The following is a 144,179-nucleotide window of genomic DNA, read 5'->3' as shown; positions in this document are numbered from 1 at the left end:
GAGGCAGAGCCAGGCCGGGCCGGGCACTGCGAGGCATGAAGTAAGCGAAGGGTCAGGGATACAGGTGGGGGCTGTATCGCTCCTCGGAGAGGGTTCAGGAGACAGGAGCTGAATCTGAGTCCGGGCCCTTTTGAGGCCTAGAAACGGAGACAATTCAATGAATGAACGTGCACACTGTGAAATGTGGCAACGTAGGTTTACATAGGCCTAATATTCGTTGTTTTCACGAAGACTGGAAACTGGCATACTAGAGATGGACACAACTGTAATTGCGTCTTTAATCGATCAGGGGGGAATACATGCATATCGATCATGCACATATAACATAAGGTGGGGAACACGTAGGCACATACAACATGGCAAAATTTACTTTTCCACATTCCCTCCTTGTGTCCTACGTTTCCATCAGGAAACATCAATATTCATGATACCATCTATCATTTCATATAGTATCATTTGCTCGTCTCGAATTGTCTTGGAACGGGATTTAGGACTAGGAATACAAGAGGTAGCACACATGCCGCAAATCGCAGGGCCACATTGTATACAGAGGCAGCAACTGAATATGATCATTACTGCAATACCTAGGAATGACAATACTTTCCATCCCCAGGCAGATATAATACTCCAGAGCCAACCGGACCATGTCCAGGTGCCTGGATTCTGGTGTAACTGATGGGCAATTTTATGAAGTCTGGTTATAGCTGAATAAACAGACAGCGCGTTATTAGGAATGAAAATGCAGCAACTAGATCCGATGACTCTACATGCTCCTCCTCTATCGGCCAGTATGACGTCAAGAACGAGACGATTTTGGAGCACGACAAATCTCATAGCAGATTGCTCTTCAGTTAAGTTACCTAGAGCAGAAGTAGTCTCATTCACTACTACTTCAAGGGTTCTGGTTAACCTACGTATTAACTTACTATTCTGGACAGGTCCTATAAAGAAGAAGAAACCTTTATTGAAGTCTTGATACTGTTCTAGAGTAGTTTCAGTTTGGTCGACAATTGGGGACTCGATCTCCCTTTTAGGTCTGACGTGTACTAGATGTGTGTTTCTGTGATAATCAGATGGGGCTAGAAAAACTGGTGGCAGTAGGAAGGCAATGTAACATGTTCCATCCCAATCGAGGGGCAGACGAACATATGCGGTCTGACCACAAACAAAATAAGAATGACGTGAAGCTTTGAAAATAGATTTCCCACTGTCACTATACTCGACAGTAGTAGTACAATCACTATGTCCTACATGTGCGGAACCATTCTTTCTGACACATAATTCGCCTTTGACTGGTAGTACTGTAATAGCAGGCAAATCTGGAGTAGTATCAGACTGAACATTCAGGACCATGAAATTCGAAGAATAATTACCTAAATCATATACTTCATTTTCTAGATCTAACCCTGTTCTATGGGAAAGACCTTGCTTGTCTGGGAAACATGTTCTATTCAGAAGGGACATATCATTGGAGGATGACGTTAACGTGGACCATGCTCCACACGAACCATTATGTGAAAATGGATAAGGAAAGAGTGGCAGAACTCCCTTCGGTGTCTGGAAAGGGGGGAGTCGACCACACACCCAACAATTAGTGGCATTGCTGGTCTGGTGTGAATAGTGTAACATTCTGATAAATGTATTATTTCGCATAGCAAGACGATAGGATAGATCGTGAGGAGGCAGATCAATAAATGTGTGCTCTACTGTAGCATTAGAAAACTTATTTACATGTGAAATCGGAAAACATAAATATAAAGCATAACTTGTGCAGGTAACCATCAGACTCAAAAATAGCAAAAAACTTAGAACAACAATACATCGTTTAGAGTTTTGACTAACTCTCTCACTATGGGGGTCTATCTCATACATGTCAGAAACCTGTCTAACCGTTTCACCCGAGAGGGACTTAGACAATTAAACTGGCTGACTTATTTTACTAGACCTGAGTTTCAGTTTATACTCCTGTTGCTGAGTTTTCTCTAACAAGGGAACTTTAAGTTCAGAGTCTGTTTTTAGGCAGTCTTTAGGAATAGAACAGTCCTTAGCAAAAGTCTGGTAGTCCATGGAATTTCTTTATATGGGACAGGTGGACCCATCCTTTCCTGCCCTCTAGTTTCACGGCGGTCCTTGTTGTAAGCAAGACGAGGCGGGGCTCCTTCCAACGGGGCTCCAGCGAACTTGAACGATCAAAATTCCGCACCAACACCAGGTTTCCTGGAATGACTTCATGCGGTTTCACCTCGGTGTTGTCTGGAAATGCGGCGGCAACCTGTGAACGACAAGAGTGTAGGGCAGACATCAAGGAAGCTAGGTAATCTGTCAGCATATTACTGGAAACATCTGTAATACTGCGGGGTCTAGGTGTACCCCACATGTTTGGGGGGCGGCCGAATACGACCTCATACGGGGACAGACCTGATCTGGAATGTGCAACCATCCTCATAAAAAATAAAGCAACTGGCAGGGCGACTAGCCAGTCTACACCTTTCTCTTTACATATTTTTGCGATGCGAATTTTCAGGGTCTGATTATGTCTCTCTACGAGACCGGCTGCTTCAGGATGGCGCACACAATGGAACTTCCACTGGTACCCTAACAGAAGGGAAACATGTTTCATAAGCTCGGATGAGAATGGCTGGCCGTTATCAGAATACACGACCCTAGGGAGTCCATAGCGGGGAAAGAATTCACGAACCAACTGCCTGGCAGTGGTCGCGGCTGTGTAATCTGGAACTGGATATGCTTCTGTCCACCTGGACAAAGCGCATACAACTACGAGGACGTACTTGAAACCTCGACATCGCTCCATCTGAATGTAATCCATCTGGAGGACTTCAAAAGGGTGGTCAGGAGGTTGGAATCCACCTTGTTCCACCGGGACACTTTTACCTGGATTGAACTGACAACATATCATACAGGTACGGACTTTCTGCTTGGCTGCAGCTCGTAAATGCTTGTTGAACCAAAGGTTCTGAATACTGTCTAACATAGCTTTTTCTCCTAGATGGGCTGGACTATGTGCGGTATTGATAATGACTTGAACCATAGAGTCGGGGAGAAACCATGTGGCTTTTCCCTTCGTCACCCATCCTTGATCTGTCTGGACCCCTCCTTGTTCGGACCATTTCTTGCTTTCTTCGGGAGTAGCATGTGACTGTATGTCTATGACATCTTGTGTAGGGTCCTTAACTGTCATACAAGTAGTCGGATCTGGAGTGAGTGTCTGTGTCGTGTTAACTGGAATGTCTGGAGTCTGAGCTGTAAGCTTGGCTGTTCGATCTGCTAGATCGTTACCTTGGGAAATGATGTCAGTAACTTTCGTATGTGCTTTGCACTTCATGATAGCAATAGCTGTCGGTAAATGTATTGCATCTAACAGAGCTTGGATGAGGAGACCATGCTGAATCTTGGTTCCATGAGAAGTCATGAAACCTCTCTCCTGCCAGAGCACTCCAAAGTCATGTACGACTCCGAATGCGTAACGTGAATCTGTGTATATGTTTACTTTCAGGTTCTTGGCACGTATGCAGGCTTGGGTCAGAGCAACTAGCTCTGCTGCTTGAGCAGACAGGGTGTCAATACGATGTGTTTCTATAACTTCAGTTTCAGTAGTCACTGCATACGCGGCTAGTAGTTCTCCTGTACTTGTTCTCATACATGAACCATCCACATAGAGTGTCAGGTCGGGATTAGGTAATGCAATGTCTGTCAGGTCTTGTCTTGGCTTAGTCACAGTGTTAACAACTTCCACACAGTCATGTGTGGCAGGATTTGAAGTAACTGACGGTAACAGTGTAGCAGGATTTAGAATGTTGCAGCGTCTGATTTCTATATGTGGCTGGAACAGTGTCAGTTCATAACCTGTTAAACGTGCAATGGTCAAGTGCTGAGTCTGTGTTCGGTTTAAAAGAACTTCCACGGAATGTGGAACTTGTACTGTCAGGGAGTGTCCTAACACTATGGAATCACTCTGTCTGATAGCTAGAACTGTGGCTGCAACTGACTTGAGGCACGCAGGCAGAGCCTGGGCTACTGGATCTAATGTGCTCGAAAAATAAGCACAGGGCTTGTATTGTCCTGCTTGATCTTGTGTGAGAACGGATAATGCAGTACCATCACGTTCTGTGACAAAAAGTGTAAAAGGCTTACTGTAGTTCGGTGTTGCTAGAACAGGTGCTTGACATAAGGCTTTCTTTAATTCATTGAAAACAAGTGTATGTTCCTGGGTCCAAGGGAGGACAGTCGATACGGCTGCCTCCTGTGTCGTTAACTGTATCAGTGGCTTGGCTAGAAATGCATACTGAGGAATCCATTGTCTGCAATAAGAAGTGAGGCCAATAAAAGCTCGTACCTCCTTCTGTGTCTTGGGCTGTGGAAGACTCGCTATTAACTGGATACGATCTGGTGTCAACTGCCTACCCCACTTGGACAGTAAGTGGCCTAAGTAGATCACTTGCTGGACACAGAATTGTAATTTGGAAGGGGACACCTTGTGCCCCTGCTCGGCCAGGAAATACAGAACTGTAAGTGACGCACGCTCGCAGTCACGTTCAGAACGGGCTGTGATCAGTAGATCATCGACATACTGGAGCAGGGCAGTGTCAGTTGGCATGTGAATATTGTCTAGTTGTCTCTTAAGTGCTTGACTGTAAATACTAGGGCTTTCTGTGAAACCTTGAGGAGCTCGTGTGAATTTATAGCTCCTTCCATTTAAACAAAAACCAAAAAGGTACTGGCTGTCTGGATGAATGGGGACACTGAAAAATGCATTTTTGAGATCGATAACAGTGAAAAATGTAGCTTCGGAATCAATGGCTGTCAATAGGGAAGAAATATCTGGGACTACTGGATACTGGGGTAGGATACATTTATTAAGCTCTCGAAGGTCAATCATTAATCGATATACTGGAGGTGCATTTGGATCAGTACGTTTCAAGACTGGAATGATAGGAGAATTACATACATTGGAGTCAGTTTCTACAACCACTCCTTGAACAATAAGCTCGTCAATAATTTTGGATAAGGCTGCTACAGCCTCAGGTGGCAATCTGTACTGTCTGATTCGTGGCAAAACTATACCTTGTTTGAGAGTCACACGATGGGGTGTGATGTGCATACATCCTACATCAGTTGGACCTTGCGCCCATAAATGCTGTGGAACATTCAGTAATCTTGGATCAAAATCACGTAATACATAGTGACCTTTAAAGTCACGTAAAAACAATCGGACTCCTTCTGGGGAGCAGCAAATTACTGCACCTAATTCCTTTAATGTTTTAATACCTAACAAATTTTCTGGACATGCTTTCGTAAGTAATAAATCAGTAGTTCGGGACAATGGACCTACTTCTAAAGTAACTGGTTTTGAAATCTCATTAACAATCGGCTTTCCTGAAAATCCAAGGGAAACATTTTTAGAGCCTGAGAGCGGAGCCCCTGGAACCTCGTCATGACTGATAGTAGTCCTACTTGCCCCTGTATCAATCAGAAACTTTCTGTCTTTCCCTAATACTTGACTGTGTACATAGGGACCCTCTTGATCTACAGGTATCTCGATGAGAGGCAAGCCTACCTCCCTCTCTAGGCTGTTTCATGAATACTGTTGATACTCTGGATACTCTGACTGAGCATACTGGTACATTTGCTGTGTAACATGCTGTGTTGCAGCGATAGGCTGCAGTGCTGGAACTGTCTGTTGTGCATTCTGTGGTGGCTGAGAAGTCTGTGAAACTTGTTCTTGTCTAGGCGGACGTGGTCTTTCTTTAGTCTTACCAGTAGCTATGTTGTGTTTCAGAACTGCACACTCGTTTATAAAATGACCTGGCTGTTTACAATAATTGCAAGTCCCTTTAACGGGAGCTGCAGGATGACTGGCTTGATTCGGACCCCTCTTCTGACTGTCTTGTGGAACAGATTGTGCAACTAATACTTTCATTTTCGTGTCTTTCATACGTCTCCTTTCGTGTTCTTGCTTTTCCCTGATTCTATTCTGGTGATACTGGAGCATCTGTAACATTTGGGACGGAGTATTAGCTTGCCAACTACTTTCAACTTTCAAAACTCGATTTTTAACTTGTGGACTTGAATTCTCGACTAGTTTGGTAACAAAAAGATGAGGGTACGATTCACTACTCGTCTTCAGACCACTGTTAATTATAAAACATTTTTCAAATCTAGAATAAAAATCACTAGTGTCTTCATCCTGTTTCTGTTTACATGCTGAGATTGCATCCCAATCTTCCTTTTTCGTGGCTAGTAACCTTGGCAAGACCTGTATCAATAACTCGGGCAATTCTTTAACTTTACCCCCAAGACCGGTACCTGGTACTCGTGAAGTATCTTCAGCTTCTAGAGCTGTCCAATCTATCTTTTTCTCTCCCACCTCCCATTCCTTTTCCTTGAGTTTCTCATATACCCCTGCGGGCAACAGAACCTTTAACATTTTAATGATATCAGGATACGTGTATTCTCCCATACGGAGCATGTCTTTTAATTCTCGATGGAACCCTGCTGGATCTTTGTCGTGACAGGGAATTAACTTTTTCATCTCTAAGAGTTCCATCTTTGTGATAGGGGTGTAAACAAATACTCGTTCTAGATCACCACCCGTTGTCCTAACTGGGTGTACTTCTCGTAACGGATGCTGTCTATCTATGTAAAATGATTTACTTTCTGAAGGTGAGACATGAACAAAATGCGGATTCAGAAACGTTCGGTATTTGTGGCGCTGTTCTAGAATGACACTAATTAAATCAGTACCTAGACCTTTCCATCTATACTGGAGTAACTCGTTCAGAACATCATGTAACGGACCTGGATCAGAATGCTGACCCTCATACAGTGTAATGAGGTGCTGGATCATATACATACCCACCAGTCGCTGCTCGGCTGGGGGCAGTTTCAGAAACATTTGTGCCACTATTTCGTCTGGAAAAGTGGTAGAATCAGTAGTCCACCGGACTGCTGATCGGGCTAGTTCTTGTTCATGCATGGTACTAAGTTCACTATAACCGATTCGTGATTTCAGAATGTGATCGGTAGCTTGAAATACTTGCTCAAGAGAACCTTGTTCTGGTGCTGGAGGAGGGAAAACTTTCTTGTGTTCTAGGCGTGAATGTCGGTCGGGAAGTCTAGTTCTACCTACATACGCTATTCTGGTGGGATTCTCGGCGTCTACCTCTTCGGTATCAGAGTTATCTTCTTTCTCGTTTACTTGTGCTGCTTTTCGTTTCTCGTGTAACTTTACTATTTCCCTACGGATTTTCTTGTACATACTGTCTATACAGTTCTGTGTCTTGTGTCTTCCCTCGGCTATATGGTCACTCCATCTGGTCAGGACTTTCATTTCTTCCGGATCTTTATCCGGATAATCTTGTTCTCTTATTAAACAATTAATTAGAAACTTTAAAAGCATGAGCTGAGTCTCGACTTTTCTTTGAGCCATGGCCTCGCCAATACTTCCTGGATCTACTCCTGTACGGATGAAACAATATATTCTGTCTAGATATTATTTCATATTCGGTAGGGTGTCCAAATATTCGGTCACCCGTCTTACACGCAATGAATATATAACCATATCATCATCGCCTGGGACTGGATCATAACGGCATTCTGTATGGGCTCGCTTGATATCTGCAACGGACTGATGCTTGGGCGAACGCTGTAACGCTCGGGCATGTAGCTCGAGTAATGTCACACGTCTGTGTTGAGGCGGGGTTCCAGGAGGACTTCCCCCCGCAGCCCCTAGACTAGAATCGTCGGTGTGTACTGTACGTGCTGGTAGAGTGACTGATGTAGCGGGTACATGTACTGTAGGCTGGACCGGGGGTACCGTAACAGGTGCTGTAACGGGTGCCCCGGTGGCTGGAGGAACAGGAATTACATTATTTACGGGAGCTGGCGGAGCAGGATTTGCATATTCTGGGACTGTGTCGTCCAAATAGGACGAGAGAAAAATATCAGCTGCGGTCGGTTTGTGACGTAGCTTAATCGGAACTAATGGCGGCGGAAAATTACATGGTGTTTCCGGGGTTGCTTTCGGCAAGCCCTCGGCAAGAAGAGGATACATACCCTTAATAAGGGCATTTCTCTGTCTGTCTGACTGTTCGGCTTTAACTCGTTCACCTACTTCGATTAATTCCCTTTCTTGGGCTCTTTCTGAGGATTCCCTACTTAATTCTGTCTTTCTGATTTCTTTTTCTGTTCTTCTATGAGATTCTTTGCGCCATAACTCGATGGCATCTTTCTGGGACTGTCTGGATTTCTTTTTCCATAATGCTTCTTCTACTCGCATGATACACTCGGCATCCCATGTACCTGACACGGGCCATCTATATTTCTCTTCTAATTCCTTGGTGTAATCCACCCATAAGTCTAGATATAATATGGCACTTAGGCCATGCTTATGATACATAAAATGACCTGGACTGTCCCTAGGCGGGACAGGAACTGCTTCCTCGAGCAGACCTTTTCTGGTTTTTAACTGACGTAACCTCGAGAATAAAGGCATAATTTAGGCTGGAGTCTGGACACAATACAATACACGATAAACACAATAATAACTGAAAAACAAATCACTCATACCACGACATTGAAAACACATGAAATAACATTTAACACATGAATTTCTTGAGAACAGAACTTACTGGACTGACTAGATGCACTGCTAAGACAGCACAAAACTTACCGGTCCCATAAAGAGACACGTCAGGACCCGCGTCCACCTAGGTGAACACTTCGTGTTGGATTTGCGTACCCAAACCCACGGACCAGAGACAAATTAATTGACCCTGTCTAGATACTACCCCAGCAACGGTACTCACCGGGCAGCAAGAACGGAAGGCCTCGGACTGGACTGGACTGCTACGACGACGGACTACGAACTTCGGACTTCAGTTACAGGTGGGCCTCCGGATACCTCGGACCTTGGACTCTCGGCTTGGGCTCTGGTCGGGACTCGCCGCGTTCCTCACCACCTCGTCTGGACGCTGGACCGCAACCTCCGTCTCCTCCGTGGGCCTGAGGGATACTTGAAGCAGAAATATCTGCACGTGCACGGTATGGTTCCGTCACGGCTGCAGAGGATCAGGGGGCCTGCGTGGCTTCTCCGGCGCGTGGGGAAAGGGCAAGTCCCTATTCGGGCGCCATTATGTGGTAAATAAATAATTAATTACCGGTTCTATTTTTCAGGATACTCTATAAACAGGTAGCTCAATAAATAAGAGTCAGGATTCGAGGTATCTTGAGTCGTCAGGCTTTAATCAGACATAAAGGACAGGAACAGGACAGCCTGCACGGGAAGGGAATGAAGGCAGAAAAGGCAGCTGCCTGGGGACGGACAAGGGAATAAGGGACACTTTTAATATGGGTGCATAGTATATATACTTAAACAAATACATTACATTCAATACAGTAGGCGTAGCAGTAGGCGTGACTCGTAGCAGTCGCGAAAGATAAGGGCAAAATGATGTAACAAGAAGGCGTGTACAGGGCGTATACATAGACATGTGATGTAAACGTAACAGAATATGTCATAAACGGGGCGGAAACATGGAGGGGGCTACCTGAGCAGCTGGGACCTCTAACCTAGTGGTGCGCGCAAACGGGCAATGACGTGTTACCAGGGAGAACTGGGGGCTATGACTTCTGCGCTAGAAGAGGAGACTAAAGTCTGGAGTGTCAGAGCGACATGTACCCAAGGCATATCTAGTATCTGGTGTTTAGAGTACATGTTGATAGAATCCAAAAGGTATCAGGGCAAAGGCTACTTGATACTAAGACTGGTGCATGCACAATTCTACATGTAGTTCGTGTGCGAGGAATATTCTATGAATATTAATACAGTATTTCTCTTACATGGAGACATAAAGGCTAGACCATGACGGAAACTATTGATGCGATTCGGTAGCTTAGGAATGCAGAGAAGGAGGGCTGGACTGATAACTAGAAACATAACATATTCTTGGCAGACTGGGAGGCAGAGCCAGGCCGGGCCGGGCACTGCGAGGCATGAAGTAAGCGAAGGGTCAGGGATACAGGTGGGGGCTGTATCGCTCCTCGGAGAGGGTTCAGGAGACAGGAGCTGAATCTGAGTCCGGGCCCTTTTGAGGCCTAGAAACGGAGACAATTCAATGACTGAACGTGCACACTGTGAAATGTGGCAACGTAGGTTTACATAGGCCTAATATTCGTTGTTTTCACGAAGACTGGAAACTGGCATACTAGAGATGGACACAACTGTAATTGCGTCTTTAATCGATCAGGGGGGAATACATGCATATCGATCATGCACATATAACATAAGGTGGGGAACACGTAGGCACATACAACATGGCAAAATTTACTTTTCCACACCCTGCTTGCGTTCTCAAGAAAGCAATAGAGAGAGTGAATGGGGTCGAAAGATCTCAAACATTAGAAGAACACCCTGTCACTGTCACTAATGAAAACGATGAGCCCACAAGACTAATACTTACCTTTAATGCAGAGACAGACAAAGTAAGAAAAATTCTAACCAAGAATTGGGAGATCCTGAAGACTGATTCTATCCTGGGTAGCAGCATACCAGATAGACCCACTATTACCTTTAGGAGAAATCGGAACATTCGAGATTTAGTAGTCAGGAATGACATCACCCAAGTTACCAAGACTGCCTAACATGGCCTAGCAGGTTTCTACCCCTGTGGCCACTGCAAAGCCTGCAAACATAGCAAATACAGGGGGACAGCTGAGTACAATGGTATCACCAAAAAATTTACTCAGTTTCTCACGTGCAGTACTACCTTTGTCATCTATGCCATCGAATGTACATGTAAACTTTGGTACATTGGCAGCCCCAGTTGTGCTGCCAAAAAAAGAGTTTTGGAACATTTGAGGGCCATCACCAATCACGACCCCAAATACCCAGTTGCTCGCCATTTTGAGCAATACCATTACTCCAATACTGCTGATTTAAATTATTTCATATTGGAACATGTTCCAAGGCATCCTAGAGGGGGTGACAGAGTGCTCGGTCTGAGACAAAGAGAATCTAGGCTCATAATCGAATTCCAAACGAGATTCCCTGCGGGTCTCAATATGGATGAGGAGCTTGCTAGTCATTTGAGACAATGATTTATATTTGTACCATAGTTCAACCTGTTGTGATATAACTAATGAATGGATTTACTCTTCTAACATCCTTCTTCTTCTGTAACATACTGCAATTCCTGTATCAATCATTTTTAACATGTTTTTTTGTCATATCTTTTTCCATAGGAGGAAAGGAGGGGCCCATCACTTGGATTCACTTGCACGGGCGTACCTATCCTTTGCACTCTGGAAATCACTGTGCTTCACTGAGTCACTTTTTGATACACCGGCTTGTAAGGTTTAATGACTAAAATCAATCTGTTGGGACTATGAGAACGTGACACTTGTCAAGAATTCTTAGGTACTATCTTGCGATGATAGCTTGTTGGCTTTTATCCTTCGACTTTCCTTCTGGATTTGTGGGAAATGTATTGTTTTTTGACAATGAGAATATGACACTTGTCTATGATTATTGACTACACTCTGACGACATTTATTTTTTAAGACTAACGTTCTGGTTACCATACGCTGTATTGTCAAATGTTGGGACCATTAGAACATGACACTTGTCAATAAGTCCGAGGCACTATCCTGTGATGATAGATTGTTGGCTTTCATCCTTTTATTTTCCCTTTGGGGATGGGGGAAGTGAATCATAATGAATCATATTGCTTGACGACAATTGTAACATGACCGCTTACCGTACTCTACTAATGCTCTGCTCACTAGACGAAGTGTTGTCATTGTTTTTCCACACCAGGATTTGTTATGTCATCTTCATGAGGTTCAGCAATGTCGTTTAGACTAATTATTCAGGGATTGTTTATTTTATTTCAAACTAAACTTTCAATACACAGTGCTATATTATTCCTGTTATAAACTCATGATATTTACATTGTGTAGGATACTACCATTCCAATATGTCTGCCATGCATTTTCGGTTACATCGCATTTGTTAGTCCCATTTCTATGTCAATGAATCATTATTTTGTATTTGCATCCCCCCTTACTTAATGCCGGATTTGTTTGTGTTGGATTACACGTGAACAAGGCTGTAGAGCTGAAATGCGTTGTGTAATAAACTGCAAGTTCTATATTTGAGTTCCTTTGCCTTTATGACCGAGAGCGCAAGACAAACTTTGTTCCCTTTTGTTGGATATATATATATGTCATGTGATCAAGCCTCCCTGGAGGCGAAACGCGTCATGGCGGCAGCGCTGGCTTCACGGAATTAAATTTGAATTTGCACCAGCATTCTTTGGGTCGGCTCTTTGTTGTACAGGATCTCTTCGAGCAACAACTTGTGGAATATATATATATATATATATATATATATATATATATATATATATATATATATGTATGTATATGTATGTGTATATATATGTACATATATATGTGTGTGCCTATATATATTTATATGTGTGTGTATGTACATATATGTGTGTGTATATATATATATATGTATATACATGTATATAAGTACATATAGATATAAGTATATCTGTATGTATGTTGTTAGAGGGTCCTGCTTATCATGCTCACAGGGCCCACGCACCATAGAGAAACTATATCTATGTACGTCTTTCTACAACCAGGCATTTGCGTAGAACCTCTCACCACACTGCGGGTGCCGAAGGGCATTACTGCATGCAGTTGGGTAGCAAGGATCCCATGGCCCCTGGTGCAAGCAAAGAAAATGGCCTTTTTGACTGGTGTGAGGGTTGGAAAAACAGCAATTATCCGGATTCCAGGCCCCGGTGCCATTGCACCTGCCGTACCAATGCTAACGATGCCCCTGATTGGACGTCTAGCATGATACATCAATGGAGGAGTGTTTGCTTGGAAGAATGTTGTGCCCAGAGATAAAGGTGTCAAGGGATGCAATGCAAGCAAGGAAATAAACCTCACTTGGTTTAGTAGTAAAAAACTGCTAGCATTGGAGTGCAGTTGGCCACACACTTGCCTCATCCCCAGCGCCACTGTACTTGCTACACAGTTCACAGCTACCTCGCTGGCTGTACTTGCGCTGTGCCATAAGTCATAGGATATGTTGTAATCAAAAAGAGAGTGGAGAACTAGAGAGGCTAGTCCGTTTCCCCAGTTTATATGTTAGCAATCAATGAGAACTAGCTCTGGTTTAAATTGTTTGTATGTCTGCGGGTGGAGGAAAACCATTAGGTTTTATGAAGGCCCTCACCCACCAACCGAGTTGGCGGCATGCTTCATCATCGGGCCCCACCTGAGGTACCGAGTGTACCTCAGGTGTGCTTCGACGCCAGATTACTACGTAGCGGGTTTTTTGGTTTGTGAGTGTGCTCTGAGTGAGGTTTAAAATACTGTCCTGGGTGTACCAAAGACTGTTTGAATGGTGGGCCCCAGGCAGTCAATAAAAACAAAGGCTTTCGAATGTGCACAGTAGGCTTATTATGAACTAAAATAAGAAATTGGATTATTATTTGGGATGGGTAACTAGCTACCTCAAGGAATGAATACAAAAATTGTCAGGGTGAACCCTCAGAGTCAGTAAATTGACCTGAGCTCAACTTCTTGTAAGCTATGGCACAGAGCAGACAGGCTTAACTTAGAGCAATGTGTAAAGTATGTATGCAGTACCAAAACAGTAATAAAGTCAAAATGCAAAACAATACAAATACCAAACTGAATTAGAAAATTAGAGTAAAATTGAATTTAAAAAATGACAAAAATCTAAGAAGGAGAGATTAGTCCCTAAAGTTTTGAGTAGAAATATCTAAAAAAAACCACAAAGTGACAATGACAATCTATGGCAACAGTTGACCGGTAGGTAGGCCTGATTTGAGGCCTACAGCGATGGAGGCTTGGTCTCCTCCACTGAGTACTGGCTCTACGTTACCTTTGATACCATCACACCAGGCATCAGCTCCACGGACCCTGCCTTTGCATTTTGTCCTATACAGGGCAAAAGTCGTAAAAAAAGAAGTGAGGGGACGCTGTCACAGGAAGTGACGTCACGACAGGAAGTGACGCCACGAAAGGTGCCGAGCTCCTCGTCCCAGAGAGGCCAGAGAGTGAAGTCCAGCTGTTTGGCAGGGGGGACAGCGTCCCTCCGGTAAAATAAGTGGGGGGACGCCATCCACCCGCGTGGTACCCCGACTCGAGCCCTGGTCCTATACATGGATATTTGCAGTCAGTGCCTATAGAAGCAGCTGTGAGTGAGGAGCTGGGTGAGGTGCAATCTTACAGTGGAAGCTCCGGAGCATTTAAACTCACACCCCCTTCACCATTAGTGTTGTTATCTGTATTTCTTGCACGCCCTGGGTGTCACTTATTGTGAATGCTGAATTGCATCTTGAGCTCCTATTCTTTAGGAGTTTAGGGCCACATGTATCATCATTACAAGTAGCGATTATCTAATTGCGATTTTCTCTGAATCGTAATTGGGTAATCGCTAATCCTAATGTATGAAACTCTTTTCAGTTTCATAAGCGATTATTAATGGGTCGCAAATAGATCTACTGCATGCATATTAATGAGGTGGGTCGCAATTTGGGAGCCATTAGGACTGTACGCCATCACCGGGATGGTGGCCTGCTGAGGTTGCTTTTAAATAAAGCAGTCTTTTTTGTTTTCAAATGCAGCACGTTTTCCTTAAAGGAAATTGGAATGCATTTAATAATTAAAAATAAAATTTGCAGTTTAATTTTTTAAGAGTAGGCAGTGGCCTGTGGTCCGCACTGCCTACACTTAAACAAAAATATTTTCCATTCTCAAAGGGGAAGGGGCACTCTGGGGAATCCTTCCCATTTGCGAATGGGTTACCACCTCCTTCAAAGAGTCGGTGAAACATGAATGTTTTGCGACCGTAATTTGGTCACAAAACATTCATACATCCCATTCGGTATTTGGAAGGGACGCCCTAAACACGCCTCTTCCAAATACTGAATCGCAAACACAAATTGCGATTCGGTAATGTGTTACCGAATCGCAATTTGTGTTTCATACATATATAAAGGCATTCTTGCGATCGGAAACAGAACAATCAGCCTTTCCAACCGCAAAAATGCTTAATACATGTGGCCCTTAGTCTTTCGTTGTTATCTTATGCAGAGCTTCTCCATTAAATCCCTATTTTTCTCTGACTCCCTGTGTGATCTAAGGCAACTCTTTTGACAATAGTGTCCTCCCTTGTCTTCCTCACTGCCAGTCCGTGCCAGGCCCTTGACAACAGCCATCCTCATGGATTCCATTACAGCCACCCGCATAGTTCTCAGTATAGACATCCTCATAGATCTTTATACAGACATCCTCATAGATTTCATATCCATCCTCATAGATCTCAGTAGATCATCCTCATAGCTGACTATACATCCATCCTCAGGAATCTCAGTGTAGACATCTTCTTAGAACTCTGTACATCCATCCTCCTAGATCTCAATACAGCCATCCTTGTAGATCTCAGTTCATCTATCCTCATCAATCTCAGTACAGCCATCCTCCTGGATCTCACTACAGTCATCCTCGCAGAATCTCAGTACAGCCATCCTCATAGATCTCAGTAAAGTCATCCTTGTAGATCTCAGTACAGTCAACCTCGTAGATCTCAGTTCATCTATCCTCATCGATCTCAGTACAGCCACCCTCATAGATCTCAGTAGAGACATCCTCGTAGATCTCAGTTAGTCTATCCTCATCGATTTCAGTACAGCCATCCTCGTTGATCTCAGTACAGCCATCCTCGTAGATCTCAGTACACCCATCCTCGTCGATCTCAGTAGAGCCACCCTCATAGATCTCAGTACAGCCATCCTCGTAGATCTCAGTACAGTCATCCTCATCGATCTCAGTACAGTCATCCTTGTAGATCACAGTACAGCCATCCTCGTAGATCTCAGTTCATCTATCCTCATAGATCTAAGTACAGCCATCCTCATAGATCTCTATACTCACATCCTCATAGATTTTTCATCCATCCTCATAGATCTCAGTTCGTCATCCTCATAGTTGACTATACATCCATCCTCAGGAATATCAGTTTAGACATCTTCTTAGAACTCTGTATATCCATCCTCATAGATCCCAGTACAGCCATCCTCATAGATCTCTATAGAGCTCTCCATATAGCTCTCGGTCCTACCATCCTTATGGATCTCAGAGTAGCCATCTTCCTAGATCCCAGTAGATCCATCCGCTTGTACCTCTATTTGAAGGAACTGGCCCTTTTAGGTCCACCCGGGTCACTCGCGACCACCTCTCAGCCTTCTATACCAAATGAAGAGTCGGTCAGACAGTAGAGAATACAAACCAATTATATATTTATTCAGATACACTGGAGTGGAGCCCTGTCTGCCCAGTCGCTTAGGGGTGCTGCAGAGAGGACTGACTTCAGCAAACATAGAGATACATTATGTACATTCAGAATCAAGGAAGGCACGCCCATAATGGAATTTTCCAAGCAGGTGCAGCTAGACAAAGAAGTACAGTAGAATGAGTTTCGATTCTGAGGCCGGGCACACAGTATCTTTTACCCAAGGTCACTCTGTCCGTGCCCACCGCTAGACTGGTGGGAGAAGGCCTCTATCTAGTGGGAAAGGTATGCGCTAATAAGAACAGTGTATTCATTAGCCAAACAAGGCCCAACCTTGGAGAAATTAAACTTTCCACAACCCATGTTTTCGAAGAGACAAGAAGCAGTTAAGAGCATGATTCAAAATGGCAACTAAACATAAAATGGTGCCGCGAATGCTAACTTACATGGAACAATGCACGTACAAAATAGTGAAAACATTTTAATTTCATCAGTCCCTCCTTTTAGCATTCAACAACTATTTTATGTGGAGGGTGTAAAGGACATAACATACTTATGGTCATAGGGACATCAGTACAAAGAACAATCCATATATTCAGTGTCGGGAATAGAAGCTGTAAGGAAGGATGTAGTGTCAAAAATATTTGCTGCATTAGTATCATGAACTGACACTTCCTGCTTCGGAGTGAGGATAGTGACACAATACGAGCAACAAGCTGGGAGACATTGTATGTAGAGGCAACATGTGAAGAAGATACCCGCAACCACACCCAGAAAAGTAAAGAGTGTCCAACCCTAAGATGTGAGTATGTTCCAAAACCACCCCGAACGTGTCCAAGTACCTGTCTCTTGGTGTATGTTTGACGAAAGTCTATGGAATTTCTGTATAGCCGCATACACATTGGGTGCGTGATCAGGTATGTAAACACAACAGCTGCTGCCAATGACGTGACAAGCCCCTCCCCTATCTGCAAGTATGACGTCTAGCACCATCCTGTTCTGCAAAGTGACTAATCTTGTAGCCTGGAGCTCCGCAGTGATGTTTGTCATTACCCCAGCTGTTGTATTAATAACCCCTTCCACTACCCTTGTTAACTGACGAAGTTGGAGGCTATTAGACAAGGGTCCCAAAAAGGTAGTAGACCCCTTATGGCATCCCCAAATTCATGTGCAGTGGTATCTGTTTGATCTATATCGTGTGTCTCAACAACTCTTCTGACTCGTGACAAGTAGGTACTCCTATAACGGAATGAGAAGCCCCAACCATGCTGCTTTGAACAAAACTGACTTTATATTCACTTGTCACAAAAAAATATTGCAAAATCTGATCTTAAAGAGATGGGCGTCAACCATGTTTGGCTTAAAATCGCCTTAATTAAATCATGAAGAGGTAAGTAATGATCTGTTGATCTTTATGATAATTGGACGGGACAACATATACAGGGGGAAGTAGGAAAGAGAGATAACATGAGCCTGGCCATCTCCTCGGGAGCCAGACATGAGCTTGGGATCCACAGACAAAATAGACATTATAGGGTAGGATCAAAGGAGGACTATTATTCGTTCTAAGTCTGTAGGTGAAATTGCATTTACTCTCACCCACCTTTACATCCCTAGTCCCCTGGACACAGAAACTAGCTGTTGTGTTGACCACGGACACCGGCATCGGTTTGTCCTTGGTAATATTGCGAGCTTGGAAAAGTTGAAAATACTCAGAGGTGTTGAACCTTTGGAAATCAGCCATTTCCATTAGAAGCCATGTTTCTTTCTTCAAATTTTGGTATGTGTTCATACAGGATTTTGAGGATAATGTACGGTGGGTGCTTTGTCCTGCTGGTCCTATGGGAGTAAACCTGTGATGAAAACATACATACTCTATCACAGTGCGAGAATCAGCAGGTGTCATACCCAGAGTAGAGAATTGGAAGTTGTAATTCACCATACTGAACAATTCAAACTAACCTTCACAGCTACCAATATATGACAATGGCATGGACAACAAATTGTCTCTCTTAGGAGTAACTAAGGGTAGCAATCCACAAACCCAACAATTAGTAGTATTTGACACATTATGCGCTTGATGCAAGATTTGTATGAATACATTGTCTGTGTAAGACTTTCTATGCTCTTCTTTGCGAGGGGCCAGCATAACGAAAATGTGCTCAGGCCGAGTGGTAGTAGTACCCACCAAGGAGTGCACAGGGAACTTCTCCTCTAGAAACCAAGATATTCCAAGTATTGTTGCTAGTAACATCACAACTAATAATATGCACATTATTTTACTCTTTTGGGACCAACCGTTCATTAAACGCGGTGGTGCACATGGCTGTTCCTCCTTAGCCACAGGCCAACCAAACAGATGCATGATTAGGCAAGGAAAGAAATGCAAAGAAAATGATAATAAAAACAAGTGTTCCCAGTGTCTGTCTGAGCCTCACTGGCGCAAGCTCCTATTGTTCATCAAATGTTGGTGCTCTTGAACACCGGCGGTGGAGCTTGCTCTGTCCTAAGCTCTGGATGAATCCCATGTCGATCAGGATAATGTATCCCCCTACAAGAGAGCATGTGCATCTTATCCTGTCCAATGTCATGAACAGTGCACAAATCTCACTGCAACCTAAACTAACTCCGTTGGTTATCCAGCAAAGCACACCCTAACTTGCACAGTCCATCACTGTCTAATCTGACTTTTCCTTTTGTGCACCGTTCCTCAACTGAGGACGCAAATTTTACCTGGCAGACCCAGGCACAGATGCGTCAGGGAAAAGAAGCTCCTGAACAGCTCATTTTCCCGGTGGAACTGCTACATTCAGCAATTCATTATCCTCTGCATTTGTTTGGGTCCAAGTGAGCTTAGTGTCGCTGAAGGGGACAAACTGGGGTACCATCTCGAACTCAGAGTCCTCAATTCCGCCCCTCACCCACTTGTCATAGGGTAAAGGCAGAGGTACCTTGCGGCAGTGCGGTCCGTGGACCCAGTTCTTTCGGCCGGCAACCTTCACAACTGTGCGGATGGACAAGAGGACCAACTCAGGTCCCTTCCAACGTGGCTCCAAAATTTTGTTCTGCTGGAAATTTTGGGTCAAAACATAATCCCCAGGCTGGGAATCATGTCCAGGCCCCTCTGGGGTGGCTGGTAAGGATTCACGGATCTGTTGGTGAATAGAACACAAACTTTCAGTTAACTGAGCAAGGTAGTCAATCAATATCAGGTATTCAATATCCAAAAACTGTCGAGGGCGGGGGACGCCCCAGACATTTGCTGGGCGTCCAATCACAACCTCCTATGGTGACAATCCTGTCCAAGAATGTGCTGTTGTTCTTGTTGACAAAAGAACTAATGGTAAAGCATCAGGCCACTGTAAACCTGTTGCCTCCTGAATCTTAGCCAATTTTAACTTGACAGTACCGTTGTACTTCTCAACTAATCCTACTGACTGGAGGTGATTGGCAGCATGAAATTTCTGTTTGATACTCAACCCTTCACATATTAACTGAATTACCTTAGCATTAAAATGACTTCTGTTGTCACTCCAGTTCAAACGGGGCAAGCCGAAACGATTAAAGAACTTCTTCAGGTACCTTTCCAGTCATAACGGCTGTATTGTCCTTAGTGGGATAGGCCTCAACCCATTTACTGAATGAACAGTCAACCACCAACACTTCAAATTATTATACCTGTCTAGTTCTATATAGTCCATCTGGAGGACCTCAAAGGGGAAAGTAGACGGCACAAAATTACCGGGTGGGGTAGGAGTGTTTTTTCCTGAATTATGCATCATGCACACCATGCAGTATTTTACCAAATGTGCAGCTGTCTTAGGGATGTTGTCATTTTGTCATATAGGTTCTAACAACTTGCAAATACCTTTTTGCACTGATATGGGCTTGGCCATGGGCCATAGTAACCACAGAGAGAACATACGCATCTGGCAACATCCATCTCTGTTTCTCTGACTTATCAGTCCAACATCCCTCTTCGTCCAAATGTGCTGTACGGTAAACAGTCATAATATCGATTCCAAAATATAGAATGGACATAATATTGAAGTAAAAATATAGAATGGACAAAATATCGAATGGACACAATATAGTGGTTAAAAATATCGAATTTAAGGTAAGTAATATCGATTTTCAAAATATAGAAGTCAAAATATCGAAGTATACAATATAGGCATTAAATATATCGATTTTTTAATAATATCAATTTTTTTTAAAGTGTTTTGTATGTTAGTATATGTGTGAAAAGTGTATATTAATTTTTGTAATGTATGTTTAATGTATTTTAAGTAATGAATTTTATGTTATTTAATTTTTGCGTAATTTAATTCTGTAGCGGGTTGTGGGTTTATAGGGGAATAGGGTGGGAAGTCATTTAATTATATTAAATTAAATATTAATTTTTAGCAATTATTATTAATTTTTAATTACATTTTGCTTTTTAGTTCTGTAGCGGGTTGTGGGTTTATAGGGGAATAGGGTGGGAAGTAATTAAATTGTAATTAATTAAATATTTTTATTTATTTATTGGTATTAATTTTGAATTTATTGTTATTTTTTAATTGGTAATTAATTTTTATTAATTGCCAATTAATTTGTATTAATTGATTGATTGTTAATTATGTTAATTTTCTAAATTTATTTTCTGTAGCGGGTTTATAGGGGAATAGGGTGGGAAGTAATTTAATTGTAATTAAGTAAATAATTTTTTTCATTTATTGCTATTGATTTTAAATGTATTGTTAATTAATTTTTTATTGGTAATTAATTTGTATTAATTGATTGATTGTTAATTATGTTAATTTTCTAAATTTATTTTCTGTAGCGGGTTGTGGGTTTATAGGGGAATAGGGTGGGAAGTAATTTAATTGTAATTAAGTAAATAATTTTTTTCATTTATTGCTATTGATTTTAAATGTATTGTTAATTAATTTTTTATTGGTAATTAACTTCTATTAATTGACAATTAATTTGTATTAATTGGTAATTATTTTGTATTAATTAAATATTTGATAATTATGATAATTGTATTAATGTATTTTCTGTAGTGGGATGTGGGTTTATAGGGGAATAGGGTGGGAAGTAATGTAATTGTAATTAATTACATATTACAAATACTTTTTGTTTATTGATAATTAATTTACTGTTAATATTTAATTGGTATTACTTTTTATTGTTAATTAGTTTTTGTTATTGAAAATTAATTAGTTGTTAAATAATTATGAATAGGTTATTAATTTTTAATAACTAATATGTAGTTGTATTTCTAATTAATTATTACATAATATTAAATTGGTTATTAATTTCAATTAATGTTTTATTGGTATTGATATTTAATGTATTTTTAATAATATCATTACTTTCCCTATTGTTAAACTCACTGGAGTGGGAATAGTAATTTTCACCCTCCCGCTATCCAACGCTTTCCCTACTGTTGCACTCTCTGGAGTGGGAATAGTATTTTTTACCCCTACGCTATCCAACGCTTTCCCTACTGTTGCACTCTCTGGAGTGGGATTAGTAATTTTTACCCCTACGCTATCCAAAGCTTTCCCTACTGTTGCACTATCTGGAGTGGGAATAGTAATTTTCACACTCCCGCTATCCAACGCTTTCCCTACTGTTGCACTCTCTGGAGTGGGAATAGTATTTTTTACCCCTTCTCTATCCAATGCTTTCCCTACTGTTGCACTCTCTGGAGTGGGAATAGTATTTTTTACCCCTACGCTATCCAACGCTTTCCCTACTGTTGCACTCTCTGGAGTGGGAATAGTATTTTTTACCCTACGCTATCCAACGCTTTCCCTACTGTTGCACTCACTGGAGTGGGAATAGTATTTTTTACCCCTACGCTATCCAACACTTTCCCTACTGTTGCACTGACTGGAGTGGTAATATTAAATGTTACCCTCCTGCTATCCTACGGTAAAATATTGTAATTTATTTTATTAATAACTTAAATTAATTATATCTTAATTTTAAGGTTATTTGAGTATTTTTAAGTATGTTTTAGTTAATTACATTTATTATTTCATTAATTTTAAATTACTTTTAAGACATTTTAAAAAAATTGATATTTTGACTGACTATATTTTTTACAGACTATATTTTGGATTCGATATTTTTGTACTTACCTGTTTGTAGATAGGAATTCGATATTTTGGCATTCTATATTTTGGTGACTATATTTTGGTAAGTCTTTAATTTGTCATTCTATATTATATCAGTGATCCGTGCTGTACGTTCTTGCCATATTGCTAACTCTTCTATTGTAGCCTCGCTTTGGATCTCCTTCACGTTCTCAAGAGTATCCTCAAACATGCACCTTCAGGCACCCACCTAGCAGGAACTGCTACAAACATTCTCTTCATTTTAGTCAGTGCCATTTCCTTAGCTGTTTGATCAGCAAAAGCATTCCCCCTACCTACATCATCAGTGATCTTATGAGCGTTACACTTCACTATTGCCAACATCTTAGGGAGTGTCAAAGCAGACAAAAGCCTCAATATAAGGAAACCATGTTGGACCTTTGTGTCATGGGAAGTAAGGAACCCCCTCTCAGCCCAGAGTCGCTCAAAATTAAGCACAACCTCAAAGGCGTACTGGTTGTCGGTATAAATATTGACAACTAGTCCCTCTCTCAATTTACAAGCTCGAATCAGGGCAGCTAACTCAGCTGCTTGGGTGGACTGATAAGGGACTTGTGATGTCTCTGCGACTGTACACAATGTGGTGATAGCATAAGCAGCAGTTGTAGTGCCATCTGGTAATTTGAAATAATAGCCATCAACATATAATTCCCCTTGCGGGTCAGATAAGGGAACATCAGTCAAGTCTACCCATCCCTTCTTCTCCTCTTCCATCAGGAAGATACAATCATGTTTCTCATTTTCAGAAGGGAGGGGCAGTAACTTGGCTGGATTCAGAGTGACACATCGTTTGATCGTAATATGTTTGGCGAAGAGTGTCAATTCAAAACCTGTCAGACGCGCACTGGTAAGGTGCTGTGTCTTAGTCTTATTCAAAAGTGTATCCAGAGCATGCGGTACCATGACTCTGAGATCAGTATCAAGCACGAGCCCAGCCGATAGTCTTATTGAGACAGCCACAGCTGCAAACGCTCTTAGACAGCTCTGGAGGGCTCTTGCGACAGGGTCGAGAATAGCAGAGAAATAAGCACACAGCCGTTGCTTTTCTCCACATTTTTGGGTTAAAACAGAAAGCACACAACCAGCCGTCTTGTGGACGTACAATAGAAATGGCTTGCCATAGTTAGGTATACCAAGCACAGGAGACGAACAAAGCGCAGCCTTCAATTGCTCAAAAGACTGCGGACCTTCTGGCGTCCAAGGCAAGGGCTCATTGTACCCTCTTTAGTAGTTAGTGCCAGTAAGGGGTTTGTTAGTAGGGAGTAGTTAGGTATCCACTGCCTACAGTTGGAAGTGATACCTATGAAAGCAAGCACATCTTTCTGAGTCTGTGGAATGAGCATTCTAAGAATGGTACTGATTTTATTATTATTTTATTTTATTTAATGCGATTTTATATAGCTTTACCCGAAGGTGTCAGAGCGCTTTACATAAGAACCAGTTGCAAAACATAAGGACTAAGGATTATATGTGTTACATAAAAGATACATACAGAAAAAATTGCAAATGTACAAGATGTAGAGTCACACAAGGAAGGGATACAAACAGAAAGAAGAGATATGAATGGAAATACTCAAAGAGTCACATAGGAATGGTAGAGACTACAAAGATCTATTGCATATGCTAGTGATTAGAGTTATCTCTATATACATAGGGAAGGGATACGAGTGGATATACACTAAGAGTCACATAGGAATGGTAGATAGTACACAGGTCTACTGCATATACTAGTGATTAGAGTTTTCTCTATATACATAGGGAAGGGATACAAATGGATATACTCTAAGAGCCACATAGGAATGGTAGAGAGTACAAAGGTCTACTGCATATACTAGTGATTAGAGTTATCTCTATATACATAGGGAAGGGATACGGGTGGATATACTCTAAGAGTCACATAGGAATGGTAGATAGTACACAGGTCTACTGCATATACTAGTGTTTAGAGTTATCTCTATATACAGAAAAGCAGAGTTTCATTAAGTGGGGTCAGAGGGGGATGCAGTCACAGCACCAAGGGAGGGTGGGAGGGATAAAAGGGTATGGAGAAAAGGCAGATCAGCAAAGGGAACAAACATTTGGGGATCGTCAAGGGGAAAAGGGTTAAAGGACGAGGGAATGGACTAGATGGCGGGTCAGAGTCCAGAGAAAAGCGGACGAGATCAGCAGCAAAATGGCAGCCAGGACAAAAAAAAAGTTAAGAAGTCCAGGAGAGTCCGTGGCGTAGTTTCTTTCATTCGAATGTGACTGCAGTTGGTCTTTTTGCGCACCCTGATTTGGCTGTGATGGGATTTGTGGCACAGGATGTGCTATTCGCTCAGGATAAAACAATTTGGTGAAGTGGAGAAGCCAGGATTAGATTGGCAGCAGTGCCCGCGGGGCCACGGCAGAGACACGCTTGCAGCGGGGGCAAGATTGGCAGCAGTGCCCGCTGCGGGGGCAGATCAGGTAGTCGGCAGTGCCGGAGATGGTGTCCACGCTGCTCCTGTATGCATCCTGCCGCCAGCCCTGCAGCCCGACTCACACCGCTGGGACCCGGGCGGCAGCGGAGGCACCGCCAGGAGGGGCCACGGCAGAGACCTCTTGCACCGGTCGATTCATAGTCGGCGTCCTGTGCTGAAATGGCTTTGCAGAGGGTGTGTGGCGGGAGATCCGAGCCTCAAGTCTCGCTTCTAGACGCTGCATTGTGTTTACACCTTTTCTAATCGTTTCTCGGCAGCGCTTGGGGACATCTCAGAGTCCCCGGTCTGGCTTCAAGGCGCTGCATTGCATTGATCCTCTCCTCACATTAGTATCTCTCTGCCCCTTTATATAGGGGAGGGGGTGCGATATCTCTCGAGGCGCTATGTTCCTGTCCTCCTGCGCTCTGAAGGTGGTGAGTGTTGGGGGGTGTCTCCCCTGGGGGGTTCGGTCTCTTCTCCTCCTTCGGCCGCAGCTGGTTTCAGCCTCGAGGCCTGGTCAGGGTCACTGCAGTCTGTGCTACTGCTGATGCGCTCAGGAGTCAATATTCTACCCTTCTTCGACAGTAGGTGACCTAAATAGTTGACCTCCTGTCGACAATACTGAAATTTGAAAAGGGACACTTTATGTCTGTGGTGTGCCAAATGCAACACCAATTTAACTGTACTGTCCGTGCAACCTTGTTCTGTATCAGAAGCAATGAGGAGGTTGTCAACATACTGAAGCAATACCGTAATAACATCTGCCCCATACACTTCCTGAATTTTGTCCAGTCTCTATCCTCTAATACGCGTACTGGCGTCCCACTGCTCAGTGATGTCAGGGGATGAAAAAACAGAGTGGGGGTAGAAACAGAAATAACAGGCACTAACATCGCTGCTGGCTGCTTCGCAGGTGTAAGGACTGGCGAAAGGGACGCTGAAACAAAAGGTGTGGCAGGGGTATCCGACAGTAATCGTTGCTGCATACGGCGAGGACAAAGAAAAAACAGAAGGTGCTGTGGCCAAAACAGTCTGATCAACAGTAGCAGGAGCAGAAACAGCAGAGAGAGAAGGAGCGGGTGGCGGAAACTGTGAGGGAAGAGCGGGATATATTCTCTGCGGGGCATATGGTGGCGGGGGTCGTGTATCTAACAATTCCTCCACAAAAGTATTGTTTTCCTCTCAGGCTACATAAGATTTATCAATTTGTAGTCGAAACCTCCTATCTTCATGTTCAATCCTTATCTCTTTTTTCTCTCTATCATGTGCTACAGCTTTCTGAGTCAATGTTTGCATTCTCCCCTTCAGGGGCTCTCTCTCTGCTTTCATTTGCTTCTGTTCAGCTTCCTTTTCCCATCCCGGAAGGAATCAAACATAGACTGCCTACTTCACTTCGCAAACAATTTTTCCTGTAAGAAACCAATCTTTTGTTCATCAAAAGTACCCGTCAATGGCCATTGCAACTCGCCATTGTCCCTCGTATATTTGTGCAATAGCATACTAAACATAATAGGGCCAAGGCCATGCTTCACATACATATCAAAATTCGGAATGCCTTCTGGAGGCACTGGCTGACTTTCTTCCAATCGAGCATCCACAAAAAAACAGCGACAACAGGAAACCAAAAGTCAACTAAACCCAGGCACTTTAAAAAAGAAGCCAAATTCACTATTCTAGGCCTGGCAAAATATGTGCAAATGTGGCTATCCAAAAGACGGCCTTTAGGCCGTACCAAATACAAACCAAACTGGTACCGTATCCACAAAGAACCAAAACAAACTCACCTGATATACGCAGGTCAAACAAATGTATTCTCCACTGTCGACTCTTCGGACCAAATGATCAGATCCAAGGGTTTCGCCGTGCAGGACTCCAGTCGGGATAATCACTGGGCGGGGCACCATCCGGCGGGACAGAAGGGGCAGCTATGAGTACAAGGACTCTCTCGTGCAGGTATCCCTGATCTGTCCGTCCGACCTGATGTTGGCCCGACCTCCCCACCCGTCCACGGGAAGAGATGGGTCAGTCACCCAAACGAGACCCTGTTTGGGCGCCAATTGAAGGAAGTGGCCTGTTTAGGGTCGACCGGGTCACTCGCTACCACCTCTCAGCCATCCATACCAAATGAAGAGTCGATCAGACAGTAGAGAATACAAACCAAGTATATATTTATTCAGATACACTGGAGTGGAGCCCCTTCTGCCCAGTCGCTTTGGGGTGCTGCAGAGCGGACTGACTTCAGCAAACATAGAGATACATTATGTGCATTCTGAACCAAGGAAGGCACGCCCATGATGGAATCGTCCAAGCAGGTGCAGCTAGACAAAGAAATACAGTAGAATGAGTTTTGATTCTGAGGCCGGGCACACCGTCTCTTTCACCCAAGGTCACTCTGTCCGTGCCTGCCACTAGACTGGTGAGAGAAGGCCTCTATCTAGTGGGAAAGGTATTTGCTATTAAGAACAGTGTATTCATTAGCAAAGCAAGGCCCAATCTTGGAGAAATTAAACTTTCCACAACCCATGGTTTCGAGGAGACAAGAAGCAGTTAAGAGCATGACTCAAAATGGCGACTGAACATAAAATGGTGCCACGAATGCTAACTTACATGGAACAATGCACGGACAAAATAGCGAAAACATTTTAATTTCATCATATGCAGCCACCCTCGTAGATCAGTTGAGCCAGCCTCTTAACTTTCACAACAGCCTTCCTCTTAGATCTCAGTACAGACATACTTATAAATTTCAGGACAGCAATCTTTGTTAATCTCAGTGTAGCCAACATTGTAAATCTCAGTGTAGCCACCCTTGTAAATCTGAGTGTAGCTACCCTCGTAAGTCTCAGTGTAGCTACCCTCATGTTATGTTATGTTATGTTATGTTATAACAATTTATAATGCGCTCAGCGACCCCAGCAAAGGGGCATCCCGGCGCAAAAGACAACGGAGCAACACAACATAAGAGAAAATAGTGCCACGGAGGGGAAGCTAGAACAAGAAAGTCTTAATGGCTCTACGGAAGGACAACAAGTCCTCAAGCAACCGGATTTCCACTGGGAGGGAGTTCCAAACAAGTGCTGCTTTCACCCTGAAAGAGCGACCTCCCATCCTGCTGAGCCTAAACCTAGGAACAACGGCAAGAGCCTGACCTTGAGACCGAAGATTACGGGTAGGGACATAGAAGGAGATGGATTTGGCCAGAATCTCAGGGCCTATGCCTCTTAGAATTTTAAAGGTCAAACAAAGGACCTTGAACAAAATACGTTTCCTAACCGGGAGCCAGTGCAGAGAGCGGAGGACGTTGGTCACCGGAGAGAACTTAGGCAAACCAACAATAGCTCTCGCCGCAGCGTTCTGCACCCGCTGCATGCGGGTTAGCTCAGCCTGGTTAGCCCCAACCAGCAAAGAGCTAACGTAGTCCAGATGAGAGATGATAGTTGCCTGGACTACAAGCTGTCTTGTAGGGGCATCAAAGAACCTAAGCACAGGCCGTAAACCTCTTAGTAGTCCAAAGCAGCAGGCTGCGATTTTTTTGGTGTGCCCTATAAATGTGAGACCAGCGTCTAACCAGACCCCTAGGTTCTTCACCTCCGACACCGGGGTCGGAGTGGGGCCCAGCTCCGAAGGCCACCACTGATCGCCCCAAAGCTCCACTCCCTTCCCGACAACCATGACCTCTGTTTTTGTGGCATTGAGCTGAAGGCAGTTGCCTGTCAGCCAACTAGCCACCGCCTTCAGTCCAGACTGAAACCTGGGGGCATCCTGTTCCGCATCCCCGCTGAGAGTAACCGCCAGCTGTGTGTCGTCGGCATATGAGACCAACGTTAGGCCCCATTGCCTAGCGACATCAGCCAGCGGTCTCACGTACAGATTAAACAACGTGGGACTCAGCGAGGAACCCTGCGGAACCCCCGAGGCCAGCGGCTGGAACCTGGACTTGAAGGGAGGGATGGCAACACAGAAGGAGCGGTTGTCTAGGAAGGAGCGGAACCATTGCAGCGCCTGGCCACCGATACCAATCTCCTCGAGCCGCTGGAGGAGGATGCTGTGAGATACAGTATCGAAGGCGGCGCTGAGATCTAACAAAATCAGCGCCGCCGTCTGACCAGCATCCAGCCTCGCACGGGGATGTTCCACCATCACCAGTAGGGCAGTCTCCGTGCTGTGGCCAGCACGGAAGCCATTCTGTGTGGGGTCGAGGGCGTTGGAACGGGCAAGATGGTCCGACAGGGCCAGGTTGACATGGGCCTCTGTCAACTTGGCTGGCCAGGGTAGCAGCGAAATGGGACGGTAGTTTTCCGGTTTAGACGGGTCAAGAGTAGATTTTTTAATAATCGGAGACACCACCGCCTGCTTCCAGCTAGAGGGGACTACCCCCGTCTCAAGGGAGAGGTTGACCAAAGAATGTATGGCCGTACGTCCCAGAAAAGTCTGGTCACGGAAGAGGGCCGGCCTCACTGGATCAGATGGGGACCCAGTTTTAATTTGAACAGCAAGTTTGTCAAACCCTTCCTGCGTAAGGGGAGGGAATGAAAGCAGGGTAGTCTGAGGTAAGGTCTCCTTAGGGCTATCCAACACATTGCCCGTACTCGGGAATGACCGGTATATAGCCTGGACTTTTCCCACAAAATACAAAGCGAGGGATTCACAATGTGTAACAGAGCTCTCCGCCGTAACGGTTGACCGCTTAGACATAAGGTCTTTAACCGCCCTGAAAATGGCCTTTGCCGGGTTCGTGCTATTCCGAAACTCTTCAGCGTAGAACGCAGCTCGGGCACGACAGATAGCCCGGTGGTAGAGCCTGACGGACATGGCGTATGCAGCTTTTAATTCAGCCCCATACGTCTTCCGCCAAGCCCTCTCCGCCCGTCTACAGGCTCCCTTCAGAGCACGCAAAGCGTCGTTATACCACGGGCTCGAAACACGAGGATTGATCTTCGTTGTTACAACTGGTATCAAGGTATCCAGAGCCCCAGTGAGCCAGGAACAGAAGAGATCGTATCCTTCTTCTACGTTGTTAAAAGGGCCCGGGGGAGCCAGAGACAGAAGATGGTAAAAGTCATCCAGCTTGAGTTTACCCCAGGGTCTCCTGGGTACCCGTTTAGCTGGAGCAGTCAGAGTCGTAGCTGACATAGGGCAATAAATTGATACCAGAGAGTGGTCCGACCACTCTACAGGAGCAATTGACGTGACTTTGACCTCTGTCAGGTTGGTAAAGACCGGGTCCAGAGTATGTCCCCCAGAATGAGTAGGCTGGGAGATCAGCTGACATAATTGAAAGGCCTCTAAGTCCATAAGAATAGTACGTGCTGCCAAGCAGGATGGGTCGTCAAAATGCAGATTTAAATCGCCGAGAATGGAAAAATTGGCGCAGTCAGTGACAAAAGTGGCAACAGTGTCCGGGAAAGCATTCCTGAACGCCACGTCACTGCCCGGCGGACGATATACCAATCTAAATCTCATTGTAGCCACCCTCATACATCTCAGTGTAGCTACCATCGTAAGTCTGAGTGTAGCTACTCTTGTAAATTTCATTGTAGCCACCCTCGTACATCTTAGGGTAGCTACCCTCGTACATCTCAGGCTGGCCACCCTCGTAAGTCTCAGTATAGCTACCCTCCGAAATCTCATTGTAGCCACCCTCGTAAATCTCATTGTAGCCACCCTTGTAGATCTCAGCCCAGCCATTCTTATAGATACCAGTTCAGTCATCCTCCCAGATCTCTATACAGACACCCTTGTAGATATCAGTCCAGCCATTCACATAGATCTCAGGACAGCCATCCTCGAAGATCCCAGTCCCTCCATGCTCGTCGTAGATCTCAGTACAGCCACAGTCGTATGTTTCAGTACAGTTCATCCATCCTTGTAGCTATCAGTCCGGCCATCCTCAGAAATCTCAGAATAGCCATTCTCAGGAAACTCAGAACTGCCAACTTTATAGATCTCAGTACAGCCATCTACGTAGACATCAGTACAGAATCCATCAGACATCTCAGTATATTGATCTCAGTACAGCCATCCTCGTAAATCTCGGTGTACCCATGCTCACTAATCTTAGTCCACTTTTCATTGTTGATCTCAGTCCAACAGTGCTTGTCGATCTCAGTACTTGCAAAAAACACAGTTGATGGACAGAATGTAGAACAATGTCATACATTTACCCCAGTACAAGGATCTGGGCCTAAATCCATCGTTTCTTTTGCACTCCACACCACCCTGGGTTAGACACTGGCTATATGCAAATCAGCTCTGACCCTGTGCCTCATGGGAACAGTCCAGTCCGAACTACCAAGCCATGTCTTTCCCAGACCGGAATCAAGCATCCAAGGACCGGTTTCTGGCATTCAGCCTTCATCAGCCGGGATAGCTTGACTCCAGTGGTGTGGAGAGCCTGGGACTCACGTCTGAGCATACCCAGCCCACTCGGGGTGAAAATTGCAAAAAACACAGTTGATGGACAGAATGTAGAACAATGTCATACATTCACCCCAGTACAAGGATCTGGGCCTAAATCCATCGTTTTTTTTGCACTTCACACCATCCTGGGTTAGACACTGGCTATATGCAAATCAGCTCTGACCCTGTGCCTCATGGGAACAGTCCAGTCCGAACTACCAAGCCATGTCTTTCCCAGACCGGAATCAAGCATCCAAGGACCGGTTTCTGGCTATCAGCCTTCATCAGCCTTGATAGCTTGACTCCAGTGGTGTGGAGAGCCTGGGACTCACGTCTGAGCATACCCAGCCCACTCGGGGTGAAAATTGCAAAAAACACAGTTGATGGACAGAATGTAGAACAATGTCATACATTCACCCCAGTACAAGGATCAACTGTGTTTTTTGCAATTTTGTCGATCTCAGTACAGCCATCCTGGTAAATATTACACCAGTGATCATCATAGATCTCAGCAAAGCCACCCTTGTAGATCTCAGTTCATCCATCCTTGTAGATCCCAGTACAGTCATCAGGATAGCACGTAGATCTCAGTATTGCCATCCTCGTATATCTCAAGTCAACTATGCTCATAGATTTCAGTACATACATCCTCATAGATCTCAGAACAACCATCCTCATAGATCTCAGTACATCCATCCTCTTAGATCTCTGTACAGCTATACTCAAAGACCTAAGTACATCCATCCTCTTAGATCTCTGCACATCTATCCTCAAAGACCTCAGTGCATCCATCCTCTTAGATCTCTGTACAGCTATCCTCATAGACCTCAGTACATCAATCCTCTTAGATCTCTGTACAGCTATCCTCATAGATCTCAGTGCATCCATCCTCTTAAATCTCTGTACAGTTATCCTGATAGATCGTAGTCCATCCATCCTCTTAGATCTCTGTGCAGCTATCCTCGTAGACCTCAGTACACCCATCCTCTTAGGTCTCTGTGCAGCTATCCTCATAGATCTCAGTACATCCATCCTCTTAGATCTCTTTACGGATATCCTCATAGACCTCAGTACATCCACCCTCTTAGATCTCTTTACGGATATCCTCATAGATCTCAGTACATCCATCCTCTTAGATCTCTTTACGGATATCCTCATAGACCTCAGTACATCCATCCTCTTAGATCTCTCTGCAGCTGTCCTCATAGACCTCAGTACATCCATCCTCTTAGGTCTCTGTGCAGCTGTCCTCATAGACCTCAGTACATCCATCCTCTTAGGTCTCTGTGCTGCTATCCTCATAGACCTCAGTACATCCATCCTCTTAGATCTCTTTACGGATATCCTCGTAGACCTCAGTACATCCATCCTCTTAGATCTCTTTACGGATATCCTCATAGACCTCAGTACATCCATCCTCTTAGATCTCTTTACGGATATCCTCGTAGACCTCAGTACATCCATCCTCTTAGATCTCTTTACGGATATCCTCATAGATCTCAGTACATCCATCCTCTTAGATCTCTTTACGGATATCCTCATAGACCTCAGTACATCCATACTCTTAGATCTCTTTACGGATATCCTCATAGACCTCAGTACATCCATCCTCTTAGATCTCTGTGCAGCTGTCCTCATAGACCGCAGTACATCCATCCTCTTAGATCTCTTTACGGATATCCTCGTAGACCTCAGTACTTAAACCTGACTTAACGATTCTTCTGCACCCATTATCAACATACTAGTGCCCCCTAATTTTTACATCATCAGGCTAGATAGATCCAGTCGACAAGGTGGAGGCATCGCTTGTATACATCGTAACAATCCATCAGTTAGACAATTGTACTCAGATTCCTTGTCGTCATGTAAATACCTGTGCTTTGAGGTATCAAGCAACAACAGGCTAGCTTGCAAATTCCACGCGAACTACCACCCTCCACAAGGCAATATCCCCTTCCTAGAACAGATCATGGAAGTTATCTCATTGAACGGGGTGTGTCATGGCACCTACATCTTCCTTGGAAACTTTAATCTCCATTGGAGTGGCATGAATGACTCGTCAGTCAATAGCCTCAAATCTTTCCAAGCAGATATCTACCTCACTCAAATATGCAACAGCCCTACTCACATCAAGGGAGCTACCTTAGATCTGGTTGATTTGGTAAGATCAACTCCATTCAACTTGAAGCTTTCTCCCCATGTGACTGGACGGTCCACAATTGCATATCCTTCCTCGTCACAGAATCGTCGAGAACCAATAAAGCTCAGCTGAAGAAACCCAGGCACCGGCAAAGAAGTCTTAGAAACATTAACATATATGATTTGACCTCCTACATTGATAACAGCCTGCCCTCCTCTCTGTATATGTCTGATGTCGGCGACCTTACAGATCACTATAATCGCCCCATGACTAACATTAAGACTCAATGGCAACCCTACAGCTACAAAGAATGCCCTCCAAAATCACCCACCCTGGTGTAATGGTAGTTTAAATAGTAAAAGAAGAAATCTGAGACTGGCGTAAACTTTGTGGCGATCCTCTCTCTTCGTTGACCATCTCACTCAGCTGAGATCTCTGAGAAATGTATACAACAAATGCATCAGATGCTCTAAAGCTAGTAACTTCAGTAATCAACTAGAGCAAGCCAAGAACCGGCCAAAGAAAGTGTTTGAACTAATCAAGCTTCAGTCAAACAGCCAACCCAACCCTCCCTCAATGGAACTCTGATCGCTGCCTAATTGTGAGGAATTTGCAGCCTTCTTCTAGGAAAAGACAACAAAGATAGAACTGGAACTACGGGCAGCTTTGGAGAACCTTCCTGTCTCCAATCCTCACTCCGGGTCTGGAGTGCCCCCTCCCATTCTGGTACTCCCCCCTAAAAACAATGCTTCTTGGAGCATATTCCAAACCTTGGATGAAAGCAACATCCACAAAACTCTGGCCACGCTGAAACCATCCAACCATTTCAGCGACCCCTTGCCATTGAATATCTTCAGTGAGATCAGATCATCCATACTGCTTCTTTGGATGAAGATAATTAATGCCTCTCTGCTTCAAGGTACAATTCCGGATTGCCTTAAATCGGAGCAGGTCACTCCCACCCTTAAAAAACCGACGGCAGACCATAGTAACCTTCACAATTTCACCCTATTTCCAACATTCCAACTCTGGCTAAGCTCTTAAAGAAATGCGTACACATCCAGCTGTGTAGCCACATTGAACAATGCCACTTGCTAGACCAATTCCAATCTGGCTTCCATAAGGGTAATAGCACGGAATCTGCTGCTACTCACATTGTTGACAATGCTCTACGATGAATCGTTCCTTTTGATCCTCCTTGGCCTATCATCAGCGTTTGATACGGTCAAACATGATACCCTTATCGATCTACTGGAGCACAGGATGGGGCTATCAGGGACTGTGCTAAACTGGTTCCTACACAATAGAACACAAAGACTCAAGGTGCATCAGGCTTTGTCAAACCCCGCTCCGCTCACTCTGGGGGTGCCACAGGGGTCCATGCTTTCACCCACCCTCTTCAACCTGTTCATGGAGCCCTTAACAGAAATCCTGAAATTGTCCAACATCCATTATCACATATATGCTGATGACACTCAACTGTCTCTTACCCTGAGGACATCAGGTCCCTCAACTCAACTCTTCAGGGAATGCAAAGCTGGTTGACTCTTAATTAGGGGTGGGCGGAATTTGCATAATCGCGTTACGCAAATCTCCGCGAAACTGTAAAAAATCTCCGCGAACACGCAGAAATTCAGCAAACACGCAGAATTGCTTGTTCACAATGCTTTTTTCCTGTTCGCAATCGCTGTTTGCGTGCTCGAGGAGAAATATCTCACGAACACGCATTTTGAGAACACGAACAAGTAAAAAATTTCGCGAAGTCGGCAGAACACTGAATTTTGGGCAATTTCGTGTTCTCTGCCGAACGCGAAATGATCCAAATTCCGCAAACTCCACGAACGGAACGGAATTTACCGCCCAGTCCTACTCTTAATCACTTGAAATTAAACACTCGAAAAACTGAATTTCTCCTTATCGCCCGAGCCAATCACTCTCCAGACATTGAAGAATGGATGTGTCAACTAACAGCTCTTGACTGCACTCGAAACATCACTGATTCCGCCAGCTCTTTGGGAATAAAGCTAGACAAGCATCTGACAATGCAAAAGCACATTAGTGCTCTCACCAAAGGAGTGAGCTTCCAACTGAGAGTCCAAAGGAAAATAAAACCGTTCCTACTTCACAGCGACTTCAAGATTGTGGTGCAAGCCCTAATGATCTCTAAACTGGATTATGGTAGCGCAACCCTCTGTGGCCTTCCTAGATCAAAGATGGCGCCACGGGGGCCTCTCTCGACTCCGCTGCAAGGCTCATTACAGGCTCCAAACGCATCACATCAAGCCTGAGTTGAAATCACAAAAATGGCTCCCATATGAAGCGAGGATATATTTTAAAAGTGCATGCATGACCAACAAAGCTTTACAATTTCAACACCCCAAAATATAAATGTCACAGACATTTGAGCTCTCCTCTATGGTGGCTCTGGATCGAGGCTCGTGCACTTTACTGCTCAAGTCACTAAATTCCATAAAAAGAAAACCTACAAGCGAGCATTCTCGGGTATTGCACCAAGAATTTGGAACTCCTTGCCACCTGAAATAAGACTTCACAATTCCACGTATTCCTTCAAAAGGGAAGTTAAAGAGATACTGATGAAGACATTTCTGGGATAGGTCCCAATCAGCCTAGGATGTGCTAGTTTGCATTTGTTCTTAACTCTTTCCGTGCTGATGACGGAACCGCTCCGTCATCAGCCGCGGTGGCGCTGTGCTGATGACGGAGTGGTTCCGTCATGGCCCGCCCGATGCGCCTGCGCGGCGCTGATTTCGCGTCTGCGCGGTGTGTTCTATTAAGCGGGCGGGGCCATGACGGAACCGCTCCGTCATGAGCACAGCTCAACCGTGGCTGGTGACGGAGCGGTTCCGTCACCAGCATGGGCCCGCCGCGCGGCCCCCCTGCCCCCATAGCGCTGCGGCAGAATAGCCGCCACAGCGATGTGGTTAATCGATGTGTTATGTTTGTTATGAGCTGTTATGTTCGTTTCGTGTTTTGGTTGTGATATGGGATCCACTGCTTGTACCTGCTATACTGCCAATATGTTAAGCACTCTGATACCCTTAGGCGGTCTTTGCGCTATATAAAACTCTTTAAATAAAATAAATAAATATTTGTCTGTGTAGATCTGAGTGTATGGAGCTTAGAAGTTTAGCATACAATTGTCATATAAGTGCTGTGTACATGTGTAATGCTAGATCTATGTACACAAGTCCTTGCATGTGTCATGGTAGATCTGCATATGAGTCGTGGTAGTTCAGTGTACACGTGTAGTGGTAGATATGCGTACAAGAGTCATGATAGATTTTTGTGCACGTGTCATGGTAGATCTGAGTATGAGCATGATAGGGCGTTTTACGCGCATACCGCCTTCTCTTTCTACTCTAACCAGGTGAAATAGATTACGATTAGAGCATAAAAAGACAAACATTGCGGCCCAGTCACTGCATTTCGGGCGCCGCGGATGGATGAATAGGTCCTAGGAGGAACCAGACCGAACTACTCGTGAGTAACCCTCTAAATCCTGCAAATGGGGTAAGAACTTTCTCTCCCTACAGGTTAGATAGCCTTGTATGTCTCATTTTTATCCCTACAGGGTCTCTTTCTCTGCCAGGCGACCCATGAGGCTTTTTACATTGAAATAACAGAGTGAGGACTTAGTACTATTACTTCCCTGTACCTCACCTTGTGATTTCGTTTTTAGCCCACCACCCCTCACTAACGGTCGAATATACCCTCACAAGCTCTATGGAGTCCCCAATGAGCTCACCTTAGCCGCATATAGGTCGAACACCACCTTACAAGTCGGCTATAAGTGGTTCTTTTACTCAATGTAAACCTAATATGACTCTTCCTTGTACGTCTTGTCTTTGTCCTATGTGTTCTGTGTAGAAAAGCTTGAGGGAATCCCCCTCTAACAGCTACAGCGCCTTAGCGTGCGCGACACATAGAGAAAATAACAACACTCACTTAATATAGTTTATTATTATTTGCACTTTTCACCCCTTTTTGGTCCTGAGGAAAGCCAGCTTACAACAAAGGCACTGGCAGAAACATGTAGACCACACTGGACGCTGGAGGTCATTGTAACTCTCCCTTAAAACGTCCTATTGCCTTTTTAACCTGCTAACAGAGGCCCAGTTCATTAAATATTGCTAATACCCTCGGGTGCTGGGACCTCCTGGATAGCATTTTAATTTCTCACCTTCACACCCCTTCACTGCACACTCAGCAACATACCAGCTCCGCAGTCACCTGGCGTTGAAGCACACCCGGGGCACATTCGGTGCCACTGTGGTGGGCCCGATGATGAAGCATGCCACCGACTAGGTCGGTGGGTGAGGGCTTTCAAAGGAAAACAGTGTTTTTCCCACATATTGTCACTGCTGACGTACCAGAGTCTCCCGAATATTTCCCTTAAACTAGCTAGCCTTTATTGATTTATAGATCTGAGTACATGTCACTAGTAGTTCAAGTTCAGCGTACATGTGCCATAGAAGATCTGTGTACACATGCAATGGTAGCTCTGTGTACACGAGTCAAGGTTCACCTGTGTGTATTTGCCATGGTAGATCTGCATACAGGTGTCTTGGTAGCGGTAGGAATTTGTGTCTTGGAAGATCTTAGAACATGTGGTTTAGTAGTTCAGCGTACACGTGGCCTAGAAGAGCAGTGCACATGTGCAATGGTAGATTTACGTACACGAGTCATCATGGTATGTTTGTGGTGCATGTGTCATGGTAGAGCTTTACACACAAGTCTTGGTAGAGGTGGGAACTAGTGTCTGGGTAGACCTGAGTCATAGAAAAGCTGTGTACATGTGTTATGGTAGATCTATGTACACAAGTCATGGTATGTCTGTGTGCATGTGTCATGGTAGATTTGCAAAGTACTTTTAATGGACCAGTACTGTCCGGTACTAAATACTGGCACTTTTTTATTTGAAGAGAGAGAGTACCGGCACTTCTCAAGAAAAACATAATACTTTTAATTGGAGAGTATCAGCACTTATCAAGAAAAACATAATACTTTTAATTGGAGAGTATCAGCACTTATCAAGAAAAACATAATACTTTTAATTGGAGAGTATCAGCACTTCTCAAGAAAAACATAATACTTTTAATTGGAAAGTACTGGCACTTCTCAAGAAAAACATAATGCTTTTAATTGGAGAGTATCAGCACTTCTCAAGAAAACCATAATACTTTTAATTGGAGAGTATCAGCACTTCTCAAGAAAAACATAATTCTTTTAATTGGAAAGTACTGGCACTTCTCAAGAAAAACATAATGCTTTTAATTGGAAAGTACTGGCACTTCTCAAGAAAAACATAATGCTTTTAATTGGAGAGTATCAGCACTTCTCAAGAAAAACATAATACTTTTAATTGGAAAGTACTGGCACTTCTCAAGAAAAACATAATGCTTTTAATTGGAGAGTATCAGCACTTCTCAAGAAAACCATAATACTTTTAATTGGAGAGTATCAGCACTTCTCAAGAAAAACATAATTCTTTTAATTGGAAAGTACTGGCACTTCTCAAGAAAAACATAATGCTTTTAATTGGAGAGTATCAGCACTTCTCAAGAAAACCATAATACTTTTAATTGGAGAGTATCAGCACTTCTCAAGAAAAACATAATACTTTTAATTGGAAAGTACTGGCACTTCTCAAGAAAAACATAATGCTTTTAATTGGAGAGTACCAGCACTTCTCAGAAACCAGCAGGTCCTCTGGCACAGAGCACCTGCACTTCTGTTTTCCATTTCAAGCACTGGAACTGCATACATGAGTCTTGGTATTTCAGTGTACGTGTGTCATGTTTGATCTGCATTCGCCTATCGAGGTAGATCTGAGAACACGACACGTGTCACGGTAGATCTATGTACACGCATAATGGTAGATCTGCGCCCACGTGTCAATGCAGGCCTTTGCTTGCGCAGCCTTAGAGAGAGTGAGACCTGACAGACGGACACTGCAAGTACACCGACAGACGGACCTCGGGTTGCAGGCACACAGACAGGCCGACACTGCAGACACACAGACAGACGGACACTTAGGCACACAGACAGACTGGCATTGCAAGCAGACATATGAACACTGCAGACACACAGGCAGAGGGACACTGCAGTCAGACAGACGGACTGACATTGCAGGCAGACAGCCGGACACGGCAGGCACACAGACAGACGGACACTGCAGGCACACAGACAGCCGGACACCGCAGGCACACAGACAGACGGACACTGCAGTCGGACAGACGGACACTGCAGTCGGACAGGCGGACACTGCGTCGGACAGACGGACACTGCAGGCAAACAGACAGACGGACATTGCAGACAGACGGACACTGCAGGCAGTCAGACTGTGGGACAGCCCCTGCTAGGCCGGGTCTGAACTCTGCCTGCTCCGCAGCCTCCGCGCCTCTAACGAGCTCAAGGTGCCCCGGAGCTGTAAGCCGATCCCGGGGCTCGGACCGGCCCGGAGCCGCCTCTGACAGCCCCCGCTCCCCTCGGACCGCCTCGGGTTTCTCGGGCCTGCTTTGGGTTAGCCGGCCCGGCCCCCCGGTCCCCGCCGGCAGACGGCCGCCCGCTGGGCCCGCGCTCGGCCTGTTGATGATGGAACCCAACCCTGGCCCCAGGAGCGGCCCTGCAGGCGGAGGACGCCCCCGATATGAAAGGACCAGTGATGGAGCCCCCCGAGATGAGAAATGAATCGTCTGAGGCCCCTCCGCCTCCCACCTCCAGCAGCCCCCGCGCTGCCACTGGCGGCCCTCCCCAACCGAGAGCTGGATGAGAACCGAGGCCACGTCTGAGCCAGCGGCCAAGAGCAACAGGCAAGCAAGAAGAGGCAAGAAATGGAAAAAAACACAATAACACCGAAAATAGGAATATTCAAAGTAAGGCTGCCCACCTCAGGGAAACCCAGCTTCAAGGCGCACGGATATCTAGCCTTCCAAGGGCGTCCAGCTTCAAGGCGCACGGAATAGCTAGCCTTCCAAGGGCGTCCAGCTTCGAGGCGCACGGAATAGCTAGCCTACCAAGGGTGCCCAGCTTCAAGGCGCACGGAATAGCTAGCCTTCCAAGGGTGCCCAGCTTCAAGGCGCACGGAATAGCTAGCCTTCCAAGGGCGCCCAGCTTCAAGGCGCACGGAATAGCTAGCCTTCCAAGGGCGCCCAGCTTCAAGGCTCACGGAATAGCTAGCCTTCCAAGGGCGCCCAGCTTCAAGGCGCACGGAATAGCTAGCCTTCCAAGGGCATCCAGCTCCAAGGCGCACGGAATAGCTAGCCTTCCTAGGGTGCCCAGCTTCAAGGCGCACAGAATAGCTAGCTTTCCAAGGGCGCCTAGCTTCAAGGCGCATGGAATAGCTAGCCTTCCAAGGGCGCCCAGCTCCAAGGCGCACGGAATAGCTAGCCTTCCAAGGGCGCCCAGCTTCAAGGCCCACGGATTAGCTAGCCTTCCAAAGGAACCCAACTTCAAGGCGCACGGAATAGCACGGAATAGCTAGCCTTCCAAGGGCGCCCAGCTTCAAGGCGCACGGAATAGCTAGTCTACCAAGGGCGCCCAGCTTCAATGCGCACGGAATAGGTAGCCTTCCTAGGGTGCCCAGCTTCAAGGCGCACGGAATAGCTAGCCTTCCAAGGGTGCCCAGCTTCAAGACGCACAGAATAGCCAGCCTTCCAAGGGCGCCCAGCTTTGAGGCGCACGGAATAGCTAGCCTACCAAGGGCGCCCAGCTTCAAGGCGCACGGAATAGCTAGCCTTACAAGGGCGCCCAGCCTCAAGGCGCACGGAATAGCCAGCCTTCCAAGGGTGCCCAGCTTCAAGGCGCACGGAATAGCTAGCCTTCCTAGGGTGCCCAGCTTCAAGGCGCACGGAATAGCTAGCTTTCCAAGGGCGCCTAGCTTTAAGGCGCATGGAATAGCTAGCCTTCCAAGGGCGCCCAGCTTCAAGGCGCACGGAATAGCTAGCCTTCCAAGGGCGCCCAGCATCAAGGCGCATGGAATAGCTAGCCTCCCAAGGGCGCCTAGCTTCAAGGCGCACGGAATAGCACCGAATAGCTAGCCTTCCAAGGGCGCCCAGCTTCAAAGCGCACGTAATAGCTAGCCTTCCAAGGGCGCCCAGCTTCAAGGCGCAAGGAATAGCACAGAATGGCTAGCCTTCCAAGGGCGCCCAGCTTCAAGGCGCACGGAATAGCTAGCCTACCAAGGGCGCCCAGCTTCAAGGCGCACGGAATAGCACGGAATAGCTAGCCTTCCAAGGTCGCCCAGCTTCAAGGTGCATGGAATCGCTAGCCTACCAAGGGCGCCCAGCTTTAAGGCGCACGGATTAGCTAGCCTACCAAGGGCGCCCAGCTTCAAGGTGCACATATTAGCTAGCCTACCAAGGGCGCCCAGCTTCAAGGCGCACGGATTAGCTAGACTACCAAGGGCGCCCAGCTTCAAGGCACAAGGAATAGGTAGCCTTCCAAGAGCGCGCAATCTTCATCCATGCCTCCTCCGCGAGCATCCTTGTCTCGGCTGCTCTGTCTCTCTTCTCTCTGCCCTAGAAAACTTGCCAGATTTAACATTCAGTTGAGTCGCCCTCGTGCTAAGCAAGGGGGCGCAAGAGTGATGCAACTACTAAGGTGGATTTATGAAGACGCGCGAGGCCACCCTGCACGGGCCTTAGAGGCTTCATAAATCTAGAGTACGCCACACAACCGGTGCTTTACATAGGCCGGTACTGTCCGGTACGGAGTACCGGCACTTTTTTATTTTTAGAGGGAGAGTACCGGCACTTCTCGAGAGAAATGTAATACTATTAACTGGAGAGTACCGGCACTTCTCAGAATCGAGCAGGTGCTCTAGTACAGAGTACCTGCACTTCTACTTTTCCATTTCAAGAACAGCACGCATATCGCTGCGTTGCATTGCTCTGCCCATGGCGGCGTTCCATGGGCGGAGCTTGGGTGCTCCCACGCATTCCACCCATGGATTTTGTCACAATCCCAGATTTACCATTACTGGTAGACCCGAGAATGCGTCCAAATGCTACGTCTCCGTAAGTGAGGCGTAAAGAGGGGAAATATCTTTATTTCTCCTCGTTTTTTCCTCTTTCCACATGTGTTGCATTCTGCAGCACACATAGAAAGAGGAAAGTGCCTCAGAGGATTGTTTTCATGCAGGAAGGTGTCGCTTCCTACGCAAAAACAATCCTGTTCAAAGCAGACACCATTACACCACGGCGCAAGGGCACCTGCGTTGGCGACAGGCCGCAGTTTGTGCGCCAGCGCAGGGAAAGGACAGGAATGCGGCGTATAATGTTAAATACAGCGCATTCCTGCCCTTTCATGCAGTGTGGTGGCTCGCAGCGCTGCATGAAAGTTTGATAAATTTACCCCCTAACGTCTGGCTTCAGATTCTCTTAAAACTGTCCTTCCTGCCTTAAGACAAATAGGGCAGTTTCACACAAGGACATGTGGCGCTGTTTTATAAAAGTGTTTAGACTCAGTTTATCACAATCTTAACCCAGTCTTCCGGGTTTAAAACGGTCTTAAAATTGCTTCCAACTTATACATTGGGCCCATGTTTCCTGGGTCTAAGACTAGAGAAATAGTTTGGAAAGGCGGCCCTAGGAAAAGTCATTTGCTCGGATTGAGCACGTTTGTAGGCACAATTCATCAAATACTCGTCTTCATGCACAGATCGCAAGGGGTGGACACCTGAGACCTCTTTGCTATCCGATTTTGGAAAAGGTGATGGACAGAGCTTCTGAATGATGCAGAATACTCTTACCAAGTCAAGAGATCATGGTTTTAATCCATCACCGTTTTTTAGCTCACTGCACCATCCCAGCTCAGAACTTGGCTATATGCAAATTAGTCTGTGCCTGTCCCAGTGCATGATGGGAACAGGGCAAACCAAACTACCAAGCCAATTCTTATACTGGGAAGGAAACAAGCTTCCGGGGACCGGTTTCTGGCATCACAGCCGTCTTCGGCCCGGCTTGCTTGAATCCTGATGGTGCAATGAGCAAGGGACTCACGTCTGAGTATACCCTCCCACACATAGTGTGGATAAAACCGATTTTGGAAAAGGTGATGGACAGAGCTTCTGAATGATGCAGAATACTCTTACCAAGTCAAGAGATCATGGTTTTAATCCATCACCGTTTTTTAGCTCACTGCACCATCCCAGCTCAGAACTTGGCTATATGCAAATTAGTCTGTGCCTGTCCCAGTGCATGATGGGAACAGGGCAAACCAAACTACCAAGCCAATTCTTATACTGGGAAGGAAACAAGCTTCCGGGGACCGGTTTCTGGCATCACAGCCGTCTTCGGCCCGGCTTGCTTGAATCCTGATGGTGCAATGAGCAAGGGACTCACGTCTGAGTATACCCTCCCACACATAGTGTGGATAAAACCGATTTTGGAAAAGGTGATGGACAGAGCTTCTGAATGATGCAGAATACTCTTACCAAGTCAAGAGATCATGGTTTTAATCCATCACCGTTTTTTAGCTCACTGCACCATCCCAGCTCAGAACTTGGCTATATGCAAATTAGTCTGTGCCTGTCCCAGTGCATGATGGGAACAGGGCAAACCAAACTACCAAGCCAATTCTTATACTGGGAAGGAAACAAGCTTCCGGGGACCGGTTTCTGGCATCACAGCCGTCTTCGGCCCGGCTTGCTTGAATCCTGATGGTGCAATGAGCAAGGGACTCACGTCTGAGTATACCCTCCCACACATAGTGTGGATAAAACCGATTTTGGAAAAGGTGATGGACAGAGCTTCTGAATGATGCAGAATACTCTTACCAAGTCAAGAGATCATGGTTTTAATCCATCACCGTTTTTTAGCTCACTGCACCATCCCAGCTCAGAACTTGGCTATATGCAAATTAGTCTGTGCCTGTCCCAGTGCATGATGGGAACAGGGCAAACCAAACTACCAAGCCAATTCTTATACTGGGAAGGAAACAAGCTTCCGGGGACCGGTTTCTGGCATCACAGCCGTCTTCGGCCCGGCTTGCTTGAATCCTGATGGGGCAATGAGCAAGGGACTCACGTCTGAGTATACCCTCCCACACATAGTGTGGATAAAACCGATTTTGGAAAAGGTGATGGACAGAGCTTCTGAATGATGCAGAATACTCTTACCAAGTCAAGAGATCATGGTTTTAATCCATCACCGTTTTTTAGCTCACTGCACCATCCCAGCTCAGAACTTGGCTATATGCAAATTAGTCTGTGCCTGTCCCAGTGCATGATGGGAACAGGGCAAACCAAACTACCAAGCCAATTCTTATACTGGGAAGGAAACAAGCTTCCGGGGACCGGTTTCTGGCATCACAGCCGTCTTCGGCCCGGCTTGCTTGAATCCTGATGGTGCAATGAGCAAGGGACTCACGTCTGAGTATACCCTCCCACACATAGTGTGGATAAAACCGATTTTGGAAAAGGTGATGGACAGAGCTTCTGAATGATGCAGAATACTCTTACCAAGTCAAGAGATCATGGTTTTAATCCATCACCGTTTTTTAGCTCACTGCACCATCCCAGCTCAGAACTTGGCTATATGCAAATTAGTCTGTGCCTGTCCCAGTGCATGATGGGAACAGGGCAAACCAAACTACCAAGCCAATTCTTATACTGGGAAGGAAACAAGCTTCCGGGGACCGGTTTCTGGCATCACAGCCGTCTTCGGCCCGGCTTGCTTGAATCCTGATGGTGCAATGAGCAAGGGACTCACGTCTGAGTATACCCTCCCACACATAGTGTGGATAAAACCGATTTTGGAAAAGGTGATGGACAGAGCTTCTGAATGATGCAGAATACTCTTACCAAGTCAAGAGATCATGGTTTTAATCCATCACCGTTTTTTAGCTCACTGCACCATCCCAGCTCAGAACTTGGCTATATGCAAATTAGTCTGTGCCTGTCCCAGTGCATGATGGGAACAGGGCAAACCAAACTACCAAGCCAATTCTTATACTGGGAAGGAAACAAGCTTCCGGGGACCGGTTTCTGGCATCACAGCCGTCTTCGGCCCGGCTTGCTTGAATCCTGATGGTGCAATGAGCAAGGGACTCACGTCTGAGTATACCCTCCCACACATAGTGTGGATAAAACCGATTTTGGAAAAGGTGATGGACAGAGCTTCTGAATGATGCAGAATACTCTTACCAAGTCAAGAGATCATGGTTTTAATCCATCACCGTTTTTTAGCTCACTGCACCATCCCAGCTCAGAACTTGGCTATATGCAAATTAGTCTGTGCCTGTCCCAGTGCATGATGGGAACAGGGCAAACCAAACTACCAAGCCAATTCTTATACTGGGAAGGAAACAAGCTTCCGGGGACCGGTTTCTGGCATCACAGCCGTCTTCGGCCCGGCTTGCTTGAATCCTGATGGTGCAATGAGCAAGGGACTCACGTCTGAGTATACCCTCCCACACATAGTGTGGATAAAACCGATTTTGGAAAAGGTGATGGACAGAGCTTCTGAATGATGCAGAATACTCTTACCAAGTCAAGAGATCATGGTTTTAATCCATCACCGTTTTTTAGCTCACTGCACCATCCCAGCTCAGAACTTGGCTATATGCAAATTAGTCTGTGCCTGTCCCAGTGCATGATGGGAACAGGGCAAACCAAACTACCAAGCCAATTCTTATACTGGGAAGGAAACAAGCTTCCGGGGACCGGTTTCTGGCATCACAGCCGTCTTCGGCCCGGCTTGCTTGAATCCTGATGGTGCAATGAGCAAGGGACTCACGTCTGAGTATACCCTCCCACACATAGTGTGGATAAAACCGATTTTGGAAAAGGTGATGGACAGAGCTTCTGAATGATGCAGAATACTCTTACCAAGTCAAGAGATCATGGTTTTAATCCATCACCGTTTTTTAGCTCACTGCACCATCCCAGCTCAGAACTTAGCTATATGCAAATTAGTCTGTGCCTGTCCCAGTGCATGATGGGAACAGGGCAAACCAAACTACCAAGCCAATTCTTATACTGGGAAGGAAACAAGCTTCCGGGGACCGGTTTCTGGCATCACAGCCGTCTTCGGCCCGGCTTGCTTGAATCCTGATGGTGCAATGAGCAAGGGACTCACGTCTGAGTATACCCTCCCACACATAGTGTGGATAAAACCGATTTTGGAAAAGGTGATGGACAGAGCTTCTGAATGATGCAGAATACTCTTACCAAGTCAAGAGATCATGGTTTTAATCCATCACCGTTTTTTAGCTCACTGCACCATCCCAGCTCAGAACTTGGCTATATGCAAATTAGTCTGTGCCTGTCCCAGTGCATGATGGGAACAGGGCAAACCAAACTACCAAGCCAATTCTTATACTGGGAAGGAAACAAGCTTCCGGGGACCGGTTTCTGGCATCACAGCCGTCTTCGGCCCGGCTTGCTATCCTCCACCCCCCTGAAAATTCAGCATCTTTGTCTCTCATCCCTGCTTACTCCGTAGGCTTCTGCCCGGTTCAGAGTCGTAAGGTCTCGCTGCAACCTAGGTGGGTCGCCGTGTTTTAGATTTGGGGGTCTCTAGTTGGCACAGGTAGGTACTTGTGACAAATAGGGGCCCTTGCCTCTAGTCAGGGTAAGGGGATACACTCCTAAAATAACCCCTGCTCACCCCCTTGGTAGCTTGGCACGAGCAGACAGCCTTATCTCAGAGGCAGTGTGTAAAGCATTTGTGACCACATACAGTAATTAAGTGACAACACTACAGATGGACAACACACAGGTTTTATATCAAAAATAAGTATTCCTTATATAGACTTAACACAAGACCACAAACGACAAAAATCCACAATACTGTACTTAAGATGGTAGTTTTAGCTTAGTTCTGTTCAGTTCTTAAAATGCGACACTTTAAGTCAATGTACCTTACGATGAGTGACGCTTCCACAACAAAAGTGTTGCAGCGATGGAAATGCGGCAAAGTTCCGGTGCAAAGAAATAAAGATGTGAAGATCTTCCAGATGCGGCATGCTTCTCCGATGTTGTGAGAAGTCTTGGCTCGATGCGTCAGCTGCAGCGGCGACACCCTTGTTCAGAGACGATGGTGGCTTTGGCGGCGACACTCTTCTCCCTCGACGTGAGACGCTTCAGCTCGATGCGGCAACTGCAGCGGGGACACCCTTGTTCAGAGATGCGACAACAGCGACTCCAACGGCGGCACGCTTCTCCGTGGATGCGAGGCGCTTTTCTTGATGTGGTGCAATGCGTCAGCTACAGCGCCGACATCCTTGTTCAGAAATGCGACTGCAGTGTCTGCGACACGCTTCTTCTTCGGTGCGAGACGCTTCTCTCGATGCGGTGCAATGCGTCAGCTACAGCGGCGACATCCTTGTTCAGAAATGCGGCGCTGCGATGGCGACACACTTCTTCTTCAGTGCGAGACGCTTCTCTCGATGCGGTGCAATGCGTCAGCTACAGCGGCGACACCCTTGTTCAGAGATGCGACGGCAGCGGCTGCGACGGCGACACGCTTCTTCCTCTTAAGTCGCGCTTCGAGCTCCTTGCAACACGCAGTCCCTCAGAAGGCCCAAAACAGCAGCAGGCACTTCCCAAGGAACTCTGGGGAGCTGGGGGTTGAAGTCTGTTGTCCCTGAGACTTCAGCAGGAGGCAAGCTCTGTTCCAAGCCCTTGGAGATCCTTACAAGTTGATGAAAGTACACAAAGTCCCTTTCTCCTCTTTTGGCAGTCAGGCAACCACTGCACGCCAATCTCCCAAGCAGCACTTCAACTTAGGGATAGTCTCTCCTCAGTTTCTTCTAGTTCCACTCCTCAGCAAAGGTTTCTTCTTGTTGTCCAAAAGTGATCTAATTTCTTGGGATCGGGGTCCCAATACTTATACCCCAAAATCCTTTGACCTCTGAAGGCAGAGGGGCCTTTGCCCAGTCCAAACCAGTTCTGGAGCACTCTGTTGACAAGACTCCTTCTTTCCTTTCAGAGTGCGGGGCAGAAACATCAGACGCCCCACAGGAGGTGGAGCCAGCATTGTGGAGGGAAAGCACAGCCCTGGAGCACTTTGTTGACATGATTCCTTCTCTTCTTTTGCAGGGCAGAGACATCAGCCACACCACAGGAGGTGGATCCAGCATTGTGGAGGAAAGGCACAGCCCTATTCAGGTCCCAGGTGCAACTCCTCCCACCGATCTGGATGCAGATCTCTCTATTCACCGCTGGGCTGACTCATTCTGTCTCCTAGAATCCCCCAGCCCTGTCACTCAAACTTCAGACAAGGAATACACAACCTAGCAGAGGCAGGCTTTGGATAGTTAGACAAGAAAATACCTACTTTCTAAAAGTTCAGGCATACTAAATTCGAATTTCCACCATGCTTCCTGAGTCAGTTAGGATTATAACATGTAATAATCTTACTACCCATTCTGGCCTATGGAGAAGTGTAGTAGCCTTGCAATAGTGAAAAACGAAAATGGCTACAATTCACTATTAGGACATGCCACACACACCAGGGCTTGTCCTACCTTATACTTACAACGCACCCTGCCCTTGGGCCTACCATAGAGGTGTCTGATATGAAGAAAAGGGAAGGTTTATGGACTGGCAAGTGGGTGCATGTGCTCAGTGAACATGGCAGTGCTAGACTGCACATAGGCTCTGCAATGGCAGACCTTAGACATACTTTTACAGGCCGCTTCTGTGGGTGGCACAACCAGTGTTGCAAGCCCACTAGCAGCATTTGGTTTACACACCCTGGGCACACTCAGTACACTGTACTAGGGTCTGACAGGTAAACCAAACAAGCCAATCACGGAATCACCAATTCATACATCAATTTACAATAGGGAGAGCATATGCACTTTAACACCGATCAGCAGTGGTAAAGTGCCCAGAGTCATAAAATAGCCAACAACAGGTCAGAAAAAATATAGCAGGAAGGCAAAAAGTTCAGGGATAACCCTGCAAAAAGGGCCAAGTCCAACACCGTGGCACACTGCTCCAGTGAGAAGATGGACAAGGGCAAAGCCCGAGGATGGGGGTTGTAGTGGTGGAGGACTCTGAATTTACAGGGAAAAAATGAAGTGCTTGCCCCAGTAGAGTCGCAAGAGCTGGTTGGCACAGGCTGGGTAGACTGTGGTGCCTGTCTGCCAACTGCATTTTCATGCCAGCTGCATTTAGCACTGCATACACTGATCTTCCCCCATGCTGACACTGTTCATGCACTTTGTTCATTTATCTTTGTGGTTCTGGATAGCGTTAGTATGGTGGAGGGACTCTTAGTGCTTTAAATGGGGCGGTGCTATCAGGTACTCAGGACCTGCATATCTTTAATGTAAGGGAGAGTACCTGCACTTCTCAGCACTGCTGCAATACATCTAGTGGGAGAGCACCTGCACTTCTTGGCACTGCTGCAATACATTTAATGGGAGAGTACCAGCACTTCTTAGCACTGCTGCAATACATGTAATGGAAGAGTACTGGTACTTCTTAGCACTGCTGCAATACATTTGATGGGAGAGTACCAGCACTTCTTAGCACTGTGGCAATACATTTAATGGGAGAGTACTGACACTTTTTAGCACTGCTGCAATACAGTTAGTGGGAGAGTACAGGCACGTTTTAAGTAGCATAAACGGATTCTGGACAGTGAGTACCTGCACTTCAATAATTTAATTTAAAGCACTATTTAAATGCAATGGGGATTAGGGACTACAGAGAAAAGTAAACATGATAAAGTGTTACAGAAGAAACAACATAAATCAAAAGAGAAAGCAAAACTATAACAGCAGACACACAGGGTTTATATACAGTATTTACAAACACATCTCAGCAACAGAGCTCTGCAATGAGGGAGCAGAAATAGAAACAGAAAGCTGGCAGAAGTTAGAATAACCATCCCAGATGGTGTTTGTGCAGCATTTACAAACAGTACTTTGGGAGCAGGTCAGGCGTGATGGGGTAAAAAAATACGACTAGTAAGGGGGGGCAGGAGGGGCAGCTGGAGAGAGATGTGAGGTTACATGTGGTAGAAGAGCTACATTAAAATGCTAGGCCTTTTAGAGGAAAACTACAGCCCAGGTGTCTGTACATTCTCCTCAGACCTCAGTGCAGCCTATCAGGAGTTGTGAAAGATACCGAGCTGACTGCAAGACCAATCCCTGCCCATCACCATCTGCATCACTTCTCAAGCTGTTCTCTGATTGGCTCTATCAGCAGTGAATACCTGTGGTGGTTCTAGTGATTTACATACCCGCCCTCAAACCATCAGCCCTCCAATCCTTACCCCCACTGCCCATGACAGGCGTACCACCTTCAAAGCTCTATGCATTGCACATTGAGCAATCCATGGCCCCTGAGCACATAATGCTAACTCTGCGCCTACTGCTACACTACAGCAGTGGGTGGTGGGGCAGGCTTGCAGGGGAGGAAGGGCGAGCAGGGGGGTGGGTTATGCGCAATGTAAAAAACGTAATAAACACCTTGTCGCGGGGTCCCGCATCTCTGCTGCTGCTCTCCTCGCCTTGACTAGAGGAAGGCGAAGCACAGCCAGGCTCCCCTGGCCAATCACAATGTTGCAATGCAGTCTTGTGATTGGTCTGAGCGTCCTGGTTTGACGCTCAGCCAGGAAACAGGGCCTGGGATTGTTCTCCACGCAGGCTGTAATGCAGCCTGCATGGAGAACAGGGAAAGTGCGCATGATTGTTTTGGTCGGCCCGAAAGGACAGGCTAAACAGCCGCGGTCCGTGCAGGTAACAGCGGTGGGGTGGTGAGGCCACGTGCGGGGGATTTCGAGGAACGATGCTGAGGGAAAATTCATTATTTATTTCATTTTCCCTCTGCATCGTCCTTCGAAATCCCCCCCACGCTGCCCTACCGCTGTTACCTGTACGGATCGCGGCTGTGGCTAAATAGTCATGTGCACTTAGGAGTGGGCAAACCCCTCCTCCCCAGCCCTGCTCGGAAACATAAAATGATAATAACTCAAGGTTATTATAATTTTATGCTTCCTTTACGTTGCACTGCTTAAAAGCAGTAGGCGGCGCTCCTTCGCCATAGCGGAGGAGCCGCCACTACACTACAGTGGTGTGCTCTACGTTTGACCACTTTTGACCCTGGGGGCTCTTACTCAATTAGAGGCAAATATCTGACACTTGAGTCCTGCAAAATTAAGAATAATTGACTCTCTAGAAATTTAGAGGGCATTACAAATGTGTCTCTTTCCACTCACATCATTTATGGCACTGACCACTCCTACAACAGACGGTAGGTACTGGCATGTATCTGGACTTAGTAGTGTAGCAATAAAGCCATGGGCTCTGGTGCAAGCATCGGAAAAGCTCTTTTGACTGCTTTTGGGGTAGTATTTAAACCAGTTATCAGGGTTCAATGGGACCTTCAGGGCTCAGGGTCCCGGAGCGCCTGTACCTGCTGCACCAATGGTCGAAACGCCTCTGTGTTCGCGTATATTCTAGCACTTTTCTGCAATACCTCATACTTATGCCCAGGTAACAATTCTTGGCACCTTGATTGGAGTATGTCTCTGATCCCTTCTGATCCCTGGAGTATTTCCCCCGCGCTTTGATTGGAGTATTCCTCTGGCCCCTTGATTGGAGTACGTTTCTGGCCCCTTGATTGAAGTATGTCCCCAACAATTGGAGTATGTCTCCAGCACCTTGATTGGAGTATATTTCCAGCATCTTCATTAGAATATGTCCCTGACCTCTTGACTGGAGTATATATATCTTGATTGGAATATGTCTCCGGCACCTTGATTGGAGTGTGTCACTGGCACCTTTCATTGGATATGTCTCCAGCCCTTTGATTGGAGTTTGTCTCTTGCCCCTTGATTGAAGTTAGTTAACCGCCCCTTTATTGGAGTATGTCTCTGTCCCCTTGATTGAAGTATATCTGTAGCACCTTGATTGAAGTATGCCTCCAGGCCCCTTTATTGGAGTAGGTTTTCAGCCCTTTTATTGGAGTGTGTCTCTGGCCCCTTGACTGGAGTGTGTCTTCAGCCCCTTGATTGGAGTATGTCTCTGTCCTCTTGATTAGAGTATGTCTTTGCCACCTTGATTGGAGTATATCTCCAGCACGTTGAATAGAGTACATCGGTGGCCCCTTGATTGGAGTATGTCTCAGGCCCGTTGATTGGAAGATGTCTCCGGCCCCTTGATTGCAGTCGCGGCGGGCATGACTCACTGGTGGAGGGGGAGAGGGTGGCGCAGGGAGGGGGTTAATTTTAAATAAAAAATACAAATGTATCTTCCACAGTCTGGGCTGGTCCCGCATCGCATTGTCTCTGCTCCGAGTCCTCGCAGGAAGCAGGCAGCCTCCCTCCCCTCCCCTGAGCCAATCACAATGCTGTAATGGCAAAGTTGTGATTGGCTGGAAGGCCGTCCACACAGGCGTCTATGGGGAGGCCATTTTCTCCATGTAGTGTGCCTACACGGAGAAAAGGGAGAGTTCATATGACTGGTTTGGGTGTCCTTGGGGCTGACCAAACAGTCAGCGCCCAGAACAGTGGGCAAGCCACTCCTCCCCTGGACCAGGACTGCCCACCCATCCGCCCACCCCCAATCAAACCCTTCTGCTTTCTCGCAGTGCGAGAAGCAGAAACATAAAGTGGTATTTATAATACAATTTTATGTTTCTGCTTCTTTCACTGCGAGAAAGCAGTGAGGCGACGCTCCTCCGCCCACATGGAGGAGCCGCCCCTGCTTGATTGGAGAATGCCCCAAGTCCCTAATTTGTAATTGTACTGTAATTGCATTTATATTCCACTTATTACCCCTGGTGAGACGTCAAAGCGTTTTCTCGGCGAGCAGCACGCTACTCGGGAACCTACAAAGGATTAGTGGTGAATTAGTATAGTGAAATATGAAAGTAATTTGAGTGGTGGATATTAGTCATATACTTGGATTGAGAAGGATAGTGGAGGAATAGAAGAGGGAAAAGGTTTATATTTATATAGCGCTACCCCTGATGAGGTGTTGAATCGCCTTTTCGGCAAGTGGCACGCTATTCCTGAATCCAAAAAGGATTAATGGTGAAGTAGTATAGTGAAATATGAAATTATTTTGAGTGGTGAACATGTTAGTCTGTTATTTGGTTTGAGAAGGATAGTGGATAGATAGAAGAGGGAAGGGTGCGTTGGAAATAGTTGTTGAAAGAGGTTTGAGATGCGTCAGTGAGTTGAGGTAGTGGATATATTTAGAGCAGTATAGGGTGAGAAATAGGGTAGTGCAATGGATATGCTGAATTAGAAGAAAAGTAATAAATATATAGATCCATAAGTACATAAAGGATATATAGATACATAAAGTAAGGTAGTATATTTAGATTAAAGATCTATTAAATACACTCTGGCTTTCAAGTGTTGTTGTACTTTAAATTAACTTTATTTATGTATTTATTTTTATTTTTTTGTAATTCAATAGTGAAGCAATTGTTGTTAAATAGTTATGATAAAAGATTTACCTATATATGCAGTCACTTATATACAGGTTAAAAATATAGAATAATGAAACTATCAGTACTATGTTACATTAGAGTGTGTGGCTTGCCCTTTGTTTAGAGTATGTCTCCTTTCCCTTGATTGGAGAATGTCTCAGACCCTTTGAGTGGGATATGTCTCTGACCCCTAGAATGGCGTATGTCTCTGATTCTCACACACCCCCTCCAATACCTCCATATGGCCCGATTACAGCCCACACACACCCCAGCCCTCAAGAACGCCACCCGCAGACACCATCAACTCATCAGAACCGCCAAGAGGACCACATTCAAGGACCGTGTGGATAACAACACACACAACAGCAAAGAGCTCTTCAGCATCGTGAAGGAACTCTCCAACCCCAGCTCCAACACCAACAACATCCCCCCTTCGCAGGACCTGTGCGACTCACTGACCACCGACTTCCACCACAAGATCGCAGACATCCACGACAGCTTCAATGCCACGACCGCCCCGCCAACCACCGAGACCCCCACCGCCACGACCAACATCATCCTGATCGCATGGTCCAACGTCGACGACGACGACACCATCAAAATCATGAACTCCGTCCACTCCGTTTCCCCACCCGACCTATGCCCACACCACGTCTTCAACAAAGCCAGCAAAATCATCGCCCCCCATCTCTGGAAAACCATCAACATCTCCTTCAAGACAGCAACCTTCCCGGAGGGTTGGAAGCATGCCAAGATCAACGCCCTACTCAAGAAGCCCAAGGCGGACCCCAAGGACCTCTAGAACTTCCGCCCCATCACCCTGCTCCTGTTTCCAGCGAAGGTAACCGAGAAAATCGTCAACAAGCAACTGACCCACTACCTCGAGGGCAACAACATCCTGGACCCATCCCAGTCCGGTTTCTGCAGCAACCACAGCACCTAAACCGCCCTCATTGCCGCCACCGACGACATCAGGACCCTGCTCGACAACGGAGAAACAGCAGCCCTCTTACTACTGGAACTGTCAGCCACCTTCGACATGATCTGCCACCGCACTCTATGAATACGCCTACAGGACGCCGGGATCCAAGAGAAGGCCCTGGACTGGACAACATCCTTCCTCTCCGGCAGAACTCAGAGCGTCTGCCTTCCACCCTTCCGCTTCACCGCCACCGAGATTATCTGCGGCGTACCCCAGGGCTCCTCCCTCAGACCAACGCTGTTCAACATCTACATGGCACCCCTCGCCCACGTCGCCCGACAGCACGACCTCAACATCATCTCCTATGCCTACGACTCTCAGCTGATCATCTTCCTCACCAAAGACCCCCACACTGCCAAAACCAACCTCCACGAAGGAATGAAGGCCATCGCCGAATGGATGAGGAACAGCTGACTGAAGCTGAACTCGGACAAGACGGAGGTCCTCATCCTCGGCTCCACCCCTTCAGCCTGGGACGACTCCTGGTGGCCGACATAACTGGGATCAGCTCCGACACCCACTGACCACGCTCGCAACTTGGGGGTCATCCTCGACTCCACCCTCTCCATGACTAAGCAGGTCAACGCTGTCTCCTCATCCTGCTTCAACACCCTACGAATGCTCCACAGGATCTTCAAGTGGATCCCCACCGAAACAAGAAGAACAGTCACCCAGGCCCTCATCTCCAGCAGGCTGGACTACGGAAACGCCCTCTATGCAGGAACATCAAACAAACTCCTGAGACGACTGCAACGCATCCAGAACGCCTCGGCACGACTGATCCTCGACTTCCCCCGCCGCAGCCACATCACACCCCACCTAGGAGACCTACACTGGGTCCCCATTAAGAGGATAACCTTCACGCTCCTCATCCACGCACCCAAGGCCCTCCACAACACCGCCCCAGCGTACCTCAACAGACAACTCAGCTTCTACACCCCAACCTGCAAGCTCCGCTCCGCTGACCTCGCCCTTGCCAAAGTCCCGCGCATCCGAAGAATGACCGCCGGCGGCAGGTCCTTCTCCCACCTCGACGCCAGGACCTGGAACACCCTCCCCACCAACTTACGGCTGAGCCAAGAGCTACTGGCCTTCAGAAGACTCCTCAAGACCTGGCTCTTCGATCAGTAGCAGCACCCCCCCAGCGCCTTGAGACCCTCACGGGTATGTAGCGCGCTTAACAAATGCCCTGATTGATTGATTCACGTAGCTATGTGTAGCGCTACTACGCGAACTACGCCCAGGGTTAATCACAAAGGTGATGCCTATCCCGTCTGCCGAAATAAAATCCGATTATATCCTATGGGATTTATATTTCGACGGAAGGGATATAATTCAACACCGTTGTGACAGAATAACCCGTCTGCTGAGATGTAAATCAGGCCCTAAGCCTTTTCATGCTGCTCCTTGATGCCGGTACAAATATCATTTGCAGCTTATGAAATGGAAGTAACAACAAAATCTTTGTGCCAAAAGCAGTAGACAACTTACCTGTCTCAATAATATACAAATCTGAGGTCTGTGTGTTATATGGTTTTATTTGCAGCAGCCACTTTAACCTTCTGTGCTACTTTATGAGTCAAACACATAGAAGTCTCCAGCGTTATCTTATGCTATTAAAATTTCTTTAAAAATGCTAGGTACGCTGTGATCTCTGCAGCAGGTGCCTTAACCTTGCAAAATAGTTTTAAATGCAGCCACTTTGTGACCAATTGAGTAATCTAAAAAGGGTTTACTGCCATATTTGTCTTTGTCACCAACTTCTTTGCAGCTGATTTAAACAAGCAGTGGCACTGCAATGGGTCTTGCATTACTGAAAATTTGAGCACTGGATCCTGGCCTGTGACAGACACTCTGTCAGATCCTGGCCTGGGACAGACCCTGCACCCTATCCTGGCCTGAGACAGACACTGCACTGGATCCTAGCCTGGACAGATGCTGCACTCAATCCTGGCCAGGGACAGACACTGCGCCTTATCCTGGCCTGGGACAGACACTGCGCCTTATCCTGGCCTGAGACAGACACTGCACCGGAGCCTGGCCTGGGACAGACACTGCACCTTATCCTGGCCTGGGACAGACACTGCACCTTATCCTGGCCTGGGACAGACACTGCACCGGAGCCTGGCCTGGGACAGACACTGCACCTTATCCTGGCCTGGGACAGACACTGCACCTTATCCTGGCCTGGGACAGACACTGCGCCGGATCCTGGCCTGAGACAGACACTGCGCCGGAGCCTGACCTGGGACAGACTCTCCACTGGATCCTGGCCTGAGACAGACACTGCACATTTTCCTTGCCTTGGACAGTCACTGAACCTTATTCTCGCCTATAACAGAAAATGCACCGTATCCTGGCCTGAGATAGAAACTGCGCCTTATGTTGGCCTGGGACAGACACTGCACCGGAGCCTGGCCTGGGACAGACACTGCGCCTTATCCTGGCCTGAGACAGACACTGCGCCTTAGCTGGGCGTGAGACAGATACTGCGCCGGATCCTGGCCCGGGACAGACACTGCACCTTGTCCTGGCCTGAGACAGACACTGCGCCGGAGCCTGACCTGGAACAGACTCTACACTGGATGCTGGCCTGAGACAGACACTGCACATTTTCCTTGCCTTGGACAGTCACTGAACCTTATTCTCGCCTATAACAGAAAAGGCACCGGATCCTGGCCTGAGACAGACACGGCACCGGATCCTGGCCTGAGACAGACACTGCACCGGATCCTGGCCTGAGACAGACACGGCAACGGATCCTGGCCTGAGACAGACACTGCGCCAGATCCTGCCCTGAGACAGACACTGCACCAGATCCTGGCCTGAGACAGACACTGCACAGGATCCTGGCCTGGGACAGACACGGCAACGGATCCTGGCCTGAGACAGACACTGCCCGGATCCTGGCCCGGGACAGACACTGCACCGGATCCTGGCCTGGGACAGACACTGCACAGGATCCTGGCCTGAGACAGACACTGCACCGGATCCTGGCCTGGGACAGACACTGCACCGGATCCTGGCCTGAGACAGACACTGCACCGGATCCTGGCCTGAGACAGACACTGCACCGGATCCTGGCCTGAGACAGACACTGCAGAGGATCCTGGCCTGGGACAGACACTGCACAGGATCCTGGCCTGAGACAGACACTGTGCCGGATCCTGGCCTGAGACAGACACGGCAACGGATCCTGGCCTGAGACAGACCCTGCACAGGATCCTGGCCTGAGACAGACACGGCACCGGATCCTGGCCTGGGACAGACACTGCACCGGATCCTGGCCTGGGACTGACATTGCGCCGGATCCTGACCTGAGACAGACACTGCACCGGAGCCTGGCCCGGGACAGACACTGCACCAGATCCTGGCCTGGGACAGACATTGCGCCGGATCCTGGCCTGAGACAGACACGGCAACGGATCCTGGCCTGAGACAGACACTGCACCGGATCCTGGCCTGAGACAGACACTGCACCGGATCCTGGCCTGAGACAGACACTGCACCGGATCCTGGCCTGGGACAGACACTGCACCGGATCCTGACCTGAGACAGGTACTGCACCGGATCCTTGCCTGAGACAGACACTGCACAGGATCCTGGCCTGAGACAGACACGGCACCGGATCCTGGCCTGGGACAGACACTGCGCCGGATCCTGGCCTGAGACAGACACTGCACCGGATCCTGGCCTGGGACTGACATTGCGCCGGATCCTGACCTGAGACAGACACTGCACCGGATCCTGGCCTGAGACAGACACTGCACCGGAGCCTGGCCCGGGACATACATTGTGCCGGATCCTGGCCTGGGACAGACACGGCACCGGATCCTGGCCTGAGACAGACACTGCACCGGATCCTGGCCTGAGACAGACACTGCGCCGGATCCTGGCCTGGGACAGACACTGCACCAGATCCTGGCCTGGGACAGACATTGCGCCGGATCCTGGCCTGAGACAGACACTGCACCGGATCCTGGCCTGAGACAGACACTGCACCGGATCCTGGCCTGAGACAGACACTGCACAGGATCCTGGCCTGAGACAGACACTGCACCGGATCCTGGCCTGAGACAGACACTGCACCGGATCCTTGCCTGAGACAGACACTGCACCGGACCCTGGCCTGGGACCGACACTGCACCTGAGCCTGGCCTGGGACAGACACCACCGGATCCTGGCCTGAGACAGACACTGTGCCGGATCCTGGCCTGAGACAGACACTGCACCGGAACCTGACCTGGGACAGACACTGCGCCTTATCCTGGCCTGGGACAGACACTGCACCGGATCCTGGCCTGAGACAGACACTGCACCGGATCCTGGCCTGAGACAGACACTGCACCGGAACCTGACCTGGGACAGACACTGCGCCTTATCCTGGCCTGGGACAGACACTGCACCGGAGCCTGGCCTGGGACAGACACTGCGCCTTATCCTGGCCTGGGACAGACACTGCACCGGAGCCGGGCCTGGGACAGACACTGCGCCTTATCCTGGCCTGGGACAGACACTGCCCCGGAACCTGGCCAGGGACAGACACTGCGCCTTATACTGGCCTGGGACAGACACTGCACCGGAGCCTGGCCTGGGACAGACACTGCACCTTATCCTGGCCTGAGACAGACACTGCGCCTTAGCTGGGCGTGAGACAGATACTGCGCCGGATCCTGGCCCGGGACAGACACTGCACCTTGTCCTGGCCTGAGACAGACACTGCGCCGGAGCCTGACCTGGAACAGACTCTCCACTGGATCCTGGCCTGAGACAGACACTGCACATTTTCCTTGCCTTGGACAGTCACTGAACCTTATTCTCGCCTATAACAGAAAATGCACCGGATCCTGGCCTGAGACAGACACTGCACCGGATCCTGGCCTGAGACAGACACGGCACCGGATCCTGGCCTGAGACAGACACGGCGCCGGATCCTGGCCTGGGACAGACACTGCGCCGGATCCTGGCCTGGGACAGACACTGCACCGGATCCTGGCCTGAGACAGACACTGCACAGGATCCTGGCCTGAGACAGACACTGCACCAGATCCTGGCCTGAGACAGACACTGCACGGGATCCTGGCCTGAGACAGACACTGCACCGGATCCTGGCCTGAGACAGACACTGCACAGGATCCTGGCCTGGGACAGACACGGCAACGGATCCTGGCCTGAGACAGACACTGCCCGGATCCTGGCCCGGGACAGACACTGCACCGGATCCTGGCCTGGGACAGACACTGCACAGGATCCTGGCCTGAGACAGACACTGCACCGGATCCTGGCCTGGGACAGACACTGCACCGGATCCTGGCCTGAGACAGACACTGCACCGGATCCTGGCCTGGGACAGACACGGCAACGGATCCTGGCCTGAGACAGACACTGCCCGGATCCTGGCCCGGGACAGACACTGCACCGGATCCTGGCCTGGGACAGACACTGCACCGGATCCTGGCCTGAGACAGACACTGCGCCGGATCCTGGCCTGGGACAGACACGGCAACGGATCCTGGCCTGAGACAGACACTGCACCGGATCCTTGCCTGAGACAGACACTGCACCGGATCCTGCCCTGAGACAGACACTGCACCGGATCCTGGCCTGAGACAGACACTGCACCGGATCCTGGCCTGGGACAGACACGGCAACGGATCCTGGCCTGAGACAGACACTGCCCGGATCCTGGCCCGGGACAGACACTGCACGGGATCCTGGCCTGGGACAGACACTGCACCGGATCCTGGCCTGAGACAGACACTGCACAGGATCCTGGCCTGGGACAGACACGGCAACGGATCCTGGCCTGAGACAGACACTGCCCGGATCCTGGCCCGGGACAGACACTGCACGGGATCCTGGCCTGGGACAGACACTGCACCGGATCCTGGCCTGAGACAGACACTGCACCGGATCCTGGCCTGAGACAGACACTGCACCGGATCCTGGCCTGAGACAGACACTGCACAGGATCCTGGCCGGAGACAGACACTGCACCGGATCCTGGCCTGAGACAGGTACTGCACCGGATCCTGACCTGAGACAGGTACTGCACCGGATCCTTGCCTGAGACAGACACTGCACCGGATCCTTGCCTGGGACCGACACTGCACCTGAGCCTGGCCTGGGACAGACACTGCACCGGATCCTGGCCTAAGAAAGACACTGCACCGGACCCTGGCCTGGGACCGACACTGCACCTGAGCCTGGCCTGGGACAGACACCACCGCATCCTGGCCAGAGACAGACACTGTGCCGGATCCTGGCCTGGGACAGACACTGCGCCGGATCCTGGCCTGAGACAGACACTGCACCGGAACCTGACCTGGGACAGACATTGCGCCTTATCCTGGCCTGGGACAGACACTGCACCGGAGCCTGGCCTGGGACAGACACTGCACAGGATCCTGGCCTGAGACAGCCACTGCACCGGAACCTGACCTGGGACAGACATTGCGCCTTATCCTGGCCTGGGACAGACACTGCACCGGAGCCTGGCCTGGGACAGACACTGCACAGGATCCTGGCCTGAGACAGACACTGCACCGGAACCTGACCTGGGACAGACATTGCGCCTTATCCTGGCCTGGGACAGACACTGCACCGGAGCCTGGCCTGGGACAGACACTGCACAGGATCCTGGCCTGAGACAGACACTGCACCGGAACCTGACCTGGGACAGACATTGCGCCTTATCCTGGCCTGGGACAGACACTGCACCGGAACCTGACCTGGGACAGACATTGCGCCTTATCCTGGCCTGGGACAGACACTGCACCGGAGCCTGGCCTGGGACAGACACTGCACGGGATCCTGGCCTGAGACAGACACTGCACCGGAACCTGACCTGGGACAGACATTGCGCCTTATCCTGGCCTGGGACAGACACTGCACCGGAGCCTGGCCTGGGACAGACACTGCGCCTTATCCTGGCCTGGGACAGACACTGCACCGGAGCCGGGCCTGGGACAGACACTGCGCCTTATCCTGGCCTGAGACAGACACTGCACCTTAGCTGGGCCTGAGACAGATACTGCACCAGATCCTGGCCTGGGACAGACACTGCACCTGAGCCTGGACAGGGACAGACATTGCGCCTGATCCTGGCCTGAGACAGACACTGCGCCAGATCCTGCCCTGAGACAGACACTGCACCGGATCCTGGCCTGGGACAGACACTGCACCGGATCCTGGCCTGAGACAGAGACTGCACCGGATCCTGGCCTGAGACAGACACTGTGCCGAATCCTGGCCTGAGACAGACACGGCACCGGATCCTGGCCTGAGACAGACACTGCACCGGATCCTGGCCTGAGACAGACACGGCACCGGATCCTGGCCTGGGACAGACACTGCACCGGATCCTGGCCTGAGACAGACACTGTACCGGACCCTGGCCTGGGACCGACACCACCGGATCCTGGCCTGAGACAGACACTGTGCCGGATCCTTGCCTGAGACAGACACTGCGCTGGATCCTGGCCTGAGACAGACACGGCACCGGATCCTGGCCTGGGACAGACACTGCACCGGATCCTGGCCTGAGACAGACACTGTACCGGACCCTGGCCTGGGACCGACACCACCGGATCCTGGCCTGAGACAGACACTGTGCCGGATCCTTGCCTGAGACAGACACTGCGCCGGATCCTGGCCTGAGACAGACACGGCACCGGATCCTGGCCTGGGACAGACACTGCACCGGATCCTGGCCTGAGACAGACACTGTACCGGACCCTGGCCTGGGACCGACACCACCGGATCCTGGCCTGAGACAGACACTGTGCCGGATCCTTGCCTGAGACAGACACTGCGCCGGATCCTGGCCTGAGACAGACACTGCACAGGATCCTTGCCTGAGACAGACACTGCGCCGGATCCTGGCCTGAGACAGACACGGCACCGGATCCTGGCCTGGGACAGACACTGCACAGGATCCTGGGCTGGGACAGACACTGCACAGGATCCTTGCCTGAGACAGACACTGCACAGGATCCTGGCCTGAGACAGACACGGCACCGGATCCTGGCCTGAGACAGACACGGCACCGGATCCTGGCCTGAGACAGACACTGCGCCGGATCCTGGCCTGAGACAGACACGGCACCGGATCCTGGCCTGGGACAGACACTGCACCGGATCCTGGCCTGGGACAGACATTGCGCCGGATCCTGGCCTGAGAAAGACACTGCGCCGGATCCTGGCCTGAGACAGACACGGCAACGGATCCTGGCCTGAGACAGACACAGCACCAGATCCTGGCCTGAGACAGACACGGCAACGGATCCTGGCCTGAGACAGACCCTGCACAGGATCCTGGCCTGAGACAGACACTGCACCGGATCCTGGCCTGAGACAGACACTGCACCGGATCCTGGCCTGAGACAGACACGGCACCGGATCCTGGCCTGGGACAGACACTGCACCGGATCCTGGCCTGAGACAGACACTGCGCCGGATCCTGGCCTGGGACAGACACTGCACCAGATCCTGACCTGAGACAGACACTGCACCGGATCCTGGCCTGAGACAGACACTGCACCGGAGCCTGGCCCGGGACAGACACTACACCAGATCCTGGCCTGGGACAGACATTGCGCCGGATCCTGGCCTGAGACAGGTACTGCACCGGATCCTGGCCTGAGACAGACACTGCACCGGATCCTGGCCTGAGACAGACACTGCACAGGATCCTGGCCTGAGACAGACACTGCACCGGATCCTGGCCTGAGACAGACACTGCACCGGATCCTTGCCTGAGACAGACACTGCACCGGACCCTGGCCTGGGACCGACACTGCACCTGAGCCTGGCCTGGGACAGACACCACCGGATCCTGGCCTGAGACAGACACTGTGCCGGATCCTGGCCTGAGACAGACACTGCACCGGAACCTGACCTGGGACAGACACTGCGCCTTATCCTGGCCTGGGACAGACACTGCACCGGATCCTGGCCTGAGACAGACACTGCACCGGATCCTGGCCTGAGACAGACACTGCACCGGAACCTGACCTGGGACAGACACTGCGCCTTATCCTGGCCTGGGACAGACACTGCACCGGAGCCTGGCCTGGGACAGACACTGCGCCTTATCCTGGCCTGGGACAGACACTGCACCGGAGCCGGGCCTGGGACAGACACTGCGCCTTATCCTGGCCTGGGACAGACACTGCACCGGAGCCTGGCCTTGGACAGACACTGCACCTTATCCTGGCCTGAGACAGACACTGCGCCTTAGCTGGGCGTGAGACAGATACTGCACCGGATCCTGGCCCGGGACAGACACTGCACCTTGTCCTGGCCTGAGACAGACACTGCGCCGGAGCCTGACCTGGAACAGACTCTCAACTGGATCCTGGCCTGAGACAGACACTGCACATTTTCCTTGCCTTGGACAGTAACTGAACCTTATTCTCGCCTATAACAGAAAATGCACCGGATCCTGGCCTGAGACAGACACTGCACCGGATCCTGGCCTGAGACAGACACTGCGCCGGATCCTGGCCTGAGACAGACACTGCACAGGATCCTGGCCTGAGACAGACACTGCACCGGATCCTGGCCTGAGACAGACACTGCACCGGATCCTGGCCTGAGACAGACACTGCACCAGATCCTGGCCTGAGACAGACACTGCACCGGATCCTGGCCTGAGACAGACACTGCACCGGATCCTGGCCTGAGACAGACACTGCACCGGATCCTGGCCTGAGACAGACACTGCACAGGATCCTGGCCTGGGACAGACACGGCACCGGACCCTGGCCTGGGACCGACACTGCACCTGAGCCTGGCCTGGGACAGACACCACCGGATCCTGGCCTGAGACAGACACTGTGCCGGATCCTGGCCTGGGACAGACACTGCGCCGGATCCTGGCCTGAGAAAGACACTGCACCGGATCCTGGCCTGAGACAGACACTGCACCGGAACCTGACCTGGGACAGACACTGCGCCTTATCCTGGCCTGGGACAGACACTGCACCGGAGCCTGGCCTGGGACAGACATTGCGCCGGATCCTGGCCTGAGACAGACACTGCACCGGAACCTGACCTGGGACAGACACTGCGCCTTATCCTGGCCTGGGACAGACACTGCACCGGAGCCTGGCCTGGGACAGACACTGCACCTTATCCTGGCCTGGGACAGACACTGCGTCGGATCCTGGCCTGAGACAGACACTGCGCCGGAGCCTGACCTGGAACAGACTCTCCACTGGATCCTGGCCTGAGACAGACACTGCACATTTTCCTTGCCTTGGACAGTCACTGAACCTTATTCTCGCCTATAACAGAAAATGCACCGTATCCTGGCCTGAGACAGAAACTGCGCCTTATGTTGGCCTGGGACAGACACTGCACAGGATCCTGGCCTGAGACAGACACTGCGCCAGATCCTGCCCTGAGACAGACACTGCACCAGATCCTGGCCTGAGACAGACACGGCAACGGATCCTGGCCTGAGACAGACACGGCACCGGATCCTGGCCTGAGACAGACACTGCACCAAATCCTGGCCTGAGACAGACACTGCACCGGATCCTGGCCTGGGACAGACACTGCACCGGATCCTGGCCTGAGACAGACACTGCACCAGATCCTGGCCTGAGACAGACACGGCAACGGATCCTGGCCTGAGACAGACACGGCACCGGATCCTGGCCTGAGACAGACACTGCACCAGATCCTGGCCTGAGACAGACACGGCACCGGATCCTGGCCTGAGACAGACACGGCACCGGATCCTGGCCTGGGACAGACACTGCCCGGATCCTGGCCTGAGACAGACACGGCACCGGATCCTGGCCTGGGACAGACACTGCACCGGATCCTGGCCTGAGACAGACACTGCACCAGATCCTGGCCTGAGACAGACACGGCACCGGATCCTGGCCTGAGACAGACACGGCACCGGATCCTGGCCTGAGACAGACACTGCACCAGATCCTGGCCTGAGACAGACACGGCACCGGATCCTGGCCTGAGACAGACACGGCAACGGATCCTGGCCTGAGACAGACACTGCCCGGATCCTGGCCCGGGACAGACACTGCACCGGATCCTGGCCTGGGACAGACACTGCGCCGGATCCTGGCCTGAGACAGACACTGCGCCAGATCCTGCCCTGAGACAGACACTGCACCGGATCCTGGCCTGAGACAGACTCTGCACCGGATCCTGGCCTGGGACAGACACGGCAACGGATCCTGGCCTGAGACAGACACTGCCCGGATCCTGGCCCGGGACAGACACTGCACGGGATCCTGGCCTGGGACAGACACTGCACCGGATCCTGGCCTGAGACAGACACTGCACAGGATCTTGGCCTGAGACAGACACTGCCCGGATCCTGGCCCGGGACAGACACTGCACGGGATCCTGGCCTGGGACAGACACTGCACCGGATCCTGGCCTGAGACAGACACTGCACCGGATCCTGGCCTGAGACAGACACTGCACCGTATCCTGGTTGAGACAGACACTGCACAGGATCCTGGCCGGAGACAGACACTGTGCCGGATCCTGGCCTGAGACAGACACGGCAACGGATCCTGGCCTGAGACAGACCCTGCACAGGATCCTGGCCTGAGACAGACACAGCACCGGATCCTGGCCTGGGACAGACACGGCACCGGATCCTGGCCTGGGACAGACATTGCGCCGGATCCTGGCCTGGGACAGACATTGCGCCGGATCCTGACCTGAGACAGACACTGCACCGGATCCTGGCCCGGGACAGACACTGCACCAGATCCTGGCCTGGGACAGACATTGCGCCAGATCCTGGCCTGAGACAGGTACTGCACCAGATCCTGGCCTGAGACAGACACTGCACCGGATCCTGGCCTGAGACAGACACTGCACCAGATCCTGGCCTGAGACAGACACTGCACCGGATCCTGGCCTGAGACAGACACTGCACCGGATCCTGGCCTGAGACAGACACTGCGCCGGATCCTGGCCTGAGACAGACACTGCACCGGATCCTGGCCTGAGACAGACACTGCACCGGATCCTGGCCTGAGACAGACACTGCACCGGATCCTGGCCTGAGACAGACATTGCACCAGATCCTGGCCTGAGACAGACACTGCGCCGGATCCTGGCCTGAGACAGACATTGCACCAGATCCTGGCCTGGGACAGACATTGCGCCGGATCCTGACCTGAGACAGGTACTGCACCGGATCCTTGCCTGAGACAGACATTGCACCAGATCCTGGCCTGGGACAGACATTGCGCCGGATCCTGACCTGAGACAGGTACTGCACCGGATCCTTGCCTGGGACCGACACTGCACCTGAGCCTGGCCTGGGACAGACACTGCACCGGATCCTGGCCTAAGAAAGACACTGCACCGGACCCTGGCCTGGGACCGACACTGCACCTGAGCCTGGCCTGGGACAGACATTGCGCCAGATCCTGGCCTGAGACAGGTACTGCACCGGATCCTGGCCTGAGACAGACACTGCACCGGATCCTGGCCTGAGACAGACACTGCACCGGATCCTGGCCTGAGACAGACACTGCACCAGATCCTGGCCTGAGACAGACACTGCGCCGGATCCTGGCCTGAGACAGACACTGCACAGGATCCTGGCCTGAGACAGACACTGCGCCTGATCCTGGCCTGAGACAGACACTGCACCGGATCCTGGCCTGAGACAGACACTGCACCAGATCCTGGCCTGGGACAGACATTGCGCCGGATCCTGACCTGAGACAGGTACTGCACCGGATCCTTGCCTGAGACAGACACTGCACCGGATCCTTGCCTGGGACCGACACTGCACCTGAGCCTGGCCTGGGACAGACACTGCACCGGATCCTGGCCTAAGAAAGACACTGCACCGGACCCTGGCCTGGGACCGACACTGCACCTGAGCCTGGCCTGGGACAGACACCACCGGATCCTGGCCTGAGACAGACACTGTGCCGGATCCTGGCCTGGGACAGACACTGCGCCGGATCCTGGCCTGAGACAGACACTGCACCGGAACCTGACCTGGGACAGACATTGCGCCTTATCCTGGCCTGGGACAGACACTGCACCGGAGCCTGGCCTGGGACAGACACTGCACAGGATCCTGGCCTGAGACAGACACTGCACCGGAACCTGACCTGGGACAGACATTGCGCCTTATCCTGGCCTGGGACAGACACTGCACCGGAGCCTGGCCTGGGACAGACACTGCACAGGATCCTGGCCTGAGACAGACACTGCACCGGAACCTGACCTGGGACAGACATTGCGCCTTATCATGGCCTGGGACAGACACTGCACCGGAACCTGACCTGGGACAGACATTGCGCCTTATCCTGGCCTGGGACAGACACTGCACCGGAGCCTGGCCTGGGACAGACACTGCACAGGATCCTGGCCTGAGACAGACACTGCACCGGAACCTGACCTGGGACAGACATTGCGCCTTATCCTGGCCTGGGACAGACACTGCACCGGAGCCTGGCCTGGGACAGACACTGCGCCTTATCCTGGCCTGAGACAGACACTGCGCCGGATCCTGGCCTGAGACAGACACTGCACCAGATCCTGGCCTGGGACAGACACTGCACCTGAGCCTGGACAGGGACAGACATTGCGCCAGATCCTGCCCTGAGACAGACACTGCACCGGATCCTGGCCTGGGACAGACACTGCACCGGATCCTGGCCTGAGACAGACACTGCACCGGATCCTGGCCTGGGACAGACACTGCACCGGATCCTGCCCTGAGACAGACACTGCACCGGATCCTGGCCTGGGACAGACACTGCACCGGATCCTGGCCTGGGACAGACACTGCACCGGATCCTGGCCTGAGACAGACACTGCACCGGATCCTGGCCTGAGACAGACACGGCACCGGATCCTGGCCTGAGACAGACACTGCACAGGATCCTGGCCTGAGACAGACACTGCACAGGATCCTTGCCTGAGACAGACACTGCACAGGATCCTGGCCTGAGACAGACACGGCACCGGATCCTTGCCTGAGACAGACACTGCACCGGAACCTGGCCTAGGACAGACACTGCACAAGGAGCCTGGCCTGGGACAGACATTGCGCCGGATCCTGGCCTGAGAAAGACACTGCGCCGGATCCTGGCCTGAGACAGACACGGCAACGGATCCTGGCCTGAGACAGACACAGCACCAGATCCTGGCCTGAGACAGACACGGCAACGGATCCTGGCCTGAGACAGACACTGCACCGGACCCTGGCCTGGGACCGACACTGCACCTGAGCCTGGCCTGGGACAGACACCACCGGATCCTGGCCTGAGACAGACACTGCTCCGGATCCTGGCCTGGGACAGACATTGCGCCGGATCCTGGCCTGAGACAGACACGGCAACGGATCCTGGCCTGAGACAGACACAGCACCGGATCCTGGCCTGGGACAGACACTGCACCGGACCCTGGCCTGGGACCGACACTGCACCTGAGCCTGGCCTGGGACAGACACCACCGGATCCTGGCCTGAGACAGACACTGTGCCGGATCCTGGCCTGGGACAGACACTGCGCCGGATCCTGGCCTGAGACAGACACTGCACCGGATCCTGGCCTGAGACAGACACTGCACCGGAACCTGACCTGGGACAGACACTGCGCCTTATCCTGGCCTGGGACAGACACTGCACCGGAGCCTGGCCTGGGACAGACATTGCGCCGGATCCTGGCCTGAGACAGACACTGCACCGGAACCTGACCTGGGACAGACACTGCGCCTTATCCTGGCCTGGGACAGACACTGCACCGGAGCCTGGCCTGGGACAGACACTGCACCTTATCCTGGCCTGGGACAGACACTGCGTCGGATCCTGGCCTGAGACAGACACTGCGCCGGAGCCTGACCTGGAACAGACTCTCCACTGGATCCTGGCCTGAGACAGACACTGCACATTTTCCTTGCCTTGGACAGTCACTGAACCTTATTCTCGCCTATAACAGAAAATGCACCGTATCCTGGCCTGAGACAGAAACTGCGCCTTATGTTGGCCTGGGACAGACACTGCACCGGATCCTGGCCTGAGACAGACACTTCACCAGATCCTGGCCTGAGACAGACACGGCAACGGATCCTGGCCTGAGACAGACACGGCACCGGATCCTGGCCTGAGACAGACACTGCACCAGATCCTGGCCTGAGACAGACACGGCACCGGATCCTGGCCTGAGACAGACACGGCACCGGATCCTGGCCTGGGACAGACACTGCCCGGATCCTGGCCTGAGACAGACACTGCACCAGATCCTGGCCTGAGACAGACACGGCAACGGATCCTGGCCTGAGACAGACACGGCACCGGATCCTGGCCTGAGACAGACACTGCACCAGATCCTGGCCTGAGACAGACACTGCACCGGATCCTGGCCTGGGACAGACACTGCACCGGATCCTGGCCTGAGACAGACACTGCACCAGATCCTGGCCTGAGACAGACACGGCAACGGATCCTGGCCTGAGACAGACACGGCACCGGATCCTGGCCTGAGACAGACACTGCACCAGATCCTGGCCTGAGACAGACACGGCACCGGATCCTGGCCTGAGACAGACACGGCACCGGATCCTGGCCTGGGACAGACACTGCCCGGATCCTGGCCTGAGACAGACACGGCACCGGATCCTGGCCTGGGACAGACACTGCACCGGATCCTGGCCTGAGACAGACACTGCACCAGATCCTGGCCTGAGACAGACACGGCACCGGATCCTGGCCTGAGACAGACACGGCACCGGATCCTGGCCTGAGACAGACACTGCACCAGATCCTGGCCTGAGACAGACACGGCACCGGATCCTGGCCTGAGACAGACACGGCACCGGATCCTGTCCTGGGACAGACACTGCCCGGATCCTGGCCTGAGACAGACACGGCACCGGATCCTGGCCTGGGACAGACACTGCGCCGGATCCTGGCCTGGGACAGACACGGCACCGGATCCTGGCCTGAGACAGACACGGCACCGGATCCTGGCCTGGAACAGACACTGCACCGGATCCTGGCCTGGGACAGACATTGCGCCGGATCCTGGCCTGGGACAGACACTGCACAGGATCCTGGCCTGAGACAGACACTGCACAGGATCCTGGCCTGAGACAGACACGGCACCGGATCCTGGCCTGGGACAGACACTGCACCGGATCCTGGCCTGAGACAGACACTGCACAGGATCCTGGCCTGAGACAGACACTGCACAGGATCCTGGCCTGAGACAGACACTGCACCGGATCCTGGCCTGAGACAGACACGGCACCGGATCCTGGCCTGGGACAGACACTGCACCGGATCCTGGCCTGGGACAGACATTGCGCCGGATCCTGGCCTGAGACAGACACTGCGCCGGATCCTGGCCTGAGACAGACACTGCACCGGATCCTGGCCTGAGACAGACACTGCGCCGGATCCTGGCCTGAGACAGGTACTGCACCGGATCCTGGCCTGAGACAGACACTGCACCGGATCCTGGCCTGAGACAGACACTTCACAGGATCCTGGCCTGGGACAGACACTGCGCCGGATCCTGGCCTGAGACAGGTACTGCACCGGAGCCTGGCCTGAGACAGACACTGCACCGGAGCCTGGCCCGGGACATACATTGCACCAGATCCTGGCCTGAGACAGACACTGCGCCGGAGCCTGACCTGGAACAGACTCTCCACTGGATCCTGGCCTGAGACAGACACTGCACCAGATCCTGCCCTGAGACAGACACTGCGCCGGAGCCTGGCCCGGGACATACATTGCGCCGGATCCTGGCCTGGGACAGACACGGCACCGGATCCTGGCCTGAGACAGACACTGCACCGGATCCTGGCCTGAGACAGACACTGCGCCGGATCCTGGCCTGGGACAGACACTGCACCGGATTCTGGCCTGAGACAGACACTGCACCGGATCCTGGCCTGAGACAGACACTGCACCGGACCCTGGCCTGGGACCAACACTGCACCTGAGCCTGGCCTGGGACAGACACCACCGGATTCTATGTCAGTCCACGGAGGCTCAGATTATGCTTCTCTTTGCTTTACTGACAAATACAGCAGCCAATAAAAACTTTAAACTGGCATGACCCCGGAAGGACAACCCCCTCCAACAGTCTGCACCAATCACTGTCCAGTCCAATATATAATTGTCCATGTTAACAATACGACCTCCTCTTTCTTTGCTGCTGCAGCAGCGAGTTAAGTGCCCTTCATGTTACTTCTTTCTTGGGGGTAATAGTTATAAGGGCGGTGGTAGCTAACGGCGCGCGCCTGTGATATTGTGGTTGCTGAGCGGGTCCTCGCTCGTATTTTGGTGAATTTTATTATTATTGTTGATATTTTGAAATATTGCCTGTTTGGTTGTGTGTTCCCGCGCGTGTGTTTTCCCTCGCTCGGGACGCGAACCGAGGCATGCGGTGTGCTCGGTAGGGGGCGGTGGAGCAGGAGGAGGCAGACGCGAGACGCTCGCGCTCAGGAGGCAGTCGAGCCCGGCCCCACACGCGACGCGCATGCGCAATGAGCCGGCTTTCGTTTTTCACATTACCGGCTCCTCGCACATCGCGCGTCTTTAGGCTGCATAAGTCCTGGCCTCATTTGAACGCTTGACGGAGCGTATCCGGATTAGAGCTTTGCTCTAGGGGAGTTTTTCAGTGTGCATACAGGGGTCTCCTTCCACCTTATATTTGGCCTCAGTGAAAGTAGTGTTTTAGTTGCCTGTGTTGGTGTGTGTGTTAGAGGCACCCCTGGGCTACTCCCCCCCTAGAAGTTCCTCCACACCTCCCTGCTTTAGAGCTATGGCGTACTACGCCGAGGAGGATAGCCAGTGGGCAGAGTATGATGAGTATGAAGAATATGAGCCGCAAGAAGAGCATTTGGAGGAAAATTTGGTGGAGGCCCTGGATACCCACGTCCAAGGGTCAGTGAAGAGTGCGCTAGTCAAGGCTCTCAAGCCTTTTGCTAAACCCCTTCAGAATTATGGAAAGAGAAAGTTCAAATCAGCCAGGAAAGGCGGTACCTCTTCTCAATCCTCAGCCCAAGTGTTGGCTCGGATGGCCAGGAATGTCCTGAAGGATCATGGCTCAATGGCGAATGACACGTCTGGGGATTCTTCCCCGACTCCACCGGATTCCTCTGATTCGGAGGTGGAATCGGTGGCTCCCAGAAAGAGATCTAGGAAGGTGAAACACACCCACAAGACAGACGATGGTCAGGTACCCAAGAATCTTCTTTTTAACCCCAACAATATTGTGCATCCTAGGTCCACTGAATGGATACCGTGCCCAGAGGTGGCACAATATGTGAGTAACAACCTGCGACAGGGTTTCGACAATGGGGTGAGAGCCACATTGCGTTCTGAATGCCCCAGGCCATCCTTGACAGGGAAGGTGGCTGACACACCGGATTTGGATCCCACAATGGCGGCGTTTATGCGAAAGTTTGCGAAAGATCCGAAGAAGGGGCTGGATAGAGCGTGGCGGGGTGTTCAGGACAAAATGTTGGATGTCACCGGACCCCTCACGAAGATTCTAGACGCGGCGGTTATGGCCAAGGATAAGAATGTGCCACTGGATGTATCGGAGGTTCTGGAATGGGCACAACGTGCCATGTGCTTTTTAGGAAATGCGAATGTGGCCGTATCTACAGAGCGGAGGCGCTCTTTTCTTATGAGACTAGACTCCCAGCTGGCGGAGATGGCCCCTTCCGAACCAGGTTCCCTAGCTAATGGTATGCTTTTCGGAGACAAATTTGTCAAGGAAATGGGCAAATACGTTGCCACCTTCTCCGCACTGGACAAGGCACAGTCCAACATCAAGAGGGTACTCCACAGTGGTGTTTTTGATAGGGCCGGACGCCCACGAGGTCGAGGGTCCGGCCGAGGTTATGCACAGACCTCACGTGGAGCAGAGCAGAGAGGCAGAGGCAATCGACGCTCCAATTTCTATCCCTCCCGTGATAGAGGAGGTCGAGGCAAGGGGCAGAGAGGACAACAGGCTAATTCGGGAGACTACTCCTATTCAGGTACGACTTCTATGTCCGTCAGAACATATGGTAGGGGGCAGACTGTCTCTTTTTCTCCACAGGTGGCGCCAACTCACGAACGACCCTTGGGTGTTACAAACAGTACAGGGTTTCCACATAGAGTTCTATGCCTCCCCGGTACAGCGGCAGAGACCAGACCCACTATATTTTTCCCAAACAGAGCAGAGTTTCATCGACGCAGAGATATGCTCCTTGCTCCAGAAAGGGGCGATAGTGGAATCCTCCCCACACGAGCTGGGCTTCGTCAGCACCGTCTTTGTGGTCCCATAAAAGGACCAAGGGTATCGACTGGTGTTGAACCTCAAAGAGTTCAATGGCTGGGTTGTGTATCGACACTTCAAAATGGAAGGGATACACCTCCTGCACGATATACTATTGGCACATGATTGGATGGTGCGTCTGGACTTAAAGGACGCCTACTTAGCAGTGGCCATTTATCCTCCGCACAGGCGGTTCCTACAGTTTCAGTGGCACGACCGGTGGTTCGAGTTTTCCGCCATGCCCTTTGGACTGTCATCCGCCCCGTGGTGTTTCACCAAGCTGATGAAACCCGTCGTGCAGAGGTTGAGGGAACGGGGCGTTCACCTCATTATTTACCTCGACGACATCTTGATTTTAGGTCAGTCACCGGAGGTGGTGTCACTCCATCTGTCGTGGACGATCCACCTCCTTCAGGACTTGGGCTTCCTCCTGAACATACAGAAGTCAATCTTGCAACCTTCTCAGGTGATGGAGTTCCTGGGTTTTCAGGTGGACTCGGTGAAAGCTCAGTTACTCTTGCCCCTCAAGAAGAGGATGGCGGTGAGGAAGGAGTTGAGGAGAGCGCTTGCCTCTCCGACAATCTCCTTGAGGACTTTGGCACGCCTGGTAGGGCTTCTGGCTTCTTCGATCCAGGCGATCTTTCCGGGTCCCTTACATTACAGGGCCCTGCAGCGTTTGAAGGCCTTGCATTTACGCAAGGGCCTGACCTATGCCCAACAAGTTTCCCTTTCTGCGGAGGCTCGTACGGAGATAAACTGGTGGTTAGAGCATATGGATGCGTGGAACGGCAGAGCCATTTTTGCAGCCACCCCGGAGGTGGTGATAGAGTCGGATGCCAGCCGTTGGGGCTGGGGAGCCCGTTGCGGCTCAGTGGAGACCGGGGGCCGGTGGTCCCGCGAAGAGCTGAGTCTCCACATCAACTGTCTGGAACTCCTGACGGGTTCTTTTGCGATCCGCACTCTGTCCCCTCAGAAAGTTTCGTGTTGTATTCTCCTTCGCATGGACAATGTGTCCGCGGTACGTTACATAAATCGCCTGGGAGGCACCAGGTCACGTCTCCTGGCGGAGATAGCCAAGGACTTTTGGCATTATTGCCTGGCCCATCAGATTTCGGTGACGGCGGAGTATATACCGGGGTCCGCCAATGTGACGGCGGATTGGAACTCTCGATACTTGAGAGATGCCAGCGATTGGAGGTTGCATCCCCGGATCTTCAAGGCGGTGGACCGCAAATGGGGTCCGTGTGTGGTGGATCTGTTTGCCTCGCGGCTCAACAGACAAGTGCCCCAGTTTTACAGTTGGCGGCCGGATCCGTTGGCGATCAGCTCGGACGCCTTTCTTCAGTCGTTGACGACGGGCATTCTATATACGTTTCCTCCATTTATCATGATCCCGAGGGTTCTGGCTCAGGTTCGGAGGCAGAAGGCGGAGGTGATCTTGATCTCCCCGTGTTGGAAGGCACAAGCATGGTTCCCGGGGGCGATGAGTCTCGCCTGTGCATCGCCGGTGCGGATCTCATCGTTTCCGGACCTTCTGACGGACCCGGTGGGTCTTTGCCATCCGTTGGTCCTTCAAGAGCAGTTGTCTCTTATGGCGTGGAGACTTTCCGGCGCCTTTGGCAAGTGCCGGGAGTTTCGCAAGACGCTCTCTTTTTCTTGTCTCAGGCATGGGCACCTTCCACTCACAAGCGGTATGAGTCAGCTTGGAGACGATGGGTTGGTTGGTGTAACGAACGGCAGGGAGATCCGGTGGGATCCGATATCACTGTGATAGTGAATTTTCTATCTGAATTGGCAAGGTCAGGAATGGCTTACAGATCGGTGAATAATTTCCGGTCAGCTATTTCGGCGGGACACCCGCATGTTGAGGGCAAACCTGTGGGGGAGCACCCCCTGGTATGTAAAGTAGTTAGGGGGCTCCGCTTGGTGAACCCCCCTCAACCCAGGTACACTGAGCTTTGGGACGTTTCAGTGGTCCTGCGTTTTTTGACGGCCTGGCCGGCTAATGAGGGACTCTCTCGCAAACAGCTCTCAGCGAAGCTTACAATTTTGCTCTGTTTGATCTCGTGCAGGCGAGTGTCGGATATTCGGGCCTTGGATTTGGCAGGTAGAGTATTCACTCCCTCGGGAGTTTCTTTTACGATTTCTAAACGTACGAAGACACATACAAAATGTATTGCTTACCCTGCTTTTCCTCATCATAGTAAATTGTGTGTAGTTCAATGTCTTAAGGTATATGAGGATTGTACTAGAGAGTTTAGGACTGGCTTTGGTCAATTATTGATTTCATTGCAGAGACCTTTCCGCCCAGTCGCCTGTGCGACTCTGGCCAGGTGGGTTACCTGGTTGTTGGACCTGGCTGGTATGGATACCTCTAAATTTGGGGCTCATTCTGTGAGGGGGGCTATGGCCTCTAAATCCTTTGGTGCCGGTTCTCGGCTTCAGGATATTATGACTGCGGCAGATTGGTCATCTGAATCCACTTTCAAGACGTTTTATCATAAGCCTATTGTGGATGTAGCCTCAGTGGTGGTGGAGAAACTTTAAACTAGCATAACCTGAGCCTCCGTGGACTGACAGAATGAAAAATTGTCTAGCAGACGCGACAAAGAATTTTCAATTCTATTAAGGACACGGAGGCGAGGATTATCCCACCCGGGCTTGCAGAACTGTGTTTCATGCATTATTGGATGATTATGTGATGTATTATACCCACCCGAATGTTTATGATGGCTTGATTGTATTTCCAGTTTGGGGAATAGCCATTACGACATATATTCTTGTTTCAGGTGATCAGCAGAAGCAGACTAGAGACGACCAGCCTATGATCTGGGACTGTTTGCAGTTGTGCAGGAGTTGACTTCCTCGACGTTGGATGCGATGGTTGCCACGTTGGCCTCCGGTCTTGTTGGACGGATGATGTATTCGCAAAGAAAGAGGAGGTCGTATTGTTAACATGGACAATTATATATTGGACTGGACAGTGATTGGTGCAGACTGTTGGAGGGGGTTGTCCTTCCGGGGTCATGCCAGTTTAAAGTTTTTATTGGCTGCTGTATTTCTCAGTAAAGCAAAGAGAAGCATAATCCTCGCCTCCGTGTCCTTAATAGAATTGAAAATTCTTTGTCGCGTCTGCTAGACAATTTTTCATCCTGGTCTGGGACAGACACTGCACCGGATCCTGGCCTGAGACAGACACTGCACCTGAGCCTGGACAGGGACAGACATTGCGCCTGATCCTGGCCTGAGACAGACACTGCACCGGATCCTGGCCTGAGACAGACACTGCGCCGGATCCTGGCCTGAGACAGACACTGCACCAGATCCTGGCCTGAGACAGACACTGCACCGGATCCTGGCCTGGGACAGACACTGCACCGGATCCTGGCCTGGGACAGACACGGCACCGGATCCTGGCCTGGGACAGACACTGCGCCGGATCCTGGCCTGAGACAGACACTGCACCGGATCCTGGCCTGGGACAGACACGGCACTGGATCCTGGCCTGGGACAGACACTGCGCCGGATCCTGGCCTGAGACAGACACTGCACCGGATCCTGGCCTGGGACAGACACTGCACCGGATCCTGGCCTGGGACAGACACTGCGCCGGATCCTGGCCTGGGACAGACACTGCACCGGATCCTGGCCTGAGACAGACACTGCACCTGAGCCTGGACAGGGACAGACATTGCGCCTGATCCTGGCCTGAGACAGGGATGTATGACGTTATAACGCATACTTTTACTCCGCAGACCATTACAACGCGACTTTTACTCCGCATACCGTTACAACGCATAGCGCCTTGGGGCGCTGGATAGTGGTAAGTATAATTTACTATTCTAACTCCAGTCCCCGTGGACCCTAGGGAAGATGTTGGATAGTAAATTATACTTATTCCCTATCCTAGAGCGCCCCCCAGCTCAATGCGTTGTAATGGTATGCGGAGTAATGGTCGCGTTGTAATGGGTCTGCGGGGTAAAAGATCCGTTGTAACGGGTGTATACCCTGAGACAGACACTGCGCCGGATCCTGGCCTGGGACAGACACTGCACCGGATCCTGGCCTGGGACAGACACTTCACCGGATCCTGGCCTGGGACAGACACTGCACAGGATCCTGGCCTGGGACAGACACTGCACCGGATCCTGGCCTGGGACAGACACTGCACCTGAGCCTGGACAGGGACAGACATTGCGCCTGATCCTGGCCTGAGACAGACATTGCGCCGGATCCTGGCCTGGGACAGACACTGCACCGGATCCTGGCCTGGGACAGACACGGCACCGGATCCTGGCCTGAGACAGACACGGCACCGGATCCTGGCCTGAGACAGACACGGCACCGGATCCTGGCCTGAGACAGACACTGCACAGGATCCTGGCCTGAGACAGACACGGCACCGGATCCTGGCCTGAGACAGACACTGCACCGGATCCTGGCCTGAGACAGACACTGCACCGGATCCTGGCCTGAGACAGACACGGCACCGGATCCTGGCCTGAGACAGACACGGCACCGGATCCTGGCCTGGGACAGACACTGCACCTGAGCCTGGACAGGGACAGACATTGCGCCTGATCCTGGCCTGGGACAGACACTGCACCGGATCCTGGCCTGAGACAGACACTGCACAGGATCCTGGCCTGGGACAGACACGGCACCGGATCCTGGCCTGGGACAGACACTGCACCTGAGCCTGGACAGGGACAGACATTGCGCCTGATCCTGGCCTGGGACAGACACTGCAACGGATCCTGGCCTGAGACAGACACTACACCGGATCCTGGCCTGGGACAGACATTGCGCCGGATCCTGGCCTGGGACAGACACTGCACCGGATCCTGGCCTGGGACAGACACTGCAACGGATCCTGGCCTGAGACAGACACTGCACCGGATCCTGGCCTGGGACCGACACTGCACCTGATCCTGGCCTGGGACAGACACTGCACCGGATCCTGGCCTGAGACAGACACTGCGCCGGATCCTGACCTGAGACAGACACTGCGCCGGATCCTGACCTGAGACAGGTACTGCACCGGATCCTTGCCTGAGACAGACACTGCACCGGATCCTGGCCTGGGACAGACATTGCACCGGATCCTTGCCTGAGACAGACACTGCACCGGATCCTGGCCTGGGACAGACATTGCGCCGGATCCTGACCTGAGACAGGTACTGCACCGGATCCTGGCCTGGGACAGACACTGCACCTGATCCTGGCCTGGGACAGACACTGCACCGGATCCTGGCCTGAGACAGACACTGCACCGGATCCTGACCTGAGACAGACACTGCGCCGGATCCTGACCTGAGACAGGTACTGCACCGGATCCTGGCCTGAGACAGACACTGCACCGGATCCTGGCCTGGGACAGACATTGCACCGGATCCTTGCCTGAGACAGACACTGCACCGGATCCTGGCCTGGGACAGACATTGCGCCGGATCCTGACCTGAGACAGGTACTGCACCGGATCCTTGCCTGAGACAGACACTGCACCGGATCCTGGCCTGAGACAGACACTGCGCCGGATCCTGGCCTGGGACAGACACTGCGCCGGATCCTGGCCTGGGACAGACACTGCGCCGGATCCTGGCCTGGGACAGACACTGCACCGGATCCTGGCCTGGGACAGACACTGCGCCGGATCCTGGCCTGGGACAGACACTGCACCGGATCCTGGCCTGGGACAGACACTGCACCGGATCCTGGCCTGGGACAGACACGGCAACGGATCCTGACCTGAGACAGACACTACACCGGATCCTGGCCTGGGACAGACATTGCGCCGGATCCTGGCCTGGGACAGACACTGCACCGGATCCTGGCCTGGGACAGACACTGCAACGGATCCTGGCCTGAGACAGACACTGCACCGGATCCTGGCCTGGGACAGACACTGCGCCGGATCCTGGCCTGAGACAGACACTGCACCGGATCCTGGCCTGGGACAGACACTGCGCCGGATCCTGGCCTGGGACAGACACTGCACCGGATCCTGGCCTGGGACAGACACTGCACCGGATCCTGGCCTGGGACAGACACGGCAACGGATCCTGACCTGAGACAGACACTACACCGGATCCTGGCCTGGGACAGACATTGCGCCGGATCCTGGCCTGGGACAGACACTGCACCGGATCCTGGCCTGGGACAGACACTGCAACGGATCCTGGCCTGAGACAGACACTGCACCGGATCCTGGCCTGGGACAGACACTGCGCCGGATCCTGACCTGAGACAGACACTGCGCCGGATCCTGACCTGAGACAGGTACTGCACCGGATCCTTGCCTGAGACAGACACTGCACCGGATCCTGGCCTGGGACAGACATTGCACCGGATCCTTGCCTGAGACAGACACTGCACCGGATCCTGGCCTGAGACAGACACTGCGCCGGATCCTGGCCTGGGACAGACACTGCGCCGGATCCTGGCCTGGGACAGACACTGCACAGGATCCTGGCCTGGGACAGACACTGCACCGGATCCTGGCCTGGGACAGACACTGCGCCGGATCCTGGCCTGGGACAGACACTGCGCCGGATCCTGGCCTGGGACAGACACTGCACCGGATCCTGGCCTGGGACAGACACTGCGCCGGATCCTGGCCTGGGACAGACACTGCGCCGGATCCTGGCCTGGGACAGACACTGCACCGGATCCTGGCCTGGGACAGACACTGCACCGGATCCTGGCCTGAGACAGACACTGCACCGGATCCTGGCCTGGGACAGACACTGCGCCGGATCCTGGCCTGGGACAGACACTGCGCCGGATCCTGGCCTGGGACAGACACTGCACCGGATCCTGGCCTGGGACAGACACTGCACCGGATCCTGGCCTGGGACAGACACTGCACCGGATCCTGGCCTGGGACAGACACTGCGCCTTAATAGGATTTTGTCTTAAGACCCACACTTAAGTTTAATTTAAGATAAAATCCTAATTTAAAACAAAATCCTAACTTTACTACTACTAAATGCCTTCTGTGAATACCAAAAGTAGTAAAGTTAGGATTTTGTCTCAGATTAATTCTGTGAATCAGCCCCTACGGCTCAAGAATGGTTGAAAACGGATGTACACGCAAAAAATGAGGGACAGTACTTTTTTTAATACTTCAATATAGTGCAAGCACTTTAAATGAGCACCAGTTACATTACACAAGGCCACACTTCTTTTTTAAGCATGGGGAGATAAAGTGATTTGCCCAGAATCACAAGATGTTGAACCAACGCTGAGACTCGAACATGATTCCCCAGTTCCAAAGCCAGCATCTCTGGCTGTTATGCCATTCCCAGTTGCAAAGGAATGGAGAACATGTCTGTGGTTGTTGCACATTTTTGAGCAACATTTGATACCAAGTGCAAAAATATTTGAAGCCTTCAGCAAAATTCTAAATGTTTTTTTATTCCATCTTTGGAACAAATTGGTAATTTTGTATGTCTTTAGTACCAATTTGGCACTGTCTGGTGCTGGCAACCTAGGCAACTGCCTAGTATTATTGACTCTCCTTATCATCAGCCCTTTATTTCCTTTTAGACTCTGGCCATGGGCAGACTCACCAATGGTGCAGCAGGTACAGTGGCACCAGGGCCTAGGAATGGGAGGGGCACACTGACTATAGCTGTCTTTCACTACCCAACCAGAAGCAGGGGGGCATTTTCACCTCCTTAAATGAGGGCACGTGAGGCTCTTGCCAGGCCCACTGACTCCAGATTCACTGAAAAACTCACATTTTAGGGGCCTCCGGAGTACGATAGAGTTAGGGAAAGTCTTTCCCAGGTTCCACAGCACAGAACTTTTATTTTCTTTTTTTATACATTACAGGGATTCCGTTTCTGCCCATGCTGTGCACTTTTTATTTTATGTTTGTTTTCCTATGAATTCTATTTCTTGCTAGTCACATTGTTAATATTTTTTATTGAAGAATCCAATAAAGAGCATGTTATAAATTGCTACTTAAAGTCTAATGAAGCATAGAATGAGCCTCCGGAAGAGCAACGAAATGCCAAAAATAATAGAGATATCTTCAGGGAAATATATGGGACTGGAGTGTAGAAAACTATCACTAGAGTCATATGGGAGAGAGTAGAACACACTTAAGAAGGGAAGGACATTGTGGGTTGGAAGGGGAGAATCCATGGAAGATGTCATATCTAATAAGCGTTGGCAAAGTCAATAGGTCTGACGTTGGTTGCAGAACTGTTAGCTGTGCCAAAGTATGTTCCCTTTGCTGTAGTTTATGATTACTTTATTGTTCCAAGATGCCTTATGGAGGCTGAGAGAAGAAAGACGTGAAGAAATTATTGAAATACTACAGGGTGTAACTACAGCGGGTGAACCGTGGTATATGAGAGACATTGAAATACTACAGGGTGTAAATACAGTAGGTGGACATTGGTGTATGAGACATGAAATACTACAGGGTGTAAATACAGTGGGTGGACAGCGGTGAATAAGAGACAATGAAATACTGCAGGGTGTAAATACAGTGGGTGGACAGTGGTGTGTGAGAGACAATGAAATACTACAGGGTGTAAATACAGTGGGTGGACAGCGGTGAATAAGAGACAATGAAATACTACAGGGTGTAAATACAGTGGGTGGACAGTGGTGTGTGAGAGACAATGAAATACTACAGGGTGTAAATACAGTGGGTGGACAGCGGTGTATGAGAGACAATGAAATACTAGAGGGTGTAAATACAGTGGGTGGACAGCGGTGAATAAGAGACAATGAAATACTACAGGGTGTAAATACAGTGGGTGGACAGCGGTGAATAAGAGACAATGAAATACTACAGGGTGTAAATACAGTGGGTGGACAGTGGTGTGTGAGAGACAATGAAATACTACAGGGTGTAAATACGGTGGGTGGACAGCGGTGAATAAGAGACAATGAAATACTGCAGGGTGTAAATACGGTGGGTGGACAGTGGTGTATGAGAGACATTGAAATACTGCAGGGTGTAAATACGGTGGGTGGACAGTGGTGTATGAGAGACAATGAAATACTGCAGGGTGTAAATACAGTGGGTGGACAGTGGTGTATGAGAGACAATGAAATACTACAGGGTGTAAATACAGTGGGTGGACAGTGGTGTATGAGAGACAATGAAATACTGCAGGGTGTAAATACAGTGGGTGGACAGTGGTGTATGAGAGACAATGAAATACTACAGGGTGTAAATACAGTGGGTGGACAGTGGTGTGTGAGAGACAATGAAATACTACAGGGTGTAAATACAGTGGGTGGACAGCGGTGAATGAGAGACAATGAAATACTGCAGGGTGTAAATACAGTGGGTGGACAGTGGTGTATGAGAGACAATGAAATACTACAGGGTGTAAATACAGTGGGTGGACAGTGGTGTATGAGAGACAATGAAATACTACAGGGTGTAAATACAGTGGGTGGACAGTGGTGTGTGAGAGACAATGAAATACTACAGGGTGTAAATACAGTGGGTGGACAGTGGTGTATGAGAGACAATGAAATACTACAGGGTGTAAATACGGTGGGTGGACAGTGGTGTGTGAGAGACAATGAAATACTACAGGGTGTAAATACAGTGGGTGGACAGCGGTGTATGAGAGACAATGAAATACTGCAGGGTGTAAATACGGTGAGTGGACAGCGGTGAATAAGAGACAATGAAATACTACAGGGTGTAAATACAGTGGGTGGACAGTGGTGTGTGAGAGACAATGAAATACTACAGGGTGTAAATACAGTGGGTGGACAGTGGTGTATGAGAGACAATGAAATACTACAGGGTGTAAATACAGTGGGTGGACAGTGGTGTGTGAGAGACAATGAAATACTACAGGGTGTAAATACAGTGGGTGGACAGCGGTGTATGAGAGACAATGAAATACTGCAGGGTGTAAATACGGTGAGTGGACAGTGATGTATGAGAGACAATGAAATACTACAGGGTGTAAATACAGTGGGTGGACAGTGGTGTGTGAGAGACAATGAAATACTACAGGGTGTAAATACAGTGGGTGGACAGCGGTGAATAAGAGACAATGAAATACTACAGGGTGTAAATACAGTGGGTGGACAGCGGTGAATAAGAGACAATGAAATACTACAGGGTGTAAATACAGTGGGTGGACAGCGGTGAATAAGAGACAATGAAATACTACAGGGTGTAAATACAGTGGGTGGACAGCGGTGAATAAGAGACAATGAAATACTACAGGGTGTAAATACAGTGGGTGGACAGCGGTGAATAAGAGACAATGAAATACTACAGGGTGTAAATACAGTGGGTGGACAGCGGTGAATAAGAGACAATGAAATACTACAGGGTGTAAATACAGTGGGTGGACAGTGGTGTATGAGAGACAATGAAATACTACAGGGTGTAAATACAGTGGGTGGACAGTGGTGTATGAGAGACAATGAAATACTGCAGGGTGTAAATACAGTGGGTGGACAGCGGTGAATAAGAGACAATGAAATACTGCAGGGTGTAAATACAGTGGGTGGACAGTGGTGTATGAGAGACAATGAAATACTACAGGGTGTAAATACAGTGGGTGGACAGTGGTGTATGAGAGACAATGAAATACTACAGTGTGTAAATACAGTGGGTGGACAGTGGTGTATGAGAGACAATGAAATACTGCAGGGTGTAAATACAGTGGGTGGACAGTGGTGTATGAGAGACAATGAAATACTACAGGGTGTAAATACAGTGGGTGGACAGTGGTGTGTGAGAGACAATGAAATACTACAGGGTGTAAATACAGTGGGTGGACAGCGGTGAATAAGAGACAATGAAATACTACAGGGTGTAAATACAGTGGGTGGGCAGTGGTGTATGAGAGACAATGAAATACTACAGGGTGTAAATACAGTGGGTGGACAGCGGTGAATAAGAGACAATGAAATACTGCAGGGTGTAAATACAGTGGGTGGACAGTGGTGTATGAGAGACAATGAAATACTACAGGGTGTAAATACAGTGGGTGGACAGCGGTGTATGAGAGACAATGAAATACTACAGGGTGTAAATACAGTGGGTGGACAGTGGTGTATGAGAGACAATGAAATACTACAGGGTGTAAATACAGTGGGTGGACAGCGGTGTATGAGAGACAATTAAATACTACAGGGTGTAAATACAGTGGGTGGACAGTGGTGTGTGAGAGACAATGAAATACTACAGGGTGTAAATACAGTGGGTGGACAGCGGTGTATGAGAGACAATGAAATACTACAGGGTGTAAATACGGTGAGTGGACAGCGGTGAATAAGAGACAATGAAATACTACAGGGTGTAAATACAGTGGGTGGACAGCGGTGAATAAGAGACAATGAAATACTACAGGGTGTAAATACAGTGGGTGGACAGCGGTGAATAAGAGACAATGAAATACTGCAGGGTGTAAATACAGTGGGTGGACAGTGGTGTATGAGAGACAATGAAATACTACAGGGTGTAAATACAGTGGGTGGACAGTGGTGTATGAGAGACAATGAAATACTGCAGGGTGTAAATACAGTGGGTGGACAGTGGTGTATGAGAGACAATGAAATACTACAGGGTGTAAATACAGTGGGTGGACAGTGGTGTGTGAGAGACAATGAAATACTACAGGGTGTAAATACAGTGGGTGGACAGCGGTGAATAAGAGACAATGAAATACTGCAGGGTGTAAATACAGTGGGTGGACAGTGGTGTATGAGAGACAATGAAATACTACAGGGTGTAAATACAGTGGGTGGACAGTGGTGTATGAGAGACAATGAAATACTACAGGGTGTAAATACAGTGGGTGGACAGTGGTGTATGAGAGACAATGAAATACTACAGGGTGTAAATACAGTGGGTGGACAGTGGTGTATGAGAGACAATGAAATACTACAGGGTGTAAATACAGTGGGTGGACAGTGGTGTGTGAGAGACAATGAAATACTACAGGGTGTAAATACAGTGGGTGGACAGCGGTGTATGAGAGACAATGAAATACTGCAGGGTGTAAATACGGTGAGTGGACAGCGGTGAATAAGAGACAATGAAATACTACAGGGTGTAAATACAGTGGGTGGACAGCGGTGAATAAGAGACAATGAAATACTACAGGGTGTAAATACAGTGGGTGGACAGCGGTGAATAAGAGACAATGAAATACTACAGGGTGTAAATACGGTGGGTGGACAGCGGTGAATAAGAGACAATGAAATACTGCAGGGTGTAAATACAGTGGGTGGACAGTGGTGTATGAGAGACAATGAAATACTACAGGGTGTAAATACAGTGGGTGGACAGTGGTGAATAAGAGACAATGAAATACTACAGGGTGTAAATACAGTGGGTGGACAGTGGTGTATGAGAGACAATGAAATACTACAGGGTGTAAATACAGTGGGTGGACAGCGGTGAATAAGAGACAATGAAATACTGCAGGGTGTAAATACAGTGGGTGGACAGTGGTGTATGAGAGACAATGAAATACTACAGGGTGTAAATACAGTGGGTGGACAGTGGTGAATAAGAGACAATGAAATACTACAGGGTGTAAATACAGTGGGTGGACAGTGGTGTATGAGAGACAATGAAATACTACAGGGTGTAAATACAGTGGGTGGACAGCGGTGAATAAGAGACAATGAAATACTGCAGGGTGTAAATACAGTGGGTGGACAGTGGTGTATGAGAGACAATGAAATACTACAGGGTGTAAATACAGTGGGTGGACAGTGGTGAATAAGAGACAATGAAATACTACAGGGTGTAAATACAGTGGGTGGACAGTGGTGTATGAGAGACAATGAAATACTACAGGGTGTAAATACAGTGGGTGGACAGTGGTGTATGAGAGACAATGAAATACTACAGGGTGTAAATACAGTGGGTGGACAGTGGTGTATGAGAGACAATGAAATACTACAGGGTGTAAATACAGTGGGTGGACAGCGGTGAATAAGAGACAATGAAATACTACAGGGTGTAAATACAGTGGGTGGACAGTGGTGTATGAGAGACAATGAAATACTACAGGGTGTATATACAGTGGGTGGACAGTGGTGAATAAGAGACAATGAAATACTACAGGGTGTAAATACAGTGGGTGGACAGTGGTGTATGAGAGACAATGAAATACTACAGGGTGTAAATACAGTGGGTGGACAGTGGTGTATGAGAGACAATGAAATACTGCAGGGTGTAAATACGGTGGGTGGACAGTGGTGTATGAGAGACAATGAAATACTACAGGGTGTAAATACAGTGGGTGGACAGTGGTGTGTGAGAGACAATGAAATACTACAGGGTGTAAATACGGTGGGTGGACAGTGGTGAATAAGAGACAATGAAATACTACAGGGTGTAAATACAGTGGGTGGACAGCGGTGTGTGAGAGACAATGAAATACTACAGGGTGTAAATACGGTGAGTGGACAGCGGTGAATAAGAGACAATGAAATACTACAGGGTGTAAATACAGTGGGTGGACAGCGGTGAATAAGAGACAATGAAATACTACAGGGTGTAAATACAGTGGGTGGACAGTGGTGTATGAGAGACAATGAAATACTGCAGGGTGTAAATACAGTGGGTGGACAGTGGTGTATGAGAGACAATGAAATACTACAGGGTGTAAATACAGTGGGTGGACAGCAGTGAATAAGAGACAATGAAATACTACAGGGTGTAAATACGGTGAGTGGACAGCGGTGAATAAGAGACAATGAAATACTACAGGGTGTAAATACAGTGGGTGGACAGCGGTGTGTGAGAGACAATGAAATACTACAGGGTGTAAATACGGTGAGTGGACAGCGGTGAATAAGAGACAATGAAATACTACAGGGTGTAAATACAGTGGGTGGACAGCGGTGAATAAGAGACAATGAAATACTACAGGGTGTAAATACAGTGGGTGGACAGCGGTGTGTGAGAGACAATGAAATACTACAGGGTGTAAATACGGTGAGTGGACAGCGGTGAATAAGAGACAATGAAATACTACAGGGTGTAAATACAGTGGGTGGACAGCGGTGAATAAGAGACAATGAAATACTACAGGGTGTAAATACAGTGGGTGGACAGTGGTATATGAGAGACAATGAAATACTGCAGGGTGTAAATACGGTGGGTGGACAGTGGTGTATGAGAGACAATGAAATACTACAGGGTGTAAATACAGTGGGTGGACAGTGGTGTATGAGAGACAATGAAATACTACAGGGTGTAAATACAGTAGGTGGACATTGGTGTATGAGACATGAAATACTACAGGGTGTAAATACAGTGGGTGGACAGCAGTGTGTGAGAGACAATGAAATACTACAGGGTGTAAATACGGTGGGTGGACAGCGGTGAATAAGAGACAATGAAATACTACAGGGTGTAAATACAGTGAGTGGACAGTGGTGTATGAGAGACAATGACATACAGGGTGTAAATACAGTGGGTGGACAGTGGTGTATGAGAGACAATGAAATACTGCAGGGTGTAAATACGGTGGGTGGACAGTGGTGTATGAGAGACAATGAAATACTACAGGGTGTAAATACAGTAGGTGGACATTGGTGTATGAGACATGAAATACTACAGGGTGTAAATACAGTGGGTGGACAGTGGTGAATAAGAGACAATGAAATACTACAGGGTGTAAATACAGTGAGTGGACAGTGGTGAATAAGAGACAATGAAATACTACAGGGTGTAAATACAGTGGGTGGACAGTGGTGAATAAGAGACAATGAAATACTACAGGGTGTAAATACAGTGAGTGGACAGTGGTGAATAAGAGACAATGAAATACTACAGGGTGTAAATACAGTGGGTGGACAGTGGTGTGTGAGAGACAATGAAATACTACAGGCTGTAAATACAGTGGGTGGACAGCGGTGTGTGAGAGACAATGAAATACTACAGGGTGTAAATACAGTGGGTGGACAGCGGTGTGTGAGAGACAATGAAATACTACAGGGTGTAAATACGGTGGGTGGACAGCGGTGTGTGAGAGACAATGAAATACTACAGGGTGTAAATACAATGGGTGGACAGCGGTGTGTGAGAGACAATGAAATACTACAGGGTGTAAATACGGTGGGTGGACAGCGGTGAATAAGAGACAATGAAATACTACAGGGTGTAAATACAGTGGGTGGACAGCGGTGTATGAGAGACAATGAAATACTACAGGGTGTAAATACGGTGGGTGGACAGTGGTGTATGAGAGACAATGAAATACTACAGGGTATAAATACAGTGGGTGGACAGTGGTGAATAAGAGACAATGAAATACTACAGGGTGTAAATACAGTGGGTGGACAGTGGTGTATGAGAGACAATGAAATACTACAGGGTGTAAATACAGTGGGTGGACAGTGGTGTATGAGAGACAATGAAATACTACAGGGTGTAAATACAGTGGGTGGACAGTGGTGTATGAGAGACAATGAAATACTACAGGGTGTAAATACAGTGGGTGGACAGCGGTGAATAAGAGACAATGAAATACTACAGGGTGTAAATACAGTGGGTGGACAGCGGTGAATAAGAGACAATGAAATACTACAGGGTGTAAATACAGTGGGTGGACAGCGGTGAATAAGAGACAATGAAATACTACAGGGTGTAAATACAGTGGGTGGACAGTGGTGTGTGAGAGACAATGAAATACTACAGGGTGTAATACAGTGGGTGGACAGTGGTGTGTGAGAGACAATGAAATACTACAGGGTGTAATACAGTGGGTGGACAGCGGTGTGTGAGAGACAATGAAATACTACAGGGTGTAAATACAGTGGGTGGACAGCGGTGTGTGAGAGACAATGAAATACTACAGGGTGTAAATACGGTGGGTGGACAGCGGTGTGTGAGAGACAATGAAATACTACAGGGTGTAAATACAATGGGTGGACAGCGGTGTGTGAGAGACAATGAAATACTACAGGGTGTAAATACGGTGGGTGGACAGCGGTGAATAAGAGACAATGAAATACTACAGGGTGTAAATACAGTGGGTGGACAGCGGTGTATGAGAGACAATGAAATACTACAGGGTGTAAATACGGTGGGTGGACAGTGGTGTATGAGAGACAATGAAATACTACAGGGTGTAAATACAGTGGGTGGACAGTGGTGAATAAGAGACAATGAAATACTACAGGGTGTAAATACAGTGGGTGGACAGTGGTGTATGAGAGACAATGAAATACTACAGGGTGTAAATACAGTGGGTGGACAGTGGTGTATGAGAGACAATGAAATACTACAGGGTGTAAATACAGTGGGTGGACAGTGGTGTATGAGAGACAATGAAATACTACAGGGTGTAAATACAGTGGGTGGACAGCGGTGAATAAGAGACAATGAAATACTACAGGGTGTAAATACAGTGGGTGGACAGCGGTGAATAAGAGACAATGAAATACTACAGGGTGTAAATACAGTGGGTGGACAGCGGTGAATAAGAGACAATGAAATACTACAGGGTGTAAATACAGTGGGTGGACAGCGGTGAATAAGAGACAATGAAATACTACAGGGTGTAAATACAGTGGGTGGACAGTGGTGTGTGAGAGACAATGAAATACTACAGGGTGTAATACAGTGGGTGGACAGTGGTGTGTGAGAGACAATGAAATACTACAGGGTGTAATACAGTGGGTGGACAGTGGTGTGTGAGAGACAATGAAATACTACAGGGTGTAATACAGTGGGTGGACAGTGGTGTGTGAGAGACAATGAAATACTACAGGGTGTAAATAAGGTTGAGGATAGAGAGAGATGCCCGACAGAGACCATGAAGTAACACAGGGCAGGGAGTAAATGCAGTGGGCTCTGAAGTTGGGACCCTCAGCTGTCCAGCAGAGAGCTGTACGCCACTGCCCCAAGCCAATGACAGACCCCGCATCACGCATATAGGTCAACCTATTTTTTTTAAAAATTATTTCTTCCATACTTTCCTAAAAAAGCAACCATTCCTGGATGGTTGAGATGCATTTGACCTGTGGAAGGGTACAGGGGACAGATAGGTGTACTTGTGCACTGTGGGAAGGGCTGTGACGAGAGCGGGTAAACTGTTAGAGACAAACAAAGAAGTCGTTTATATCTTGTTCCTCTCTTTTCCATAGTGCCTGCGACATGCCTTTGTATAGAAAAAAACTATCACTAGGTAAAGAGGGGAGTTTGTCACTGCTACTAGTGAGATACTACAGAGCTACCACATTTCAACACTAGCAATGTTGTGTTATTAATAAATAAAATAACATGACATAATGTTGGCCCTGCCATAATGGTGGTACATATCAATCCAATGTGCTCACCCATGGTATCATTTATTTATTTATTTATCTATTTTAAAGGTTTTATATAGCGCTGGCTAGACCCAGGGGTATCAGAGCGCTTTACAGGAGTATGAGGAGGGGCGGAAATGAAAAACATTTCTTCATCGAAATAGCAATCAGAACCATTAGACCAAAGAGAACAGATAAATATGATGGCTATTTACATAAATATTACAATAAGCTTAAGAGGGCAGTGAGTATTTAGGCTAGGGATGGTGGGTAAAGAAAAGATAAGGGAAGGGGGAGAAGTATAGAGGGGGCTGGAGACAATGGGAGAGGATGAGTAAGGATAGACCTAGGATGAATAGGCAGAGGCAGGGAGGGGACTTAGAGGGGAGGGGAGAGAGTAGCATGAGGGAGATGAGTAAAGAGGGGGGATGGGGAGGAGAGAGACTGGAGGGCAGTAGCGGGTAGCCTGACGGGGGAGCAGAGTGGGTATCAGTGTCAAAGGCAAGTATTAAGGACCCCAATATTTGTTGAGGAGGTGCAGTTTTAGGTCTTTTTTGAAGCTGTAGTAGGAGGGGTTACAGTGCAGGTCTTTAGGGAGGGTATTCCAGATGGTTGGAGCATTTCCGGAGAAGGAGCGATCTTATGTGCTTTTCTTGTTTAACAGAGGGGGGACTAGAACGAGAGCTTTGGTGCTCCTCATTGGTCGGGCGCAGCCCGGTTTGTGGAGTTTATCTGAGAGGAACAGTGGGGTGTTTTGGTGAAGGGCTGTGTGAGTGATGCATGCCATCTTGTAGGTGGCTCTGCCTTCGACGGGTAGCCATTTGAGGGCTTTATGACCAGGAGAGATGTGGTCAAAATGTTTGTAGTCGGAGATAAGCCTATCTGCTAGGTTGAGCACAGATTTGAGTGGTGCTAGGTGGACTTTATGTGTTCCAGAGAGGATAGCATTACCATAGTCGATTCTCTGCAGGACCAGTGATTGGACAACAGATTTGAAATCGGAGGGTGAAGAGTGCTCCTTTGGCCGAGTTTTTATGTAGGCACTAAGAGTAAGGCAATTGTCAATGGTGATACCGAGAGATTTAACTGAGTTGGAAATGGTGAACGAGCAGTTGAGAGCGTTAAGGTCAGAGATTCAGTCTTGTATGGGGAGTGGGTTGTTTTTAGGAGATAAGAGAATGATTTCGTTTTTTTAAGGGTTGAGTTTAAATGATTGTTGTGGAACCAAGATTGGATCTTGGTCAGGGTGTCATTGAGGTGCAGAACATCAGAGCAGGATATAATTAACCCTGGGCGAAGCACTACGCTACGCTTGCGTAGTTTGCGAAGTTTGCGCTACTACGCGAATTGCACGTAGCACAGTGCAAACACGCGTAGCATAGCATCGCAGTCATTTTTTGCTTGCACGTGGTCCTCAACGTCAAGTTGACTTCCGCGAGCGAGCAAAATGACATCCCGGCAAGACTTTTTCCTTCATCGCGATCAGCAACATCAAGTTGCCGATCGTGAGCGTGGAAAATAAACCTCCCGGCGAGATTCTCAATGCCGGAAGGTCAGGTTTCCCATTGCGAGTGGTCACCTATGCTCGCGACCGCTCGCGATGAGAAACTACAAGTCCGCATTGAGAAAGCTGCCACTCGTGTAAAAATCTAATCGAGCGGCAGAAAACGACAGCTCGGACTGTGCAAGATGCCGTTTTCAATGATTGCACAGTGTGGACAAGCATCCGGCACTGTGCAATGATCGCGAACAGCGCACTACGCAGTTTGCGTAGTGCTACGCGTATCTCGCATAGTACGAAGTGCACTTTGCGTTGCTACGCGTAGCGCTACTACACAAACTACGCCCAGGGTTATATATAATCTTATAGTAAAGTTGGGTGTTGTCGGCATAGAGGTGGTAGTTGAATCCTGCTTGTTTAAGAATGAGGGTAAGGGGTTCCATGAAGAGGTTGAAGAGAGAGGGAAAGAGAATAGATCCCTGAGGGACACCAAGGGAGATAGGTGTAGAGTTAGAAAGGCAGTCATACATTTTGATTTGTTGAGTTTCGTGTATGAGAAAGGAGGTGAACCATTTGAGGACAAGACCATTGAGGCCAAAGCGAACTTTACGAGTGTTAACTACAGCAGTGTGATTAACTGTATCAAATGCAGCAGAGAGGTCGAGGAGGATGAGTAGACAAGACTCGCCCTTGTCGAGGGAGTGATGGATGTCGTCAACTATAATAAGCGTGGTAGTTTCAGTACTGCAGCCTTTTCTGAAGCCAGATTGTAGTGAGTCAAAAATATTAAAAGTGTTGATGTGTTTTTTCAATTGGAGCAGGGCACATATTTCAAGGGCTTTGGAGAGAAGAGGGAGGTTAGAGATAGGGCAGAGATTATTTGGGTCGTTGGGGTCGGCATTGGGATTTTTGAAAATGCGCGTGATTTGTCCAAGTTGGAGGGAGGCAGGGACACACCCCGTGGCCAGGGAGGAGTTGATAATAGTAGTCCAATATGGAGAAATGATATGTTTTAGATCTTGGACTAGGTTAGAAGGGAGAGGGTGTTTGGTGTGAGAGGATGGTTTTAGATTAGTGATGATGTTGTAGACTTCGTGATCAGTTACAGACTGGAAATTATGCCGGGAACCCATTTGGTTGGGTTCAGGTGGGAAAGTAACAGGAGTGAGATGTGAAGAGTCAGGGGAAAGAGTTGATAAGGAGGGAGATTCAGAAGAAATGTCATAGGAAAATAGTGGGTTGGCTGAGGGGGATTTAAGAGGAAGGGTCGATCAATTTTGCCGATTTTTTTCTAAGAAGAAGTTCGCAATTTCTACACATTTCCCTCATGCTAGCTTTGGCATAATGGTGGAAATTCTTGGCATAAGATTGGCGCATAGGGCATGCAACTACGATTCACAGATACTCAAAGCAGAATCTATCCATGTGTGACAGTGGTTCATGATGATAATAGTACGTTGTCCCAAAAAAGATAACTTTTTGATTTAGGGAATTGAATTTATTTTTCAAGAATGCAAAGCTAGCATTTAATAGCAAAACATGTCTGCTTTTATAAAGTGACAAGCTGATGTTTTGGCGCCAAATGACTGAATTTATTTAAAGCTGATATTTGAGTGGTAATCACTACTGCTGTCTGAGACCCAGCCCAGAAAGAGTGGGATAAGCTCTCTGATCTCTGAACCTGTGAGGTCTCCTGGTATAAGATGAGGGTCAGCATTGCTGTATAAGTCTGTCTAACTCCATTGTCTAAAGCCTGAAATTGTGAATATTGTAGAATTTAAAAACGCTTGCAACCTGTACCTACCAAGAAGATTCTCAGTCATTACATATGATTGTGAATCTATTTGGTAGGATGGAAAAACTAAAGATATGAGACCAATCTTTAACTGTAAAAACACGTATATGGTCTACATCTTGCAGTGACCTCTTTGCTTGTTTTATGATTGGAGTACCTTATGCCAAGTGAGAATTTGAAGTTTGGAAGGGAGAGGTACTGTAAGGACAAGAGCGGATAAATACCCTAAGGCATTACAATAGAAGGATTGAAATAACCAATTACACCTGACTGACATTTGTAGGCTTTTATATTCAGAAGAGGAATTTAAGATATGGGGACCATGAACTGAGATTACAACCTCAGTAATCTAAGATTGCCATTAAATTAGCTATGGGGAGCCCTAATGGATTCAATTTAGAGGAGGAGCTGTTGTATTTCTTGAAATATTGATTATCTACAATATATCTCTCTATATGAATATGGTTGGATTCAATTTATTGCTATTTACTTAATGTTTAGAAATTGAAAGCAATGTCATTGAAATGTACTAATTTAAATGTTTGCCTTCATCATAGCTGCTGATGCATGAATTTACTATTTGTATCATTATCTGTTTTTGTTAGGGCTCATTTTAAAGTGTCAATTTAAAGTTATCTTATTCATTTCTGAATTTGATTTAGTCGGTCACGTTTGGTGAATTGTTAGAGAATGTGATGCTAGAAAGCCAGACGACAATCCTCCAGTCCTCCTCACTAACGAGAAAAGGGCTGGGTGCATGGAATAATAAGCATTTGCAATGCAATACGTCTTGCATTTATGTCCATTTGAGTTATTGACAATACAATAGCTTAAACTCTCACAAATGCGAGAACCTATTTTATAGCAAATATTTGTTTATTTAGTAGCGCCCATGCAGCGCTTTCAGATACATGGAGGCTGCGCCCCTTTCTTTAGACAAACCGCGTCTAAAGAAAAGGGCATGGCTGAGATGAAAGTGAAACTGCAGCATGGGGTGCTTTGACAAAAAAGAAGCATCCATGTAAAAGCACCCATGCCATGCTTTCATTTTAATAGCAGCCGCACACCTTTCTTTGTAGCAGCTTGACTAAAGAAAGGGGCGAGACCTCTATGATTGTGAAAGCACCGCATGGGCGCTAGTAAACAAACAAAAAAAAATAAGTACACGCCGCCACTATACATAAAGCCGTCCGTGCTGCTAAAAAAATGAAGTAAAGAAACACTGCCGCTATAGTTAAAACGAACCACCATTAATAAATGGAATAAAAACGGGTGGCATGCTGCAAAGTAATGGGTTGAATAGGGGCAAATGATTAAACAAAGTAGTGCTCAAAGCCAAGATAAGATAAAAGACAACAATATCTCAAAAGGTAACACTAGGGGAGTCAGATATACTGGTATGTAGAATACATTACGAGGAAGGAAGAAACGGGAGACTCACGTAAAAGAAATTCAAAAGTGCGCATGGCATCATATATTTAGACAAGCTTTGGAAATGCAATAGGTCTCGCATTAGGAAAGTTTGAGCTATTGGTATTGTAAATGACACTTTTTTTATTTATGTGTTGGTTTTGAAAGTAGCAAAATTAATAGCTTTGTCAGTTACAATGTCAATAGTTTTAACTTTTGCAAATGTGACACCTATAGCATTTGTAATGCAATGTGTGTTGTATTTACGTGACTTAGATGTATTGATATTACAAATAACAATGGCTTTTAATTTAGTAAATAATTAATACTTAAATAAAAGTTATTGTAATTTATAATGGCAATAGCTTAAACGTTTGTAAATAACTTTTGTGAAGATTATGTTCAGTGTATTTTATTGTGACGAAAATCCAAGAACATTGCATTTGCACCTACACACACACAGAGCCACACACATATAGATGTGGTGGTGGTGGATCTGGGGGATATGGTGGTGGTGGATGTGGTGGTGGATGTGGTGGTGGTGGTGATGGTGGATGTGGTGGTGATGGTGGTGGATGTGGGGGTGGATGTGGTGGTGGATGTGGTGGTGGTGGAGGTGGTGGATGTGGTGGTGATGTGGTGGATGTGGATGTGGTGAAAGTGGTGGTGGATGTGGTGGTGGATGTGGTGGTGGAAGTGATGGTGGTGGGTATGGTGGATGTGGTGGTGGTGGATGAGGTGGAAGTGGTGGATGTGGTGGTGGTGGATGCGGTGGAAGTGGTGGATGCGGTGGAAGTGGTGGATGTGGATGCGGTGGTGGATGTGGTGGTGGATGTGGTGGTGGTGGATGCGGTGGTGGTGGTGGATGCAGTGGTGGTGGAAGTGGTGGTGGATGTGGTGGTGGTGGTGGATGTGGCGGTGGTGGATGTGGTGGTGGTGGATGTGGTGGTGGATGTGGCGGTGGATGTCATGGTGGATGTGGAGGTGATGGATGTGGTGGTGGATGTGGTGGTGGTGGTGGATGTGATGGTGGATGTGAGGGTGGATGTGGTGGTGATGGTGGATGTGGTGGTGGATGTGGTGGTGGATGCGGTGTATGTGGTGGTGGTGGATGTGGTGGATGCGGAGGTGTTGGTGGATGCGGTGGTGGTGGTAGTGGTGGTGGTGGATGGGGTGGTGGTTGTAGTGGATGTGGTGGTGGATGTAGTGGTGGTGGGTGTGGTGGTGGTGGTGGATGTGGCGGTGGTGGATGTGATGGTGGTGGATGTGGTGGTGGATGTGGCGGTGGAGGTGATGGTGGATGTGGTGGTGGATGTTGGATGTGGTGGTGGATGTGGCGGTGGATGTCATGGTGGATGTGGAGGTGATGGTGGATGTGGTGGTGGTGGTGGATGAGATGGTGGATGTAATGGTGGATGTGGTGGTGATGGTGGATGTGGTGGTGGATGCAGTGGATGTGGTGGATGCGGTGGTGGATGCGGTGGTGGTGGTAGTGGTGGATAGGGTGTTGGTTGTAGTGGATGTGGTGGTGGATGTAGTGGTGGTGGTGGATGCGGTGGTGGTGGATGCGGTGGTGGTGGTGGTGGATGTGGTGGATGTGGTGGTGGTGGTTGTCATGATGGATGTGGAGGTGATGGTGGATGTGGTGGTGGTGGATGTGATGGTGGATGTGGTGGTGATGGTGGATGTGGTGGTGGATGCGGTGGTGGTGGAAGCGGTGGATGTGGTGATGGTGGATGCGGTGGTGGTGGTGGATGCGGTGGTGGTGGTAGATGGGGTGGTTGTGTATATTGTCTAGAAGCCTTGTATCAGCAGAGCTGGGCATTATTGACATAACAGCAGTGGCACACAGGTGGGTAACATGCACGTGACCTGGTGACCCTGGAGGCGTGAGTGGTAGGACATTGTTACACCCCTACGGTGTGCGTCTGTGTGGTGTGTCCTGGTGCGTGTCTGTCCGTTTTCACGTGCATTTATTCTGGGAAGGTCTGTGTGTCTCTGTCAGTCTTTGTTAGAAAATGGTTGAAGGGGCATCTCTTGTAGAAGTGTTTGTGTGTTTGCGACTGTTTCCGTGTGAATGCGTGCCTGCAGGTGCTTATCATCATCTGTGGAAGCTTTGAAGTGAAGCTTCACTTGTGTGTGAGAGGTGTGGGAGGAGTGCGGCTCGGCTGAGCCAGAGCGCACGCTGGGGGAAGCTTGTGGGGCGGAGCATGATAACGCAGCATTACATACTGAAGATATAGTTGAAAAGTGACGGTATCTCGATAAAAGACTGTTTTCTCTAATGAAAACAGGTTTAAATATTTTTCAGAGAGCGTGAGTCTATGCTGTCAGGAACACAATAATGTATCTGCCCAGCATGTGGAGGCTCAAAACTAATCAACGTGCGGGTCTTAAACCTGTTCAAAGATTGCACACAGGCTTTGTGAAAAAACGAGCAAAGTGAAACAAGCAAGTTTAAAGTTGTTGTCGTTCCCTGTCTAAGGGATTTAGTGAATAATACGAAGGTATTTCAGAGAACGGAAACCGAAGAGAAACAATTAAAACTAAGGATTGTCTGGTGAAAATGTGTTGTTTTTGTATCGTAGAGAATTACGCTAACATTTCCCCCCTACTTGAATTAGGTACTGGACTGACTGGAAAGAAGACATACAAACAAACATTGGCAAAGCCGAAACCCCAACCGAGCAATGTCAGGCAGACGTCACGCAGCGGACCTCTCCTCGGGAGGAGTTAGGGGATATGATTCAAAGGGAAGCCGACCTCAACTCGGGCTTTAAATTACCAGACACTTGTACTGCAGCGGGTCACAGCGGCACGAGTTGAGACAAGCAGAAAAGCGCGCTTAATGCAAAGAATAATGACCCATGAAATAAAGGGCGAATAAATTAACGCATGCACATAGTGAAAATAAGGAAGGAGAAATGCACTGGAAGGAAGGAGAAATACGAGTCACGGCCGGAGGCCGGCCGTGAAAACAATACAGGCTCCTGAAACTGGAAGCACGGCCGGCCGGCCGTGAAAGCCTTTGATGCCGCAGGGGGTGGAGCGGCAAACTGAAAGCACGGCCGGCCGGCCGTGAAAACCTTTGATGCCACAGGGGGTGGAGCGGCACCAAGCTAGGCAACAGATGGTTGACGATTTGATGCTGTGCACGCGCATTTTAGGTCAATGCGCTTGCGCATTGACCTAAAAGCGCACGGGCACAGCACCAAATCGACAGTTAGTTAAAGTCTGGTTAAAGCCCTATAGTCTCGCTTCCGCTCAATGCGCATGCGCATTGACAGGTCGCGAGACCTAAAAAAGGGATGTACAGTTGTAACAGCACTGTAAGCATGAAAAGCCATGGCAGCACAACTTGGACTTGGTGCACAATTGTGCTCGTGACACAAAAACGTGGCGACGCAAGTGACAAGGTGAGAACAGCGGAACGGTGCATAGTGACAGCAGGTGAAGTAATATATTCAGTGACTGTGTGGTTCAGCACGATTTGATTCACAAAGGTTGCTCAGGAGTGTGTTGGAGCGATTAAAGTAGAACCACGCTAAGTAGATGCGCCGTCAATTCCGCTGTGGGTTCGACGACGTTTCGATCCTATGGACTCAGGATCATCTTCAGGATGGGGCTGCTGTATTTAAGGAAGTGCTGTCTATGGGGATCCGGAGGGGCCGAGGTAGATGAAATACTCTTCGGCAGCGGGTAGTGGATCCTACGACAATGGATCTTGGCAAGTGCCTTTGATCGGGGGCCCTGGAGGGGCAGATAGGGAGTCATGGGAGCGGGGAATGTTGACCCGGGAACTGGCGACCGGGAGGTTGAAGTCCTTGTCCGGCTGTGGTGGACATCAGGTAGCGGAGAATACATCTATGCGTTGGGGGTCGGCGCGTTAATCAGCCGATAACCGCCACGGTTGTGTCTGGTTGACAAAGCCAAGATAAAGCAGACCGTGTAACAAGACAAGTAAAAGGTCCAATCGTTATGGGAGGTAACAAAAGCAGACAAGGCTGTACCAAGGAGGGATTAACAAGACTAATAATGACTCTAAGCCAGCTTTGACGAAGGACAATGACAAAAGCAAATTAAAAATATGGGCGGACAGTGGGCGGGCTTCAAAGACATACTCTAATACTGCATGTCTCAGAGCAGCGCATGCGCTGCCCAGGCTCGACCTAAAATACCACAGTCTCACAATCTCCGAGAAAAATGTGAGGGCATGAAACAAGCCTCATACCTTGCTTCTTTAATGCATCGTTTTATAAGCTTGTGTGTCTGTGAGGACATGTCACATGCCTCAGGCCTCGGCTGTAGAATGCATCACTTGCTACGCTTGTGTGTTTGTGAGGGCGAGCCACAAACCTTATATCTCGGTTGTACAATGCATCGCCTGCTATGCTTGTGTGATTCTGAGGGCATTCCATAATCCTCATACCTCGGCTGTAGAATGCATTGCTTGCTATGCTTGTGTTTGTGAGGGCATTTAACATGCCTTATACCTCGGCTGTAGAATGCATCGCTTTCTACGCTTGTGTTTGTGAGGGCATGCCACAAACCTCATACCTCGGCTGTAGAATGCATTGCTTGCTAAGCTTATGTTTGTGAGGGCATGTCTCAAGCCTCATACCTCGGCTGTGAAATGGTTCGCTTACTACGCTTGTGTTTGTGAGGACATGCCACAAGCCTCGTACCTGGGCTGTAGAATGCACCACTTGCTACCCTTGTGTTTGTGAGAACATGTCACAAGCCTCATACCGCGGCTGTAGAATGCATCGCTTGCTGTGCTTGTGTGGGCATGCCGCAAGCCACACTCTTCTGCTGTAGAATGCATCGCTTGCTATGCTTGTGTTTGTGAGGACATGCCGCAAGCCTCACTCTTCGGCTGTAGAACGCATCGCTTGCTACACTTGTGCTTGTGAGGGCATGCCACAAGCCTCATACCTGGGCTGTAGAATGTGTCACTTGCTACGCTTGTGTTTGTGAGGGCATGTCACAAGCCTCATACCTGGGCTGTAGAATGTGTCACTTGCTACGCTTGTGTTTGTGAGGGCATGTCACAAGCCTCATAATTCGGCTGTAGAATGCATCGCTTGCTACGCTTGTGTTTGTGAGGACATGCCGCAAGCCTCATTCCTCGGGTGTGGAATGCATCGCTTTCTACGCTTGTGTTTGTGAGGGCATGCCACAGCCTCATACCTGGGCTGTAGAATGCATCGCTTGCTATGCTTATGTTTGTGAGGACATGCCACAAGCCTCATACCTGGGCTGTAGAATGTATCGCTTGCTACGCTTGTGTTTGTGAGGGCATGCCGCAAGCCTCATTCCTTGGCTGTAGAATGCATCGCTTGCCATGCTTGTGTTTGTGAGGGCATGCCGTAAGCCTCATACCTGGGCTGTAGAATGCATCGCTTTCTTCGCTTGTGTTTGTGAGGGCATGCCGCAAGCCTCATACTTCGGCTGTAGAATGCATCTCTTGCAACGCTTGTGTTTGTGAGGACATGTCACAAGCCTCATACCTCGGCTGTAGAATGCATCGCTTGCTATGCTTGTGCTTGTGAGGGCATTTAAGATGCCTCATACCGCTGCTGTGGAATGCATTACTTGCTATGCTTGTGTTTGTGAGGGCATGCCGCAAGCCTCATACCTGGACTGTAGAATGCATCACTTGCTTCGCTTGTGTTTGTGAGGGCATGCCGCAAGCCTCATACCTGGGCTGTAGAATGTATCGCTTGCTACGCTTGTGTTTGTGAGGGCATGCCGCAAGCCTCATTCCTTGGCTGTAGAATGCATCGCTTGCCATGCTTGTGTTTGTGAGGGCATGCCGTAAGCCTCATACCTGGGCTGTAGAATGCATCGCTTTCTTCGCTTGTGTTTGTGAGGGCATGCCACAAGCCTCATACCTCGGCTGTAGAATGCATCTCTTGCTACTCGTGTGTTTATGAGGCCATGCCACAAGCCTCATACCTCGGCTGTAGAATGCATCGCTTGAAACGCTTGTGTGTTTGTGAGGGCAGGCCACAAGCCTCATATCTTGGTTGTACAATGCATCGCTTGCTATGCTTGTGTGATTCTGAGGGCATTCCATAATCCTCATACCTCGGCTGTAGAATGCATCGCTTGCTATGCTTGTGTTTGTGAGGGCATGCCACAAGCCTTGTACTTCAGCTATAGAATGCATTTCTTGCTATGCGTGTGTTGGTGAGGGTATGCCACAAGTCTCTTGCCTTGGCTGTAGAATGCATTGCTTGATGCGCTTGTGTTTGTGAGGGCACGTCACAATTCTCACTCTTCGGCTGTAGAATGCATCGCTTGCAACGCTTGTGTTTATGAGGGCATGTCACAAGCCTCATACCTCGGCTGTAGAATGCATTGCTTGCTAAGCTTATGTTTGTGAGGGCATGTTGCAAGCCTCATACCTCGGCTGTAGAATGTGTCACTTGCTACGCTTGTGTTTGTGAGGGCATGCCACAAGCCTCATACCTCGGCTGTAGAATGCATCGCTTGCTACGCTTGTGTTTGTGAGGGCATGTCACAAGCCTTGTACTTCAGCTATAGAATGCATCTCTTGCTATGCGTGTGTTTGTGAGGGTATGCCACAAGTCTCTTGCCTTGGCTGAAGAATGCATTGCTTGATGCGCTTGTGTTTGTGAGGACATGTCACAAGCCTAATACTTCAGCTGTAGAATCATCTCTTCGTATGCTTGTGTTTGTGAGGGCATGCCACAGCCTCATACCTGGGCTGTAGAATGCACCACTTGCTACCCTTGTGTTTGTGAGCACATGTCACAAGCCTCATACCCCGGCTGTAGAATGCATCGCTTGCCATGCTTGTGTTTGTGAGGGCATGCCGTAAGCCTCATACCTGGGCTGTAGAATGCATCGCTTTCTTCGCTTGTGTTTGTGAGGGCATGCCACAAGCCTCATACCTCGGCTGTAGAATGCATCTCTTGCTACTCGTGTGTTTATGAGGCCATGCCACAAGCCTCATACCTCGGCTGTAGAATGCATCGCTTGAAACGCTTGTGTGTTTGTGAGGGCAGGCCACAAGCCTCATATCTTGGTTGTACAATGCATCGCTTGCTATGCTTGTGTGATTCTGAGGGCATTCCATAATCCTCATACCTCGGCTGTAGAATGCATCGCTTGCTATGCTTGTGTTTGTGAGGGCATGCCACAAGCCTTGTACTTCAGCTATAGAATGCATTTCTTGCTATGCGTGTGTTGGTGAGGGTATGCCACAAGTCTCTTGCCTTGGCTGTAGAATGCATTGCTTGATGCGCTTGTGTTTGTGAGGGCACGTCACAATTCTCACTCTTCGGCTGTAGAATGCATCGCTTGCAACGCTTGTGTTTATGAGGGCATGTCACAAGCCTCATACCTCGGCTGTAGAATGCATTGCTTGCTAAGCTTATGTTTGTGAGGGCATGTTGCAAGCCTCATACCTCGGCTGTAGAATGCATCGCTTGCTGCGCTTGTGTTTGTGAGGACATGTCACAATCCTCACTCTTCGGCTGTAGAATGCATCGCTTGCAACACTTGTGTTTATGAGGGCATGTCACAAGCCTCATACCTCGGCTGTAGAATGCATTGCTTGCTAAGCTTATGTTTGTGAGGGCATGTTACAAGCCTCATACCTCGGCTGTAGAATGCATCGCTTGCTGCGCTTGTGTTTGTGAGGACATGTCACAATCCTCACTCTTCGGCTGTAGAATGCATCGCTTGCAACACTTGTGTTTATGAGGGCATGTCACAAGCCTCATACCTCAGCTGTAGAATGCATTGCTTGCTAAGCTTATGTTTGTGAGGGCATGTCACAAGCCTTGTACTTCAGCTATAGAATGCATTTCTTGCTATGCGTGTGTTTCTGAGGGTATGCCACAAGTCTCTTGCCTTGGCTGTAGAATGCATTGCTTGATGCGCTTGTGTTTGTGAGGGCATGTCACAAGCCTCATATCTCGGCTATAAAATGCATTGCTTGCTACACTTGTGTTTGTGAAGGCATGCCACAAGCCTCATACCTCGGCTGTAGAATGCATCGCTTGCTACGCTTGTGTTTGTGAGGGCATGTCACAAGCCTTGTACTTCAGCTATAGAATGCATCTCTTGCTATGCGTGTGTTTGTGAGGGTATGCCACAAGTCTCTTGCCTTGGCTGAAGAATGCATTGCTTGATGCGCTTGTGTTTGTGAGGACATGTCACAAGCCTAATACTTCAGCTGTAGAATCATCTCTTCGTATGCTTGTGTTTGTGAGGGCATGCCATAGCCTCATACCTGGGCTGTAGAATGCACCACTTGCTACCCTTGTGTTTGTGAGCACATGTCACAAGCCTCATACCCCGGCTGTAGAATGCATCGCTTGCTATGCTTGTGTTTGTGAGGGCATGCCGCAAGCCTCACTCTTCGGCTGTAGAATGCATCGCTTGCTATGCTTGTGTTTGTGAGGGCATTTAAATTGCCTCATACCCCGGCTGTAGAATGCATTGCTTGCTACGCTTGTGTTTGCGAGGGCATGCCGCAAGCCTCACTCTTCGGCTGTAGAATGCATCGCTTGCTATGCTTGTGTTTGTGAGGGCATTTAAGATGCCTCATACCCCGGCTGTAGAATGCATCGCTTGCTATGCTTGTGTTTGTGAGGGCATTTAAGATGCCTCATACCCCGGCTGTAGAATGCAATGCTTGCTACGCTTGTGTTTGTGAGAGCATGCCGCAAGCCTCATACCTCAGCTGTAGAATGCATCGCTTGCTATGCTTGTGTTTGTGAGGACATGCCGCAAGCCTCATACCTGGGCTGTAGAATGTATTGCTTTCTACGCTTGTGTTTGTGAGGGCATGCCGCAAGACTCATACCTCGGCTGTAGAATGCATCACTTTCTACGCTTGTGTTTGTGAGGGCATGCCGCAAGCCTCATACCTCGGCTGTAGAATGCATCGCTTGCTATGCTTGTGTTTGTGAGGACATGCCGCAAGCCTCATACCTGGGCAATAGAATGTATCGCTTTCTACGCTTGTGTTTGTGAGGGCATGTCGCAAGCCTCATACCTGGGCTGTAGAATATATCGCTTTCTACGCTTGTGTTTGTGAGGACATGTCACAAGCCTCACACCTCTGTTATAGAATTCATCGCTTGCTATGCTTGTGTTTGTGAGGGCATGCCGCAAGCCTCATACCTCGGCTGTAGAATGCATCGCTTGCAAGGCTTGTGTTTGTGAGGACATGTCACAATCCTCACTCTTCGGCTGTAGAATGCATCGCCTGCTATGCTTGTGTTTGTGAGCACATGCCGCAAGCCTCATACCTCAGCTGTAGAATGCATCGCTTGCTATGCTTGTGTTTGTGAGGACATGCCGCAAGCCTCATACCTGGGCAATAGAATGTATCGCTTTTTACGCTTGTGTTTGTGAGGGCATGCCGCAAGCATCATACCTGGGCTGTAGAATGTATCGCTTTCTACGCTTGTGTTTGTGAGGACATGTCACAAGCCTCATACCTCGGTTGTAGAATGCATCGCTTGCTATGCTTGTGTTTGTGAGGGCATGCCGCAAACCTCATACCTGGGCTGTAGAATGCATCGCTTGCAACGCTTGTGTTTGTGAGGACATGTCACAATCCTCACTCTTCGGCTGTAGAATGCATCGCCTGCTATGCTTGTGTTTGTGAGCACATGCCACAAGCCTCATACCTCGGCTGTAAAAGGTTTCGCTTACTACGCTTGTGTTTGTGAGGACATGTCACAAGCCTCATACCTGGCATGTAGAATGTATCGCTTTGTACGCATGTGTTTGTGAGGGCATGCCGCAAGCCTCATACCTGGGCTGTAGAATGTATCGCTTTCTACGCATGTGTTTGTGAGGGCATGCCGCAAGCCTCATACCTGGGCTGTAGAATGCATCGCTTGCTATGCTTGTGTTTGTGAGGGCATGCCGCAAACCTCATACCTGGGCTGTAGAATGCATCGCTTGCAACGCTTGTGTTTGTGAGGACATGTCACAAGCCTCATACCTTGGCTGTAGAATGCATCGCTTGCAACGCTTGTGTTTGTGAGGGCATGCCACAAGCCTCATACCTCGGCTGTAGAATGCATCGTTTGCTATGCTTGTGTTTGTGAGGACATGCCGCAAGCCTCATACCTGGGCTGTAGAATGCATCGCTTGCTATGCTTATGTTTGTGGGGGCATGGCACAAGCCTCATACCTCGGCTGTAAAATGCATCGATTGCTATGCTTGTGTGCTTGTGAGGAATGTCGCGTGCCTCACACCTCAGTTGTAGAAGGCATCGCTTGCTATGCTTATGTTTGTGAGGGCATGTCACAAGCCTCATACCTGGGCTGTAGAATGCATCGCTTGCTATGCTTGTGTTTGTGAGGGCATGCTGCAAGCCTCATACCACGGCTGTAGAATGCATCGCTTGCTATGCTTGTGTTTGTGAGGGCATGTCACAAGCCTCATACCCCGGCTGTAGAATGCATCGCTTGCTACTCTTGTGTTTGTGAGGGCATGTCACAAGCCTCATATCTCGGCTGTAGAATGTATCGCTTTCTATGCTTGTGTTTGTGAGGGCATGCTGCAAGCCTCATACCACGGCTGTAGAATGCATCGCTTGCTATGCTTGTGTTTGTGAGGGCATGTCCCAAGCCTCATATCTCGGCTGTAGAATGTATCGCTTTCTATGCTTGTGTTTGTGAGGGCATGCCACAAGCCTCATACCTCGGCTGTAGAATGCATCGCTTGCTACTCTTGTGTTTGTGAGGGCATGTCGCAAGACTCATACCTCAGCTGTAGAATGCATCGCCTGCTACGCTTGTGTTTGTGAGGGCATGCCACAAGCCTCATACCTGGGCGGTAGAATGCATCGCCTGCTACGCTTGTGTTTGTGAGGGCATGCCGCAAGCCTCATACCTGGGCGGTAGAATGCATCGCCTGCTACGCTTGTGTTTGTGAGGGCATGCCGCAAGCCTCATACCTGGGCTGTAGAATGCATCGCTTGCTATGCTTATGTTTGTGGGGGCATGGCACAAGCCTCATACCTCGGCTGTAAAATGCATCGATTGCTATGCTTGTGTGCTTGTGAGGAATGTCGCGTGCCTCACACCTCAGTTGTAGAAGGCATCGCTTGCTATGCTTATGTTTGTGAGGGCATGTCACAAGCCTCATACCTCGGCTGTAAAATGCATCGATTGCTATGCTTGTGTGCTTGTGAGGAATGTCGCGTGCCTCACACCTCAGTTGTAGAATGCATCGCTTGGTTCGCTTGTGTTTGTGAGGACATGCCACAAGCCCCATACCTGGGCTGTAGAATGCATCGCTTGCTATGCTTGTGTTTGTGAGGGCATGCTGCAAGCCTCATACCACGGCTGTAGAATGCATCGCTTGCTATGCTTGTGTTTGTGAGGGCATGTCACAAGCCTCATACCCCGGCTGTAGAATGCATCGCTTGCTATGCTTGTGTTTGTGAGGGCATGTCACAAGCCTCATATCTCGGCTGTAGAATGTATCGCTTTCTATGCTTGTGTTTGTGAGGGCATGCCACAAGCCTCATACCTGGGCTGTAGAATGCATCGCTTGCTATGCTTGTGTTTGTGAGGGCATGTCACAAGCCTCATATCTCGGCTGTAGAATGTATCGCTTTCTATGCTTGTGTTTGTGAGGGCATGCTGCAAGCCTCATACCACGGCTGTAGAATTCATCGCTTGCTGTGCTTGTGTTTGTGAGGGCATGTCACAAGCCTCATACCCCGGCTGTAGAATGCATCGCTTGCTATGCTTGTGTTTGTGAGGGCATGTCACAAGCCTCATATCTCGGCTGTAGAATGTATCGCATTCTATGCTTGTGTTTGTGAGGGCATGCCACAAGCCTCATACCTGGGCTGTAGAATGCATCGCTTGCTATGCTTGTGTTTGTGAGGGCATGTCCCAAGCCTCATATCTCGGCTGTAGAATGTATCGCTTTCTATGCTTGTGTTTGTGAGGGCATGCTGCAAGCCTCATACCACGGCTGTAGAATGCATCGCTTGCTACTATTGTGTTTGTGAGGGCATGTCACAAGCCTCATATCTCGGCTGTAGAATGTATCGCTTGCTATGCTTGTGTTTGTGAGGGCATGTCACAAGCCTCATATCTCGGCTGTAGAATGTATCGCTTTCTATGCTTGTGTTTGTGAGGGCATGCTGCAAGCCTCATACCACGGCTGTAGAATGCATCGCTTGCTACTATTGTGTTTGTGAGGGCATGTCACAAGCCTCATATCTCGGCTGTAGAATGTATCGCTTTCTATGCTTGTGTTTGTGAGGGCATGCCACAAGCCTCATACCTCGGCTGTAGAATGCATCGCTTGCTACTCTTGTGTTTGTGAGGGCATGTCGCAAGACTCATACCTCAGCTGTAGAATGCATCGCCTGCTACGCTTGTGTTTGTGAGGGCATGCCGCAACCCTCATACCTGGGCTGTAGAATGCATCGCCTGCTACGCTTGTGTTTGTGAGGGCATGCCGCAAGCCTCATACCTGGGCTGTAGAATGCATCGCTTTCTTCGCTTGTGTTTGTGAGGGCATGCCGCAAGCCTCATACTTCGGCTGTAGAATGCATCTCTTGCAACGCTTGTGTTTGTGAGGACATGTCACAAGCCTCATACCTCGGCTGTAGAATGCATCGCTTGCTATGCTTGTGCTTGTGAGGGCATTTAAGATGCCTCATACCGCTGCTGTGGAATGCATTACTTGCTATGCTTGTGTTTGTGAGGGCATGCCGCAAGCCTCATACCTGGACTGTAGAATGCATCACTTGCTTCGCTTGTGTTTGTGAGGGCATGCCGCAAGCCTCATACCTGGGCTGTAGAATGTATCGCTTGCTACGCTTGTGTTTGTGAGGGCATGCCGCAAGCCTCATTCCTTGGCTGTAGAATGCATCGCTTGCCATGCTTGTGTTTGTGAGGGCATGCCGTAAGCCTCATACCTGGGCTGTAGAATGCATCGCTTTCTTCGCTTGTGTTTGTGAGGGCATGCCACAAGCCTCATACCTCGGCTGTAGAATGCATCTCTTGCTACTCGTGTGTTTATGAGGCCTTGCCACAAGCCTCATACCTCGGCTGTAGAATGCATCGCTTGAAACGCTTGTGTGTTTGTGAGGGCAGGCCACAAGCCTCATATCTTGGTTGTACAATGCATCGCTTGCTATGCTTGTGTGATTCTGAGGGCATTCCATAATCCTCATACCTCGGCTGTAGAATGCATCGCTTGCTATGCTTGTGTTTGTGAGGGCATGCCACAAGCCTTGTACTTCAGCTATAGAATGCATTTCTTGCTATGCGTGTGTTGGTGAGGGTATGCCACAAGTCTCTTGCCTTGGCTGTAGAATGCATTGCTTGATGCGCTTGTGTTTGTGAGGGCACGTCACAATTCTCACTCTTCGGCTGTAGAATGCATCGCTTGCAACGCTTGTGTTTATGAGGGCATGTCACAAGCCTCATACCTCGGCTGTAGAATGCATTGCTTGCTAAGCTTATGTTTGTGAGGGCATGTTGCAAGCCTCATACCTCGGCTGTAGAATGTGTCACTTGCTACGCTTGTGTTTGTGAGGGCATGCCACAAGCCTCATACCTCGGCTGTAGAATGCATCGCTTGCTACGCTTGTGTTTGTGAGGGCATGTCACAAGCCTTGTACTTCAGCTATAGAATGCATCTCTTGCTATGCGTGTGTTTGTGAGGGTATGCCACAAGTCTCTTGCCTTGGCTGAAGAATGCATTGCTTGATGCGCTTGTGTTTGTGAGGACATGTCACAAGCCTAATACTTCAGCTGTAGAATCATCTCTTCGTATGCTTGTGTTTGTGAGGGCATGCCACAGCCTCATACCTGGGCTGTAGAATGCACCACTTGCTACCCTTGTGTTTGTGAGCACATGTCACAAGCCTCATACCCCGGCTGTAGAATGCATCGCTTGCCATGCTTGTGTTTGTGAGGGCATGCCGTAAGCCTCATACCTGGGCTGTAGAATGCATCGCTTTCTTCGCTTGTGTTTGTGAGGGCATGCCACAAGCCTCATACCTCGGCTGTAGAATGCATCTCTTGCTACTCGTGTGTTTATGAGGCCATGCCACAAGCCTCATACCTCGGCTGTAGAATGTATCGCTTGAAACGCTTGTGTGTTTGTGAGGGCAGGCCACAAGCCTCATATCTTGGTTGTACAATGCATCGCTTGCTATGCTTGTGTGATTCTGAGGGCATTCCATAATCCTCATACCTCGGCTGTAGAATGCATCGCTTGCTATGCTTGTGTTTGTGAGGGCATGCCACAAGCCTTGTACTTCAGCTATAGAATGCATTTCTTGCTATGCGTGTGTTGGTGAGGGTATGCCACAAGTCTCTTGCCTTGGCTGTAGAATGCATTGCTTGATGCGCTTGTGTTTGTGAGGGCACGTCACAATTCTCACTCTTCGGCTGTAGAATGCATCGCTTGCAACGCTTGTGTTTATGAGGGCATGTCACAAGCCTCATACCTCGGCTGTAGAATGCATTGCTTGCTAAGCTTATGTTTGTGAGGGCATGTTGCAAGCCTCATACCTCGGCTGTAGAATGCATCGCTTGCTGCGCTTGTGTTTGTGAGGACATGTCACAATCCTCACTCTTCGGCTGTAGAATGCATCGCTTGCAACACTTGTGTTTATGAGGGCATGTCACAAGCCTCATACCTCGGCTGTAGAATGCATTGCTTGCTAAGCTTATGTTTGTGAGGGCATGTTACAAGCCTCATACCTCGGCTGTAGAATGCATCGCTTGCTGCGCTTGTGTTTGTGAGGACATGTCACAATCCTCACTCTTCGGCTGTAGAATGCATCGCTTGCAACACTTGTGTTTATGAGGGCATGTCACAAGCCTCATACCTCAGCTGTAGAATGCATTGCTTGCTAAGCTTATGTTTGTGAGGGCATGTCACAAGCCTTGTACTTCAGCTATAGAATGCATTTCTTGCTATGCGTGTGTTTCTGAGGGTATGCCACAAGTCTCTTGCCTTGGCTGTAGAATGCATTGCTTGATGCGCTTGTGTTTGTGAGGGCATGTCACAAGCCTCATATCTCGGCTATAAAATGCATTGCTTGCTACACTTGTGTTTGTGAAGGCATGCCACAAGCCTCATACCTCGGCTGTAGAATGCATCGCTTGCTACGCTTGTGTTTGTGAGGGCATGTCACAAGCCTTGTACTTCAGCTATAGAATGCATCTCTTGCTATGCGTGTGTTTGTGAGGGTATGCCACAAGTCTCTTGCCTTGGCTGAAGAATGCATTGCTTGATGCGCTTGTGTTTGTGAGGACATGTCACAAGCCTAATACTTCAGCTGTAGAATCATCTCTTCGTATGCTTGTGTTTGTGAGGGCATGCCACAGCCTCATACCTGGGCTGTAGAATGCACCACTTGCTACCCTTGTGTTTGTGAGCACATGTCACAAGCCTCATACCCCGGCTGTAGAATGCATCGCTTGCTATGCTTGTGTTTGTGAGGGCATGCCGCAAGCCTCACTCTTCGGCTGTAGAATGCATCGCTTGCTATGCTTGTGTTTGTGAGGGCATTTAAATTGCCTCATACCCCGGCTGTAGAATGCATTGCTTGCTACGCTTGTGTTTGTGAGGGCATGCCGCAAGCCTCACTCTTCGGCTGTAGAATGCATCGCTTGCTATGCTTGTGTTTGTGAGGGCATTTAAGATGCCTCATACCCCGGCTGTAGAATGCATCGCTTGCTATGCTTGTGTTTGTGAGGGCATTTAAGATGCCTCATACCCCGGCTGTAGAATGCAATGCTTGCTACGCTTGTGTTTGTGAGAGCATGCCGCAAGCCTCATACCTCAGCTGTAGAATGCATCGCTTGCTATGCTTGTGTTTGTGAGGACATGCCGCAAGCCTCATACCTGGGCTGTAGAATGTATTGCTTTCTACGCTTGTGTTTGTGAGGGCATGCCGCAAGACTCATACCTCGGCTGTAGAATGCATCGCTTTCTACGCTTGTGTTTGTGAGGGCATGCCGCAAGCCTCATACCTCGGCTGTAGAATGCATCGCTTGCTATTCTTGTGTTTGTGAGGACATGCCGCAAGCCTCATACCTGGGCAATAGAATGTATCGCTTTCTACGCTTGTGTTTGTGAGGGCATGTCGCAAGCCTCATACCTGGGCTGTAGAATATATCGCTTTCTACGCTTGTGTTTGTGAGGACATGTCACAAGCCTCACACCTCTGTTATAGAATTCATCGCTTGCTATGCTTGTGTTTGTGAGGGCATGCCGCAAGCCTCATACCTCGGCTGTAGAATGCATCGCTTGCAAGGCTTGTGTTTGTGAGGACATGTCACAATCCTCACTCTTCGGCTGTAGAATGCATCGCCTGCTATGCTTGTGTTTGTGAGCACATGCCGCAAGCCTCATACCTCAGCTGTAGAATGCATCGCTTGCTATGCTTGTGTTTGTGAGGACATGCCGCAAGCCTCATACCTGGGCAATAGAATGTATCGCTTTTTACGCTTGTGTTTGTGAGGGCATGCCGCAAGCATCATACCTGGGCTGTAGAATGTATCGCTTTCTACGCTTGTGTTTGTGAGGACATGTCACAAGCCTCATACCTCGGTTGTAGAATGCATCGCTTGCTATGCTTGTGTTTGTGAGGGCATGCCGCAAACCTCATACCTGGGCTGTAGAATGCATCGCTTGCAACGCTTGTGTTTGTGAGGACATGTCACAATCCTCACTCTTCGGCTGTAGAATGCATCGCCTGCTATGCTTGTGTTTGTGAGCACATGCCACAAGCCTCATACCTCGGCTGTAAAAGGTTTCGCTTACTACGCTTGTGTTTGTGAGGACATGTCACAAGCCTCATACCTGGCATGTAGAATGTATCGCTTTGTACGCATGTGTTTGTGAGGGCATGCCGCAAGCCTCATACCTGGGCTGTAGAATGTATCGCTTTCTACGCATGTGTTTGTGAGGGCATGCCGCAAGCCTCATACCTGGGCTGTAGAATGCATCGCTTGCTATGCTTGTGTTTGTGAGGGCATGCCGCAAACCTCATACCTGGGCTGTAGAATGCATCGCTTGCAACGCTTGTGTTTGTGAGGACATGTCACAAGCCTCATACCTTGGCTGTAGAATGCATCGCTTGCAACGCTTGTGTTTGTGAGGGCATGCCGCAAGCCTCATACCTCGGCTGTAGAATGCATCGTTTGCTATGCTTGTGTTTGTGAGGACATGCCGCAAGCCTCATACCTGGGCTGTAGAATGCATCGCTTGCTATGCTTATGTTTGTGGGGGCATGGCACAAGCCTCATACCTCGGCTGTAAAATGCATCGATTGCTATGCTTGTGTGCTTGTGAGGAATGTCGCGTGCCTCACACCTCAGTTGTAGAAGGCATCGCTTGCTATGCTTATGTTTGTGAGGGCATGTCCCAAGCCTCATACCTGGGCTGTAGAATGCATCGCTTGCTATGCTTATGTTTGTGAGGGCATGTCACAAGCCTCATACCTGGGCTGTAGAATGCATCGCTTGCTATGCTTGTGTTTGTGAGGGCATGCTGCAAGCCTCATACCACGGCTGTAGAATGCATCGCTTGCTATGCTTGTGTTTGTGAGGGCATGTCACAAGCCTCATACCCCGGCTGTAGAATGCATCGCTTGCTACTCTTGTGTTTGTGAGGGCATGTCACAAGCCTCATATCTCGGCTGTAGAATGTATCGCTTTCTATGCTTGTGTTTGTGAGGGCATGCTGCAAGCCTCATACCACGGCTGTAGAATGCATCGCTTGCTATGCTTGTGTTTGTGAGGGCATGTCCCAAGCCTCATATCTCGGCTGTAGAATGTATCGCTTTCTATGCTTGTGTTTGTGAGGGCATGCCACAAGCCTCATACCTCGGCTGTAGAATGCATCGCTTGCTACTCTTGTGTTTGTGAGGGCATGTCGCAAGACTCATACCTCAGCTGTAGAATGCATCGCCTGCTACGCTTGTGTTTGTGAGGGCATGCCACAAGCCTCATACCTGGGCGGTAGAATGCATCGCCTGCTACGCTTGTGTTTGTGAGGGCATGCCGCAAGCCTCATACCTGGGCGGTAGAATGCATCGCCTGCTACGCTTGTGTTTGTGAGGGCATGCCGCAAGCCTCATACCTGGGCTGTAGAATGCATCGCTTGCTATGCTTATGTTTGTGGGGGCATGGCACAAGCCTCATACCTCGGCTGTAAAATGCATCGATTGCTATGCTTGTGTGCTTGTGAGGAATGTCGCGTGCCTCACACCTCAGTTGTAGAAGGCATCGCTTGCTATGCTTATGTTTGTGAGGGCATGTCACAAGCCTCATACCTCGGCTGTAAAATGCATCGATTGCTATGCTTGTGTGCTTGTGAGGAATGTCGCGTGCCTCACACCTCAGTTGTAGAATGCATCGCTTGGTTCGCTTGTGTTTGTGAGGACATGCCACAAGCCCCATACCTGGGCTGTAGAATGCATCGCTTGCTATGCTTGTGTTTGTGAGGGCATGCTGCAAGCCTCATACCACGGCTGTAGAATGCATCGCTTGCTATGCTTGTGTTTGTGAGGGCATGTCACAAGCCTCATACCCCGGCTGTAGAATGCATCGCTTGCTATGCTTGTGTTTGTGAGGGCATGTCACAAGCCTCATATCTCGGCTGTAGAATGTATCGCTTTCTATGCTTGTGTTTGTGAGGGCATGCCACAAGCCTCATACCTGGGCTGTAGAATGCATCGCTTGCTATGCTTGTGTTTGTGAGGGCATGTCACAAGCCTCATATCTCGGCTGTAGAATGTATCGCTTTCTATGCTTGTGTTTGTGAGGGCATGCTGCAAGCCTCATACCACGGCTGTAGAATTCATCGCTTGCTGTGCTTGTGTTTGTGAGGGCATGTCACAAGCCTCATACCCCGGCTGTAGAATGCATCGCTTGCTATGCTTGTGTTTGTGAGGGCATGTCACAAGCCTCATATCTCGGCTGTAGAATGTATCGCATTCTATGCTTGTGTTTGTGAGGGCATGCCACAAGCCTCATACCTGGGCTGTAGAATGCATTGCTTGCTATGCTTGTGTTTGTGAGGGCATGTCCCAAGCCTCATATCTCGGCTGTAGAATGTATCGCTTTCTATGCTTGTGTTTGTGAGGGCATGCTGCAAGCCTCATACCACGGCTGTAGAATGCATCGCTTGCTACTATTGTGTTTGTGAGGGCATGTCACAAGCCTCATATCTCGGCTGTAGAATGTATCGCTTGCTATGCTTGTGTTTGTGAGGGCATGTCACAAGCCTCATATCTCGGCTGTAGAATGTATCGCTTTCTATGCTTGTGTTTGTGAGGGCATGCTGCAAGCCTCATACCACGGCTGTAGAATGCATCGCTTGCTACTATTGTGTTTGTGAGGGCATGTCACAAGCCTCATATCTCGGCTGTAGAATGTATCGCTTTCTATGCTTGTGTTTGTGAGGGCATGCCACAAGCCTCATACCTCGGCTGTAGAATGCATCGCTTGCTACTCTTGTGTTTGTGAGGGCATGTCGCAAGACTCATACCTCAGCTGTAGAATGCATCGCCTGCTACGCTTGTGTTTGTGAGGGCATGCCGCAACCCTCATACCTGGGCTGTAGAATGCATCGCCTGCTACGCTTGTGTTTGTGAGGGCATGCCGCAAGCCTCATACCTGGGCTGTAGAATGCATCGCCTGCTACGCTTGTGTTTGTGAGGGCATGCCGCAAGCCTCATACCTGGGCTGTAGAATGCATCGCTTGCTACTCTTGTGTTTGTGAGGGCATGTCGCAAGACTCATACCTCAGCTGTAGAATGCATCGCCTGCTACGCTTGTGTTTGTGAGGGCATGCCGCAAGCCTCATACCTGGGCTGTAGAATGCATCGCCTGCTACGCTTGTGTTTGTGAGGGCATGCCGCAAGCCTCAAACCTGGGCTGTAGAATGCATCGCCTGCTATGCTTGTGTTTGTGAGGGCATGCCGCAAGCCTCATACCTGGGCTGTAGAATGCAATGCTTGCTACGCTTGGTTTGTGAGGGCATGTCACAAGCCTCATACCTCAGCTGTAGAATGCAATGCTTGCTACGCTTGGTTTGTGAGGGCATGTCACAAGCTTCATACCTCAGCTGTAGAATGCAATGCTTGCTACGCTTGGTTTGTGAGGGCATGTCACAAGCCTCATACCTCAGCTGTAGAATGCAATGCTTGCTACGCTAGTGAGGGCATGCCACAATCCTCATACCCCGGCTGTAGAATGCATCGCTTTCTACGCTTGTGTTTGTGAGGGCATGCCGCAAGCCTCATACCTGGGCTGTAGAATGTATCGCTTTCTACGCTTGTGTTTGTGAGGGCATGCCGCAAGCCTCATACTTCGGCTGTAGAATGCATCGCTTGCTATGCTTGTGTTTGTGAGGACATGCCGCAAGCCTCATACCTGGGCTGTAGAATGCATCGCTTGCTACGCTTATGTTTGTGAGGGCATGTCACAAGCTTCATACCTCAGCTGTAGAATGCAATGCTTGCTACGCTTGGTTTGTGAGGGCATGTCACAAGCCTCATACCTCAGCTGTAGAATGCAATGCTTGCTACGCTAGTGAGGGCATGCCACAATCCTCATACCCCGGCTGTAGAATGCATCGCTTTCTACGCTTGTGTTTGTGAGGGCATGCCGCAAGCCTCATACCTGGGCTGTAGAATGTATCGCTTTCTACACTTGTGTTTGTGAGGGCATGCCGCAAGCCTCATACCTGGGCTGTAGAATGTATCGCTTTCTACGCTTGTGTTTGTGAGGGCATGCCGCAAGCCTCATACCTCGGCTGTAGAATGCATCGCTTGCTATGCTTGTGTTTGTGAGGACATGCCGCAAGCCTCATACCTGGGCTGTATAATGCATCGCTTGCTATGCTTGTGTTTGTGAGGACATGCCACAAGCCTCATACCACGGCTGTAGAATGCATCGCCTGCTAAAGAGGAGGATGCCACATAGATAGGAGGAGTGACAGGATGCAGGAGGGTAAAATATGCAGAGAAAGGGGGGAGGCAACAAACTTGCATTGCTTGCTACGCTTGGTTTGTGAGGGCATGCCACAATCCTCACTCTTCGGCTGTAGAATGCATCGTTTGCTATGCTTGTGTTTGTGAGCACATGCCACAAGCCTCATACCTGGGCTGTAGAATGCATCGCTTGCTACGCTTGGTTTGTGAGGGCATGTCACAAGCCTCATACCTCAGCTGTAGAATGCAATGCTTGCTACGCTAGTGAGGGCATGTCGCAAGCCTCATACCTCGGCTGTAGAATGCATCGCTTGCTACGCTTGGTTTGTGAGGGCATGTCACAAGCCTCATACCTCAGCTGTAGAATGCAATGCTTGCTACGCTAGTGAGGGCATGTCGCAAGCCTCATACCTCGGCTGTAGAATGCATCGCTTGCTACGCTTGGTTTGTGAGGGCATGTCACAAGCCTCATACCTCGGCTGTAGAATGCATCGCTTGCTACGCTTGGTTTGTGAGGGCATGCCACAAGCCTCATACCTGGGCTGTAGAATGTATCGCTTGCTATGCTTGTGTTTGTGAGGGCATGCCGCAAGAGTCATACCTCGGCTGTAGAATGCATCGCTTGCTACGCTTGTGTTTGTGAGGGCATGTCACAAGCCTCATACCTCAGCTGTAGAATGCAATGCTTGCTACGCTTGGTTTGTGAGGGCATGTCACAAGCCTCATACCTCAGCTGTAGAATGCAATGCTTGCTACGCTTGGTTTGTGAGGGCATGCCACAATCCTCATACCTCGGCTGTAGAATGCATCGCTTTCTACGCTTGTGTTTGTGAGGGCATGCCGCAAGCCTCATACCTCGGCTGTAGAATGCATCGCTTGCTATGCTTGTGTTTGTGAGGACATGCCGCAAGCCTCATACCACGGCTGTAGAATGCATCGCTTGCTATGCTTGTGTTTGTGAGGACATGCCGCAAGCCTCATACCACGGCTGTAGAATGCATCGCTTGCTATGCTTGTGTTTGTGAGGGCATGTTGCAAGACTCATACCTCAGCTGTAGAATGCATCGCCTGCTAAAGAGGAGGATGCCACATAGATAGGAGGAGTGACAGGATGTGTTAGACGGGGACCTGGAGGGTCGGCCGAGCACAAGGGGAGAGGCCTCCAGTGAGGACCGTCTCCAGCGATCGCACAGACAGGTAACTTCCCCCCCACAGATGGACACCACACGAAGATCAGGGTAACACCTTTTATAGGCAATTCTTTGAGTGAGGTGGTACGATACAAGGAGGTCAGGACACGATGATCCTCTCAATTCTAGTCTCTAGTAGGGGAAGGGGGTAGCGGGACAGTCTTGGTACCGACAGGTACTGAGGTGTAACGGTGGTAGCTCACAATCCTCGAGCTCGGTGTTCGGACGGGTCAGACCGCGGCAGCGCCAGCAGGTCCCGAAGAGGTCGTAGGTGGCAACGGGCCGCGGCAGCGCCAGCAGGTCCCAACGAGGATGAAGGTTACGACGGGCCGCGGCAGCGCCAGCAGGTCCCACGAGGATGAAGGTTACAACGGGCCGCGGCAGCGCCAGCAGGTCCCACGAGGATGAAGGTTGCAGAGGGCCGCGGCAGCGCCAGCAGGTCCCACGAGGATGAAGGTTGCAGAGGGCCGCGGCAGCGCCAGCAGGTCCCACGAGGATGAAGGTTGCAGGGGGCCGCGGCAGCGCCAGCAGGCAGGACAATAGTTCACAAGGCAGGGCTGCGGCAGCGCCAGCAGTCCGTCAAGGATGAGTTCTTCTCAGTGTCTCTCGACTCCAGGATACAACTGCCTTCCTGTTCTGGGGCTGCCTCAGTTATAGGTCTGGCGCTCTTTGATGTCCGGACCCTCGCTCTTGGAGGTCGGGGGGTCCGGGATGAGGGAGTCCAGACCCCCAGCAGGGGGGTGGAGCCAGCGCCCGGGGAGGCTGGGGGTGATCGGCACCTGGCGGGGGAGAGCCATCGACACTCCTTACTCCCATTGACCTGCCAAGTGGTCCGTTCACCTCCTGGGTGGATGGTGGTGCCGGGATGTCGGGACCTGGCCAGGCCCGGGGTTGGGGTCGAGCTGAGGCCACGCGGCCTCGTGGCGCAGTGTCTAAGATGGCGGCTGGTCCGGGCAAGAGTGCTGACGGTGGCCCAGGCCAGGGACACAGGGGTTCCCGGGAGCAGACGTCCCATGGGGGACGGGTTGGTGGTTGCTTCTGCGGGTAGTACCTGGAAGGCCGGGTCCAGGGCCCTGTTATGCGGGGAGGGAGCGAGCCCTTCATGGGGCCTGTCCAACATGCGTCCCCCCCAGCTGAAGGCGGGGATAGTCACCCATCTTCTTGGGGACTTTCCTCGTCGAGGCGGAAAAAGCGAGACAGGCCGTCCGCGTTGGCGTGGTCTTGACCAGGGCGATGCTCTACAGTGAAGTCCATCCCCTGCAGGGAGATGGACCATCGCAATAGTTTGGGGTTCTCCCCCCGCATTTGCATGAGCCATTGCAGGGGCCGATGATCTGTTTGTACCCGGAAATGGGTTCCGAAGAGGTACTGCCGGAGCTTCTTGAGGGCCCATACTACTGCGAAGGCCTCTCGCTCAATGGTGCTCCAGCGCTGTTCTCGGGGCAGTAGGCGTCTGCTGATGAAGGCCACTGGTTGGTCGACTCCTTCGGGGTTCAGTTGGGAGAGGACGGCCCCAATACCATGGTCGGAGGCATCGGTCTGCACGATGAACTCGCGGCTGTAGTCGGGGGCCTGGAGTACAGGGGCGGTGCACATGGCGGCCTTCAGCTTCTCGAAGGCCGCTTGACAGTCGGGAGTCCAGTTGACTCTTTTTGGGTGGTTCTTAGACGTGAGTTCCGTGAGGGGCCCCACAATGCTGCCATAGTCCTTCACGAACCGCCGGTAGTATCCGGTGAGCCCCAGGAAGGCTCGGACCTCGGTTTGTGTTTCGGGGGGTTGCCAGGACTGAATGGCAGCTACCTTGAGTTGGAGGGGGGCCACCAGACCGCTCCCCACTTGGTGTCCGAGGTAGGTCACGGACCCCTGGCCGATTTGGCACTTGCTGGCCTTTATGGTGAGGCCGGCCTGTTGGAGGGCCTGCAGGACCTCTCAGAGGTGGTGGAGGTGGTCTGTCCAGTGGCGGCTGTATACCGCGATGTCGTCCAGGTAGGCGGCGCTGAATTCTTCGAGGCCCGCCAATACCTGGTTCACCAGTCTTTGAAAAGTGGCTGGAGCGTTCTTCATGCCGAAGGGCATCACTCTGAAATGGTAGTGCCCATCCGGGGTGGAGAAAGCGGAACGTTCTTGGGCCCTGGGGTTGAGGCCGATCTGCCAGTAGCCCGCTGTCAGGTCGAAGATGCTTAGGTAGCGAGCTGCCCCCATGCGGTCGACTAGTTCATCTGCTCGGGGGATAGGGTGAGCGTCGGTTCGGGTGACCGCGTTCAGACCCCAATAGTCGATGCAGAATCGGAGCTCCGGTGGGGTGCCCGGGGCCGCGGCCTTGGGGACCAGGACGACCGGGCTGGCCCAGGGACTGTCCGAAGGTTCGATGACCCCGAGGGCGAGCATCTTGGAGACTTCTTCTTGGATGCATGTACGTACCCGATCCGGTACTCGGTACGCCCGGTGTCGGACAGGAGGACTGTCCCCAGTGTCCACGTCGTGCAGGCACCAGGAGGTGACTCCGGGTGCGAGGGAGAACAGGTTTGCGAACGGCCGCAGGAGGGCCCGACAATCTTGACGCTGCTCTGGGGTCAGGGCCTCGGAGAGTCGGACCCCGTCCACCGAACCATCTCTTTCACGGGTCCTCAGTAGGTCAGGGAGGGGCTCGGAGTCTCCTTCCGCGCCACTGTCGGTAGCCATCAGCAGGCTGAGCTCTGAGCGCACGAAGTGGGGTTTGAGTCTGTTGGCGTGGAGAACCCGGAGGGGGTTCCGGGGGGACTCCAGGTCGATGAGATAGGTGACGGGACTCTTGCGCTCGATCACCTTGAAGGGCCCTGTCCATTTGTCCTGCAAGGCACACGGTTCGATGGGGGACATCACCCATACCTGCTGACCCGGTTCAAACTCGATGGAGGAGGCATGTTGATCGTACCACTTCTTCATGTCCTCTTGACTGGCCTCGAGATTGGCTTTGGCGATCTCCCTGAATTTCCGGGTCTGATTGCGGAGGGTCAGGAGGTACTTGTAGACGTCTGGAGGGGTTTTTAGGGGGGCCATTTCCCATTCCTCCTTCACTAGGCTGAGAGGCCCGCGAACGGGGTGTCCGTACAGGAGTTCGAAGGGGCTGAAGCCGAGGGACTTCTGGGGGACTTCTCGGTAGGCGAAGAGGAGGCACGGTAGTAGCACGTCCCACTGGCGGCGCAGGGGTTCTTCTAGCCCCATGATCATCCCCTTGAGAGTGCGGTTGAACCGCTCGACCAGTCCGTTTCCCTGGGGGTGATAGGGGGTTGTGAATCGGTAAGTGACCCCGCACTGCTGCCAGAGGGATTTCATATACTTTGAAATAAAGTTCGTACCCCTGTCGCTGACGACTTCCCGGGGGAAGCCCACTCGAGAGAAGATCCCCATTAAGGCTCGACCCACTACTGGGGCTGTTATAGTACGAAGGGGGACCGCCTCAGGATAGCGGGTGGCGTGGTCCACCAGGACCAGGATGAAGCGATGCCCTTGTGCTGTTCGGGGGTCCAGGGGCCCCACAATGTCTATTCCCACCCTTTCGAACGGGGTGGTCACCACGGGGAATGGTTGTAGGGGTGCCTTGAGGTTGCGGCCGCTCTTCCCGCTGGCCTGGCAGGTCGGGCAGGACCGGCAGTGGTTGGAGACGTCATTTCTCATTTTGGGCCAAAAAAAGTGAGTCACCAGGCGGTGGTAGGTCTTGTCTTGCCCCAGGTGCCCAGCCAGGGGGACATCATGGGCCAAGTTCAACAGGAAGTCTCTGAAGTGGAGGGGCACCACCAGCACTCGACCGGCCCCCAGCTCGGCGATTCTCTGCTCGCTGTACAAGAGATCATTGTCCCAATAAACCCAGTGGGCCCCGGTGGTGTCTCCTTGGCCCTGGGCGAGCGCTTGCTGTCGCAGTCCCTCGAGGGAGGGGCAAGTCTTTTGCTCCTGCCGGAATTGTTCTTGGGTGGGCCCCCCTTCTTGACGCCACTGAGCCAGGTCGGGAAGTTCGGGGGGCTGTGCGGACCCCTCTGGGGTGGGTTTCGGGTGGTCGGTATGGATGAAGTCTTCTTCTGGAGCGATCGAGGGCGGAGGTGCTGACCATTCGGGGTCTTCTGGTCTAGGGATGGTGCGGGTGGCCATGGACCGGGTGGTCACGCACGCCCAGTCCGGGAGACCCAACCTCCCCAGATGCTCTCTTCTTTCAACAGCTGCCCACGGGGAGCTCTCGAGATCGTTCCCCAGGAGGCAGTCCACGGGGGCATCGTCGCGGACAGTTACTTTCAGCATGCCGGACACTCCTCCCCATTCGAAGGGGATGCAGGCCATCCGACACAGGCTCTCCGAGTTGTCTGCCGATCGGATGGGGCAAAGCACGTTTGGCAGAATTTGTTCTGGGGTCACCAGGTGACAACGGACGGCCGTCACACTGGCCCCAGTGTCACGCAGTGCCTCGGCCTTGCGCCCATTTATGCTTACCCATTGGCTGTACTTCCGAGTGTTGGCGGGCAGGGGAGTCCGCGGGACCATGTCTCTTCCTCCTAGGCAGGCCAGGGTCATGGCGGCGGGTTCCCACTCGAACTGCTCCGACTCGTAGGCTTCCGAGTCTTCGGAGACTTGTTCTTCTCCTAGGGCGGCGGCCGCCACCTGGCGGGGCCCGGGAACCTGGTTCTTCGGGCAGGTCGGGTCACTGGCATAGTGGCCGACTCGCTGGCATCGATGACACGTAACGTTGGCTCGGAACCCCGGGCGCATCGGGGGGTTTCCCCGGCCTGCTGGGGGCGGGGTGGTGTTAGCGGGAGCGACTGGGACAGCGTCTCTGCCCCGGCCCTGTCCTCCTCCTCCTCCCCGGGGACGATGAAGACCTTGGTTGGTTCTGTTCTGCTCATTCGGCCCACTCCGGGCCACTCGGGTGCTCTCCCACCGGTCAGCCTCGGTGGCGAGCTGCCGTGGGTCAGTCAATTTACTGTCGAGGAGGTGCTGCCTGAGCTCGACGAAACAGTTGTTGGAGAGGTGCTCCCACACAATGAGATTGAAGAGTTGTTCGTAAGTGGTTACGTTGTTACCCTTGATCCATCCCTCGAAGGCCCGGCTGAAATAGTTCACGTATTCCAACCACGTTGTACCTGGGATCCGGGTGCAGTTGCGGAACCTTTGGCGGTACATTTCAGGCGTAAGCCCATATCGACTGAGGAGGGCGGCCTTCATGTGGTCATAGGACGTCATTTGATGGTCCGGAAGCTGCAGCAGGGCATCACGGCCCTCATTGACGAATCTCCCCCATAGACCGGCTCCCCAGTCACTTCGAGCGACCCGGTGGGCAGTCATGGCGATCTCATAGGCCTTGAACCACTGCTGTATGTCGTCGTTTCGGTGATATTCTCGGACCACATCCTTGGGGATGTGGACCTTCTGCTCGGTAGTACCCGGGGAGCGCGGTGGCTCGGGCACCCCTAGGTTTTTGTTCAGTTTGCGTATTTCTATCTCGGCTAGTTTGCACTCGTGTTCGTATGCCAGTCTTTTTTCTTCGAGATCCCTCTGTCTCTGTTTTTTCTCTCGCTCTTCTCTGAGCCGTAAGTGTTCTAAGTTTATTTTTTGTTCCGCCAGCTTCAATTCTCTGTCTAATTTGAGCCGTGCCAAGTCTAACTCGTGTAATCTATTTTTTTCCCGCTCCTGGATCTCTTCTCGGGAGGGGCCTGTTCTCCGTTCTTCCGTCAGGGTGGTGTTGACTTCCGGGGCTTCGGGGTCCCGGGGGGTTGCGGTATTCGTCTCTGTCCAGGCCTCTAGGGCGTTTTTGAAGTCTTCTTTTGTGCTTAGCCCGGTGGTAGCAATGCCTAAGTCCATGCAAAATTGTTTGAGCTCTCTGTGGTTGTATTCTTCCAGCTTTTCCATCTGGAACTTCTCTGCCGATCCGCTCTCTTTGGTCGTCATTGTGGTTTTTAGTCGTAGGGTGAGTTACTGTCTGTACGGTACGCGTTGGTTCGGATCCCACCGCTGCCACCAATGTTAGACGGGGACCTGGAGGGTCGGCCGAGCACAAGGGGAGAGGCCTCCAGTGAGGACCGTCTCCAGCGATCGCACAGACAGGTAACTTCCCCCCCACAGATGGACACCACACGAAGATCAGGGTAACACCTTTTATAGGCAATTCTTTGAGTGAGGTGGTACGATACAAGGAGGTCAGGACACGATGATCCTCTCAATTCTAGTCTCTAGTAGGGGAAGGGGGTAGCGGGTCAGTCTTGGTACCGACAGGTACTGAGGTGTAACGGTGGTAGCTCACAATCCTCGAGCTCGGTGTTCGGACGGGTCAGACCGCGGCAGCGCCAGCAGGTACCGAAGATGTCGTAGGTGGCAACGGGCCGCGGCAGCGCCAGCAGGTCCCAACGAGGATGAAGGTTACGACGGGCCGCGGCAGCGCCAGCAGGTCCCACGAGGATGAAGGTTACAACGGGCCGCGGCAGCGCCAGCAGGTCCCACGAGGATGAAGGTTGCAGAGGGCCGCGGCAGCGCCAGCAGGTCCCACGAGGATGAAGGTTGCAGAGGGCCGCGGCAGCGCCAGCAGGTCCCACGAGGATGAAGGTTCCAGGGGGCCGCGGCAGTGCCAGCAGGCAGGACAATAGTTCACAAGGCAGGGCTGCGGCAGCGCCAGCAGTCCGTCAAGGATGAGTTCTTCTCAGTGTCTCTCGACTCCAGGATACAACTGCCTTCCTGTTCTGGGGCTGCCTCAGTTATAGGTCTGGCGCTCTTTGATGTCCGGACCCTCGCTCTTGGAGGTCGGGGGGTCCGGGATGAGGGAGTCCAGACACCCAGCAGGGGGGTGGAGCCAGCGCCCGGGGAGGCTGGGGGTGATCGGCACCTGGCGGGGGAGAGCCATCGACACTCCTTACTCCCATTGACCTGCCAAGTGGTCCGTTCACCTCCTGGGTGGATGGTGGTGCCGGGATGTCGGGACCTGGCCTGCCCGGGGTTGGGGTCGAGCTGAGGCCACGCGGCCTCGTGGCGCAGTGTCTAAGATGGCGGCTGGTCCGGGCAAGAGTGCTGACGGTGGCCCAGGCCAGGGACACAGGGGTTCCCGGGAGCAGACGTCCCATGGGGGACGGGTTGGGGGTTGCTTCTGCGGGTAGTACCTGGAAGGCCGGGTCCAGGGCCCTGTTATACGGGGAGGGAGCGAGCCCTTCATGGGGCTTGTCCAACAGGATGCAGGAGGGTAAAATATGCAGAGAAAGGGGGGAGGCAACAAACTTGCATTGCTTGCTACGCTTGGTTTGTGAGGGCATGCCACAAGCCTCATACCTCAGCTGTAGAATGCAATGCTTGCTACGCTTGGGTTGTGAGGGCATGCCACAAGCCTCATACCTGGGCTGTAGAATGCATCGCTTGCTACGCTTGGTTTGTGAGGGCATGTCACAAGCCTCATACCTCAGCTGTAGAATGCAATGCTTGTTACGCTTGTGTTTGTGAGGGCATGCCGCAAGCCTCATACCTCGGCTGTAGAATGTATCGCTTGCTATGCTTGTGTTTGTGAGGGCATGCCGCAAGCCTCATACCACGGCTGTAGAATGCATCGCTTGCTATGCTTGTGTTTGTGAGGGCATGCCGCAAGCCTCATACCTGGGCTGTAGAATGCATTGCTTGCAATGCTTGCTACGCTTGGTTTGTGAGGGCATGCCGCAAGAGTCATACCTCGGCTGTAGAATGCATCGCTTGCTACGCTTGTGTTTGTGAGGGCATGCCGCAAGCCTCATACCTGGGCTGTAGAATGCATTGCTTGCAATGCTTGCTACGCTTGGTTTGTGAGGGCATGCCGCAAGAGTCATACCTCGGCTGTAGAATGCATCGCTTGCTACGCTTGTGTTTGTGAGGGCATGCCGCAAGCCTCATACCTCAGCTGTAGAATGCAATGCTTGCTACGCTTGGTTTGTGAGGGCATGTCACAAGCCTCATACCTCAGCTGTAGAATGCAATGCTTGCTACGCTTGGTTTGTGAGGGCATGCCACAAGCCTCATACCTGGGCTGTAGAATGCATCGCTTGCTACGCTTGGTTTGTGAGGGCATGTCACAATCCTCATACCTCAGCTGTAGAATGCATCGCCTGCTACGCTTTTGTTTGTGAGGGCATGCCGCAAGCCTCATACCTCAGCTGTAGAATGCATCGCTTGCTACGCTTGTGTTTGTGAGGACATGCCGCAAGCCTCATACCTGGGCTGTAGAATGCATCGTTTGCTATGCTTGTGTTTGTGAGGACATGCCATAAGCCTCATACCTGGGCTGTAGAATGCATCGCTTGCTATGCTTGTGTTTGTGAGGGCATGTCACAAGCCTCATACCTGGGCTGTATAATGTATCGCTTTCTACGCTTGTGTTTGTGAGGACATGCCATAAGCCTCATACCTGGGCTGTAGAATGCATCGTTTGCTATGCTTGTGTTTGTGAGGACATGCCATAAGCCTCATACCTGGGCTGTAGAATGCATTGCTTGCTATGCTTGTGTTTGTGAGGGCATGGCACAAGCCTCATACCTCGGCTGTAGAATGCATTGCTTGCTACGCTTGTGTTTGTGAGGACATGCCGCAAGCCTCATACCTGGGCTGTAGAATGCATTGCTTGCTATGCTTGTGTGTTTGTGAGGGCATGGCACAAGCCTCATACCTCAGCTGTAGAATGCATTGCTTGCTACGCTTGTGTTTGTTAGGACATGCCGCAAGCCTCATACCTGGGCTGTAGAATGCATTGCTTGCTATGCTTGTGTGTTTGTGAGGGCATGGCACAAGCCTCATACCTCAGCTGTAGAATGCAATGCTTGCTACGCTTGGTTTGTGAGGGCATGTCACAATCCTCATACCTCAGCTGTAGAATGCATCGCCTGCTACGCTTTTGTTTGTGAGGGCATGCCGCAAGCCTCATACCTCAGCTGTAGAATGCATCGCTTGCTACGCTTGTGTTTGTGAGGACATGCCGCAAGCCTCATACCTGGGCTGTATAATGCATCGTTTGCTATGCTTGTGTTTGTGAGGACATGCCACAATCCTCATACCTCAGCTGTAGAATGCATCGCCTGCTACGCTTTTGTTTGTGAGGGCATGCCGCAAGCCTCATACCTGGGCTGTAGAATGCATCGTTTGCTATGCTTGTGTTTGTAAGGACATGCCATAAGCCTCATACCTGGGCTGTAGAATGCATCGCTTGCTATGCTTGTGTTTGTGAGGGCATGACACAAGCCTCATACCTCGGCTGTAGAATGCATCGCTTTCTACGCTTGTGTTTGTGAGGACATGCCGCAAGCCTCATACCTGGGCTGTAGAATGCATCGCTTGCTATGCTTGTGTTTGTGAGGGCATGTCACAAGCCTCATACCTGGGCTGTATAATGTATCGCTTTCTACGCTTGTGTTTGTGAGGACATGCCGCAAGCCTCATACCTGGGCTGTAGAATGCATTGCTTGCTATGCTTGTGTGTTTGTGAGGGCATGGCACAAGCCTCATACCTCAGCTGTAGAATGCAATGCTTGCTACGCTTGGTTTGTGAGGGCATGTCACAAGCCTCATACCTCAGCTGTAGAATGCAATGCTTGCTACGCTTGGTTTGTGAGGGCATGTCACAATCCTCATACCTCAGCTGTAGAATGCATCGCCTGCTACGCTTTTGTTTGTGAGGGCATGCCGCAAGCCTCATACCTCAGCTGTAGAATGCATCGCTTGCTACGCTTGTGTTTGTGAGGACATGCCGCAAGCCTCATACCTGGGCTGTATAATGCATCGTTTGCTATGCTTGTGTTTGTGAGGACATGCCACAATCCTCATACCTCAGCTGTAGAATGCATCGCCTGCTACGCTTTTGTTTGTGAGGGCATGCCGCAAGCCTCATACCTGGGCTGTAGAATGCATCGTTTGCTATGCTTGTGTTTGTGAGGACATGCCATAAGCCTCATACCTGGGCTGTAGAATGCATCGCTTGCTATGCTTGTGTTTGTGAGGGCATGACATCAGCCTCATACCTCGGCTGTAGAATGCATCGCTTGCTACGCTTGTGTTTGTGAGGACATGCCGCAAGCCTCATACCTGGGCTGTAGAATGCATTGCTTGCTATGCTTGTGTTTGTGAGGGCATGGCACAAGCCTCATACCTCGGCTGTAGAATGCATTGCTTGCTACGCTTGTGTTTGTGAGGACATGCCGCAAGCCTCATACCTGGGCTGTAGAATGCATTGCTTGCTACGCTTGTGTTTGTGAGGACATGCCGCAAGCCTCATACCTCGGCTGTAGAATGCATTGCTTGCTACGCTTGTGTTTGTGAGGACATGGCGCAAGCCTCATACCTGGGCTGTAGAATGCATTGCTTGCTATGCTTGTGTGTTTGTGAGGGCATGGCACAAGCCTCATACCTCAGCTGTAGAATGCATTGCTTGCTAAAGAGGAGGATGCCACATAAGTAGGAGGAGTGACAGGATGCAGGAATGTAAAATATGCAGAGAAAGGGGTGAGGCAACAAACTTGCAAGATAGGAAAGCATGAATAAACTAACACCAGCAAGAACCAACCAACCCCGAAAGTTGTAAGGCAACATCTTATGGTGTTCCTGAAGTGCTGACTCTCTTAAAGGGCTGACTCTCTTGGTTCTGGGGTTCACATTGGCCTGATTCTCCCTCAATCCAGAAAAGCCTTCCTGCTTCTCAGCGCCACCTCCATAGAGCGCTATTCCAGACCCTCCACGCCTCCTGGCTACTCTGTTGTTTCTGAGATGTCCAGGTTTCCCTGAGACATTCTCTCCAACCCTTGAGCTTTCTCTGTTGAATTCTTAAACAGTCTTGCCTTACAATAATAGATACATAATTTAGCTAATCAATTCTCTGCGGTACCGGTATTGTGGGATTGTAGTCATTTTCTGGTCTGTTATTTTGCTATGTGAAGTGGGGCGACTGTACTACGTAGAGCATTATATGCTATTTTAAAGTCCTACTTAATTTGTTACTTTGTACTAGTAAAATGTAACTGAGTTATCGTGCTGGTAGAAGGCCACACTCTGGCCTTGTGGGATTTGTAGTCCTTTAAGTGCAATTCAAACAACCCTTGTGTTGGTGTCTGGGCTCTGAATCTCAAGATGCATTCTAATTGGCTGCCAAGCTATGACATGCATGTGTGATTGTATCGCTACTGGAAGGTAGTAGTGCTCACGTGACTTGACAAAGACTATGGGTTTAGGTGAGATATTGGTGTGTTGGCAGTTGTTTTCCACTGTGAACCTTTTTTTGCACTGATTAGCATGTGTTGATTACACTCTAAGTGTGTTGCAATAAAGATTGTGTATCTAGACGTGTTAACGCCTGTTGGACCAGCCCAAACCTGGGAAGACCCTTCAACCGGTCCATGGAGGAGGAAACAGGCATAATCATAGGACCCGGGGAAAAAAAAAAAAAAAAAAAAAAAAAACAACCCCGGGCATTCTACCTCCATTTTACCAAAAAGTCCCAAAAAGCAAGCTTTTTCCTGCTGCAGGATCTGGCCAGGTCCACCCTAGAAACCTCGTAGAGCGATGTCAACCATCCTGAAAAAGTTGGGGGAGCTACGTCTATCCAAAACCTGCAAATCTGTCTCCTAGCCAGGAGGATTGAATAAAACAAAAAGGATCTAGCCTGCCCAATGATGCTATCATCTAATCCAAAGATAATCAGGGGAAGAGAGATATGCAATGTTGTATTAAGCATAGAAGACAGAGCCTCCAACACCTTCTCCCAAAAATAGCTAATTGCTGGGCAGTCCTTGAACATGTGAACATCCGAAGCCTCCGGCAGATTACATGTATTACAACTTTTCCCATGTTGATATTTAGATAGTTTCTGGGGAGAAAGGTATGCACGATGTAGCGTGAAAAGGTGGTTTCTTTTCAGCCAAGCTGGTTTCACAAGCTTGTTTAGCAAAGTAAATGAAATTTGCCACTTCGAATCCCACTGATCTCCCATCTCTCTTGCCCATAAGCGTTAACACGTCTAGATGGAGAGATCTAGGTCTCCCTGTTGTGTAAAGAATCCCTTCTCCCGCCAATAATAGCTTTTGTGCGCCTGGGTCCGTGCCATGTTAACATATCCGAGGGCTGGTTACGGTGGCGTTGTGGTGGTTGGTGGTTGCTTCTTTATACTAGGGTATCGGCAAATGAGGACACAAAAAAAAAGAAAAAAAAATACAAATAAAAAAAAATAAAGATTGTGTATGTTTGCACACTGGGGGAAATAATGGGGCATATTTACAAGATAATGGTGCCGCGCTGCAAGCCATCTTGCTGTCCCGAGCTACGTCATAAGGAATGTGCAGCGATACGCCATATTTACAACAATACGACGCATCCTTTCCTCTGTGCTGGCGCACACTAGGTTGCTTAGTTCCAATGCAGGCACCCTGGCACCACGCTGCAGGGATTTTTGATTTTTGTGCAGGAAGGGACAACCATTGACGGCATTTTCCTTCTTCTATGTGTGCTGCAGAAAGAGGAAAAAACTTGGAGAAATAAGGTTATTCCTCATTGTGGTGCCACTTTTATGCCTCCTCTGAGGCGTTAGAATCTGACGCATTCCCGGGTTTACAAAAACTTGCAAATCTGCGAATGCATCAGATTCCATGGGTGTTGCGTGGACACCCACAGCAACACCCACGGCACGACCTTTTCAATCAGAGTGATGCATGAAATGTGCCATATTTACAAGGCCATGAAAAGCCAAAGCCACGCAGGGTGTCTAGCCTTGTAAATATGGGCCAGCACGCAGCGCCACCGCAGCGTTAAAAAAAATGGCGCTCCAGTGGTGGCTTGTAAATATGCTCCTATGTTTCTTTTTTTTTTTTTTTGCTGGGTCTGGAAGTTAGAATGGAGCGGTTACAAAAGTTATGAATTTTCCAATCTTCAGTGATCCATTGTTCTCCTGGAAACAGTAAACAAACAGCAATGTGGAAATGTAGGTAAACCTTAGTAAAAATGAGTAGTAGTGCGAAATGTGTTTTTTTTAACTGCCGTTTTCACCTAGAGTTTTAAGACATTTATATGGAACTTGTGCTTAAAAAGTACAATTTTTACATCGTATTCTCGGCCAGCGCAAGGGAACTCCTTAGCACTTATTTGGTGGGCGTGGCATGCTATAAAGTGACTGCAACATTTCATTAGTGCCTCTTAAATATCTGTGGCTTGTTAATAAGTCCATGTGAAAACTACGCTGTAAAGAGACCCCCTCCCGCCCTGAGCGCTCTGAAGGAAGTCAGGCCAGCTCGCGCGCTGCAGCTGCAGAAAGATATTAACACCCACCACCACTACTCTCTGAGATCAGAGGCCCCTCTGCCAGTCAGTGTAAGGGGTCCAGGGCTGGACTGAGAACCAAAACCAGCCCTGGCAAAGTGCTCGGCCGGCAGGCAGGCACCAGGGGCCCAAAACCGGCCCCCACCCTTGCGGCGCACAGGGGGATTGCCCGATGCCTGCAACGGCCAGTCCGGCCCTGGAGGGGTACAGACTCTCAAACCCTGAAATTCCATCTCCTAAATAAATACTTTCATGACCAACGTCAACTAACCTAGTCTTCCTTATCCGAGTTGTCTCCTCTCTCTCTGGACATTCAAGGATAGTGGGTGACCGGACCATGTCACTCTCGCCTTTTTCTTTTATTGCTCTCTCCCCCTCCGCTCCACTGCATATTTATTTCCCATGCTGTATTTTTTCCCCCTGTTTTTTTTCCTTACTACCTACTATGTAATGTAATAACCTTCTGCTGTTTACTGTGTGTATGTAAAGCGCACGGATATTTATGGGTCAAGCTAGCGCTATATAAAACTTTTAAATAAATAAACATGCCAACATTTTAGGACAGGGATGTGGGAGATTTACAAGCGCAAATAAAGCCATTTTTGGCTTGTTAAATCGGTAGTCTCCCGCCTGAATCGGATCTATTGGCATGTATGCCTTAATGTGCCACTTTCGTTGCCCAGTGGGGCCATATGTATCAAGCACAAACGCGTTCGCAAACGCCGAAATTCGCAGAATTTTGGCATTTGCGAACGCATTTTTGCTAAATGGTATGTATGTAGCAAACCTGAGTGCCAAATAAGGAATGGCAAATTTGCGATTCCTTATTTTGCGATTGCATTTAAGGAATCGCAAATTTTGCGATTCCTTAAATGCAATATAAGAAGCACCAGAAAAGTGCAATTCCGCCTTAAGGAATCACAAATTACCACCAACTTCAAGTTGGTGGTAATTTGCGATTTCTTTCACAAATGCACTTTTTTGCATTTGTGAAGGTGCCATGTGGCGCCCATACATGCCCTTAGGGCATGTATGTGCGCTATATGCGCACACATGTGAATTTCAGGGGTGCATCAGGGTGTCCTTATGACACCCTTGCACCCTTGAAATTATTCTCAATTTGCGATTCTCAAATTGTGAATCGCAAATTGAGAATAACTTCCCATTCATTCCTACGGGCCTGTAGGCCCATAGAAATGAATGGGAAATTATTCCTTTTTTTTTTTTTGCAGAGTTTTATATAGCACGAACTAGAACCGAACCGAATCAGTTATCAGAGCGCTGTACATAGCACCAGTTACGTTACATGAGGACACGCTTTCATTTTTTAGGCACGGGGAGATTAAGTGATTTGCCCAGAATCACAGGGGGTTTTTGGCGTCGTTACCAAGACTCGAACCCAGATCCCCAGGTCTGAGGTCGAGCGCCTTAGCCGTTAGGCCAACCCTTAATTGCGATTTGCAATTTGCTAATTGCAATTAAAGAATTTTAAGAAATCGCAAAAGAAATGCGATTTTCTCCATACATCCCTGTTTGCAAATCTCAAACAGCGATTTCTAAAAAATCGCTATTTTACATTCGCAAATCAGGATGTTGATACATCTGCCCCTAAAATCCGAGCCCTCGTCTTTCTTTCATCCTTAAGCGCGTCCAGTAGTCACGCCATTCTCCCGCCCGCCGGCAGATGGCAGCAACGCGACACCGGGGAAAGGTGATCTGGGACCCATCAGAGCGCGCGCGGCATGCGACATCTGACCCCCGGCTGCCTGGAAGTGATGGCTCACGCTAACAAGAGCTCTCTGTCTGCGCTGGCTTCATCCCTCGCCCCGCACCATTTGACGTTTTACAACTTATTCATTTCATATCAGCTCTCTTTAAAAAAAAAAAAATTTCATCTAAACTTACCCCCGCCCTCTTTCTAAGTTTCCTTCCGTTGAGTATCTTTCTCAAACTATGTTACTATTCTTTGTTTTTTTCTTACAACAATTATTTCCAACTTATTTTCGATGTTTTTATGTTTCTGGTTTACCTCTCTTTCATTGTTGCTTTTCTGATTTGTTTTTTTGCCCTCTGTCGGTGTTCTTTCTTATTCGTCTTCTTTAATCCACTTGTTTCTTCTTTATTTCCTTGTCGTGTCTTTCTCCCTTTCTTACCTGCTTTCTTTTTTCACTTCTTTCTGTGACTTTCCCCTGTTTCTCTATATCTCCCTTTATTTATGAAGTTTTCTTTTTTCGCCTTCTTTTTAGGTTGTCCTTTATATTTGGTCCACTCTTTTCTCCCACCCCAATGCTTGCTTCCTTTTATTCCCCCACCCCCCTCTCTTGCGTGCAGGCTTCCTTTATTTCACATTTATATGCATTTATTTCATTTTCCTTCTTTCCTTTTCTAGTTGTTCTTCCCACTTTTTGCATTAATTTCTTTCGTTATTTTTGAGTTGTCTCGTTTTTTTGACCTATTGCTTTTTATAGTCCTTAGTTTTTTTCCTGCCGTTCCCTACCTTATTCTTTTCTTTTATTTCTTTTCTTTCTTTCTTTCTTTCTTTCTTGCTTTCTTGCTTTCTTTCTTTCTTTCTTTCCTTTCTTTCTTTCTTTCTTTCTTTTCTTTTCTTCTTTTCTTTCTTTCTTTCTTTCTTTCTTTCTTGCTTTCTTTCTTTTCTTTTTTTCTTTCTTTCTTTCCTCGCGGCACTACAGTCTTGCTTTTATTCTTTTCTCCCATCATTCGCATTTCCTGCTCATTTCCTGTAATTCTGCCTGCTTTTCTGTCTCTGGTTTTCTTTTCTCGCTTCCTTTTCTGATCTCATTCATTCCTGTCATTTTCGGCAGCTAGCCAACTCTTCAAATAAATCTAGCGCTACCTTCCAAGCCCCTAAGTGGTTTGCTTTATGTGCAAAGTCCATGCAAAAGGCACTAGGCACGAGGCGCCTGCAGATCACCAGGAAGAAATGACGCATTTTATTCCCTCCCCCGAGTTCCTCTCCCGCAGTCACAACTTTATCGTCTCTCGTCCCCTCATTTAATGTTCTCTCCCTCCTGTCTCTGTCCCTCCACCCGCACTTCATTTACCCCAAAAATGTTTCAGGGTGGGGCCACCCCGCGCGCCCCCTCCACACCTGTGCGCCCATTAAATCTTTACTGCTGTCTGGCTGGGGGGCTGCGGGACAGTTTCTCTCTCGCCTGCGCCATTTCAGGGGACTCGTAAAATATAATAATAATGAAAAAAAAATACAATAAGCCGGCCGGCTCTCGCGTTACACATGAAAAAGGCCGGGACAGCAGCTGTCTGCGGCAGAAAACATATGCTTGTAAAACTCCGCCGAGATGCGAGCGAGCGTGCGTGCGAGAAATACCTCTCTGAGAGGGCTTCCTCCCTCTGCGAGCGCCACTTAGCTTGGAGCCTGCGGCCCAGCTCCAACCCTGACTGACTTCCAAACTCCGGCCTAACTCCAGCCTGCGGTCTTCTAACTCCGGCCTCCAACCTAGCTTCGGCCTCCGCCCTAGCTTCTTAACACTACCCTAACTCTGGCCTTCAAACTTCAGCCTTTCTTCTACCTCCAGCCTCCTAATTCTAGCCTACCTCCAAATGTTTGATTGGTTCAGATGCTCCGTCCATCACCACCCCTTGTGTACCACTTTGGCCGCCATAAGTGTGGCAGGGTATGCTCAGACATGAGTCCCTTGCTCACTTTGCCACTGGAGTCAAGCAAGCCGGGCTGAAGACGGCTGGAATGCCAGAAACCGGTCCTGTGAAGCTTGATTCCGGTCCAGGGAAGACATGGCTTCGCAGTTCGGGCTGGACTGTTCCCATGAGGCACAGGGTCAAGACTGATTTGCAAATGGCCATGTCGGAACAGGGGTGGCAGAGTGGGCTAAAGAACGGTGATGGATTAAACCCAGATCTGTTGACTGGGGGAGAGTGTTTGATTGGTTCAGATGCTCCGTCCATCATCACCCCCTTGTGTACCACTTTCTTCTACCTCCAGCCTCCTAATTCTGGCCTACCTCCAAATTCCGGCCTCCTAACTTCGGATACCTTCCAAATCCATCCTTCGTCCTATCTCCTAACTCCGGCCTCCTAACTCCAGCCTACCTTCTACTAGTGGTCTTCTAACTTCAGCCATCCATCCTAGCTTCAGCCCAACTCCGGCCTCCTAACACTACCCTAACTCTGCCCTTCAAACTTCGGCCTTTCTTATACCAGGGAGGACATGGCTTGGCAGTTCGGTCTGTACTGTTCCCTTGAGGCATAAGGTCAAGACTGATTTGCATATGGCTGGGTCTAAACTGGGGTGGCATGGTGGGCAAAAGAACAATGGATTTAACCCAGATCTCTTGACAGGGGGTGAATGTATGATTTATTCAGCATTCCGTCCATCATTTTTTTGCGTAGCACTTTTCACCCTGAGTTGGCAGGGTATGCCCAGACGTGGGTCCCTTGCTCCCTGTGTCACTGGATTCAAGCTAGCCTGGCTGATCTGATGAGGGGTGTTACCCAGAAACCGTCCCAGGATGCTTGTTTCCGATTTGCATATGGCTGGGTCTAAACTGGGGTGGCATGCTGAGCAAAAGGATGGATTTAGGCCCAGATCTCTTGACTGGGGGTGAATGTATGATTCATTCAGCATTCCGTCCATCAGGCCTACCTCCCCTCCATCCTAGCTTCGGCTACCTGCAGGCTCCTAACTTCGGGGACCTTCTAAATCCAGCCTTCTTCCTAATTCCAGGCTCCTAACACTAACCTAACTCTGGCCTCCAAACTTCGGTCTTCCTTCTACCTCCAGTCTCCTAACTCCGGCCTACCTCCTAACTTCCAACTCTGGCCTCCGCCCTAGCTTTGGCCTAACTCCAGCCTCCTAACACTACCCTAACTCTAGCCTTCAGGTACCTTCTAAATTCGTCCTTCGTCCTATTTTAGGCCTACCTCCTAACACCGGCTTCCTAACTCCAACCTACCTCATACCTTCTATCTGTAGTCCTCCAACTCCAGCCCCCATCCTAGCTTTGGCCTAACTCCTGGATCCTAACATTATCCTAACACTGGCCTCCAAACTTTGGCCTTCATTCTACCTCCATCCTCCTAACTTCGGGTACCTTCTAAATCCAGCCTTCATCCTAGCTTCATCCTAACTCAGGCCTCCTAAAACTAACCTAACTCTGGCCTCCAAACTTCAGCCTTCCTTCTACATCTGGCCTCTATACTCTAGCCTAACTCTGACCTCCTAACTTTGGCCTCCTAACACTACCCAAACTCTGGCCTACTTTCTAACTTTGGTCTTCTAACTCTGGCCTCCAACCTAGCTTCGTCCTAACTCTGGCCTCCTAACTCTACCCAAACTCTGGCCTACATTCTAACTGCGGTCTTCTAATTCCAGCCTCTATACTAGCTTTGGCGTAACTCTGGCCTCAGAACACTAACCTAACGCTGATCTCCATACCTCAACCTTCCTTCTATCTCCAGCTTCTTAATTCTGGCCTAGCTCCGGTTTCCTACATTTCGCCCGACTCTGGCCTCCTAACTCTGGCCTACCTTTTTACACTGGCCTAACTCTGGCCTCCTAGCTCTGACGTCCTATTTTCCTATTTTCAGCTTTTCTGTTAACTCTGGCCTCCTAACTCTGGTCTTCAAACACCAGATTTCCCCTAACTCCAGCCTCCTAAGTATGGCCTGCCTCCTCATTCTAGTCTACTAATTTCCACCTTGCCTTACAACTTTTGTTGGCCTCCTAAATACATCCTAGCTATTACCTCTGGTCTCCTGATTCCTGATTCCGGACACCTCGCTCCGGCTGACCAACTAACGTTTACCTCTTAATCCCGGCCTGCTCCCTCCTAACACTGATTGATCTCCTAGTCCAGCCGCATAATTCTAGCCTCATAATTCTGGTTGACCACCTAACTCTGGCCTCCTACTTCCTAACATTGGTTGATCTCACGCAAGCATCACATTGAGCGTCAGAAGGTTATCACAACACCATTCCAGAGAAGCGCCATGTTGAGTGTTGGAAGGTTATCCTGACATCATTCCTGAGAAGCGCCGCGTTGAGCGTCAGAAGCTTATCACAACATCATTCTAGAGAAGCGCCACGTTGAGCGTCTGAAGGTTAACCCAACATCATTCCAGAGAAGCATCATCTGGAGCGTCAGAAGGTTATCCCGACATCATTCCAGAGAAGCGCCACGTTGAGCGTCAGAAGGTTATCACAACACCATTCCAGAGAAGCGCCAGGTTGAGCGTCATCAGGTTATCCCGAGATCATTCCAGAGAAGCGCCACGTTGCGTGTTGGAAGGTTATCCCGACATCATTCCAGAGAAGCGCCATGTGAGCGTCAGAAGGTTACCACGTCATAATTCCAGAGAAGCATCACGTTGAGCGTAAGAAGGTTTCCCTGACATCATTCCAGAGAAGCGCCACGTTGAGCGTCGATAGGTTATCCCAACATCATTCCAGAGAAGCGCCACGTTGAGCGTCAGAAGGTTATCACGACAACCTTCCAGAGAAGTGCCACGTTGAGTGTTGGAAGGTTATCCTGACATCTTTCCAGAGAAGCGCCACGTTGAGCGTCAGAAGCTTATCATGACATCATTCTAGAGAAGCATCACGTTGAGCGCCAGAAGGTTATCCCGACATCATTCCAGAGAAGCACCACGTTGAGCGTCAGAAGGTTATCTCAAAACCATTCCAGAGAGACGCCACGTTGAGTTTTGGAAGGTTATCATCACAACACCATTCCAGAGAAGCGCCACGTTGAGCGTCAGAAGGTTATCCCGACATCATTCCTGAGAAGCGCCACGTTGAGCGTCAGAAGGTTATCACGACACCATTTCAGAAAAGCGCCACGTTGAGTGTTGGAAGATTATCACGTCATCATTCTGAGGCGGAAAGCCGGGAGCTAGGCCCTTGACCCCTTTTTAAAAAACAATTATTTTACTACTGTTTTAACATTTGTGTGTGTTGACCTGATTGAGGAAACTTGCGTTTTTAGCCGCTAATTTGCACAGCCTTACTTCCACACTTGGGACGCTTAACCCCGGTGCGTCCAGCTCTCCGAGGGCCGATTTAGGGCCACACTCGGACTGAAGAGGCTCCCGAAGGGCGACGACTTTGGCCGCCATCTTGGGGAGAGAGTAGGTTCAGCGCCCTAGCGGTCGGGCGAATCACGGCCCGGGTGCTACAAAATGGAGGCCATTTCCTGTCCGCGCAGCGGGCGCGCCGATGGCGCGCCAGAGGCGCGCCAGAGGCAAGCCCGTCTGGGCCCGTCCGGGCCAGTTCGGGCCTAGGGCCAGCCTCTATGCCCATTTCTCGGCTAGATCCAGCTGCTCTCACTAGGGATCAATTGCTGGCGCTACAAAACCACGGGGATCCAGGTTGTTTTCAACTGGACTGGACGATGGCTCCGTTCTGCCGCTGTCGGTCCGTGGGGACCAACTGCAAGAAAACTTGCCGAGTCCTGAGGATGGCATTACTTAATTGTAGATCTTTGCCTAAACATGCGGTAGAAATTAACCTGCTGATCGAGGATAGCAACCTTGATCTGCTTTTCCTCACGGAAACCTGGTTAACCCCTTTCACTGATTTTGATACCATCTCTGCCCTACCTTGCGGTTTCAGGATCCAGACTCGTAACCGTGATGAGGGGAAAGGGGGGGGTCTTGCTATAATTTATAGGGAATCCCTGACTTGTAGATTGGAGGATAGTGGAATCTTAGACACGGAGAGCACGGGTTTCAACATCCAATTGACACCTACATCCTCCCTCTCGGGATTCCTCATTAACCGCCCGCCGGGTAACCTAAAACAATTCTTAGATTCCCTTTTAGAATCCACCTTAGCAGCTGCAGCTCGGTCCTCCAACTTCTTGGTTTTGGGAGACCTGAACCTGCATTTCGACGATCCTAATGATAAAACAGCAGCTGATGTTATTTCAAACCTAAAAGCCTTTGAATTGGATCTTATAAATAGGGAATCTACCCACAATAAAGGTCATTTGTTAGACCCCATTTTTTCTAATCTCCCCAAGCTGAGAGCTCAATCTCCTCTGCCCCTACCGTGGTCTGACCATTTTTTGGTCCCTTTCTCTTGGGAAATCCACCCTGAAACAGACCGGGCCACTTGTCCCCGTACACTGCAGAGAGACTGGCCGAGGTTATCGGTGGGAGATCACTCGGGCCCTTGAACAATCAACTCCGGACACAGAACCTGATGCACTTCTGGCGGATGAAAACTTTAATAACTGGCTTACTAACTCCCTGGACACGGTTCTCCCTCTTAAATTAAAAACAAAAAAGAGCAGTACTTTTAAATCCCCCTGGTTTACAACTGAATTGAGAGACCTCAGAAAAGCCTGTAAGAAATTAGAAAGGAAGTGGAGGAAAGATTGGTCAACTCTTAGTAAAACCTCCTACCAGGCCGCTCTGAGACTCTACAAAGCTGCACGGCAGAAATCTAAAGCAGAATTCTTTAAGGAGAAAATTAAAACATCAGCTAACTCCTCCAGGGAAACTTTTAAAATTGTTAATCAGCTGCTCAAAATCTCTGCCCCTATAACCACACACAGAGACCCCGAATTAAGATGCGATCAGTTAGCGGAGTTTTTTGACAGCAAAATACAAAAAATCCTAGATAGCCTTCCCCAAATGCCCACCCTACTTTCGAGAGAACCCCCTACCCCCGTCTCTCCCAGTCCCCAGCTCGAGGCCTTCGGTGCCATCACCAAGGAAGACTTCGGTAACACGCTAGCAATCATAAAAAGTGGCTCCCCATCCGACCCAGCCCCTATGCACATCCTCAAACAAATTTTGAGTACGATCTCACCTATGGCCACAGAGCTTCTAAACACCTCATTCGCCACAGGCATAGTCCCCCCTAGCTGGAAGCAAGCTAAAATCAAAACACTCCTGAAGAAACCAGGATTAGACCCCTCGGACATGGCCAACTACCGCCCAATCTCCTTGCTTCCAGGAATGGGCAAAGTGGCTGAGAAGCTGGTGAATAGGCAGCTCTCAGACTATTTGGAAAAGAATGGTCTCCTGAGCGACTCCCAAACTGGTTTTCGCCCGGGTCAGAGTACAGACACTGCCCTTCTAGTGGCTACTGAAGAAGCAAGATGCATCTTAGATTCAGGGGGATCTGCAGCCCTGATCCTCCTGGATCTAAGCGCTGCATTCGATACCGTCGACCACCCAACCTTGGTCCAGCGCCTTGCCAAATTGGGCATCACAGGGTTGGCTCTTAGATGGCTTGAGTCCTTCCTCGATAAAAGATCGTTTAGGATTTGGGAGAATGGCTCAATGTCCAAACCCGTCCCCTTGCAGTGTGGGGTGCCGCAGGGCTCCTCCCTGAGCCCCACACTGTTCAATGTCTATATGGCCCCGTTAGAGGAGGCAGTAGCCCCCTTCGGGATCAAATCTATTAGTTATGCAGACGATACTCAACTCATCGTCTCGCTGTCACAACAAAGGGGACACCCATCTGATCTATCAAGTTGCCTATCAGCTATCTTCTCTTGGATGACTGCCTCCAAACTTAGACTCAATGGAGCGAAGACCGAGATTATGGTCATGGGTCACCCAGTTCCATCTCTGTCCTCTGACCATTGGCCTCCCTGTATGGGGGACCTACCATCCCCAAAGGAGAAAGTTAAGAGTCTTGGGGTTTGGTTTGAACCCCAACTCACCTTCATGACCCATGCGCAGAAGGTGGCTGGAGGATGCTTTGGATCGTTGCGGGCGGTGAGGAAGGTCCTTCCCCTGCTCCCTTTCGAATCTAGAAAACTTCTGATTCAGGGACTAATCTTGGCCAGACTGGATTATGGCAATGCCCTCCTCCTGGCGGCACCCCATGGCCACGATTAACATCTTACAGCGGGTCCAGAACGCCGCAGCAAGGCTCCTTATGGGAGCCCCCAGATGGGTCTCAGCTAAACCTTTGCTTAGAGCCTTGCACTGGCTCCCAATCCAGGAGCGAATTTCCTTCAAGTCACTATGTATTGCCTACAAATCCCTCCAAGGTAATGGCCCTCCAGCCCTTAGGGGATTGATCTGTCCTTATAAAGCCACTCGGGCTCTTCGATCTGATGGAGAAAACCTGGCCGTTACTCCTAGAGTAAGGAAGGCCCGCACTGGAGGTCGTCGGTTTTCGCTGAATGCAGCAAAAAAGTGGAATGCCCTGCCCAGGGTCCTACGGAAGGAACCTTCATACCTTAAGTTCAGAAAATTACTCAAAACTTTCCTTTTCCCCAAAGTTCCCTAAACCTTCTTCCTCATTTGCTCTGTTATTAACTGTTTTAGCGCTGGGACGCTCAAGGGCAGCCATGCGCTCTATAAATCCAATTCCATTCCATTCCATTCCATCATTCCAGAGAAGCATCACGTTGAGCGTCAGAAGGTTATCACGTCATCATTCCAGAGAAGCATCATGTTGAGCGTCAGAAGGTTACCAGAGAAGCGCCACGTTGAGTGTTGGAAGGTTATCTCGACATCATTCCAGAGAAGCGCCACGTTGAGCATCAGAAGCTTATCACGTCATCATTCCAGAGAAGCATCACGTTGAGTGTCAGAAGGTTATCCCAACATCATTCCAGAGAAGCATCACGTTGAGCCTCAGAAGCTTATCACGACACCATTTCAGAGAAGCGCCACGTTGAGTTTTGGAAGGTTATCATCTCGACATCATTTCAGAGAAGCGCCACGTTGAGCGTCAGAAAGTTATCACGACACCATTTCAGAGAAGCGCCAAGTTGAGTGTTGGAAGGTTATCCCGACATCATTCCAGAGAAGCATCGTTGATTTTCTGTTCTATTGTTGATCCTCATGTAAAGCGCTCTGATACCTCTGGGTCTAGCCAGCGCTATATAAAACTCTTAAAATAAATAAATAAATAATTCCAGAGAAGCATCACGTTGAGTGTCAGAAGGTTATCACGACACCATTCCAGAGAAGCGCCACGTTGAGTGTTGGAAGGTTATCCCAAAGTCATTCCAGAGAAGCATCACGTTGAGCATCAGAAGGTTATCCCGATATCATTCCAGAGAAGCATCATATTGAGTGTCAGAAGGCTATGCCGACATCATTCCAGAGAAGCGCCACGTTGAGCGTCAGAAGGTTATCACAACACCATTCCAGAGAAGCTCCACGTTGAGCGCTGGAAGGTTATTACGACACCATTCCAGAGAAGCATCATGTTGAGTGTTGGAAGGTTATCCCGACATCATTCCAGAGAAGCGCCACGTTGAGCATCTGAAGGTTATCAGGACATCATTCCAGAGATGCGCCACGTTGAGTGTTGGAAGGTTATCACGACATCATTCCAGAGAAGCGCCACGTTGAATGTTGGAAGGTTATCCCGACATCATTCCAGAGAAGCACCAGGTTGAGCGTCAGAAGCTTATTACGTCATCATTCCAGAGAAGCATCATGTTGAGCGTCAGAAGGTTATCACATCATCATTCGAGAGAAGCATCATGTTGAACATCAGAAGGTTATACCGACATCATTCCAGAGATGCGCCACGTTGAGTATTGGAAGGTTATCACGACACCATTCCAGAGAAGCGCCACGTTGAGTGTTGGAAGGTTATCCCAAAACCATTCCAGAGAAGCGCCACGTTGAGTGCTGGAAGGTTATCACGACACCATTCCAGAGAAGCATCATGTTGAGTGTTGGAAGGTTATCCCGACTTCATTCCAGAGAGGCGCCACGTTGAGTGTCTGAAGGTTATCCCGACATCATTCAAGAGAAGCGCCACGTTGAGCATCAGAAGGTTATCACGTCATCATTCCAGAGAAGCATCATGTTGAGTGTCAGAAGGTTATCCCGACATAATTCCAGAGAAGCGCCACGTTGAACGTCAGAAGGTTATGACAACACCATTCCAGAGAAGCACCACGTTGAGTGTTGGAAGGTTATCTCGACACCATTCCAGAGAAGCGCCACGTGGAGTGTTGGAAGGTTATCCCGACACCATTCTAGAGAAGCGCCACGTTGAGTGTTGGAAGGTTATCCCGACACCATTCCAGAAAAGTGCCACGTTGAGCGCTGGAAGGTTATCCCAACACCATTCCAGAGAAGCTCCACGTTGAGCGCTGGAAGGTTATCATGACACCATTCCAGAGAAGCGCCAGATTGAGTGTTGGAAGGTTATAACAACACCATTCCAGAGAAGCGCCACATTGAGTGTTGGAAGGTTATCCCGACACCATTCCAGAGAAGTGCCACGTTGAGCGCTGGAAGGTTATCCTGACACCATTTCAGAGAAGCGCCACGTTGAGCGCTGGAAGGTTATCACGACACCATTCCAGATAAGCACCACGTTGAGTGTTGGAAGGTTATCTTGACACCATTCCAGAGAAGCGCCACGTTGAGTGTTGGAAGGTTTAACAACACCATTGCATGAGAAGCGCCACGTTGAGTGTTGGAAGGTTATCACTACACCATTCCAGAGAAGCGCCACCTTTTGCGGCAGAAGCTTATCGCGACACCATTCCAGAGAAGCGCCACGTTGAGCGTCAGAAAGTTATCACGACACCATTTCAGAGAAGCGCCAAGTTGAGTGTTGGAAGGTTATCCCGACATCATTCCAG

At 49.6% G+C, this 144,179-nt stretch overlaps 1 protein-coding gene across 1 annotated transcript; it reads left to right on the top strand.

Annotated features, from left to right (window-relative positions):
• The first annotated feature begins 72,681 nt into the window (after nucleotides 1–72,681).
• On the top strand, nucleotides 72,682–134,549 carry LOC144799322 (uncharacterized). Its single transcript, XM_078670571.1, has 2 exons — nucleotides 72,682–73,704; nucleotides 134,427–134,549. Exons 1-2 carry the CDS (start codon nucleotides 72,682–72,684, stop codon nucleotides 134,547–134,549), a joined length of 1,146 nt encoding a protein of 381 aa, XP_078526697.1.
• The last annotated feature ends 9,630 nt before the right edge of the window (nucleotides 134,550–144,179 follow it).

Source organism: Lissotriton helveticus, chromosome 12, assembly GCF_964261635.1.
Source record: "Lissotriton helveticus chromosome 12, aLisHel1.1, whole genome shotgun sequence".
In the NCBI taxonomy this organism is placed as follows: Eukaryota; Metazoa; Chordata; class Amphibia; order Caudata; family Salamandridae; genus Lissotriton; species Lissotriton helveticus.
This window is presented reverse-complemented; position numbering and strand designations above follow the sequence as displayed.

Coding starts and splice junctions, on each gene's coding strand:
- LOC144799322 (XM_078670571.1), top strand. CDS start 72,682: ATGGCGTACTACGCCGAGGAGGATAGCCAGTGGGCAGAGTATGATGAG. Junction 73,705..134,426: donor CACAGTCCAACATCAAGAGG/GTACTCCACAGT, acceptor CATTTTCGGCAG/CTAGCCAACTCTTCAAATAA.